The sequence below is a fragment of the Heteronotia binoei genome, chromosome 3, assembly GCF_032191835.1.
Source record: "Heteronotia binoei isolate CCM8104 ecotype False Entrance Well chromosome 3, APGP_CSIRO_Hbin_v1, whole genome shotgun sequence".
NCBI lineage: Eukaryota > Metazoa > Chordata > Lepidosauria > Squamata > Gekkonidae > Heteronotia > Heteronotia binoei.
This window is the reverse complement of record NC_083225.1, coordinates 91,700,327-91,844,505: the sequence shown is the minus strand read 5'-3', so window position 1 is coordinate 91,844,505 and position 144,179 is coordinate 91,700,327. Positions and strand designations below refer to the sequence as shown.

Sequence of the window (144,179 nt, the reverse complement as noted above, 5' to 3'; positions counted from 1 at the left end):
AAGTTGTTTTGATTTTATGATGCATAAAATTTTCAAGCATTACAGTGGTAGTACTGAAAAAGCACCATCCCTTAATTTTATTGCTGCTCTTCTGATTAGCAAACAGAAGATTAGCTTTGTCTGATTAGCTTCGTCTTCAGCGGCCCCCCGTATCGGGTGGTTGGAGGGGTGCCATAGCTGTGGTACCCCCAGGGGGGCCCGGGCAAGGGTTCCCTGACAGCAAGGAGCTTGACAGGAGCTGGGGAGAATGACGGCGGTTGGCCCCTGAGTCTCCTGTCGCTCCGATGTTCCACCACAACGATCACCATGATAGCAACAAGAGGTGAATGCCCGATTTTTCCTTTGTATCGGCAACTTTTCTAAGCATCTTCTTTTCTACTGCAATTGCTGAAACTCTACCATGCAAGTAAGTTTACTTTACAATCTAACCAACTAATGGAATTCCTATCGTAAAACCAAACAGGATTGTTCAAAAGGAGGGGGAAGGAGGACAATTTCCCCCTCCCCCACAAGAGAGGCTTCCAAAAGGAGAAGAACAAACAGTTGAAAATTGGCTGCCTATAGAGTACCGGATCTATTTTAAGATGTTAGTTTTGACTTTTAAAACCTTATGCGGCCTGGGACCAACATACCTATCGGACCGTCTCCTTCCATATACACCCCAGAGGTTGCTTTGTTCAGCCTCCCAAGATCTTCTGATAGTTCCCAGCCCAAGGAATGCCCATCTTGCCTCTATCACATGGCAGGAGGAGAGCACATGGCAGGAGTGCTGGAGGATAAACTAACCAGGACTCTGAGCTATTCATTGACTTTTGTTATTGGACTGGGTAATTCTGTGGAAAGATGACTTGGCAAAATGAAATGGATGATAAAAAAAGATTTTTTTGCTACCATATCTTCCATAAAGTACAGCAAAATTGAAAATCTACATGAGCAAGAATGTCGAGAGATCTCAGAGTTGTCGAATGAGCTGGGGAAAGTGAATAAACAACAGCCTGGAAATGCACTGGATGAAATCAAGATGGAGACGATATACACAGTTTTAAAAGAAGAGTGGAAATCGCGACTTATCAAAGCTGTTGGAAGAGGAAGTGACAGTGTGTGGGCCTTATCATTCCCAGCAGAACAGATGAGCGTGCCAAGGGGAGAAGCTATACATTGCTCCAAAAAAATCAGAACTTGGAAAGCCTTTAAAAAGAAGGGATTATAAACTGTGTTTTTGTTTTTGATCACCAACGGTGCAACGTAATGGAAATGATACGTTATTTTGAAGTGGAAGCTGGAACTTTATAAGGTTTTATGCGTTATAAGACAAGCAGAGTAACCCAGTAGAGACTGTGTTGTAGAGATTGCATTATTCTCTACTTAGACAAAAATAAATATGTATGGGGGATGGGGTCGTTATGGTTTATCAAGCCTCCCCTTCTTAAAGTAATATGATAGTTAGAGATAGTGTCTCCAAAAGCTTCTAAATAATTCCTAATTAATTAATTATTAATAATTAACTTACACAAACAGCTGGTTATGTTCAACTCATATTAATGAAGAGAACATAGATATTATATGATATCAAAGATCTGCTCCTGATCTCCAACTTTGGAACCGGTTTATATTGACATAGACAAAGTAATGTGCTCTTATTTTTAACTCCTATTGGAAGCAAATAAGTTAGTTTTATATATAAAGAGTGTATATTCATCTTACCTGTTTATGCTTACTTTTAATATTTTTAAAACTATTCAGTTAGTTTTACTCTCTTGTTTTTCTCTTTGCTTTTCTTTTTTTCTAATAAGTGATTTGATCCTTGGTGCATCAAAGATAAATAACTTATATTTATACCATAGTATTAGAATTATATAAAAGTTTTAAAAGACTGTAGAATTTGATGGTAATATTTAGTTAAAACTCAAAGACTTGCGGGTAGAAGAAATTTAGTATTTTTTTTTTGTTGTAGAAATGTAACTGAAATATTTTGTGTTTTTCTCCTACTTCTCTGTTGTACCTCCCCTTTTTTTCTTCTGTAGCTCCCTACTGTCTTTTCCTATACTTAAAACTAATAAAAATTTGTACTGATTAGTAAACATAGATCTAGAAATATATAGCCCACTTTTATCAAGATTTTTTTCAATATACAGGCAATCAAATACAGAAAAATTTGGGATTAAATACCACTCTTGTCTGTTTTTTGTCACAACCAGGGCTCTTTTTCTAGCAGGAGTTCCTCTGCATATTAGGCCACGCACCTCTGATGTAGTCAGTCCTTTTGGAGCTTACAGTAGGCCCTGTACTAAGAGCCCTCTAAGCCAGGGGTGGCCAATGGTAGCTCTCCAGATGTTTTTTGCCTACAACTCCCATCAGCCCCAGCCATTTGCCATGCTGGCTGGGGCTGATGGGAGTTGTAGGCAAAAAACATCTGGAGAGCCACCGTTGGCCACCCCTGCTCTAAGCTCTTGGAGGATTGGCTGCATTAGGGGTATGTGGCCTAATATGCAAAGGAGCTCCTGCTAGAAAAAGAGCACTGGTCACAACTGATCAATATTTAACAAAATATACCTATATAGTTCTGTCCTATGAAACCGAAATTTCAGCTAGCACAAAACATGTCATACTTCCCAATGGGTTTGTTTTGTTTTGCTTAGAAGCACATCACACTACTTTTATTACTGCAGCTCATGACTAGCTTCCTGTTATCCTCTAAGTTCAATTTAAGGTGCTGGTTAAAAACCTAAATGGTCTGCAATTATCTGCAAGAATTTCTGTACCCTTGCCTTCCATTAAAACAACCAGAAATGCACAAAGATATTCCAAGTAACTGCTTCTCAGCCGTGGATTATCTTACCCTGGAGTTTCCTCACTGATTTTGAGCATCTTCCAGAAGTTATGTAAGATATTTTTGTTCCCTTTGCCCTATGTCGATTAGACAGCATGGGGTGGTTTTAAATTTAATTAAATTAAAAATAATTTAAATTAAACTAAAAATTAATTTAGTTAATTTTGCAATTCTGACAATGTTATTAACTTGGCAGCAAGCAAATAAAATAAAGGAGTACCAATAAAATCCCAATATCTTCCTCTTAAATCTGTCATATTTTACTAAGTATTCGAGTTCTGCTTTTAAACTATGTTACTCCTCTTATACATGAAGGAACATAATTAGGAGTGTCATTTTAACTATTCATCCATTATTATTCGCACAAGAAATTTGACTTCAACAATGTTAGAGTCGTATGGCAACACACACCCTAAGACATAACTCCTGATCAAGGGTATGGTTATTTCACCAAACTAAAAAAGTGAGAAAATGTCTTTTACTTCTTACCTGGGACAAATTCACAGAGATTACAGGTGCATTGAGAGTAGACATGTCGTCACACAGAAAGTAAATTTATACTGCAACACTAGTTTGCATAATATTAAAACCAAACTGCAAAAATACAGTTTTAAATAAAATAACTGCATAATAAATATATTTGAAAGGCAGATATCTGGAAAAAGATACAGGTCAATTTATACATGATTAATTTTATCCCTCCTATCATACAAGTAAAGCATCAACATTCTAGAAATGACTTACTTGTAATAATCCCTGCTAAAGCTAACACAAACTGACTTTCATCTGAATCTGCATCTTGCTGTTTGGTATCTTCACCAAGTGATCTCACAAAACTCTCCATTGTTTGTCCAGCAAGGCTAAAAAACGTTTCAGCTTTACTCTGAAATTTATGAGGAACAGTTATTTTTACTATTACAAAATTGCATATTTTAAAACAATGAACAGATTAAAGGAAGTACTTCTTCACCCACAGGGTGATTAACATGTGGAATTCACTGCCACAGGAGGTGGTGGCGGCTACAAGAATAGACAGCTTCAAGAGGGGATTGGATAAAAATATGGAGCAGAGGCCCATCAGTGGCTATTAGCCACAGTGTGTGTGTGTGTGTATTTCGGCCACTGTGTGATACAGAGTGATGGACTGGATGGGCCATTGGCCTGATCCAACATGGCTTCTCTTATGTTCTTATGATTTTCCAAGAGATAATACAGGAAAATATGAGAGTGGATTGATGTCATAACACACTGTTCTCTGTACTTGTCCATAATCATCTATTAAGACAAATGTTTTCTAGTGATTAGAATTCTCTTAGGAACTTAGCAATGATATTATCTATTCTTTTATGAAAACTGAGTGTATAAATGTTCTGAAACTGTCCATCAGATTCTTAAGTCTAACCAATATTTACTTGAATAAATTTATGCATTGAATGTCATATGAAGAGGAACAACACTAAGATGTGACTTCCCAAATGCAATTTGTGTTTTAATCAACTGCATAGTGAACTGTACCTTAGAGAAAAAAAAATGTATCAGAGAAAGTATGTCAATAGGCCAACATATACCACAGTATTAACATTCTTCAAGCAAGAAAAGCAGTTAATAGATTTATACACTGACCCATATGTTGGAATACCTTTTCCCATCTATAAGCTCACTAATTTCAGTTCCTTTCATCAGCTCAGTAATTATTTTGAATGCAAATAATTTATTTTATAAAATTAAAAACAAGAAAAAATGACTCTTAAAAATCATGAGATACCACTACAGACTAACTCTGATGCTGTTTTTGCTAATACCTATCTTGAAACTGGTGAAGAACCTGATGCTGGGAAAGACAGAAGGCAAAAGAAGAAGGGGACAGCAAAAGATGAGATGGCTGGACAGCGTTACTGATGTAACTAGCACGAATTTGAGCAGACTTCAGAGGATGGTGGAAAACAGGAGGGCCTGGCGTGACTTTGTCCATGAGGTCGCAAAAAGTCAGACTCGACTGTGCAACTGAACAACAACATCTTGAAATACTCGGGAGACCTTTAAAAAGACAGTATAGGAAAACAGCATCCAGAGTAGCCCAGAGAAGAGAATAACTATCTTGCCAGAGGAAAAGGGGTATAGTAGGGAAACCTTAGTCTTAACAAAAGAGACAAAGCGGAATACACTCAAGACAGTATAATTATAATGTGTGAAGTGTAACAGGACATCTAGATTAAGTAACCTCTAAAACAAAACCTTTTAACATTTGTAGTACCTGTAGGGGAAGCCAAACAGCTTTATATCTAAAACCATCTCTGGTGAAGCCAGCAACCTCAAATGCAGTTCCATGTTCATATTTAAATTTCTGACCACATAATCCAAAACCCAAAAACCTGTGTACATACCAATTCCCTTCCCTGTCCGTGTGTTTAAATAAACCAAAATTTATTCAAATCTTCACCAGTGTCTACCATGCTATTAGAAAATTGGGGGGGGAGGGAATTTTGACAACTGAAGCAAACAGACAAGTTGATCATTTTAGAGCAGAGATTATTAAAGCGGTCACTTTGTTACACCCGCTTGCAGGGAAAGAGCAGTTCATAAATCCAAGTAAATCAATGAATGAATAAAACGTCAAGACACTTTTAAAAATAAATCCTGCAAATTAGTCCTAAATCAATGTCATCACATCTAGATTACATAATGAAAGAAAATTTATGCAGCTGCTATACTTACACTTACTAGTATACTTTTAACTGCTTCTTCATTACTTGAAACACTCCATAACAATGTGCATACTGAAGCTCCCATCTCTGTACAATATTCGGCTTGCTGCAATAATTGCTGCTTTGCTTCCTTCAACTGCTGTCGAACAGTTAATTTTTCCTGAAAGTAATCAACACAAAGTTCATCACTCCTAGAAAGTATTGTTTTATTTATATCCTGCTTTCTCTTACATCATGGAATTTCAACTGGTAGAGATATGGTTTCCTGGATGTCTCTGCCTACCTTTGTACCTCCACAGATGCAGCAAGGATATTGTGTCACATCCTTTCATACCATATCCTGTGCCTGTTGTTGGGAACATCCCACTTAGTTTCCGAACAAGCTTTAAAGAAAATTCTAAAATCACTTGGCTCCAATAAAGTGTTTCTGCTGAGAACTGCAATCTCTTGAGCTGCATGATATTCTCATAGGTGACAGCCACAAAACTATAAAGGCCAATCTAGATGTCACATTGCCAAGCACAGTTGGTCCCCTGTCTGACCCAGTTGCATATAAACTATGCATATTGGGTGTGAAGTACTGGAAGTGTATCATTTTAAAATCAAAATAAGCAAATGGCTAAAGTGAGTCAAACTCTCCTCATTCTCTGTCACTTGAAATCCTGTTTGTTTGTGTGTTTTTTCCTGTTTGGCTCCAACAGGATGCAAGGCAGGTGGTGAGAAAAGTGTCTGGGGCAGCAGACTTTGGGGACATAAAGCAGGTAAGAGTTCAGCCCCTTTCACATGCACAGTCTTTTTGGTAATTAGACACCTCTGTCTTGCTCTGTCTAATTTAACCCCAAATCAATAAAATAAATATGGCAATTTGTTTTCCCATTCAATGAAGTTTTAAAAGCTCAAAAACTATTTTAGTATAGATAATAAAGATTAATTATTGACCAAGAAAATTGACTAGTGATCTGTAAATTTCCACTAAAATGTTTCAGTCATATTTGTTATCATACATCTCTGTTGTATTTAAACAAGCAGAGAACCTGTGAGGAATTCACCCAGGGTAGATGGGGAGATAAAATACTGGGAAATCCACTCTCAATAAAATTATTCCTAATTACATAAAATCACTTATACCTTTTATGTCCACTAGTATGTAAGCCTGATAACAATCCAATACATTTTCTTACCAGCATGGTAATTCTGATGTTGGAGGCTGAAACTTTGAATATCTAAGTAACTCTCAAAAATAAGAGAGAATGGGTTAGATCTAAAGGCCATATTCCATTAATGTAAGCTCCTTCCACTGGCACAGCAGTCCCTCTTCCAGCTGGAGCCCAATGAGATCCCTAAAATGTTCTTCCTGAAAGTCAGGGACACTCAGGAACAACATAAGGAAGGGTGGTCTACAATAGGAGAGAAAAACTTGTGAAAATCACACACACAGCTTCCACTGGCAAAAATGACTTTTGGACCTACACCCAAAAAATTTACAGATTCTTACATAGAATGCAAAACCTATCTACCTTTCTTTCTTTCATACAATCTGCTTGGGCCGTTTCCAGGCGGGCTTTAAAGTGTTCACAATCCATTCTCAATTGTTCCAGTTCATGTTCTTTCTTTTCTACTACTGTAAAAAAGAGGGAGACAATAACTGAAATAACAGGAAGTGCAAGTGGATTGAAACACTACTATATGCCACTAACATTCAATCAGTTAGTAAACCAAAACACCATGAAATATGAATGGCATGTAATTAACTTTTCATTTTTCTCATGACAAATATGTCCTTTCTTGCCTTTATAACAGGGGTAACTTCTCTTTTAGCTTCACATATGTTAGTAAGTAGCATCTTCCAGCCCCTTCTATGGTAATGAAGGGTGTGTGGAATAGAACATACAGCAGATACAGTACTGAAATGCTCCATGTTTAGAGTATAAACTATAAAGGCCATGCATCATCACCAGGTTTCCAGATGTACAGTCCAACTCTAAACATGTTCATTCAGAATTATGCCCAGAGATTTCAGTGGGACTTAATTGATAGCAAGTATGCATTGGATTGCAGCATAAGGTGGAACCGCTTCCTTACGAGTGTTGTGGAGGAAACAGTCTCAAAAAATTTCAAAACCAATTTAGTTGCATGCATCAAGGATATGCTTTTATCCTAATGATTTAATGACAGGCACAGCACATAACTAGAGATGTCTATCTAGAGTGCCTGAAGAACGATGGACAGAGGTTCATGACACTGTACAAAAGACAGCAATCAGCACCATTCCAAAGAAAAAGAAATGCAAGAAAGCAAAATGGTTGTCTGATGAGGCTTTACAAATAACTGAGGAAAGAAGGAGAGCAAAAGGCAAAGGTGAAAAGGACGGATTCACCCAACTGAATGCAGATTTCCAGCAAGAAAGATAAGGAGGCCTTCCTGAAGGAACAATGCAATGCAATAGAGGAAAATAATAGAATGAGAAGGACAAGAGATTTTTTCAAGAAAATCGGGAGAAATCAAGGGAACGTTTCGTGCAAAGATGGCCATGATAAAGAACAAAAACAGTAGGGACCTAACAGAAGCAGAAGAGATTAGAAAGAGGTGGAAAGAATACACAGACAAATTATACAAGAAGGATCTCAATGTCCTTGACAACCATGACAGTGAAATCGCTGACCTTGAGCCAGACATCCTGGAATGTGAAGTCAAATGGGCCTTAGAAAGCATTACTAACCACAAAGCGAGCGGACATGATGGTATCCCAGTTGAGCTATTCAAAGTCCTAAAAGATGATGCTATTAAAGTGATGCACACACTATGTCAGCAAATTTGGAAAATGCAACAGTGGCCACAGGATTGGAAAAGGTCAGTTTATATTCCAATTCCAAAGAAGGGTAATGCCAAGGAATGTTCAAACTATCGCACCATTGCACTCATTTCACATGCCAGCAGGGTCATGTTAAAGATCCTACAAGCTAGGCTTCAGCAGTATGTAGATTAGGAACTACCAGAAGTTCAAGCTGGGTTTCAGAGAGGTAGAGGAACTAGAGATCAAATTGCCAACATTCGATGGATTATGGAGAAAGCATGGGAGTATCAGAAAACCTCTATTTATGCTTCATTGACTACGCTGAAGCCTTTGATTGTATGGATCACAACAATGTGGCAAATCCTTATAGAGATGGGAGTACCAGCCCACCTCACATGTCTCCTGAGAAACCTGTATGAGTCAAAAAGCAGCTGTCAGAACAGGATATGGAACAACTGATTGGTTTAGAATAGGAAAAGGAGTTTGACAAGGATGTATATGGTCACCCTGCTTATTTAACTTATATGCAGAGTAGAAGAATTGCAGATTTATACCCCACCCTTCTTTCTGAATCAAAGACTCAGAGTGGCTTACAATCTCCTTTATCTTCTCCCCCCACAACAGACACCCTGTAAGGTGGGTGGTGCTGAGAGGGCTCTCACAGCAGCTGCCCTTTCAAGGACTACCTCTGCGATAGCTATGGCTAACCCAAGGCCATTCCAGCAGGTGCAAGTGGAGGAGTTGGGAATCAAACCCGGTTCTCCCAGATAAGAGTCCACGCATTTCTCCACTACATCAAACTGGCTCTCATGTGGAATGCTAGACTGGATGAAGCACAAGCTGGAATTAAGATTGCCGAGAAAAACATCAACAACCTCAGATATGCAAATGACACCACTCTAATGGCAGAAAGTGAGAAGGACCTAAAGAACCTCTTTTTGAGGGTGAAAGAGGAGAGCACAAAAGTAGGTTTGAAACTCAACATCAAAAAAACTAAGATCATGGCATCCAGCCCCATCACATCTTGGCAACTAGAAGGGGAAGATGTGGAAGTAGCGACAGACTTCACATTTCTGAAATCCAAGATCACTGCAGATGGTGACTGTAGCCATGAAATTAAAAGACGTTTGCTCCTTGGGAAAACAGCTATGGCAAACCTAGGCAGTATAATAAAAAGTAGAGACATCACCCTGCCAACAAAAATCCATATAGTCAAAGCAATGGTATTCCCAGTAGTAAAGTATGGCTGTGAGAATTGGACCATAAAGAAGGCCGAGTGAAGAAGAATAGCTGCTTTTGAGCTGTGGTGCTCAAGAAGAATCTTGAGAGTCCCTTGGACTACAAGAAGATCCAATCAGTCAGTCCTAAGAGAAATCAACCCAGACTGTTCCCTGGAAGGTCAAATGCTGAAGCTAAAGCGCAAATAACCTGGCTACCAAATGAGAAGGGAGCACTCGCTGGAGAAGATCCTGATGCTGGGAAAGACAGAAGGCAAATGAAGAAGGGGATGGCAAAAGATGAGATGGCTGGACAGCATTACTGATGTAACAAACACGAATTTGAGCAGACTTTGGAGGACGGCGGAGGACAGGACGGCCTGGCGTGACTTTGTCCATGGGGTTGCAAAGAGTTGGACTCGACTGTGTGACTGAACAACAACAACAACAGCACATAACAAATAACACCCCTTAGACTTAATTATCCTCTAAATGGTCAGAACTAGAGGTTCACCCAATACCATAGTCCAATAACTACTTCAAGGCATGGGTGAACATGGCACTGTTGCTCTGCAGATGCAAGGTGTCAATTAAAATGTTTTGCCTTCAGAGACTAATAGGTCTGGCCAGTGCCCAAAATGCCTTAAGATCCCAGTTGACAGCTGTGTTGAAACCATCCAGGAAGCCTGTAATAAAAAGCTCCTAGAAGCTATCAACATGTCAGCCTGCCACCTTCTCCAACCTTGAGATGAAATCTGGAACTTGTTTTTTTGGGGGGAGGGGGCACTTGAAGACAGTGGAGAGACCCTTGTTTATATTGGCAGAAAAGGCATACTGAATCTGACAAGCTGTGTTACAGAGCTCACTGGAAGACCTAGGAGTTGGCAATGACAGCAGCAAAAAATTCCTACTTTGCTGCCACCATTGTTGCATCTAGTTTGTGTCCATCTCAGCTATTTAAAGTCCCTGGCCACTTGTAGACTCCAAAGTCTGAAATTTTGCATTGCTAAGAACCAATGATTTTGCAAAGTTTTGGGGGAAGAAAACCTACTGATCTGGATGCTGGCTATATCACAGCTAGGACATTAGAAATCCCCAATTCACATTTAGAGACATTTATAGGTACAAGGAGAGGTTATATATAGCCACATGGATCCATTCTATAGTTACCTTAAGGCTAGACTGTTATATCTTCTACAGAGGTCTGCCCTTAAAAGACAATTTGGAACCTCAAGTTAGTACAACATACTGTAGCCTGGCTATTCTCAGGTACAAAGTGGAATATGCATATCACTCCTATTCTAGTCACTCTATTGATTAAAAAATATCTCCAGATCTCTTGGTTTACAATCAGTTACCAAGTTCAATAAAGGTTCTAGCTATCTCTTACTAAGGGGAGGAGAAGGAGATTGGATTTATACCCCGCCCTTCGCTACCTAGTTTACAATCTCTTTCCCCTTCCCCTTCCCACAACAGATACCCTGTGTGGTAGGTGGAGCTGAGAGAGCTCTAACAGAAACTGCTCTTGAGAGGAACACCTCTGCAAGAACTTGTAGCTGACTCAAGGTCATATCAGCAAGTGCATGTGAAGGAGTGGGAAATCAAACCAGTTGTCCCAGATAAGAGCCCACACACTTAACCACTACAACAAACTTGGTCTCAGGTGCTATTAAACTGAGCACTGGCAAAACTACCTCTCCTGCTATATCCTGCCATGGAAGCTGCACTCATTTAAGCAACGTCTTCTGTAGATGCCACTCTACAACCAGATAAAATCAACAACGGCCTGTTCACACATTCTCTGTGGTGTTCCACATTAAGGAACAGGTTGCCTTAGGCTATCAGGAGGGCTTCCACTTTTTGATTATTTCATAAATGTTCAGAAGGGCATTCTTATAAAGGGATTAAAACTACAGTAAACTAGATCAGCTCAGGAAGTTGATTTTGTGGGGTCTTCCACATGAGCTATCCCCCCAGAGTTCAATGCTTCGGGGAAGCACATTTTTTTTTTCTGCTCCCCATAGCATTGTGGTGCATTTGTGCAACTCTGGGGGCTTCCCCAGTTTTTCTCTGATCTTTCTGAAAACTGCTTTGTTTCAAAGTTTTGGGGGAGATTACAGTAAAGTCTGGATGGCTGCTGTAGGTGTGGGTAAATTTGGATTTTCTCACCCATATGGCAGATATTTTTCCTGATCCTGTCCCTGTGACAGCCGTTTCATCCAGGGAGACTTTTTAAAAATTGGCACTACAATGTTGTTATATCAATATACCATTATAAAAATGTGTAGCTGGTTCTCTGCATTCTCAGGTTTTTTTTTTTTTAATTGACCTCTAGTTTCTTCACTTGCAGGAAAAGGAAAGGTCCCCTGTGCAAGCACCAGTCGTTTCGGACTCTGGGGTGACATTGCTTTCACAAAGTTTTTTACGGGGTGGTTTGCCATTGCCTTCCCCAGTCTTTTACACTTTCCCCCCAGCAAGCTGGGTACTCATTTTACCAACCTCGGAAGGATGGAAGGCTGAGTCAACCTTGAAGCGGCTGCCTGAATCCAGCTTCTGCCGGAATCGAACTCAGGTTGTGAGCAGAGTTCAGACTTCAGTACTGCAGTACTGCTGCTTTACCACTGCGCCACAGGGCCGCTGCTAACTTACTGAGATATAAGGAAAAGGGCATATCTTTCACAAGGAAAGGGGCTAGATACTTGTTTTTTTTTAAAGGTTTGGAATTTAGAGAACCTGCTGCACCGACGTTTACAACAAAAGATCAATATAACAATATCCTTATGCTGATTTTTTTTCCAATTTGCAAAAGACCTGGTGGCCTAGGGGAGGGGGAAGCCACTTCTGGGGGAATTGGGCAGGGGAGTCTGCCATGAAGAAGCCCTTTTGCTGCTGTGCTTTAGCTGCAGCATCACCAACAACAGAAAATCTACAAAATCCTGTCCCTGTGTGCAAGACAACTGTGATAGCATTACATTATAATGCTTATTACACATAATTACCCCTTTTTTACTGCAATTCAATGTCTTCTACCTTTGTAGAAAGTTTTGCTGCCTTACATAATTTTTTTCCCTACACTGACTGCTTTGTTTTTTACTATTTGCTTCCAAATTGTTTTGTTAGAGATCTGTGTTGCCTGACAGACATCATTATTAATATTTTGCAATCTGTCTGGATCCTCAGTGAGATAGATCAGCTATAAATGAAGTACAGAAATAAGTCCCCTTGTTCTGAAATATCAATGAGGACCACAACTGGCTATCAGGCCAGGATGGAAATAGGAAACCCAAATAACAGTTGATAATCTGTCTCAGCCTTAAATGATAAGGATGTACTTCTAAAAGGCATTTTCAGTATGAATGAGGGTCTGTTGCATGCAAAAATGTATAACTAAACCCCAACGCCTCTAGAAAAGCCAATCTGGGAAGTGGAAATGTAGAGCAGAGATGCTACAGATTAGTATACTAAATCCTTTTCCCTGTTGGCTGCTTGTGTGCTATAAGTCTCTATCCCAGGCATATGCTACCCACACACCACATTGTTTTGCTTAGCACTCTGAACCAAATCTCTGTCCATTTTTTTTGCTAAATTTGTTTACTGAAGTATTTCAATCCTGCTTCCATATAATTCAAACAATACATAGCATATATAACATACATCAAATGCTTATTTTTCCCCTTTTCCTTTTTATTTCCCTTCTCCCCCCTCAAAATGACCAGTAATAATACCTTATTTTATATCTGTATCCATAAGCACACATTTTGGAGTTTAACCAATATATCATTATTGGCCCCTCCTGCTTTTACCCATCTTATATACTTAAACCACCTCTTCTTAACTTCCACAATCTTATCCTCACCTAGCTTTTCCTGTTTTAATATCGATAATATGTCCAACTGGATCCATTCATATAAATATCCATTTCATCTATAGTCCATTTTGTAGCATCTTTCCAGCTAAACGCTATAACCGCATGGACAAATCTCGGTCCAAGTCACCAAGGCACATGCAGCAATGTTGAGGCTAGCAGTGTGGGAGAAGACAACCAGCGTGCCTTATGCCTATCATCATCTCTCTGACAACTAAAGCAACAGCCAAGTCCAAGGTGAATCACTGAGATGCCAGCTGTGCCACTTGGGCTTGGTTTGCTCCAGGTATGTCTGGCAAAGTACAACCCTAATCCCACCCCCTTTTGTTTGCTGACACACTGACTTCTTCACAAGGAGATGTTGTACTTGGGTTAAAAAGGTTGTCTACCCTTGTTTTCCAGTCTGTTTTCTTCCTTACAAGGAAATGGAATTATAGGTGGTTTACAATAAACACGAAAAAGGCAACAAAATGATGACGCTTACCAATTCTACTCTACCAATGAAAATGCCCCTGGAGGTAGGCAGGCTCTCCAGCTTGAGTTACATATGTGTATAGCATCTAGTTTGGTTTTCAGGTGCTCTGTTCTCAAAGTTACTTCAAAAAGAATAACTGTGACAACAACAGGGCAGACTGATTATTCTAAGCAGTATTAACAGTGTCAATTAAGGTATCAGCAGAACTCACATGCTTCAACCACATCCAACTTCTGCATGTTCTCCAAGATATCAGCAGTCAGAACTCGGGGCAAAATGTCATGTAACTGCATCACCTCAGTTGTCAGCCTTTCCAGAGCTTTCTTCCTGACTTTAACAAATTCCCCTTCAGTCTCAATTATCTGCAACAGACATCAAACTAAATACTCTTTTCCTTTTTAAAGTTTTCTTCATTCTACAAAGTACTCACAAAGCAGTTAATATCCTACTTCTGAATTTATTTAAGACTGGGAAAGCTGATTCAAATTCCTAATCAATCACCAAGGTCATTGAATGGGCTTGGATGAGGCTGCTAACTATTTTTAGTTAGAAGTTTTTACAAATATTAACCCAAACACAATAATACGGCAACTTAAAATTGCTGCATTTTCCCCGTTGAAACATGGAAATAACTTCCCTCTTTACTGTGACACCCTTTGCAATATCTGCAAAATTACTTGGGCTCTTTCACATGATGCTATAAAATGCCTACATAGAAGACTATCACATATGGCTATGAGCATACAGCTCATGCATGTAGGCATGCTGACGTGTGTTGACATTTCAGGAAGGCACTGCATAAAGGGAACAGGACTCTGGACTGTATCACTGTGTATGGTATGGTATTATCTGTTGTTATATATATTATCCTGCTCTTCATGCACTGGTTTATATATGGTATCTGTTGCATTATGGATTTTTCTGTTCTTGCTGCAGTTTTCTACTTCTGCAAGTCACTGGTTATTGTTATTTCGTCTTATTGTTTGAATTGATTTAAGCAGTGTAATCTGCCATGAATCTTAGTGAGAAAGGTAGACTACAGAGTAAATAAATATTTTGTGCTGGGAAGCAACAGTCAACCTACCAGCACTTGCAGACAGAGTGTAAAACCCACATGTGTAGTTGTTGCACACTGACCAACATGCTTGTTTTCTCTGTGAAAGTCTTGCAGTATGTGAGAGAGCTATACATCTTTTAATGGCTTGTTTAAATACTGTTAATTTTATAGTGATTGTTTTTATCACTTTATTGTACTTATTTTGTGGCCTTCTCAAGCAAGTTGTTCATTTTCTAAATACAAAAACAAAACACATGTCTTAAATAATATGTGGCCAATTCATTCAAATTCTCTTTATATTCATTCAGATTCTCTTTATACACTTTCATTCCATTCTCTTTACATACTTTCAGAGCTGTAAATTATTTGAAGTCAACACTGATAACATATCTTTGAATGGATAAACATGGTGTTCAGTCCTATATACTACATCTATATTCAGTGCATGACCATTCGTCATACATGCATTTTCAGAACATAATTACACTCAGACTACTTTCTTCTTTTCAGTTGTTGTGGACAACAATCTCATAATGACTTGTAAAGATTATTTCACCATTTCACTTTTCTCTGAAGGCCCACGCCTGAAAAGAAAAAGTGTGTTTTCTGAGGATGTTCAACTACCAAATAACTAGTGGCTTTAAAAATAGTTCTCAATTATAGATTGCTGATAAATTCTAATGGTGTTTTTGATTAATCAAGAGTATGAATGACTAAATATTGCATCCCTAAGGACCCTAAAATCTCACACTACAACTTGCCCAGTGGACATATGTTACAGGATCACAGAGCAGAGAATGAGCTGAAGCACTCCAAGTACACCTGGAACTCATGGCAGCTAGTCCTGCTTTTCAAATGAGAAAGCTCATTCAATTTTTCTTGTTTCATTTATCTTTTGTATTTCTCCATAAGACACAAGTCATATTATAGAGCCTGCACGGTTTTCTTCAGTTTATTATCTTCTCTCCTGTGTTTTCTATATAATTCTCGGAGTTATAAAGACCTTCTTTCAAATATATACCAGCTTCATGCTGCTTTCATTGTCATAGTTTCATTCAGCAAATCCTGGGGATCATACTATGGAGAGGCAGAAAAGTGTAAGAGTCCTTCAGCACCTTAAATACTAACAAAAAATGTGGCATGGTATGCAGCAGTCATTATGTAGAAAAATAGGTGATGGAGCTCATCCAGGGATTATTATGCAGTGCACATACTATTCAATGGACAAGGAAGCGGAACTCTCAGAAGGAAGAGGTGGAACTCTCAGAAAGGTGCAGGAGCTATGCTCCTGTGAACTCCCACTGAATCTGAAGCCTGATGGTATGAGATATCTGAAGAAATGAGCAGCGACTCAAGAAAGCTCATACCGTACCATAAATTTTGTTAGCAGTGCCAGATTAAACCCTGTGGAGACCCCAGGGCAGTCAAAATCTTGGGGGGCCCCTCGCAAATTATCTCAGAGTCAGATCACCCACCCCGCCACCTGGAGCTCCCTGCTGCAGCATGCAGGCACCTTCTCAAAAGCTCCTTTGACAAAGCTGCGAGGGACAGGCAAACTTGGCAACACCACCAACAGCAGCCGCACCAGGCAAGTTGGGCAAAGAGTGGCTCAGTTGCTGGCTGCGCATGCAGGCTGGGAGGGCTGCAAGCAGGAGGGAAACTGGGGGGGGGGGGGAGACTGGCCCGGGGCCCCTAAAGGTGTGGGAGCTCATAGGCCGGTGCCTAATTGGCCTCGGGGCAGCCCAACACTGCCTGGCGCCCCCTCAGCATCCCTGCAGCTCCTCCCCATGGCTCCGTGCCTCCCCCCCACCCCACTGCGGCTCCGTCCCCGCTCCCTGGTGCGCCTCCTCCTCCTCCCTCCCTTTGAACCCTTCCCCACCCCGGCCTGTCAATTTCAACGCCGGAACCAGCTCTAGCGCCGTGTTCTGGCTCTCTAAAGCCCCCCGTTCCCGGCTGAACACTCAAATCGTGGGTAAAACCACACCACGAGGCCGGGGTGTGCTCCCCGTCTCTCAGGAACAGCGTCCTGAAAGGGCAACTGCCACTGACACCTCTCCCATCCAGAAAGTGGGGAGGGGAGGAGTCAGTGGCAGCAGGGGTCGCCCTTTCAGGACGCTGTTCCTGAGAGACAGGAGCGCGCCCTGGCCCTGCAGTGCGGTTTTACCTGCGATTTGATTGTTTGGCTGGGGAGGGGAGTCTTAGAGAGCCGGAAAGCAGCACTAGAGCCGGTTCCAGCGTTGAAATTGACACGCCGGGGTGGGAAAGGATTGGGAGGGAGGAGGTGCAGTAGGGAGGTGTGGAGGTAAAGGGAAGGGAATGGAGGGGCGAGCGGTGGTGGTGGGGGAGGCAGGCAAACGAGATGCTTGCCGGGGGCACCGGGAGAGGAAGTGGGGAGCCCAATTTGGCGCCCCACCCTCTTGGCGCCCTAGGCAACCGCCTAGTGGGCGAGCCGGCCATGATTGGCCTAATTGTTAATCTAGCCTTGTCAGTCTTTAAGGACTTGTATTCTTTTCTGCTGCTAAAGGCAGACTAACATGGCTACCCATCTTGATCTATCTGGAGAGGTGGTGAACCATCCAGGCCACACCTGTTCACTGAATTACAATTCCCAGGAAAAATAAATGAACTGCTGTAAATCCAGTTTAGGTGCTAATGAATGTTACTCTAATGCAGTTTAGGTCAGCGCTGAATGGCTTGAGGTCACTGGGTGAAGTTCAACGCTGAGTGGTGAACCAGAACTAGAGTGGCGAACTCTCTCAGGTGGAAGTCCACTGCTCAACATACTGATCCGCAATAACTTCAGGACAGTATACAACAAGTTTCCGTTTTAGCCATTTGCTTTTTCAGTCTGTGGCCGCCCACCACATCAAGTATGGGAGGTTGTGGAGATTTTCAGTTACCCCCGCGTCTCCCTCAGTCAGTTCACAGGCAGGCTGAGAGCGGACATTAGACCCAAGGACCAAGCAATCGAGACTAGCATCACAGGCTGGGGCCAATCCTGAACCCCCCTCATACTTTTTTCAACGGCAACAACTCCCCCTCCCTGCCCGCAACCTTTGTCCTAACTTCGAACGCGGCCTCAAGAGCCGCCGAAGAGACGATGCCAGTCCCCGTTCGCGGTACCTCTTGCCGCTCCCCAGAGCTGCCAGCGCTCTCGCTGTTCCCGCACTTCATCCCGCCACTAAACCACGAAGGCGTCTGAAAGAGAAATCTTGTATAAGCCCGCCCCTTCTCCGGCAGCCACAGCACGTGACACACGCATAGCGGTACTGGGAAGGGCAAGGTCTCAGCTAGCTTAGGAAAGGAAAGGTCCCCTGTGCAAGCTCCAGTCGTTTCCGACTCTGGGGTGACGTTGCTTTCACAGCGTTTTCAGGGCAGACTTTTTACGGGGTGATTTGTCATTGCCTTCCCCATTCATCTACGCTTTCCACCCAGCAAGCTGGGTACTCATTTTACCGACCTCGGAAGGATGGAAGGCTGAGTCAACCTCGAGCCGGCTACCTGAAAACCCAGCTTCCATCGGGGATCGAACTCAGGTCGTGAGCAGAGTTTAGGACTGCAGTACTGCAGCTTTAACACTCTGAGCCACGGGGCATCTAACTTAAGCTACTGATAAATACAAACTGAACGGTGATGCGCGATGGGCGGAGGATGGCGTCACTTTATCCCTCGCCAGCTCGATAGGGGCGGAGGGAGACATGTAATTGTCATTGGCTGCGAAAAACCTTCTGGCAGATAGACGGAAGCTGCACATGTATTTTGTTTTCCGGCTTGAATTAAGTGATCTCATTTCGGACTGAGAGAATGCTAAAAGCACAGTATGTCTTCAGGGAAGTGAATAATCAGGCAGCCTGCTTTCGTTTTTTATACGTTCACATCCGTGTCTTGAGCACAGCACCACTGCACTGTATTGCAGGGGGCTTGAAGGGACCAAAAGGCCCCTTGGCGCAGAGTGGTAAAGCTGCAGTACTGCAGTCCTAAACTCTGCTCACCACCTGAGTTTGATCCCGGCGGAAGCTGGGTTCAGGTAGCTGGCTCAAGGTTCACCTCAACTCTTCCATCCTTCCTAGGTGGGTAAAATGAGTACCCAGCTTTGCTGAGGTGAAAGTGTAGATGACTGGGGAAGGCAATGGCAAAGCACCCCCTAAAAGGTCTGCAGTGAAATGTTGTAATGTGACATCACCCCAGAGTCGGAAACAACTGGTGCTTGCACAGGGGACTACCTTTTTTTTTAAGGGACAAGAGGGGGCGGTATCTGATATGTACTAGACTTTTGGATTGCTCAGGCTATCCCCATTTTGGAAGCTAAGGGGGGGGGCGGTGTCAGTCCTGGTTAATACTTGGCCAGGAGACCACCAAGTAATGGGTCTCTTCACAAAGGCAAACAGTGGCAAACCAATTCTGTTCCTCTCGTTTTTAAAACCCTATGAGGTTTCCATAACCAGCTGCGACTTGACAGCACCTGTCACCTACACCAAACTTTTGCTGTAACCTCAAAGGGGTGGGCAAGTCTTTTGCTGTATTACCTGTTTTAAACTTGTCTACATTATTAGGTAAATTAAACATTCCAATGCCTTCTGAAATTATTTTTAAATATCTGCATATCTTATTGTGTAATTTAAGGGAACTGCATTTATTATGTTATCTTTTTAGATAGATCCAAATAGGCAGCCGTGTTGATCTGAAGTAGTAGAACAAAATAGGAGTCAACTGCATTTTTAAAACCAACTTAGTTTTATTCAGAATTAAGCTTTCGTGTGCATGCACACTTCTTCAGTTGAGGAATGAAGGGTGCAATTGACTCCTATTATGTTATCTTTTGTCAATTCAGATTGAGGTGACCCTTACTGCATTTATTATAGCATAAGCCACTATTTGTCTCATTCCCCATCTGAAATGTCAAGTTCATAATAGTGTGGTTGTAGCCCCGACCCCAATTTTCAATAGGCTGATAAAAAGTAACTGACCCAAGATCATCAAGGAGAATGAGTGGCAATTTGACTCCTAGTTTACAGTGAGATAGATCCAGGTGGGTAGCCATGTTGGACTGAAGAAACAGAACAAAGTTTGAGTCCAGTGGCACCTTTAAGACCCACAAAGCTTTATTCAAGGTTTGAGCTTTCATGTGCATGTACACTTCTCCAGATATCTGATGACATGCACGGGCATACAAAGACTCATTAATAAGACTTTGTTGATTTTTAAAGCTGCCACTGGACTCTAACTTTGTCCTAGTTTGCAATGTAACCATTATGCAGTTTGGACTCTCTAGTTAAGTATACTAACTGAAATAGGATGGACAATCAGACAAATTTAGTTTCAAAAAAAATACAGCATAACTTGGATTTTCTGGCCCAAACTTGAAATTTTCTCACAACAATAAAATCTCATCAAATCATTATGAAAGTAGCTAAATTCTGTAGAAGATTGAGACGTTCTCTCACACATATACACCCTATAGCAAGAGAGAAGTGCAATAGATAAGTTTACTTTCAGTCCTAGTTGACAATCCGCAAACCAGTGTATCCCTTATTCATACATTTAGTGTGCTCATAGGTATGTCTACTCAGAATTTTGTTGAAATATACTCTATGGGGCTTACTTCCAGGAGAGAGTTTTTAGTTCTGCACTATCAGAATTGTTTAATATCATAGCCATCAATGGGGTTAAATCTTCAGTCCAATCTACAAAAGTAGAATCAACTAGAAATAAAGCTGTCTAAGCTCTGGGGACTCTGCTAGTGAATAAAAGCCCTGTTCTCAAAAACTAAGCAGCTTGCATGGGAGGCCATCAAGAAACACCAGATTCATGAAGGCTAGCAATTGTAAACTGCTTCTGAACGTCTCTTGCCTTGAAAACCTAAGTAGTTTCCATAAGTAAGCTGTGACTTGAGGGCACCTTCCACCACCACCAGTCCAGTGCAGGGGTGGCCAAACTGCGGCTCGGGAGCCACATGTGGCTCTTTCACACATATTGTGTGGCTCTTGAAGCTCCTGTCACCCTGTCAGTTGACTTGGAGAAGACATTTCTCTTTTTAAATCACACCTGCAAGCCAAGCCAGCTGGCGGATTGGAGAATGCATTTAAAGTTGCTTTCTTTCCACCTCTCCTTCCCTCCCCCGAATCTATTTGCTTTCTATCTTCTTCTCTTGCGGATCTCAAACATCTGACATTCATATCTTGAGGCTCTCAAGCATCTGACGTTTATTCTGTGTGGCTCTTACATTAAGCGAGTTTGGCCACCTCTGGCTCTAGTGCCTTTCTGCGCTCATGTATATAAAATAGGAAAACAACATGAAGGCAAGAGGTTTGACTAGGATTCATCTTCACAGTTTGCTGTTTGATAAATTATTTATTTTGAGGGTTGTTGTTTTAAATGTAGGGTAACATTCAAAAATTACGCCTCTCGTATTCAACTAGTGCAGTACAATCTAGTATTCTATTTCAGAATCTATCGGCTCATGCTCCTGGGAATGGCGACAGCCCTGCAATTTACTTCAGCGATCCTTCCTTCCACGCGAAAATGCCTAAAGTCGGGCATGCATCAAAGCCAACCCGCGGAGCACTCGATGGTTTTCTGAGTTAGTCTCTCGGCTTTTTTGACAAAGCTGATTGGCTGGCCCCAAACTGCAGGCTTCCATTTCCGTTCTTCTCCAATTCGCCGTCGCAACTGAATGAATCGTGGCCCGAAGGTGGCTGTAACGTCATCTGTGAGCGTTCGGCGTGGCTCATCATACACCGCCGCGTGACGCTTAGGGAAGGCGTTAGTTGGTGGTGGATGATGGCGCCCGCTGCTGTGGGTTCCGCCGTGGTACCGCCTGAGATCCAGTTCGCTCAGCTACTGGCCGCGAACGAGAAGCGAATTCGAGACCGGGCACTGAAAAAGCTACGAGGCTACATGATTCTGAGGACCCAGGGTCCGGCAGGTGAGATCTGGCGGAGCACATGGCGGTGTGGACGAACGAGCCAGGCGCCAGTGCCCAGTAGGAAACCATGAGATTTTTACTGTTTAGGCGCACGCCGACATTTGGGCATCAGGATGGGTTGTATAGGTGAGGGGACTGCTCCTTGCAGTTGCTATTGAATTTTGGCGATGAATGTGAAAGAGGAGTGCAGTTGCATCGTGTCTATAGTTGTTTGAGAGTCTGTTTTGGAAAAAAAATTTAAAAACGTGCTTTAATTTCTCAAATGTCTTCAGGTGGCTTCAACCAAGAAGAATTTCTGAAAATATGGAAAGGACTATTTTATTGTATGTGGATGCAGGATAAACCTCTGTTGCAGGTACGTCAGAACAACATGCTCTGAATGTTATGATTTAGTGTATCTCCATTTTTGTGTGTTTGTGCAGAAGTAAATCTCAACACCAGAGTAAGCATGTGCGGAATTGCATCTTCATGATCATGGATTTAATTACTTGAAAGTGTCCTGAGTGGTAGTTACGTATTTTTTCTTTACATAATCAAGAGAACCAAAAAATCTGTACAAATATAGCTAATATTCAGGTAGAGTGACAAAGTATACATTAAAGTGAGTAATAAATCAATATTTAACCCATAGTCTGGAGAGGAGACAGCTGAATGGTAATATGATCACCATCTTCAAGTACTTGAAGGGCTGTCATATAGAGGAATTGTTTTCTGTTGCCCCAGAAAGTCAGACCAGAACCAGTGGGTTGAAGTTAAATCAAAAACGTTTTCACTAAACATTAGGAAGAACTTCCAGACAGAGCATTATCTCCCTGGAACAGGCTTCCTTGGGAGGGGGTGCGCTCTTTTAATTTGGAAGTTTTTAAACAGGCTAAATGGCCATCTGACAGTGATGCTGATTCTGTAAACTTAGGCAGATCATGCGAAGGAGGGCAGAAAGGGTTGCCTTCCTGAAATGCTGATTTCTCCAGACCAGTTTGGCCAGGGATCCTGGAGGTTTTTTGCTGTCTTCTGGCGTTCCCTCATCTTTGTGAATTTCCTGCATTGTGCAAAGGCTTGGCCCAGATGACCCTGGAGGTCCCTTCCAGCTCTATGATTCTCTGAAATGCCTATTCTACTTGTAGACCGTGGCATGAAATGCATATTTTAAACCTCTTGGTTCATAAGTAAAAGAAATCAAAAACTATTGTTGTAGCACTTTTTAGAAAATGAATGAATTCATATTTAAGCTGGGGCTCAAAATAAACATGTTCCGGTAGCTCGTGGTCTTGCCAGCTGTAATTTAGCCTTTGTCAGAATGGATCCGGAATGAGTCTTTGAAAACAACTTTATCTGGTTGTTAGATGCAAACATATTCATTAAGAAGGAACATTATTGCACAATGAACATCTGTGAAACCTTGAAATACATGTAGTTTTTAATGTGGAATAATAGACTAATTCTGTGCTTTCCAGTTTGAATTTTTTAAGATTATGTAAAATGTGAATAGTTATAAACAAAGCAGTCTGGTGCTTTCCAACCATTAATTATAAATCAGTACTCTCAAAATTTAGTTCCTGTTTGCAGGGGTGGAATTCTAGCAGGAGCTCCTTTGCATATTAGGCCACGCACCCCTGATATAGCCAGCCCTCCAAGAGCTTACGAGGCTACATTGGGGTCTTTGGCCTAATATACAAAGAAGCTCCTGCTAGAATTCCACCCCTGCCTGTTTGTAACTTTATCCTCTCCAGGTCAGAGATGCTGCTGTTCCATTTTTAAAAGCTTGGATCACTGCAAATCTAGTGCTTAAACACCATGAATGCTGTATGTGTGCTGTGCTGTTTAATCGAAAAAGAAATGGATTGAGAATATTTTCCCTATATAGAGAGGTGGACTTATTTGCTGCTGTTCCAGGTCTCTAAATGGATGTAAAACATTTCATCCCCTGGAAAAGAAAATGGGTAAAGATTGGGGGCATGCATGTGGTATGCATGCTTGCTCTTTGAGGTGGCAGCCATGGGTTTATTCATACTTGAAAGGATGGATTTGATTCTGCTTTTGAGACACTATATTCTACATTTTTTTTCTCTTCCATTTTTAGGAAGAATTATCAAACAACATTTCACAGCTTATCCATGTAATAGAGAATATAGATGCTCGTAAGTCTTTCTGATTTTATTTGCATAGTGCATATATTGCAAATCCTAAGAAGCTTCATCGTGGAAACAGCTACTTCTGAAGACATGGGTAGTTGTAGCTTTTGGCAGTGACTGGACACATAGTTAATTCATTTAACTGACCTCAAAGAGAATAACCTCTACTTGAACTTTGTTTAAGTGATGGAAATTCTACAAACAAAAGATGTGACTGGGACCACTATGTCTGCAGTCTCTTGATAATTCCTTTGTATTTATTTTGCTTAGTTCCTGCACCAATAGCTCTTTTCCCCTTCATTCTTATGAGAAGCAGAGTTCAGAAACGGAAATATTTCCCGATGCTGCTAGATTCACCCAATAGAGATTTAGGGCGTTTTCGCACTCACCTTCAGCCGGCGCGACCCCCCTCTTCACTGCGCAGGATCTGCGCGGGATTTCACACTAAATGCCGCGGAAGAGCCGGAAAGTCCCGGCGCTTTTGCCGTGCAAACGGAAACTGCTTTTTGGCGGTTTCTGTTTGCGCCGCAAAAGCGCCGGGACTTTCCGGCTGCTCCGCGGCGTTTAGTGCGAAATCCGCGCAGATCCTGCGCGGTGAAGAGGGGGGTCGCGCTGGCTGAAGGTGAGTGCGAAAACGCCCTTAGTCAAAGAAACAGGTGTGGACAACACAGGGTCAGTGATGCATAATAATTTCTAATCAAACTCATTGGCCAGTGTATTCTTTGCACCTGCATGTTTCCTCACTGTCTGCTCTCTATAAGGTCTATGATACAGCGTTCAGAGTATTTACTGAGAGCAAGGAAGTATACTATTCTCGTTGAACATATGAAATTGCCTTATACTGAATCAGACCTCTGCTCCACTTTCCCTATAAGAAAAGTTAAAATGCTTGGGGATCCTTAACTTGGAGAAACATTGACTGAGGGGGTGACATAATAGAGGTTTATAAGATTATGCATGGGACAGAGAAGGTAGAGAAAAGTAATAATAATAATTTTTTATTTATATCCCGCCCTCCCCGCCAAGGGAGGCTCTCTTTTCTCTGTTTCTCACAATACAAGAACTTGTGGACACTCAATGACATTGCTGAGTGGTTGGGTTAGAATGGATAAAAGGAAGTTACTTCTTTACCCAAAGGGTGATTAACACACAGAATTCACTGCCACAGGAGTGAGCTCCAAGTGCTGGCATTGCAAACAATTTAAGGGTTGGTTTGCACATATGTGGTGGGAGTGTGAAGAGGTTAAACCCTTTTGGGGGGAAATGATTCAATTTATTAGAAAAGTCTGCAATGGTGGTGGCAGCTATATGCTTAGTGGCAGCTGCATCAAGTGGGGATTGGTAAACATACTTAGGAGAGGTCCATCAGTGGCTATTAGCTACAGGGTATAGATGGAACTCTGTCTTGGGCAGTGACACTGTATGCTTGGTGAGGCAGTAGTGGGAGACTTCTAGTGTCCTGGCCCCACTAGTGGACCTCCTGATGGCACCTGGTTTTTTGGCCACTGTGTGACAGAGTGTTGGACTGGATGGGCCATTGGCCTGATCCAACATGGCTTCTCTTATGTTCGCTTATGTTCTATCAAAGTCAGTATTATCTATTCAGACTAGCAGCAGCTTTCCAAGGCCTCAGGCAGTAGTCTTTCACATGACTTACAGCCAGATCTTTTAAACTGGAGATACTGGGGATTAAACCTGGCACCTTCTGTGTGCCAAGCAGATGCTCTACCACTGTTCAGTTAGAGTTCCTAGGTGTTCTGTGTGTGGTGATCTAAACATTATTATAGTTTCCCTTGACTTGACTCCTGTTGGTGTTTGTGCTGCATGGAAACTCAAAACAATTCTTGTGACAGTGAAAATGTTGGAGATGAACATAAAAATTGCTGTTTTGTCACTGCAGGGCATTTGTTCATTGAGACTTTTTGGCAAACTATGAACCGTGAGTGGAACGGAATAGACAGACTGCGCCTTGATAAATTTTACATGGTAAAAACTAACTGCTCCTTTGTCATTTAGGAACATAAAATAATCCCATTATTCAGTGTCACTTCCTGAGATGTTGCTAGAGGCTATTGAAAGTAGATATACTTTGTGGGTTGTATCCATTGTGTCCTTTTAAAATGTTGGCCATGCTCAAGTTGTTACTGAAAGGTATTTGTGGCAGTGGCTGAAATTCTGGTAATGTCCCAAACCATTATTTATATGAATCACAGGATATTGACCAACCATGACTTGTGCTTCTGAACTTAACAACATGCAAACCATGATTTAGCACTGCTTGTTTTCCCCTCTCTTCTTTGCTTCATAAAGTCATTTTTACTGAATAGTATAGCAGTATCTGGAGATAGTGAGAGGGCCATAACTATGACTCGTCAATTCTTAAATGTGGTTTTCAAACCCCTTCAAATCATAATTCTAATTCAACTATGTTTTTAAAACTAACTGCAAACATGCTTTGTCAGTACAAAGCTTCGTTAAGCTTCCTTAACCATGTTTTGTTGTGACACCTGTATTGAGGCAACAGTAGGGGACCTGATTCATGGTTTGCAAACACAGTTCGTGCAGTAGCATGGTTCAAGAACCACCCACAGACTGCAGTGATTTTTGCAAGGTTTGTTTGGTTAATGGAAGCAATTCATGGGGCAGACAAGCTGGTGCCCAAGGCAAGGTTCGGAACCCTTTAATGCTGTGCTGCCATCGTGGCAAGACTTGCCAGTGAGCTCAAAATGCTTTTAAATGCCTTCTGAGTTCACTTGCGAGAGTTGCTACATCTTCTACTGGGGGGGCCATTTCAGCTATGCCTTTCACTCCCCTCCCAAGCAGTTTTAAATGCCTCCCCTTCAATCCCCTTCCCTCCCTGAGTTACACTGCAGCAACAGCACATCTCAATTTGTGAAGGGAAGGCGATTTGCAAGCCATCCACCTTTTCACAGACTAGATTTTCGTGGTTTGGTAGATTCTGATACACTGAATGTGATTCCTGCATCCCAAAAGCATGAAGACAAATGTCGTATCATGATTTTACATTAGTTTGCAGATTGACATAAGACTGTGGCTAGCTCATTGGTCTTGGTGGAACATTTTTCTACTTTATGGTTTAGCTGTGAGACATTAATTTCTAAGTTAATATCATCATAATGTTGTGTAACTGATGCTGAGGAATTTAGATATTTTGGAGAAATGACTTCATTTTTGTTTGCATTGCTGAGTTGAAAATACAAGGAATCCCTGGAGTATTGCAATCATACCCTTGTTCGTACTAAGAAAGATGGAATTTAAGAAAGGAAATGTGTTTTTATACTTGTGAATGGGGAATTATTTTTCCACCAAAACTTGGTGATTATTTTGCAAACATTTCTATGACTAGAAAAGTTGTGATGAGACTTTTTTTTGTCACCTAGTTGATTCGCATGATGCTGAGGCAGTCCTTTGAAGTCCTGAAGAGAAATGGATGGAATGAAAGGTGAGTGACCCCTTTGGTGATGGGGGGAGTGAGAGAGGTTGCTCTGAACCCACTGGACAGGGTAGATTACCAATGAACTATCTTTAGCTATATCTGATAGACCTAACTGGAATTCTTGAGAAAAATTAATGTTTCTTTTCCACAACAGTTTTTCATACTCTTTACTTATAACCTGATGACACTTATTAAGAAGTAAATTACATTGAGTTCAGTAGGACTTAATGCCATGAAACTGCTCAGATTAAATGCTTTAGTTTTAAATCCTTGTGCCTTTTCTTAGATTTTTTTTTTCTCCAAGCATATATAGGAATTGCCTTTTGGTCATCATAGCAGCCCTATCAGCAGAGAGATCAAGGTGGATAAAAAATCAATAACATGCTTTTAAAAATGTAAATCAGACTTTAAAAGTTTCAGCTATGGTTTGCTTTTTAAAACAATCTGGTTTAAAATGAAGCCTGAACTTAAAACCATCTTATGAAAGATTGTTTTCCACCCAGTTTTCTCCCCCACATCCTTCTTTATTTTAGGGGGAAAGGGGAGGTTTACAGAAAAGGAATAAAGAAAGAAATTAGTTATATGACATAATTATATTTGTCAAAGACAGTCACTTATTTCATAATGTATAGGGCACAGAATAATTTCCCTTTAATCCCCTTCATTGTAATTTTTCAGGTATTTATAAAATGCAGTAATTTTACATTGTCATCAGTGGTAGATTCCTAGATCAATTTGGGTAACTCTTATTAAACACCAACTACCAACTGAACTTTGCTGGCAGATACTAATTTGCTGGCTGATACTAATCCTGAAACTACCTATTTTGTTACAAAATTTTTAACGATAATCTTATCTGCAAAACGACAGAAATCTGGATTGATCTGATGGTAATAGAATCCGGCATATATGTGGTTTACATGACAGTTTTAGGTTTACTTAACTGTACAATAGGTTTTATTAGAAATTCCTGTTTTAACGTTTTATTCACTTTTAGATTTGAATATTTTGACTGTAACATTTGAATTCTGTGAATATGGTTAGTTCTGTTGTATACCAATGCATGTTTTGACAATTGTTACATCCTGTTTGAGCTTAAGACCTTTGGTCATAGAAGCTAATAAATGAAATGGAAAATGGAATGATTTTTATTTCTGTATTCATCATTTAAGTTTTAAGTTTTAAACTTCATCAGTTTTTACAACATTGATTGCATCTTTACTCCTTATTCAACATAACATTTTTACCACTTCTGCATATTCATTTAGAATCTTTAATACTTAAGTAGTATGTCATGGTGTAAAAGAAAGTATTATAGATATCATATAAAGAACCCATTTATGTTCAGGATACTACATTTGGAACAGATTTTAATTCTATTATTTTTTTATTCTTCTAAATGTGGGCAGACGTCTAGTTTCCATTTTGCTGCATAAATAATTCTAGGTGATGTCACTGTATTTGAATAGCTCTTCTAAATTTTTTGGTAATTTGTTAGGCAGAACACCTAATAGCATGCTCTTGGCTTCCATGGAAAATTTTAATATGTTCTGCATTTTTGGTGCATTTCTTTCCAGTATCTTTTTGCTTTTTTACAAGACCTTCACATATGAAAGAAAGTTCCATCTATGTCTTGATGTTTCCAGCATTTGTAGTTTTTATGTGCTTTCGCAATGTCCTTTAGAAATATAGTATCATCTGAAAAACGCTTTGTATTAATTTTCTGTTAGTGTCTGGCTAACTGTAATTTTGATATCTTTCCCACAGTCATTTGATATCTTTTCCCATAGTCATTCCCATTGTTGCATAGATGTCTGTTCTTTAAGGTTCTGCATCCACTTAATCATAAATTTTCTCATTTGTTCATCTTCCATTTCTAGCTGAAGTAAAATCTGATCTATCCATCATAGTAAATGCTCTTTTTTGTTTTACAGCCAGCTAATCTCCTAAACCTCCTCCCTTTTTTTCATCTTGTAATATTTTTAAGCTGCTTGGGTTTTTTCCATTCCATATAAATTCATCTATTTGTCTTTGCCACTCTTTCAATATTCTTTATTCTATGCATATTGGCAAATTTAGAACAGAAGGTTTCATTTTGGCAGCACGTTCTTTTGAATTGTAGAGATTTTCCCAGCCTTGAGATTTTTAGTTGTTTCCATCTTAATAAATCTGCTTGAATCTATTTCCCAATTTTCTGACAGTTATTTTTTAAAAGATTACAGATTTGCCAAGTCATGTTTATTTCCCAAATACATGTTCTTTTTTCTTTTGAAATTCCTCCTGTTAGTTTCCCATTAATTAAAATCTTTGTTTGTTGGTCCCTGCATTCAGATCCAAAATTCAGGACCACAGTCCATTATTTTGTAAATCATTCAATGTAAATGGCCATATTAAATTGTCAAATGCTTTCTCTACATTTAGAAATAGAAACACTGCTTTCTTTCTCATTCACAAATTCCATTGCATCTATTATAAATATTATTATCTTTCATTTATCTCTTTGGTACAAAACCTGTTTGGATACTGGGATCAAATTATTTGGGTGACCTTTTATTCTTACATTATGCACTAACCATTCTCTGTAATTTACTCAGTATTGTAACAGTAAGCATTTCTAACTTATAGAGCCAGTTTGGTGTAGTGGTTAAGTGTGCGGACTCTTATCTGGGAGAACCAAGTTTGATTCCCCACTCCTCCACTTGCAGCTGCTGAAATGGCCTTGGGTTAGCCATAGCTCTGGCAGAGGTTGTCCTTGAAAGGGCAGCTGCTGTGAGAGTCCTCTCAGCCCCAACCACCTCACAGGGTGTCTGTTGTGGGGGAGGGAGATAAAGGAGATTGTGAGCCGCTCTGAGACTCTTGAGTGGAGGGCGGAATATATAAATCCAATGTCTTCTTCAATAACTTCACTTTCAAACAGAGACCATCTCACAGAGAATAACTAACAGCAGCCCTCATGTCTGGTTGAAAATTTTGTTTGGTAGTGCATTGTAGTTATGCCAAAGGGGCTGAAAGCAGAACCTTTTAAGTGTTGACGCCAACCCATTTCCATCTACAAAAACCTTGTACTGGCTGCAGGTGATCAAAGAGGCCCTATTTGAGATCATGTGTATTGTTAGCTAAAAATGAGCAGTGTGTTTTTTTTAAACAGTAGAAATCATACATTAAATATATTTAAGGAACTTGTCCTCTGAAGTTGAATAAAGACCCTACTTTCAGAGCAGTATGGTTTATTATTATAGAGCAGGGGTCCCCAGCCACCGTGCTGTGGACCGGTCCCAGTCTGTGGCCTGCTAGCAACCGGGCCACGGAAGGAGGCAGAGCGGCCCCAGGCTAAAGAGGTCCCTGCAGGGGAGATAGCCTTTCATCTGCCCAGGTCCTGGGCCGGCAGAAGGGGCAGTGCTGCTGTGACCTTAGCCTACCCCTCATTTATAGACCTCCACCGATCAGCTGATCAGCAGGGGTCTTTAAATGGGAGGATAATTCAGAAACAGCCCTGTCTTCCCCCTCTTTAATGACCCTGTAGGGGACAGGGATGTGGCATGGGCAGGGGGAGCAACCTGGGGTGGCAAAACCCCCAACACCGCCTCCTGCACCGGTCCATGGAAAAATTATCTTTCACGAAACCGGTCCCTGGTGCCAAAAAGGTTGGAGGTCACTGTTATAGAAAACCAATTAGTATGAACTTGATTTAGGAACTGTCCGAACTACGGAAGTTTAAAAAAAATTAGGCTTTTTGTCTTGATTTAAAGAATGGCTTGGATTGCCTTGATTGTAGTTAAGGGGTACAGGCCCAAGGTCACTCCGTAAGCTTTCAACAGAGTGGGAATTCAGACCTGGCTTTTCCCACTGCAAGTTTAACCATAATCACTGCACTATACTGGAAAAGCTAGTAATATATAAGGCAGACACCATGAGCAATGAAGATGGCAAGCTTCTTGATTTTGCATAGGCCTTCAGACTCCCCATCAGAAACCATACATAATTGCTAGCCCTGGGATCTAAGCAATGCCTGCTGTGCTCTGAGACTGGTGGGAGGTTCTGTAAGTTTTGTTGTTCTTCTGGAAAGTGGGTTTGTGTATTCTGCAGATCTCTGCTGTTACTCTTTCTGTATGCCTACATATATGTGGCTGATTACATATCTAGGTTGTCGAAGCCATGAAAATGAGGGCTTTTTAAACATCTGTTTAATGAAAACTCTGATGTTTCATTTGGTGATCTAAGCTTCATTTCCTACACCCTTATAAATACATTTCCTCAGAACAACCTGGCATCCCTTCATGAGCACTTCTGTTTCTTCCTGTTCTGTTGGAATCCTAAGCCTGCTTTTGTGAAAATTGTTCATCGCTACCATGTTACAGAGAAAAAGGAACATATTGGCATTAGAATCCTTTCTGATGGATTATGCCCATAGAAAGTGTAATAACATGGATTAGGGTTCCTTTAGTGGACTCTACAGCAAGAGAAAGTTGGGCTTCTTCAGTCAGCACATTCTTTTGTGCCAGTTTCATGTCTTCTGGTCCCTAAAAATCAGTATTTCATATACATCTCTTATCTTCCTTCAGTTTCACTGAACCCTTTCTGAACCTGCTAATGAGAGAGGCTATCCACCCAGAGAGCAGTGCTGCCATTGGGGTACAACTGCATGTTGTTGACATCTACTTGGAAGAACTGGCTAAAGTTGGGGCTAAAGAGGTAGGGTCAGAGATGATCATTCAAATCCTAATTTGCCTTGACAAATGCTGCTTTCATCCCCTTCATTCTTTCTCCACAGAGACTCAGCTGTTATCCCAGGATTAAGCCAGGATGTCTGCATTTGTAACTCATGCAATATACCTTAGTTTCAAATATTTGTGGTGATCAAACAAAAATGAAACCATAGTTTTAGGTTGTGGCTTGCATCCGGATGACCTTCTAACTGTAGTTAATTTAATTGAACTTTTTCCATGGCATCTGATCAAAGCCTGAGATTAGCCTGATGCATTTTTCCACACTTACATTTTTGTATAGCCTATGTGTTATATTTTGTTAGGCAAAGAGAGAAAAATGGGCCAAGGTCATCCAACTAGCTTCATGGCAGTGTTGTAGGGGTTTGAATCAATGTTTTCCAGGTCCTTGTTTGAAACTTTAACCACTGCTTCAGACCTCAGGAGTGGTAATCATTGTCAGTATCAACTCATTATTGCATATTACCTAAATTACAAAGAATTCTGGTAGCATTAAAATCAGTTATTTATATTATTTATAGTCTGCCTATTGCAGGGACACATAGGCAGATTACACAAAGTGAGTCAATACAATTGACAAAATGGGATGCTCGGTAACCATTGTGATAGGATTTTATAAGTCTGGAACTTCTGGAGAGAATAGAAGCTTAGCATAAGTATTAACAGGACACCTTAAGCTGTACAGAAGTTAGATAGTGAGCACCTACTTACAATAAGCTATACATGGCCGTATAGATCACAGTTTCTGATCATTTATCCAAGTAAGTTTGTGAACCATTTTGTACATTGTAACCTTATTACCTGTGCAGAAAAACCGTCTTGAATAATTCAGTTTTGCATAGTTTGCAGGAACCCAGGAGAATGAGAGCCTTCCTGACCTCCTTTGGCAGGCCATTTCATAAGGTGGAAGGCAAAACAGAAAGCCCACGTACCAGCAATTGTTGATTTTGTCCATCGACAGGTTGGCAGCTGCAGAAGCCCCTACTGACATGAGCAAAGTTGTTATGGCAGAACATAGTGGAAGACGCAGTCCCACAAATAAGTGGGGAAAAGGCCATGAAGGAGTTTGTATATTACAAACAGTACCTTAAACTGAACCTGGGCAATCAGTGGCTTGTCTGAAAAAAGGGAATAATATGCATGCTCCATCTAGCTCCTACTAATACCTGAGTTGCAGCATTATGAACCATTTGGAGTTTCCAATCTGATTTTGAGGGGAGGTCAATGCACAGTGCCTCACAATTGTCTAGTCTTGATATTATGGTGGCATGGATCCAGGTGGCCAGGTCAGCTGCATCAAGGTTATGGCCATTGTACAGGCTAGGGTGAACTGATAGAATTTTCAGCTGTATTAACTTGCTTCTCTAGTAATAAAGCTAGATCCAGTCTGAGCCCAAGGCTTTTAACTGAGTCAGTGAGTTGAATTCCATCAAACGTGGGGGGAACCATGTATTTCAAAACTTCCACCTTCCCAACCACCATTTCAGGGTTTAGTTTCAATTTGTTCACTTTTAGCCAGTTAAGCACTGCAGCCAGGAAGTGATTCAGGATCTCTGTCGCATCACCAGGAGATTTCGATAAGGATATCAGGTTGAGTGTCATCATCATATTAATAAGCAGATTTGAACATAAATTGGTCTGATAGCAGAGTGGGGAAACGTCTGGACATTACCTAGTTTTTCTTCTAAAATCTGTGAAACTGCAAACTATAAAACTCATGACCAGGTGGTACCTACCTCCAACAACGATGGCTCGAATTGATAAACAATTTTCCCCTGCTTGTGAAAAACAATGTGGGATGGATGCAGATTTCTTTCGCTGCTGCTGGCAATGTCCATTAACCCAGAATTACTGGAAACAAATCATAAGGAAAATAAAAGACATAACAAATCTAAGTATATCTTACTCACCTGAGTTAGTTCTCCTAGAAAACTGGACACAACTAAAAATAGATTATGTGAAATACAACTATATTAACTAAAGATTGTAATTTTGGTTAGAAATTGTTGTCAAGTTTGAAAATTGTAAATAAAAAAACCCGAAAAAATAAGAGCTTTACACAGATATTGAAAGCATGGAGGAAAGGAGTGCGCCCTGTTGAGTCTCACAAGATAGGTCCCACACCAATGACAACTGGTTCCAATAGCAACACTTTGAATCTGATCCATGAGGAATGATTTGAACCCGTTCAGTGCACATCCCCTGTTACCTGCTTTGGCCTTCAGGCACCTCAACAAAATGACATGATCTGCTGTATCGAAGGCTGCAGATAAGGGCCAAGCCACTCTGTTGCTCTTATAGGATTTATCTACACTCAGACAGTGATGATGAGTTAAAGCAGATCCATGTCTGTCTGCCTGAAGCCAGACTGAAAAGGGTCTAGAGTTGCTGAATTATCCGAGAAGACTTAGAGTTGGTCTGCTACTGATCTCTCAATCACTTTGCCCAGAAAAGGTATATTATAGACAGGGCAATTATCAGCCACATAATTTTTCAATAGGGATGGTTAACCACCTCTTAAGTAATGGATGAGGGGGGCGGGGTAGATCTTTCTCCTGTGTTTCCAGCTGGAAACACAGGAGGAAGATCTGCACAAACACACCCATGCCTCCTGGTGCACCCAGAGGTGCAGGGTGGCTGACTTTCCTCCTGTGTTTCCAGCCAGCCACCCCGCACCTCCAGGGCCATCCTCAGCTGGAAACACGAGGATTCCTCCCTTTGTAGAAGATTACAGCAGTTTAGGAAGAACCTGAACTGCCTAATCGTATATTGTTTTGTTTTATTTTTGTAGCTCACAGCAGACCAAAACCTCAAGTTTATCGAACCCTTCTGCAGAACTGCTGCCAAGACCAAGGAGTATGTTCAATAGCTGCATTTTACTACTTGTAGTGACTTTGAACGTTAGTGGTGTCTATATTGTTTTAAAAGCGGTACATATTGCTTTTTATCCTGCCCTTCTTCAGAGAACTTAGGGCAGCATAGCTTGTTCTCCATCTTCACCACAACTCTGTTAGCTAAGCTGTGAGCGAATGGACAGGCCCAAGGTCACCTAGTAGACTTCATGGCTGAATGGAGATTTGAACCCAGGTCTGTCCAGTCCTAATCAGTTTAGCTGCTGCAACATGGTGGTAATTGAGTGGATTCCCAGGGCAAAATGAAGCATAAAAGAGAGAGTAGAATGCTTATTGAGAGGCAAGACTAGCTTTCTTTTGTGTGCCTGAAATGAAAACACTGCGTAGCTATGGGAACTGTATCTTCTGATAATAAGAAAGCTATTCCTTGATTCTCTGGGTACTGCAGTGGTAACACTGGGATATTAGCAAAAGAATTATTGGGTGGATCAAACTCTGATAGCACTTTCTTTAGAATCCATGCAATGAATTGTTTTCTTTTCCAAATCATAGTGCAATTCTTATAATCTTTAGGAGGTAGACTTTCAAAGGATTTAAATGGAAGTCCCAAAAGTATATATTTATGATACTTTTTTTCCCTCTAACCACTCAGTCATCACTTGCTGCAAGCCATAATCCGTTGTATCTTTGAAACCATTGTGGATCAGTGCCCATTTGCTGTAGAAGATTTAATGAGGGAACTGAAAGCTGGTAGTGATGATGATCTGTCAGAAGATGATGACTGGAGCAACGAAGATAAGCTTGTGGCCAAAGGTGAGCATGTGGCTACCATGAGTCATACTCTGAGAGACAATTTGATGTAGTGGTTAAATTCATGGACTCTTACCACTCCTTACCACTCCTTCACATGCACCTGTTGATGTGACCTTGAGTCAGTCACAAGTTCTCGTAGAGCTGTTCCTCTCGAGCAGTTTCTGTCAGAGCTCTCTCAGCTCCACCTACCTCATAGGGTGTCTATTGTGGGGAGGGGAAAGAGATTGTAATCCACTCTAAGACTCTTTCGGGCAGTGAAGGGTGGGGTAAAATCCAATCTCCTCTTCTTCTTATAACCCCTAGCTTGGCTTGGTCTGAAGTTTCCTTTGAAGGCTATTCATCGGGGATGAACTGATGTACACATGGGCTCATATTTTGTTGCCAAGCACAATTTAAAGTATTCAGTTTAACTCCTAAATGTCTTTGCTCCAGGCTGCTTTCCACTGTTTTAGCTCCCGTTATATAGAGAGGAAATCTGCAGGTGCTCTTTACTTGCAAGGAGAAACCTTTCTAGCAATTCACATTTGTGGATAAGAACCAAGCCTTCTATCTCCCTAGGCTGTGTTCAAAAGTACCTGACAAAATTCTTAACAGCAGAGTCCCTCCAATACTAGGGACATATCCTTTCCTTCAGGAGAGAGGCAGGATAGGTTGCTCATCTGAGGTTGCCAGTCTGAGACAAAAGCAGTGAGGCAGGATGAGAAGCTGTTTGCCCCTCAGGCCTTTGGAAGGGGAAATTCATTCCCTCACCTTGCCCTTTAAGGATCATGCTGGTTACAAGGTAAACTTTTTGAAAGAATGGAGGGAGGAAAATATCAGCCTCTCATCTTGTGCTGGGCTGAGAGTGCAAAGGCTCTTTTGTTCCTTGCCCAGTTCTTTCCAAATGATTCTTAAGTGTGTTTATCCTGTACTGCGCAGACCGGAGCTTGCCAAACAAACTTTCACTAGATGGTGAAGCAGAAGAAAACCTGTTAGAAGCTGCAGATGATAACATTGGTCCTGTCCTTCAGGTAGGTGTCCTCTTTGTCAAGGTGCCTGCTTATGAAAGGCTCATACACCAGTGGTTTCTTCTGATCTACATGATCTACTCTCTTTTAATTTGAACTCTTACAGATAATACTGAAGTAGCCCAGTGACCTGCTTCTTTAGTGAAAAGGCCTGTTACTGTATTATTTGATACATTCAAATAATGTATCAAATAATACAGTGTCATTCAAACTGGAGGACATAGAAAACCTATATCTTTTGCACAGGTCTTGCATGTGTTCCTGATTTTTGGTCTGTAAACCATCAAGTCTCTAGATTTCCTAAAGCATGGCTCTTGACTCTGCTCTGGTTACTTGGAAGGCATGATCAGCAGAGTCACAAGTCCATGTGGGACTGTTACTTCAGACCTGGAGTGCAGGTGGGGACTTGAGCTGGTGGTGAAGTGGTACATATGTTATAGGAACTGGACAGATGCACTATTTCAGATGTGTGGAATAGGAAAAAATGTGGTAAATGTAAAACGATAACACACAATAAGAACATAAGAGAAGCCATGTTGGATCAGGCCAGTGGCCCATCCAGTCCAATACTCTGTGTCACACAGTGGCCAAAAACCCCAGGTGCCATCAGGAGGTCCAGGACACTAGAAGTCCTCACACTGTTGCCCCTCCCAAGCACCAAGAATACAGAGCATCACTTGCCTCAGACAGAGAGTTTCAACAGAAAGCTGTGACTAATAGCCACTGATGTCAAGGTACAACATCTTTCTGTTCAGGATAACTAGATGTGTTGTGTATCCACATCCTCCAGCGGCATCTGGATCGAGGCGGCGTGGCGGTGCTGATGTTGTTAGACCTGTCGGCTGCGTTCGACACGGTCGACCATCGGTTACTGGCCCGCCGGCTCGCCGACGCAGGGATTAGGGGGTCGGCCTTACAGTGGCTCTCCTCCTTCCTCGATGGTCAGGGACAAAGGGTGGCAATTGGGGGAGAGCTGTGTGTGTGGAGTGCCACAAGGGGCAGTTCTCTCTCCGATGTTGTTTAACATCTACATGCGCCCCCTTGCCCAGATTGCTCGGAGGTTTAGGCTCGGGTGCCATCAATATGCAGATGACACCCAGCTCTATCTATTAATGGACGGCCGACCTGACTGCCTCCCAGAAAACCTGGACCTAGCATTGCAGGCCGTGGCTGGTTGGCTCAGGCTGAGTGGGCTGAAGTTGAATCCAATGAAGACGGAGGTCCTTTGCTTGGGTCGCAGTGCCCCGGGAAGGGAAATCTCCTTGCCAGCTCTTGACGGTGTGCCGCTGAAAGCGGCCCACAGGGTCAAGAGCTTGGGGGTTCTTCTGGAGCCTTCATTATCAATGGAGGCACAGATAGCAGCCACTGCCAAGTCCGCGTTTTTTCATCTCCGGCGGGCAAAGTAGCTGGCCCCCTTCCTGGAGCGCCGGGACCTGGCAACGGTGATTCATGCTACGGTCACCTTGAGACTGGATTACTGCAACGCCCTCTACATGGGGCTGCCCTTGTGCCGAACTCGGCGGTTGCAGCTGGTGCAGAACGCGGCGGCTAGGTTGCTATTGGGGCTCCCAAGATGGGAGCACATGCAGCCAGGGCTGTGCGGACTGCACTGGCTGCCAGTGGTGTACCGAGTCCGTTACAAGGTGCTGGTCATGACCTTTAAAGCCCTATATGGCCGAGGGCCCGCCTACCTGAGGGACCGTCTCTCCCCATATGAGCCCCAGAGAGCGCTGAGGTCAGCTGGAAAGCACCAGCTGAATATCCCTGGGCCAAGGGGGGCCAGATTGAAGACCACCCGGGATCGGGCCTTCTCCATTGCGGCCCCACTGCTGTGGAATCAACTCCCGGAGGAGGTACGGGCCCTGCGATGTTTAGACCAATTCCGCAGGGCCTGTAAGACCTACCTCTTCAAAATAGCCTTCACCTATACCGAGCTAAGATAGTGTTGCTGTATATGTTTTTCCCACTGAACTTATGAAAGACCTATTATAGCACCTTAATGTTAATTTTAATGTAATTTGTAAATTGATTTATGATGATTTTATTGCTATGTATGATTTTATTGTATTGCATTTATACGTTGTGAGCCGCCCTGAGCCTGCTTGTGCGGGGAGGGCGGGATATAAATAAAAAGTATTATTATTATTAGAGACTTTTCAAGGATAAAAAAATGGTATAAAAAACTTATCTTCCTTGGTTTGCCAAAAAATTAGAAAGCGCTGAGAAAACACTACCCTGGTGCAAATCCAAGTGGGACGAGGCACAGTGGAGAAGTTAACTGTTCATTTTCAGGGTGTGAAAGTGAGATTTGTGGTCTGATAAATTTAATAGATTTTTTTTAAAAAAAAGATCAGGTAATGATTGTATTCTTAGTGTCTCATTTTATATGGCTTATTTAGCAGTATGATTTAATATTTTATTGTTTAAAATCTGCATAACTTCCTTCATCAGAAACTGCCTTATTCAGTTTTTGTGTTGTCTTATCTGGAATACTTCTATATTCAAGTTTGAGAAACTTTGGGCAAATGCTCAGGTTTACTTGATCTAGAGAGCCATAACATTTTTGTTTTGTTTTTTTTATTTGATAGTTTGATTATAAAAGCATTGCCGACATGCTGTTTGAATTAGGCAGTGGAAAACACACAGCACCTTTAAATAGAAAACGTCTCTACAAACTGGTTAAAAAGTAAGTGATATGAAAATACACTCTTGAGAATCTGTTTTGCCAGAATACCTTATCCTTTCCATCCATGATATTGACCATTAGCATTCCTACCCTTTCCCGATTTATCTTGGCAGTCTTTTAATAGAATGAATGCAAATGCAAGTGTTTGTGCTCCTTCCATTTGTGGGCAGATAATGGAAATAAAAACTTCTTTTTCACCTGTTTTCCCAGGTTCCAGGACCTTGCAGAAGGTGAGTGTCAAGGAGTCCAAAGTGGAACCCCGTGGGTCCCAAGGTCTGTTGCACACAAATAACCAGGCCTTTTACTTATTTTAAAAATGCATATTTTAATGAAGTTTATTAAATTTCTGTCAAATAAAGAATTATTCTACATGCAACACATTATTCTATGATCATACAGGAGGAAAACAAGAAAACTAGATTAATTGTTTAATGCTTTTCAGAACCTGTAGTAGACAGCACAAACCGTAAATTTCAGATCCAAAGGCCAAAGCTCAGGAGTTCTATGACATTATAGTGCACTATAATTACTATGCCACATTGGTTCCATGCTGCACTTTGGATTGATTTTCTTTGACCAAAATCAGAAAGGTACACATTTGAACTACCATTCAGGAAATGTGTACCTGACTTAGGCAGAAGGTGAATTAAGTTGCGGCTTCTCTAACATATCTCTGCCTTAAGTCACTTATATTAATACAGTTCCAACTTGATCCTACATTGATTTATTATTGTAATATTTTTGCATTGTCCGGAACCATTATGTAGTTGTTATGCTTGACCACTGGAGAAGGCCATATGGCCAAAACGCTTCTGGTTGGGGTCATTTAAGATCTTTTTGTGAGTGTACTGTATGTTTTAAATCTAAGTTGAGACTATATTAAGGTTAGATAGATAGATCCATCCATCCATTTTGGGGGGTTAAGTCCCCCCCTTTTTGTTCTTAAATGACTGGAAGCCATTAAACCAATTTTACTCCGTCCTGCTTCAGAGTAGGGGAAAGTGAAACAGGTGGGTTAAATGACTGCCAGTCATTTCACTGTTCCCAGGCATTTCCGCCTCCCCTTTTCTCCCAGCAACAGCTGGTTCAGTTCAGAAACCACCCAAACCAGAATTTTTGGTTTCATGCCCATCCCTACTTTGACCCTCTTGGAGGCCAATAAATCTTCCAAGCACTTCTCATCCTCCAATCTGCTGGAAGTGTTTACATTCTCTTTGCTTCACATTCTCTCGCTGTGGCTCCCCAACCCAGCTCTTCTTCCTCATCATGCCACTGATGCTTGTGAGCTAGAGTCGTTCTCTTCCAGACACTTCCTAGCGCTAGCCCTTATGTCTGATTCTTGATCCAAGATAACCTCCATCTCCGTAGCACTGCTCAAGGCATTTGGTAATTCTGCTGCTGCCATCTGGCATAACTCATCCATCCTGACTCACATAAATAATAAACACTCTGCTTATCCAGAGAATGCATTGCCATTCAGTTTACCTGTGTACAAATGCCCTGATCCTCTTAAGCTGCTCCCATGTCAAGGAGACCAAAGTGGAACCCCGTGGGTCCCCAGGTCTGTTGCACACAAGAAACCAGATTTTTTACTTATTAAAAAAAAAAATGAAATTTTAAGAAATTTCTGTAAAGTAAACATGCAACACGTTATGATCATTCAGCATGAAAACACTAGCTTAACTGTCTTAACATTTTTCAGAACCTACATTAGATGGCACAAACCTTAAATTTCAGAATCAAAGGCCACAGCTCAGGTGTCCTCTGTTACTAGCAATTGTGTGTCATAGCTCAGGCCCCTAGTTCATCAGAATCCAACCTAGTTAGTCTTCCTTAGAGCTTCACTTAATTATAGTTTTGGGGCCCTGCACATCAGGCAATGATAATATCCAGTCAGAACACATCTCCAAGAGAAACCTCTAGAAGATTACCTCATCACCCTTTGTTCCCTCCCCCCATCACACAACAGCAGATTCTCAGGAGAAACTAACCACTTTGGCCTTGAAGGTGATGGGTCCAAAGACGAATTAGAATAGACCAGGCCTGTTACCATTCAAGTTAACTGTTGAGAAGCCAGGAATGCTTTGTGTCAGTGTGAGGCTCCAGCATCACTTTGCTTTTTTTTTATTTTGCTGACAACTATATATTAATGTATGAGAAAAAAATGTGTGTCCTTGGAAGCACGTCTGAAGGACTTTTGCTTGAGTTTCTTACCTCAAAAGGAATAGAATCCTTACCTGATTGTTTCAGAATTTGGGCAAATTTGAAATGGTCCCCTTTTCTTAATATCTAAATGAAAAGGATGTTTCAAATGGAGAAAGCTACTAGACTATATGTTGTGAACGCTGAGTGGGTGGAAGGTCAAAATATCTGGCTGTGGTATGTCTCATTCCAATACTTTTGCACATCAGGGACTTTTCCCCAAGATGACTTTCCTGAAGATGTTTCTACGGATGAAGATGATGATACCTTCAGCAGGAGGAAGTGGAAGAGAAAATCTGGCAAACCTTTAGATAAAACCAAGCTGGAAAAAGAAGGTGGGGAAGAGAGCAGCTTGTAGCATCCTATCCAATCTGTTTACTTGAGTTTAGATCCTATACGTTCTTTCTGCTTACAGTCCTCTCTGCCCGTTGCAGAGGTGCTCCTCCATTGCAAAGTTCACATTCCACTGGCACTAGCCACTTCAGCGAGATCAGTATCTTTTAAGAAGACTAAAAATGTTTAGTGTGAGAGGAGTTCACTATAGATCAGGCAAAGAGGGATGTCAGCAGAAAGGAGTTTTAGGATCCTAACCTTTGAATTTCACTTTTTTAATGTGCTGGCCAGTTCTTGTTGCGTTTACTACCATTATAGAGGTTCTTCACTGGAAATATTTTGCTGTGTTGCTATGGAGTGGAACTTGTAGTTAGGGTTTTCTGTTGTGACCATCTGGTGGTTTAGCCTGTTAGAAGCCAAGCTTCTAACATACCTATACCAAGATCAGGAAGGCTTTGGGGGTATCTTGACAGTTAAAATACTATCTAATAGCAACATGCCCTGCTAGGGTCATTTAAATGGCTTCCTCAAGGGGGCAGTACCTCAGACAGATGCTCAAAAAGGATACTAGAACTCAATGGCATCCAGTATAAACTGATGGGCACTGGGTTCTGGACGGACAAAAGAAAAAACTGCTTTATGCAAAGAATAATTAAAATGTGGCATTCACTGCCAGAGGATGTAGTGTTGGGCACAGGAATAAACAGCTTTAAAGGGGGATTAAATTGATTCATGGAGGATGTCTGTTAATAGCTACTAGACATGGTGACTGAGGGAAACTCCACATTCTGAGGCACTAACTCTGAATCTCAGTGCCAGGAGGCAACATCAGGGGAAGGCCTCAACCTTTATGCCCTGTTGTTGGCCCTCCAGAGGAACTAGTTGGCCACTGTGTGAGACGGGATGCTGGACTTGATGGACCATTGCTCTTATCCAACAGGGCTCTTCTTACATTTTTATGACTTAACAGCAGCATCTATCTCTTGATACCAATCTCCCCCTTCCATTTAAAACACTTTCTGAACTGCCATTTCTGAACCACTTTCTGAACTGCCATTGATAGGTGTAAGACTGTGCTAGTTGCTCTTTCTTTCTATTTAAAGCCATGTACCTTGCCTTGATAGATAATGCTGGAAACAGAAAAATTGACATGGAACACAAGGTTGGCAATGGTGGCAACACAGGATTGCGAAAGAAGAGAAAGAAGAGAAAGAGGAAATTGAGTCAAAGTACTGACATGCTCACTGCTACTGGAAGTCAACAAAAAGAGCCAGTCATATTAGAAGGATCCAAAGAGCTAAAGCAGGACAATGAATCAGCAAATATGAACAAAAGGCAAAAGAAGTCTTTAGATACAAAGGCAAGTGAAGATGTCTCTGCAGCTCATCCTGTGGGAAGACTTAGTAGCAGCTCATCAAAGAAGACATTAACATGTTTGGTAAGCAGTAAAAAGAAAAAACCAAAGAAGAAAAGTGGCACCTTGCAGAAAGTTCCTGTAGAAGCTGTCCATCAAAATGGGCAAGTCCCTACTATTACAGAAGGGACTCTTGACCACTGTGTATCTGTAGATCTTATTAATAAAGTGACTAAGAAGAAACGGAAAAAGGATTTCAGGATCATTACTGGAAATGGTTTTTCTGAAGAGGCTGTTAAGCAACCAGAGAAGGAAAGTTGTACAGAATTGACATCCCCCATGTACCAAAAAGTTAAATTGAGGAAAAAACAAAAATTGGGGATTCTAGAAAAGACAAGAGGCTCAAAGACGAAAATAGTCAGATTGAAAAAGAAAAGGAAAATCAAGGAAATCCTGAGTGCTGTAGAAGAAAATGGACTTGAAGATAAAAACGAGAAGTGCAAAACCAGCGTAAGCAGAGTCTCTCATAATTTTTCTGTTGCCTTTAACATGCTCACACTTGTATTTATCCCCTCACCACTGTCTCCCCCCCCCCCGGCATTGTTAGTAACTCTTTTGCCTCAAGAGTTTTTTCATAGTTGGTAACACTTTTTTCTAAGTAGTCATCCAGTATATTATTTGTGACTGGTTCATATGCTGAAAGGTGGTGGTGATGGTGGTTAATAATAAAACACAGTGTCTTCAGGACAAAAATGACAGTATTTTTTCTCCTGAATGTAAAAGTAATATGAATTCTGAATTAGAAAGAGTAAATTTCCTTATGGTTAATGTTCTGGAAGAAAGTTATTGTAGACAGGTATGTGTAGTATGTGAGTAGTTTCATCTCTTATCCCTGACAGCCTGTGCCAGTGCTGGGGCTAAAAATGTCAATAGAGCTTTTGAACACTCACTGAATGAAAGGGCTTTGAAGCTGTGTCCCTCAACTTGTGTGAGCTAAGTCTCCTATTTTCAGTGTTAATATATTTGTTTTTAAAATGTGCAGAACTTGTCACTGTTTTGAAAAAATACTTCAAATCCACTAACTAGCATTTTAAATAAATTCTAGTATGTCTCTATTTTGGGCCTGGTACAATAGAGAGCTTGTAGTCAAGCTGTTAGAGGAGATCAGTGACTCAAGACTTTGCAGTATGTGGTCTTAGAAGCTATAATTATATGGATATTTACTTAGTATATATTTCATGGTTACTTTTCTTCTACTTTTGAATTAAAGAATATAGCCAATTAGTAAGGCCTTTTCCATGTTAATTGTTAATCTACATTTACAGCTGACAATACTTTTTATTTTGTACTTCTAATCTTACTTTGTATGGACTCTGTACTCTCCTGATTTGTAATCTGGTCAACCTTCTATAGTATGTATCTATACATGCCAATAAAGGCTATCTGATGATAAAATGTAATTCCCCCAGTTCCCTGGCTGGTCATTCAAATGGACCATAATAATTTCCGCCACAAGATTATCTTGATGACAATATCAGTTTTCAATAATTAACTTTCTGTTAGGAGTCAACGGCAATTTTTTCATTGACCATTTCTTGGCAACATTGCCTAATTTAATACTCTTTGAAGGGGAAATCATGTTTGACAATGAAGAATGGCAGCATGCACTTCTCAACTAATATGTTGAGTACGTTTACATAGTAATGTGATTTTGGGACCCTAAGGGCTGCCTAACTGTACCATTGATTTTTATGGATGTAGACGGGTGTAACGTTGCTAAAGACTGTACTGTAAATCCTTCAGTTAAATAATTAAGTCAAAACACTGTTCTTAGAAACATTAATAAGAACATCAACCTTGCATTTTGGTGTTAAAATCACTATTCTTATACCTTCACTGCACACTCATTTTGCCATATAATTCTAATGTAGTAGCTGGTTATGCTGTTTTCAGGCTTCCTTGTCCCATGATTACAATATTCCAGGAAGAACAGTGGATTGCAGCAGTACAAACAAGAAATCCAATATACTACTTCAGAAGACTAGTAGGATACTAGGGAACTTGTCCTTTGCACAAGCATTTTATGGAGTCTGCATAGAATACAATTTACTCATATCACTCTGAGTCTTGTCTGTTATGCTCCGTGTCTGTGTGTGTTCAGCTGCTCTTTTAACTCCCTACGCCTACAGGAACCCGTTGGCAGTCCCATCATGTTACAGAAAAAGAAGACCAAGGCTGGGAATGACTATGTGAAATTTGAGAAGACAACTCTGCCAAAACCAGTATTCTTTAGAAAAGCAAAAGGAAGCATTACTTCCATGCAGGTACAAAGTTGCTAATAACAGTTTGCCACAAAAGGCCAGAATGGAGAAATAGCCCTTTTAGTGCAATGCTCTTTTAGCTAGGAGAAGGATTTTATGTTACTGGCTGTGGCCATCCCTCTGTTACGGTCCTCTGTCATTTGGTAAATGCTGGTATATATAATCACTTGGCCTACATGAAATCATTCATTCATGCTGAAATTGCCAGGTTTTACAGGTGTTTAATGTGCTGTCGGAAGGGCAACATCCCCTCAGAGCTCATAGCAACACTTACAGATATAGTAACTGTTACCATAATGCAGTTATTTCAGAGCACTCCTGTGAGGTCAGGCCTCTCTTGCTCCCTACAAGGTCTGTAGCTGTGTTCCTAGTTGCAGGAAAATGCTAGTGGCCCATCCAGCACAAGAAGAATAATGGTTAATTTGTTTGTGTTAGAGTTCAAGAGCAGGATTAGCAGCACACAGAAGTTTGCTTTTCTACAAGTGAATTGCCAGTTTTGGAACCTTGTTTTAGACTTTTCAGTTTAATCTACCATCCTTTAAAAACAGTGGAATTGTTAGTTCATCAGTATCTTCTGGCTGGTCTAGACACAACACTGGCTCCTATAAGCCTAGTCAGAAACCAGTGGTGAGCCTTAGAAATGTGCTATCTTTTTCTTAGAACAAATACACCCCTCCATGAATTTCATTTAAGCATTTCATTTCGCAGATGTTGACCCAGTGTCAAGGCTAACCATATAAAATATTGTCTTCATCTCTTTTTTTGTAGTTAACCAAGCTGCAGTCTTCCAGTTCCAAAAAGGTAACGTTTGGACTGAATAAAAACATGACAGCTGGTGAGTGCCTTCACTTTGTTGCTTCTCTGAAATCAGGCCAATTAAATAGAATAAGGTTTAGTTATTCAGCAGCAGTTGTGTGAAAATGTAATAATTGCTTCAAGTTTTGTGTACTGGTGTAGAACACAGTTATAAGAGAGAAAGTAAGATGGCTGCCATCTGAGGCAATGTGGAGGTGAGGGCAAAACTTCAGTCCTGTTGGAATTGCCATCACCTCAATGGAAGAGCAGGCTTTATTTCTAGATTATACTCTGTTCTTGAGTGCTGAACTAATATTACATGTAGAAGTGAGGGCTCCACTTGACCCTAGCCTAAAATAAATATAGAGTGTCATGCTAGCAGTCCTGTTACCAGCAGATAAAGAATCTATTAAAAGCTGAAATATTCAGGATGATTCTCCATTTCACCCAAACAAGAAACTGAACCCACAGTTGTTGAAAATCTGTTTGGGTCCCCTTCAAGTGGATAGCTCTGGTGCCCTTAAAAATGTGCTAACACTTAGGGATGTGCAAGCCTTGGTTAAGCTTTTTGCTTTTTAATATTTGACAGAATTTAAGAAGACAGACAAAAGTATCTTAGTCAGCCCACAGGGAGCTTCACGTGTGGCTTTCAATCCCAAGCAAAAACCACCCCACGGAGTGCTGAAGTCAGTTTCTGGCTCTCCTGCTGAAACATCTCAAATAAAGAAATCCATTTTAGTGCCATCTAAGAAAAGACCAACTGCAATGGACTTCTTCTAAGCAAACAAGGAGAGGACTCATTTTATAGAGAATATTTCCATAACCAGTTGTTTCTAGACGGTTTTCTTTTGAAGTTAACAGGATGGCATACATATGGTCAACATGACTTATGATGCTCATACTTTACTAAGCACCTCTGTTTGAAACAGCTTCGTGTATGTTGTCAAAAACCGTAATTTGAGTTTCTGATTACAGAGCCTTATTGCGTATGTTTTAAAAAATTCAGTCATGTGGTAAATGATTTTGTAAAAATGTGTTCGAAACTATTGCTTCGGTGTTTTTGTAGAACACAATCAAATGAGGGGGACTTATCTTTATAGCTCACTCTAGGCAGCTAAGTAGACAACTCTTTTCATGCCTCCTTTTCCCTACAAGCTACCTGCCTTCCATCTTTTTACCAATAGTTTTGGATGAACGTCTGAATATCAGGTCAGATGGATGATGTCTGTAGAAAAGCCACTGGGATTTTGATTGGGTAACCATTTGGTTAATGAATTTTATTGACTGTGATTCAGCTATTGCACTCTGCATGCGTTTCCAGTAATTTGGATGGGCATTGTTGCCCCTTTCAGACTTTGATCCCCTGTGGAACAAAAGAATCCATGCTTTTCCTCCATTAATGAACCTTTGCTTTTTAAACACTTACTTCTTACCCATCAAATAACTTATTTCCCCCATTAAGATTCTGCTTTACTCACCTGTAAACTTTAATATCTATATCAACTCTGTAAACTTTATCTTTTGCTACAGGGTAAAGGTGGCTTTGAAAATGGCCATATCTTAAATCTACGGCACACAAAATCACTTACATTAGACATGGAATGTGTATGTGTGGCTATATAGAGAGTGTGTGTGTGTGCATGATTTTTTAAGTCAGATCATTAATTTTCTGAGGCTGTTGCTATCTTAAAAGTATACAGTTTCGGCTGAATTTTTAATGGAGTTTTATCTCTTACAGAGAGTGGAGATAGCTTGCCATTTAGTTTGCCTTCCCTTTCAGATTATTTCAGGAAACATGTGAATAATGACAGAAAATATATATTTAACTTCAGCTTGCTCAACTTGAGCTTCAGGATGGATAGCTCCTCTGGGCAATTGAGGAGTTTTCAGGAGCTTGCTAACTAATGGATGTCCTTGTGAACTGCACTATGTGAATGGTTTTGTCCATGTGCCATTTGTTTGCGAGTGTTTTTTTTAAAGCTTGCTTTTCCACCGCCCGAAAAAGTCTAAATAGTAAAAGCTAGTCAAAATTCAAAGACTTGAATTCTGTGGTCTTCTCTCTGAAATTTTATATCTTGCTATATTGGCTTAGGTCCAAGGTCGATTTCCATCATTTTTGCCACTTCCTCCTCTCAGGCTCCCAGGTAGTTGGTTGTGCTGTTTTCAGGCTTCCTTGTCCCATGATTACAGTATTCCAGAAAGAACAGTGGATTGCAGCAGTACAAACAAAAATCCAATATACTACTTCTGAAGGCTAGTAGGATACTAGGGAACTTGTCCTTTGCACAAGCCTTTTACGGAGTCTGCATAGAATACAATTTACTCTTCTTAAAGTAGTCTGATGTTATAGTAATCCACCAGTTTTTCTGTCTAGAACTTGAATACAGAGTATGTAAAGCTACTGGAGGATAAGAATTCTCTTAATCATTCTACCAGTCTACGTCTCAGGGCCTTATGCTCATCCTAGTGTCTTGCAGGACAAAAATGACAGTATTTTTTCTCCTGAATGTAAAAGTAATATGAGTTCTGAATTAGAAAGAGTAAATTTCCTTATGGTTAATGTTCTGGAAGAAAGTTATTGTAGACAGGTATGTGTAGTAATACATCTTCCTGTTTTTCCATCTTTTCCCACTATGTTGCTAAGAGTTTAATTCAAATCAGAATATTAATTTAACTTCTTATTTGCAATCCTTAGGAGAATGGAAATGAATGCAACATCCCAGGACATGTCTACTACACAATACACTGTCAAAATCAGGGATCTCTGCATTCAGATCAGTTTGCCAGTTTATTTGCATATTCTAACATTGTCTAGAATAAGAGTTAAAGTAGTTTATATTAAAAAGCAAAACTTTGTAAAGATATTTTTATTTTTTAAAAAATAGTTACTTGGTTTTGTAGTTAAGCTGAAGCTTCAGTGAAACAAAACCTGTTGAGTTTAAAGATTGTATTTAAAAATCTTTGAGTAAAATTTTTCTAAGTAGTGTAACTTAGAAGGCATCTCTTTTAATCTGCTGTTCCCTCTGCATCTTATTAGTGTAATGTGTGTTTGGGGGGGGGGGATTATGCAGCATTCACTTATGACCATGGAAATAGGCTGCTTAGACTTGGCTAATAAAGCTGTTTCTTCTTATGAAACTTGGCATTGCTTTATTTTTTTTCCTGAACCTCAAAGCTGCTCTTACTTCTAAGATTTAGGATTGCTCTTACTTCTAGGATCCAACATACATTTGAAAGGAGTTCTTGGTGAAAACTGAAAATGAGAATGGTCTTCTGACAGTCTAGCTGTAGCTAGGTATCAGAATATAGGAAAGCAAGTAAGATATGCTTCTAGGGATGAAGAGAATGAATGCTGCTCAGGAAGCAGTATTCAGCCATGATTTAGCAGTAGCCACCAAGAATTCTCTGCATCATTTGATCTCAGGAGATATAAGCTTTCATAAAGAGAGTGATCTTGATTTATGCTAACAAAGAATGACTTAAAGCTACTTGCAGTTCTAAGAAGCAAAATTATTTTGGCTTCTGTCAGTCTTTCTTCAAACTGCAAACAGATGCTTTTAAAGATAATAATCTACGGTATTAGCATGACACTCTGCCCTGACAGAAGGCTACTTCATGCTCTATTGTGACTTCCATGTAGGAAAAACAAGTATACACAATGGCATATCTACATTGATGCCAGCGGTTTCAACCTCCCATTGCATTTGCAGACTGCAGTATGATATTTTTAATGCTGATAAGCTAAATAAATACTGGAATTTAAGAGATGGGTATACATCTGTTTTTAATGATAACCATACTTGTAATCTGTTTATGTACACAGGAAAACCAAGTTAGAGGCAAATTCAATGCAGGCGTTAATGAGACTTTGTCCTAATTCTAAGAGGCTACATCTGCAACTCCTTAGAATGCTGTGAGGTAGATCAGCAAACCCCTTTGCTATAAAGGTGTGTCTCATAAAAAAGGAAGCTTCTCATGCTGGAAAAGTCTCTAGCAGAAGGAAACCCTTGGATCCAGTCCATACATTAATCACATCTCATTCCTAATCCTGTCCTATTTTTATTGTTACATTTGCTTACTGGCCTCTACCATAAGCCATAGGGAAGTCTTGAAGGCATATTGACCATTTCCAAATCACAGAAATGTCATATAAATCAAGGGTGTCAAACATATGGCCCGCAGGCCGGATCAGCCCCGCAGAGGGCTCCAATCAGGCCCTCTAGCAACTGGCTGTCGTCTACTTCATTTTCCCTTGCCTGCTGTTTTCGATCGCCATTTTGTGTTTCTTCCCAGATAAGCCAGAGCAGCAAAACAGCCTTTCCCTCTCCCCCCTCCCTTTTCTCAAAGGGAGGAGGAGGGAAGAGTAGCCTCAGCCGATGAGGGAACTTGGCTCTATAGCTCTGCTGGGTGATTAAGTTTACCAGGCTCAATTAATCACTCTGCAGAGCTACTGAGACAAGCCTCTCTTCCTTCTAATGAATGGCTGAAGCTCCTCCCCTTCCTCGTGCCCTGGGGGAAGGAAAGAAAGAGCCAGAGCTTCCTTTGCCCAGTTCCCACCATCAGGAGAGCTACAAAGAGTACTTTTAAGACTAGCAACATTTTAGTGAAGGTATGAACATTTTGCCTTGCTACAGAGAGAGAGAGAATTTTGTTAAGCTTGTTATGGTTGTAACTGGGTTCCCCTCCTCTTTTTCACTGTATTCATGCCCTCAGTCTTTCTCAATAGGAAAGCATGTGAAGAGAAATATCAGCATTAGGCTGAGAGTGTGTTTTACCCCAGGTTTACCCAGCAAATTTTCCTTAATTTTTCTTTCACATTTTCCTTTGATTGGGGGGTCTTGAATTTAGACTTCTCAGGCAGTAGCCTGACACTGACCACTGTACGTGGCTGTTTCTCTGTTCTTGTAGTTGTTTTTTGGGGGGAAGTTGTATTTTTTTTTAGTTGTAGTCATTTTTCTGCGGAAAATGATAGTTTTGTAGACAAGCACATAGCCCTCAGTCTGTGCCATGGTGCCTTCACATGTTCTTGACTAGTACGTGAAGCAACTTCTGTACAAAAGTTCACAATGCTCAACTACTTCATGTTCCTCTGGGTCTTAGGCTCAGAGCGTTGACCATGAGTGGTCTGTAATGAATGTCAATGAATCAAAAGTAGGTTTGCAACTTAACAGATGTGCACACCTGAACAGCAGATATTCAAGACTGGTACAGCACAGACATTGTCTGCAGTTTTTGATGCAGTAATTTATAGCAAAAGGTGACATTTATCAAAGACTATAAAACAAAATATTGCAAGCGTGCTAATATTTTAAGCATGTTTTATTTTAAGTAAAAAAAAATATTTCATTGTGGGTCTGTGCCCTTTATAAAGTTTATATATCCACTACCTGGCATTACATTTTATGATGCATATGGTCCAGCCCGACAAGGTCTCACTTATGTCAAATCCAGCCCTCATAACAATTGAGTTTGACACCACTGATATAAATGGTTACATGTTTTAAGGCTATATTTAGTCTGTTCACATTCTGACGGGGGGGGGACAAAACTTAGGTAATGGGACTGAAGATGAGTATAATCAATTTACTATGCAACCCCTGCGGCTCAGATACAAAATCTGTTTTGAACACAGCAGTGCTCTCGGTTTCCTACTGCCTTGTGTGCATATTTTGACAAGAATAAAGTATGCAGAAATGTAACTCAGCAAGCAGTTAAACCTCAGCAAGTGTGGACTGAGGCTCATGACTGCCAGATGTTAACATATGAGCTATGCACAGAAAGCATGCTGCTGACTGATGCAGTTTGGGATGGGAGTGCAGGTTCCTTCCATTTTGGAAACGACTTGTTCTTTCTTTTGGCTCAGAACACTAATAGCCCCAGTTTTATAGATTATAGTGTTCAGAAAGATTTACCTAAAAGAAACTATCCAAACAGTTGTTGGAACAATCTGCTGGAAAACCTAGTTCTTGGAATGAAGCATTTTTTTCTCCATGTGCAGTGGACTGCATCCCAGTTCCTGCACCTGTGATTACACTTTATATCAAGGGGATGAAGTTGTGGTTGTTATATATCGTTATCTGTCACCATCAGTTGGGTATTTGCAATGATCTTAGTACATGAATGCTACAGGTTAAGATTTTTGGTTGGATCCAACCAGCTTTTATGTGCATGAAAAAGGAAGGAGCGGGTGGTCTTTGATCATCAAAAAAGGTTAATCTGAATTATGGAATGTGCATGGATGTGGGACAGGGACTATAGTATGAAAAGCAAGTGGCAGAAGGTCAAACTAAGCAATATGTGACACATGTTGGGGCAAGGCTCCCATGACCTGACGCAGTCATACTTGCTGTTGAGGAACTAAAATTCCCAACCATGCCAGGGCCCAGTTCAGCTTGGGAGCATTTCATATCATCAGGAGGAGGCTTCAGCTTTCACCCTGTACCATTTTTCGCAGCTGAAACATCCACAAGGGAGTCCAGTTTGCTCCTTTCTAGGGCTGCACGTATACTCACTGCAACATGTGTGAAAGATATAATCTACTTTGACCCTGAGCTGTCTGGATCCAGCCTCTGATGCAGAAAGTTTAACAGGTGGAATGATTTTCTATTTACAACTTCAACAGCTAATATGGGAAAGTCTCTCACTGGATTGGCAGCTGTTATCATATCACCTTGAAGTGAAACAAGGTATTGGCCATCTATTTCTGTGGATCATTGTAGCCATAGTTAGGATTTCCTTCACTTGGCTTATTACATGCAGTAACTGTCCATCACCCCTTCCATGAAGATGGTGATGATATTGGATTTATATCCCACTCTCCATTCTGAATCTCAGTCTCAGAGCGGCTCACAATCTCCTTTATCTTCCCCACAACAAACACCCTGTGAGGTGGGTGGGGCTGAGAGGACTCTCACACCAGCTGCCCTTTCAAGGACAACCTCTGCCAGAGCTATGGCTAGCCTAAGGCCATTCCAGCAGGTGCAAGTGGAGGAGTGGGGGATCAAACTCAGTTTCCCCAGATAAGAGTCCGTAAACTTAACCACTACACCAAACTGGCTCTCTCTAAACAGGTTTCAACACCCCCACGATTACCTCCACACCTCCCCCATACCCCGTTGTGGCTTATCCTTTGGCTGATGCTATGCAACAGCCACCTGATAATCTTCATGGGAGACTAAAATATATAAATGGAGGTATCCTACAGTCAAACTAAACATAAGTACCCAGTGTGTCATTGTGAGTTTCATGTATCTGCTGTATCTTCTTTTTTGGACTTGAGTGCTCTTTATGTTGTGTTAAGAGCAATACTGAGCTTCATCTCTTATCCCTGACAGCCTGTTGCATATAGCCTGTGCCAGTGCTGGGGCTAAAATTGTTAATAGAGCTTTTGAACACTCACTGAATGAAAGGGCTTTGAAGCTGTGTCCCTCAACTTGTGTGAGCTAAGTCTCCTATTTTCAGTGTTAATATATTTGTTTTTAAAATGTGCAGAACTTGTCACCGTTTTGAAAAAATACTTCAAATCCACTAACTAGCATTTTAAATAAATTCTAGTATGTCTCTATTTTGGGCCTGGTACAATAGAGAGCTTGTAGTCAAGCTGTTAGAGGAGATCAGTGACTCAAGACTTTGCAGTATGTGGCCTTAGAAGCTATAATTATATGGATATTTACTTAGTATATATTTCATGGTTACTTCTACATTTGAATTAAAGAATATAGCCAATTAGTAAGCCCTTTTCCATGTTAATTGTTAATCTACATTTACAGCTGACAATACTTTTTATTTTGTACTTCTGATCTTACTTTGTATGGACTCTGTACTCTCCTGATTTGTAATCTGGTCAACCTTCTATAGTATGTATCTATACATGCCAATAAAGGCTATCTGATGATAAAATGTAATTCCCCCAGTTGGCATTCCTGCTTTTGTTCAAAACTTCTTTGAGAAAGCATTGACTACAGTCTTTGAAAGCAGATTAAAATTCCCTGGCTGGTCATTCAAATGGACCATAATAATTTCCACCACAAGATTATCTTGATGACAATATCAGTTTTCAATAATTAACTTTCTGTTAGGAGTCAACGGCAATTTTTTAATTGGCCATTTCTTGGCAACATTGCCTAATTTAATACTGTTTGAAGGGGAAATCATGTTTGACAATGAAGAATGGCAGCATGCACTTAACTAATATGTCGAGTATGTTTACATGGTAACGTGATTTTGGGACCCAAAGGGCTGCTTAACAGTACCATTGATTTTTATGGATGTAGATGGGTGTAACGTTGCTAAAGACTGTACTGTAAATCCTTCAGTTAAATAATTAAGTCAAAACACTGTTAGTTCTTAGAAACATTAATCAGAACATCAACCTTGCATTTTGGTGTTAAAAATCACTATTCTTATACCTTTACTGCACACTCATTTTGCCATATAATTCTAATGTAGTAGCTGGTTGTGCTGTTTTCAGGCTTCCTTGTCCCATGATTACAGTATTCCAGTAAGAACAGTGGATTGCAGCAGTACAAACAAGAAATTTGATATACTACTTCTGAAGACTAGTAGGATACTAGGGAACTTGTCCTTTGCACAAGCCTTTTATGGAGTCTGCATAGAATACAATTTACTCATATCACTCTGAGTCTTATCTGTTATGCTCCGTGTCTGTGTGTGTTCAGCTGCTCTTTTAACTCCCTACGCCTACAGGAACCCATTGATTTTTATGGATGTAGAAGGGTGTAACTTTGCTAGAGATTGTACTGTAAATCCTTCAGTTAAATAATTAAGTCAAAACACTGTTTAGTTCTTAGAAACATTAACTTAACAAGAACATCAACCTTGCATTTTGGTGTTTAAATCACTATTCTTATACAAACTCATTTTGCCATATAATTCTAATGTAGTTTTAAATTATCCACAGGTATAACAATTAGACTGCACTAGAACAAGCCTTCTCCGGCTGTTTATCCAGATGTATTTGAGGCTCCCATAACCAGTAGTATAAGCCTTGTCCCATGGTGTAAAGATTTTGCCTATCCAGAGAAGTACAAAACAATATAAACATATGTTATAATCAAGGCAACTATCTGAAATTCAGCTTGAAACGACAAGCTGTAATAGCAACATTCAAAATGTCTGTTCTATAACCATAAATCATGTAACATGCTACTCAAGGAACAGCTGCTGAGGAGAGAATAAACTACCATGTCAGGCAGAAACGGACATTAATCATCTTAAACACTGTGGACTGGATTAAGACCATGGAGGTGGATCCAAAGGTGCCCTGCTCATTCCATGAGCTCTCAGAAGTGTTCTTTCCATTCATTGAAAGGCATTTAAAGAGTATTTGGATCCAACCCAATAAACCTTGTCAACTGGGGCTTAGATTACTTTAATTATGCCATTACAGGGGTGTTTCATAATTTTGTATGTATTTTACTCACTAAAAGTTCTGATGTATAGTAAATGCAAATGTATCCTTCAAAATTATGTTTATTTGAGTAATTTACAACATGATGCAGAGAGCTCTCAATCTGGTCTGCGTTCCCGTCAGTGTGTAATCAGACTGCAAGTTTTCAGGTGCAATCCAGGTATAATCCAGTGCAGTCCACATTTAGTGGAGGTGGAGGCAGAGGAGCAGGAGGAAAGTTGTTTTTTATAACTGCTCTTCACTACCCGAAGGAGTTTCATAGCAGTTTACAATCTCTTTTTCCCTTCCTCTCCCCACAAATCTAACCTGATTCTCCAGATTACAGTCTGCACTACACACTGACATACTTAGCCAGTAACTTGTCTCATTTAACAGACATGTTACCTAGTAAAAATATTTAGGATTGTAGCCTGATCCTAAGAAGTAATTCCTTTTGATTTCAGTGTGACTTACTTGCCATTAAATGTGTCCAGGAATGTAGCTTTAATAGCATCAGCCAAATCATTTCCCTCAACTAAACCAAAGGTATAGAGATTAACTGTGAGATATGAGTCATGAGAAAGAAGAAACAAAATGTAAATTATTCAAAAATCCTTGCAGGAATTATCTTGTATAGTTAAAAGACTAAACAAAATGTTTGTTTCACAAGACACTATCTTTTTGTTTTCCCCTCTGCCTAAAAAGATTATGGATTCTTATCTAAAACTGTACAATCCTAGGGAAAGGAAGAAGTAGTACAGATTTAGTGAACTCTGCCTTTCACCAAACATATGGTCAGTGGACATCATGGAAGGGATTTTAAACAGACTGGAAATCCTGACAACAGCTCAATAACTAATCCCTGGCAATAGGTCAGTCTGTTATTTCTCATATCGACAGTTACAATATTTTTGCATTTATTATTTGGCCGCTGTATTATACCAATAAAATACTATTGAACTATTAGATGCTGTACTGTATACAGCAGATGAGAGAGTTATATGCACTGTGCAAAAGCCATCTCACTTTCTCTGTACGTTGAATCACAAATTTGTGAGTAGCCTCCAAATCTAGCTTTCTGCTCCAACCAGTTCTGTGCAAGAGCTGCAACCCTTCCTCCCTTAGCTTCCTTTCCCCCTCTTTCCCCCTCTCCACTTATCTGTCAGCCTATCCCATCTCTTTGCCCCCATTCCTTCTCTGTCAATTTACCCCTCTCTCCTGTTAACCTATTCCCCCTATTTCCCCACTTTCTCCCATACCTTTTATCTGTCAACCTGCCTCCATCTCTTGCCTCCCCATTTTTCTCCATCAATGTACTCCACCCTTGTTGCTCTCCTCACCTACCTACCACTGGAACTTCAGTCATCACCACTTTGCAGCTCTCCCTATCTACCCCCCGCCCCGTCACACCACTCATCATTCCACGCTTGCGGCTCTCCCCACCTACCCCCACCCTTGGCATTTCACTCACCCCCACCTTTGCTTCTCTCCCCACCTTCCTTCCAGCAGGCAGGCAGTGGGCTTGTTGGCTCAACGGAGGGGCGAGGACTTCCTTCCAGGTTTATTGGAGGGGGCTGAAAGACTCACAGAAGGGTGAATCCCATCTCCACCCCCACTTTCTTGCTGGGCCCATCGTGGTTCCCAAGCTGCACCACTGAACTTGCCACTGCTCCCAGGCTGCACTGATTCTGGGCCTGCTGCCACTCCCAGGCTGTACTGCCTGTAGGTGCATTCTCTGAGTTTGCACAGAGAACACTCCTTTATTTTGGAGGGAATTCAACCCCCCCACTATGTTATTTTCAAATGTCAGATTTTTCTGAAAACCTAGGGAGTCTCCTGATTTTCCAGAAACATCTGTTTAGTGCAAATGTGGGCCCCAATCTGCAGATTTAGATTCCCGAAGGCAGGGGCCAGAATGGGGAAATAGCATACAGACAATGGGAGCCTGCAATACTCATGGGGGAAATCCCATTTCTTCCCCACCCACACACACTTTCTCACTGGGCCCAGTATGGTCCCCAGGCTCCACTGCAGCTGCTGGGCCTGCTGCCTGCCTGCCTACTGTTTTCAGCAGACCTACTGGAACTGATCCAGGTGGGCTTGCCAAGGATTTTTTCCCCTGCTCCCCACTCTTGACAGCTGATATGGAACCACTTTGAGTAGGCTTGCTGAAGCTTCCTCCCCCCCGCCTCTTACTGGCTCATTCCATCTGGAGCTGCTCTTGGTGGGTCCACTGAGGCTTCCTCTCCCCTCCCTGCAATGATGGCTGGGAGCCACTCAAGTCTGGAACCATGATAAATCCAGGAGCGTTCCCTCTCCTCCACTTTCACATTGGGCCCATTGTGACTTGGGCTTTGCTGGGCTGTGCAGCTACTACTGCCAGTCCCAGTCAGACTCCCAGGCTACGTGGCTGCCACTGGGCCCAGGGCAATTCACAGATTGCGCTATTGTTGATGGCATGCCCTACAAAAATCCTGGACTGCATGACTGCTGCAGAAGTTCAGCAGGGCTCCTGGACTGCACAGCCGACATTGCCACCAGGCCTTGCAAGTCTTCCTGGCTGCATCACCACCACTGAAACCAGGGCGGCTCACTTGTACCACCAGCAAACATTGGAAATACACTTTACTTTTGGGGGAATTACTCTCTCCCGTATAGTTTTGTTTTTTAAACATTTCAGATTTTTTTCCTGCAAACCAGGGGAGTGCCCCAAGTTTTCTAAAAAAAAATCTACTTAACCTCCACATGGCCATGATTTGCCGATTAGCCCCAGATGGGAGCTATAGGTTGCTAATAGTATACAAATGATAAGGTAGGATCACACTGTCCAAACATTTGAATTCTCTCAGTTCTTTGATTGAAAAAAATATGTGAGGTCCCTCTTTAAGTTTGAATTAAGCAGAATTTACATAGGAATTTTTTTAAAGTAGTAAATGGATGATTACTTCTTTGAGTGGCTGATTTATGACAGACATCAGTGACTTATTTATGTGGTATGTCCTTCCTTAACATTTTCCTAACCTCATCCTTACATGATTTCAACAACTGGGATGGACAAAAATCCAGAGCATGAGGGGTAGCCTTCACAGATCCCAGGATCCTGTCAACATTCATAATGGTAACTGATTGGAAATATGTGTCAGAGCTTTTTAAAAATTTCCTTTAAAAAAGTTTATGAAGAAAAACTGTGTGAAAAATTTAGTACAAACTAAAAAATTTTTGTTAGCAGCTCATTCAAACAATCTTGTCTTTGGAGCTGTCCTTTTAAATGAATCCAACCAAATGCCAATTCAACCTATTCTTAAATACCTTCATCTAAAAATATATATATTTTATAACTATTTGTTTCAGTGCTCCTCCTATCTTAAAGTTGCAGGTTTCTTTCCAATGTCCAGCCTCAGTCTTTTTGATTATTTTATTACTTCTTGTTTCGTCAACAAAAGACAATCATTATCATTGTGTCTTTTTGATATGACACTTAATAAATTGCCTCAAACATATTTATGTGAATGGGAGAATTACATATTCTGTGCATGTATGTGAGGAAAAGCATCCAGATTGTGTTTTTAATAAAGGTAAAGGTAGTCCCCTGTGCAAGCACCAGTCGTTTCTGACTCTGGGGTGTCATTGCATCACGGCGTTTTCATGGCAGGCTTTTTCCAGGGTGGTTTGCCATTGCCTTCCCCAGTCATCTACACTTTACCCCCAGTTTTTGTAAAAAATAGGAATGTCATAAATACACTCAGTTATACTCAGGGCTTTTTTTGTAGCAGGAACTCCTTTGCATATTAAGCCACACACTCCTTATGTAGCCAATCCTCCAAGAGCTTACAGGGCTCTTCATACAGGGTCTACTGTAAGCTCCAGGAAGATTGGCTACATCAGGGGTGTGTGGCCTAATATGCAAAGGAGTTCCTGCTACAAAAAAAGCCCTGGTACTCTATAACAAAGTTGCCCGATTCTACTAACCTTAGGGATTTCTTTGGATGACAGGTGTTTGGATGCATTTGCCATGTGTATAAAAAGTTCTGTGTAGGATGTGACTGCTTAAGAAAGGTAAAATTGCAGTGATTGGTTGTTCAAAATAGTTTTGTGACTGCATACTTGGTTTTTCCTCAGCTGCTAGGGAATCATGTGTTGCTTTTGAGTGAGTGTGGAAATACTAGTGCTTGGAGGAGAGCTTATTTGCAAGAAATCTGGCATCCTACAGAATTTGGAAAGCCAAGAGAGCACCAGACACAGTTGCTGGGTAACAAGTATATTGCTTGGGGTCCACATGCATTTGTTTGTTGTGTGCTGCACACTGTTAAAAGGATATAACTATTTTGGACTGCTAAGTGGGAAGTGAATCATGATAGAACAGATCTTATGTAGAGGTACTACTGTCCAATGTAGTATATCTTGGTTTCAGTGAAGCCTACCACCTGTCCTCTGGACCCCTGCCCATTCAGGTGCCATTCAGGTGCCATCAGGAGGTCAACCAGCAGGGGCAGAACTCCAGAAGCCCCCACAATGTTGGTCCCCAAACACCAAGCATACAGAACATCAGTGCAAAGACATAGTGTTCCATCTATATCCTCTGGCTAATAGCCACTCATGGACCTCTGCTCCATCTATATCCTCTGGCTAATAGCCACTCATGGACCTCCAGTCCTCTCTTGAAGCTGTCTATGCTTGTAGCCACCACCACTTCCTGCAGCAGTGAATTCCATGCGATAATTACTCTTTGGGTGAAGTACTTCCTTTTATTGGTTCTAAGCCTACTGCTCATTAATTTCATTGAGTTCCCATGAGTTCCTGTATACAGGAATGTATCTGCCTTCTCTGTCATAAGCATAATTTTGTAAACCTTTATCATGTCACCCCTCAATTATAATTTCATCAAGCTAAAAACCCCTAACCTCTTTAACCTTTCTTCATAGGGAAGATGTTCCATCCCCTTATCATTTTAGTTGCCCTTTTCTTCACCATTTGCAATGCTATAATATCTTTTTTGAGGTACAATAACCTGAACTGTACACAGTATTATTTAAGTGTCCATCAGCAGCAGTCAAAAGTCTTATGGTTTTTACATGTGAGAATATTTCTGCATAAATGAATGCTGGTCACCAAAATCATCTTCTGAACCCAAGAACTGGAAAGTAGCAAATGCAGTGTGGTTGGCTGTGGGAAACAGGATGCCAGTCCATTATATATGTGATCGGAATTGTGTTCAATATATGGAATTCCGGCCTGGCTCATTGGAGCCTGGAAGACTGAGCTTGAGGACTCAGGAACAATGGGCAGCAGGATTCAAATCCCTGCTCTCCTGCTCCAATCACGGGCCCCCTGCTGGTTTGAATGGTCCAATAGCATGCTAACGTGGGAACCTGGTGTGTATATATAGTTGGCCCTGTTGGACCAGTTTTCAGTCTTTGAGGGCAGCCCTATATTATGCTGTACTAATAAAAGAGCTATGTTCGCTACCATCTCGCCTCTTCATTGTGTGGAACCTACTATATTATACAGTCAAAATCTGATCCAGCAAGGCTTTTCTTTTCCTGTATCCAGGGGTGACCAACGGTAGCTCTCCAGATGCTTTTTGCCTACAACTCCCATCAGCCCCAGCCAGCATAGCCAATGGCTGGGGCTGATGGGAGTTGTAGGCAAAAAACATCTGGAGAGCTACCGTTGGCCACCCCTGCATATCCCCATCTATACAATGTGAGACTTCCTACTGCCCTACAGTCAGTATGTATTGCTTGTGCAAGGCTTTTTCTGTATAAAAAGCCCAGCAGAACTCATTTGTGAATCAGGCCACATCAAGACAGCTGGAACTGTGTTCCTGTGCATTCCTGCTCAAAAAAAGCCCTGCCCCTGCTATGGGCCTGCTGCCCATGATAAAGGCTGAGGTGGCAGAATTCTGAAGTAGTGCAATGGACTGTACCACATCAGGTGTAGATGAAGAGAGCATTTTAACGCTCCCATATGCAAAAACTTTCTGCAGATTAAAAATTAACACATCAGGGTGGCAGATGGTGGCCTAGCACTTCATATGATGTAGAAGTGTGCTATTTACACGACAATACAATTGCGGGGGAACGGTTAAAACAGAAATCTCCCCCCACAACTGAAACCATCTAGTCAACTTATTACCACCTCATCCTGTGTCCTGAAAGCCTATGACATTTCATAGTGAAAACAGATTCCTCCCTACTTTCCAAATTATTACATATTGATTGGGAAGATAATATGTGTGTGTGGGGGGGGGGCGCATATTGCAAGATTGTGCCCGACCTACAGAAATGATGCTTGTTCTAGTGTGTTATTACTCATGGGTCGCCGGGCAGCGTGTGGCTCTGGTGCCGTCGTGACTAAGCACTCTTGTACGTGTAGGCTGGCAGCCCGCATTCTGGGTGTTCTAGCGTGAGACAATTTTATACAGCGAGCGGGTAATTGCGTGGGTGCCAATGCTGTGGGAGATTAGAGGAGGTGCCATGTGTGGGCGGCTAGTTGGGCACGCCAACAGGAAAGCACTAGAAGGGGGGGGGGCTGGCAACAGTTAGCCCTCCCTCCTCGCCTTCTTTCTCCGAGGGAATGAGGGGGCCGCTAGCCCCAAGCAGGGGCCTCTCCCTCCTCCTGCTGGGCACTGGGCGGCGTGTGCGGGTGCCTTTAAATGGCTTTCGCGGGAGCTGCTGCCTGCTCAGTCTCGTCTGTGATGTAAGAAGAGACTTTAGGTGTCTGCGCCGATCGCCTGACTTCCCCCACCACTTCTGCTGGGCTCATTCTTTCCCTTGCCGTCCTTGGCTGCCCCGCTGCTGGGTGGTTGTGCTGAGCAGCCTTCGCAGCTGGTCCGGCTTGTCTTTCCCTGCCGAGCATCAGCTGCTGCGGGCGCCCTTCGCTTGCTGGCCAGGGCAGAGCGCGCGGCTCCTATCTCGGCTCAGCCTCGGGGCGCGCAGGCATGGAGAAGGAGGAGGAGTGCAGGGTGCTCTCTATCCAGAGCCATGTCGTGCGCGGCTACGTGGGCAACAGGGCGGCTGCCTTCCCCTTGCAGGTAGGTTGAGAGCAAGACCGCTCAAGGGACACACGAAGGCGCAGGGCGGCATCCTTGTCAACCTTCATCCTCTCCCCTCTGCAGCGCTTTGCAACGCGCGGCGCGCGGCGAGGATCTAGTCCAGCTGTACACGGCGTGTGCCTCGCCGTGACACTTCTCAGGCGGCCTGGTGTCCCGCTTGAGGGGAAGGCTGCTCTGTCCCTGCCTAGAGGGAGCTGTCGGGTTTAGGCGTGCTGGGATTTTACCTTCTTCCCTCTGCTTTTAGGCGAAGCTTTGCCGAGGAGAGCTCGTATTTAGGGAGCACTTGCGTCGGGCTGAAAGAGTTCAAGGCGAGGAAAGCTCTCGCCTTTTTATTTCATAGCATTCTTTGTGCCTTCAGGCAGGTTCCGCTCCATAGCAGTGCCTGATGCGAAATGTACTCGGGGCCAAACACAACAGTCCTTCTCAGCTCTGGAGGACGTTGGAAGGTGTCAGTGTCATGCTCGCTGTCACGACGCTCTTTCTCAGCCGCCTTGAAAAAAATAAAAACTGGGTAGCTTTAGAGCTTTCCAAGGTTAACGGTACAGTCTTTTGGAACTCAGTGGGCAATCCTTCAAAGAGCTGCAGCGCTAAAAATAGAGAATAAAGTATGTTGAAATTGGAAATCTAGTTATCTTCCTTCAATTAGCAAAGCTGACAGGTGTGTTTACATATCCTCAGGAAGAATTAATGTATTTTAAAAATATATTATTAGAGAAATGTAATAAATCAGTTTTATGGTATGGGGGGCAGCAATAAGTGAATTTAAGGGGTAAATTCTCTGAGATGAGGAGGCATGTGAGGAGGAAACTGAAAGGAAAGGTAAATACCATCAAAACACTTGGGGAAGCTTGGACACTATTTAAAACTATAATCCAAGAAGCTCAGATAAAATACATACCACAAGTTAGGAAAGGCACAAACAGGTATAAGAAAAAGCCTGCATGGTTAACAAACAAAGTTACGGAAGCTGTAAAAGGTAAGAAAGACTCCTTTAAACGGTGGAAAACCAGTCCAAGTGAGATTAATGAAAGGGAACACAGGCTGTGGCAAATCAAATGCAAGACTGTGATCAGGCAGGCAAAAAGGGACTATGAGGAGCATATTGCAAAAAACATAAAGACCAACAATAAAAATTTCTTCAAATATATTAGAAGTAGGAAACCAGCCAGGGAGGCAGTGGGGCCCTTGGATGACCATGGGGTAAAAGGATTACTGAAGGAGGATAGGGAAATGGCTGAGAAGCTGAATGCATTTTTTGCCTCCGTCTTCACTGTGGAAGATGAGAACTTTTTGCCCACCCCTGAACCACTAATGTTGGAAGGGGTGTTGAAAGACCTGAGTCAGATTGAGGTGACAAAAGAGGAGGTCCTACAACTAATAGACAAATTAAAAACTAATAAGTCACCGGGTCCGGATGGCATACATCCGAGAGTTCTGAAAGAACTCAAAGTTGAACTTGTGGATCTTCTAACAAAAATCTGTAATCTTTCATTGAAATCTGCCTCCGTTCCTGAGGACTGGAAGGTAGCAAATGTCACCCCCATCTTTAAAAAGGGTTCCAGAGGAGATCCAGGAAATTACAGGCCAGTCAGTCTGACTTCAATACCGGGGAAGTTGGTAGAAACCATTATCAAGGACAGAATGAGTAGGCACATTGATGAACACGAATTATTGAGGAAGACTCAGCATGGGTTCTGTAGGGGAAGATCATGCCTCACTAACCTGCTACATTTCTTTGAGGGGGTGAACAAACATGTGGACAAAGGAAACCCGATAGATGTTGTTTACCTTGACTTCCAGAAAGCTTTTGATAAAGTTCCTCATCAAAGGCTCCTTAGAAAGCTTGAGAGTCATGGAGTAAAAGGACGGGTCCTCTTGTGGATCAAAAACTGGCTGAGTAATAGGAAGCAGAGAGTGAGTATAAATGGGCAGTCTTCGCAGTGGAGGACGGTAATCAGTGGGGTGCCGCAGGGCTCGATACTGGGTCCCATGCTCTTTAACTTGTTCATAAATGATTTAGAGTTGAGAGTGAGCAGTGAAGTGGCCAAGTTTGCGGATGACACTAAATTGTTCAGGGTGGTGAGAACCAGAGAGGATTGTGAGGAACTCCAAAGGGATCTGTTGAGGCTGGGTGAGTGGCCGTCAACGTGGCAGATGCGGTTCAATGTGGCCAAGTGCAAAGTAATGCACATTGGGGCCAAGAATCCCAGCTACAAATACAAGTTGATGGGGTGTGAACTGGCAGAGACTGACCATGAGAAAGATCTTGGGGTCGTGGTAGATAATTCACTGAAAATGTCAAGACAGTGTGCGTTTGCAATAAAAAAGGCCAACGCCATGCTGGGAATTATTAAGAAGGGAATTGAAAACAAATCAGCTGGTATCATAATGCCCCTGTATAAATCGATGGTGCGGTCTCATTTGGAGTACTGTGTGCAGTTCTGGTCGCCGCACTTCAAAAAGGATATTATAGCATTGGAGAAAGTCCAGAAAAGGGCAACTAGAATGATTAAAGGGCTGGAACACTTTCCCTATGAAGAAAGGTTGAAACGCTTAGGGCTCTTTAGCTTGGAGAAACGTCGACTGCGGGGTGACATGATAGAGGTTTACAAGATAATGCATGGGATTGAGAAAGTAGAGAAAGAAATACTTTTCTCCCTTTCTCACAATACAAGAACTCGTGGGCATTCGATGAAATTGCTGAGCAGAAAGGTTAAAACGGATAAAAGGAAGTACTTCTTCACCCAAAGGGTGATTAACATGTGGAATTCACTGCCACAGTTGGTGGTGGCGGCCACAAGCATAGCCACCTTCAAGAGGAGGTTAGATAAAAATATGGAGCAGAGGTCCATCAGTGGCTATTAGCCACAGTGTGTGTGTGTTTGTGTGTGTGTGTGTATATATATATATATTTGGCCGCTGTGTGACACAGAATGTTGGACTGGATGGGCCATTGGCCTGATCTAACATGGCTTCTCTTATGTTCTTAAGGGACTTCTTAGTCCCAGGTAAGGATCAGATTTTATTTTTGCCCAAGACACTGTTCAGCATATTTCAGCATGTGCCTCCACAGCAGTTTCATCTATTGTTTATCTCTAAAATAGGGATGCTCATATATGTTTCTTGATATAATTTTTGAAGGATAGAAAAGAATGCTGACTTACAAGTAATGTCATGTTGCATCTAGCATATTTTGTTCTTTATTTGCAAAATATGGAGATGATAATGTAGGCAGATCTAATAAACTGGTCCACAGCCTGTAATTCCAAAACTGCAACTACATTCATATTTGCCACGTGTTTTTCAGCACCTCTCTTGCTTTTGCATACACACATTTTTAAAAAGTTTTAAGGGCATGTGTATAAGGTTTCTATCATATGAGATGAAGAAGTTTTAAATATCCTTGTGGGGGTTTTTTTATTGATGGTCAAGCAGCAAGGTTGGTTTACATTCACATTCAAAACTTGGTTTGCTATTCAGTACATATGTAATTGTGGTCTAATAGTTCAGCGGTACACAAGTTGGTGGGGCCGTCAGACCAAGGTGGGATATTTGAGTATCTTTGAATGTGCACAGTCTTTTCTACCAAGACTGTTGCAAATAGGAGCAAAATATCCATAGCAGAATAGCCTTCTAAATCTATTGAAAGGTATAACTCTGTTTAGGATTGCACTGTTTGAGAGATGCCAAATCAGTATGCATTTTGTCATCAGTATGCATTTCTGCATTTTTCTTGCTTTAACCATTGAATATATCTCAGCCCTTTAGATGAGTTAGGCTTTTGACTATGATAGGTTGTGCTTTCAGTTGGTCTCCAAGGTATGATAGCACTTTTTCTTTTCCTGCTATTGCTCTGACTACTCTTTTGGAGTTTATTCTAAACTAGCATCCTGATGAAATGTCACCAGGAGAAAGTTGCCAGAGTGGAGATTAAGTATTTCACAGTCATTCTGGGAAGGGATTATTTTATATTTCTAGTTTGCTGATAAACATTTGTTTACCATCCAGTTTTTCAGCCTGGATTAGCCAAAGGGATATAAAAGGTCTGAAAGTGCATTTATATTAACATAGTTTTAAAATGGCTCAGACATTAATAGTGTTGTTCTCCTTATCCGTGGCAGCACTACCAAATAGTTGGCTGTGTCAGTCTTACACAGCACCCACATTGGTGACGGAACTGCGGTAGATTGGGAGTGGATTGGGAATCACATTTTCCTAGGAACAACAAATTATAGCTTGTGACAGTTATATATGGTTACCTTCTCCCTGATTTCACTTGGCAAGTTTGACTGCCACAAAGGCTATTGCTACTGGTCAAAATACACCCAAAGCTCTTTTGTTTGCTTTTTTCTGTGCAAGTCAGTAAAGTCCTTGAGTATAAGAAAGACCAACATGTCCTCCTGTAGCTTATAGTGTCTTTTGCTTTAAGCAAGGTAGTTTTAAAGATACAGAAATTCAGGCTAATAGGAAGCAAATTCACTTATATTGAAATCTTGAATACACAAAGCTGTAAATTCTCTGGAATCCAGTGGGAATCCACAAGTAAAACATGCACTGAATTAGGCTATTGGACTGCCAACTATATCTCAAAGTAATACAAGGGACTGACAGTGTTATGTTCTGTTGCCTGATCTTTGGGCCGATATTGACACTCAGAAGAATCATGAAGTTCAAAGATTATGCTGTACTCATAATACTGGTGGAAGATTTTATGACTGAATGACTCCTGTACATCAGATGCTGTTTGGCTGTGGAAAGGTTGTAGGGACAAGATAGCTTCTGATACGTTTTCTCTTTCTGAAAAGAGAAGTACTTCCACCAGTTTGGTGTAATGATTTAGAGAGCAAACTAATCTGGGAGAAACAGGTTTGATTCCCCAGTCTGCATGCAGCTGCTGGTGTGACCTTGGGTCAGTCACAGTTCTCTCAGAAGCAGTTCTTGAAGAGTTGTTTCAGCCCCACCTACCTCACAGGGTGTCTGTTGTGGGGACAGGAAGGAAAAGGAGATTGTAAGCCACTCTGAGAAGAGTCCAAGTGAAGAGTGGGGTATAAGTCCAATATCTTCCCCTTCCTCCTCTTCCCTGATGAACAGCTAAATGAATATCAGTTAATTTTGTTGTATTTATTGTGTTTCTGATTTACTTTTAAAACAGGAAACTGCTTAAGGATTGCCAGAGTTACTAGACTGTCAGGTGGTTAAAAATTGCACTTTAAAGCCATTTTGAAGATACCACAAATATTTTGCATTATTTTTCACTGCAGAGGATAAGCAAACAAGAGTAGTTCTTTAGAGAATAAATTTTAAAAATCACAAATTGTCCTATCAGTTAAAGAAGATATGAGACTTTTTTACTAGATTTAATTCACTCAGGTGTTCTAAAGAAAACCAGGGGTAAAATTCTGGAGCTTCTAATTATGATACATTTCCTATTGCTGAAATCTCACCTAGTTTCAGAAAACTAGAAAACTTCTATGAACATATGAAACTGCCTTATACTGAATCAGACCCTCGCTCCATCAAAGTCAGTATTGTCTACTCAGACTGGCAGCGGCCCTCCAGGGTCTCAAGCTGAGGTTTTTTCATGCCTACTTGCCTGGACCCTTTTGGAGATGCCGGGGATTGAACCTGGGACCTTCTGCTTACCCAGCAGATGCTCTGCCGCTGAGCCACCATCCCTTCCCATGATGAGAACTGGGGGAGGGTCAGGGTGTATGCAAGCATGTATGTGTGTTTGTTTTAAGACTCTGAAGGGAAGGCATATTTTCATATTTGATCCCAACACAAGTTCACAGCTGGGGTGGGGGGTGTTTTATTTTTGCATTCCACCCTGTAGTGTTTTAGTTTTAGACTGAGGTACTCAGCACTTTGATGTTCTTGAAAGTGTGATGGTATCCTGTGTACAAGCAGACCATTTCATTAGGAAAGGATACATTTTTTCCTGATTTTTTCCCCTAACTGATTTGTAAAACCCTTTCTAGTGTCAGATAATAGCCTAGAATAAAAATTTTCAGATGAAAAAATATTTATAAGCATTTATATAGCTAAATTACAAGTTTATAAAAATGACTTACAAGTTGTCTAGTTAATCCTTATGACAATATAATGATAAAGCAAGCCAATATTGTTATTCCCCCACTTCAAATACAAGGACATAATAGTTTTAGCTTGCCTAAGACCACTTACTGTGTTGTTGGCTGACAGGGAACTCCCAGCAAAGACTCCTTGCCATTGTAATTCAATTCCTTTTTCTAGAATCCTAATCTAAACTTTTCTACACTCTAGTAGTTTACCCTATTCACCAAAGTGTTATTGAAGCCCTGATTGTCAGTAATGCCCTCTCAGGCATCTTTCCAGATTTTTCCCTTTGTGAATGAATAGAGGCAAAACCAGTGATACCTAAATATTCTGCACACTTCATTAAGACTTTGCTTCATTTACTTTCTCTAAATGACTTACGTAGATTTTGAGGTTCATTTTTATTTCTAATAGAAAGACACATGGCTTGAAAATTCGCTTTAGATATTGCTGCTCCATAGTTGGAAGGAAGAGGAGGGGGTTTTTTTCCACCTGAGGATAATTATCATGCAAGTCAGTGTTGAAGCAGACGTCAGAGCATTCCAGTATATGCTGTGATGCAATGTAGAAGCTGTGAAGTTAATCTGTGCTTTATAGTGGCAGCTGTTTTTGATAGTTGAGGTAAGTGGTCTTTCTACACAGTGGAGGCTCTGCAAGCTAAATTGCCCTGAATCAGAAATGAGAGATGTTCCAGCATTCTGACTCATGCTGACGTTTCACCCCTATTTATAGAAGGACATGAAAGCTGATTTTTAAAATCGAAGTGAACTGTAGTAAAGAAGTTTTTCAAAAATGTATAAGAGCGGGCAACTGAGGGGAGGGGAGTATAAAATAAAACCAGTGCCTATGATTAGGCAGACATATTGCATAAATCAGAAATCAGAGCCCTTTATACCGAGCAGGAATGTTTTCTTCTCCTCTGTGTTGTATAGAATAAACTCAGTTTATTAAATGTTAAGGGGCTTGGTATCCTGATTAGACTATTTTTATGCATTGAGAGAGAGCAAAATATCTGTATATTGTAATTTTTATAATATTCCATGTTTGGGCAGTAGACCATCTAGAAAGAATAAGAGGTGACATGAGGAAATTGTGTATATTGGCTTAAAATTTAAAGTCTGACCTTGTTACATATGAATATATTTCTTTGCCACAGTGCAGCAAAAAAGCTAAATGTGCTGGTATTTGTTCCATAACTTTGTAGTTTGAAGACATAGAATCTTAACACACCGTTTACAAATTATGACAGCATCAGTTTATTGTAAAGCAGCATGCAGTTTGCCAGATAATGCCTTATCATGTTTTATGGGTACATATGAGCAGGACACATCATAAATCTGGCAGCACAGGGAAGATTAAATGCTTGCTTTTGATTAGAGCGCACTCAGTTGTGATTATTAAATGGAACCAAACTGAGTGATGTTAATCAGAGTTCACTTCTGCACCTTAGGTTAAAAGAGCAGCAACTGCCATCCCATATTGAAAGTCTTATGGGTAAAGATCTCTTGTTCCTCAAATCAAGCAGGAGTGATGCTGGGGTGGTGGGGCCGGCATCCCAACACCTACTGAGGCTCAGCCACTCTGAAAGCTCTGGTCATGGCTACACCTGCTTGGTGAAGTAAGTGGTAATGAGTAGCCACCTGCTTCTTCATCTGCCTTTTGCTTCTTATCAGTGGTAGATATTGAGGCTGCAAGGTATAATCCCTGCTGTTGCCCACGGAGACAGCACAGGAGAGTAACGCAAATGACAGGAATCTGCCTCTTTGTTTGCTTGCTGGGTGAGTTACAGCAATGGTGAGAAGGAGGAGCTGCCACTACCTCCAACTTGTGTAGTCTCCTGCCTCCTCTCTCGGAAAGTGAACAGACAGAAGGAAGGAGGAATTAGGGTTGCTAACAGGCCAGGAGAAAAGTGGCCTGTCTCCTTAATAGATACAATGTTATTTATAAAATTATGTTGTTTACTTTCATGGTATGAAAAGCTTCAGCTGCCCATTTCTATACATTAAGCCTTTATTAAAGAGACAGGACCTTCTTCTTTAGGCTTGTTGACAACCCAACAAGGAAGAGAAGAAGCCACAATCTGCAGCATCAAGGAAAAGAGTCACTCTTGAAAGAGTTGTGGCAAGGGCCCTCTAAAATTATTAGGAAGGGAATTGAAAACAAATCAGCCAGTATCATAATGCCCCTGTATAAATCGATGATGCGGTCTCATTTGGAGTACTGTGTGCAGTTCTGGTCGCCGCACCTCAAAAAGGATATTATAGCATTGGAGAAAGTCCAGAAAAGGGCAACTAGAATGATTGAAGGGCTGGAACACTTTCCCTATGAAGAAAGGTTGAAACGCTTAGGGCTCTTTAGCTTGGAGAAACGTCAACTGCGGGGTGACATGATAGAGGTTTACAAGATAATGCATGGTATGGAGAAAGTAGAGAAAGAAGTACTTTTCTCCCTTTCTCACAATACAAGAACTCGTGGGCATTCGATGAAATTGCTGAGCAGACAGGTTAAAACGGATAAAAGGAAGTACTTCTTCACCCAAAGGGTGATTAACATGTGGAATTCACTGCCACAGGAGGTGGTGGCGGCCACAAGCATAGCCACCTTCAAGAGGGGGTTAGATAAAAATATGGAGCACAGGTCCATCAGTGGCTATTAGCCACAGTGTGTGTGTGTGTGTATGTATGTGTGTGTGTGTGTGTATATATATATATATAGGCCGCTGTGTGACACAGAATGTTGGACTGGATGGGCCATTGGCTGATCTAACATGGCTTCTCTTATGTTCTTAAAACAGGGGTATCAAACATGCAGCCTGGGGACCAAATCAGGCCCCCAGAGGGCTCCTATCAGGCCACTGTTGTCTGCTGCCTTCTGCATCACAACTTGCTTTGCCAGGCTTGCTCAATTGCACAGAAGCTAGAGCAAAGCTCCTACTTTGAGGAGGAAGTGGAAGAAGGAGAGCTGGCTTTGCCAGGCTGTCTCAACTGCACAGCAGAGCTACCCAGTCAACTCTTTTCCTTCTGTTGAGTGCGGCTCAAGAAGCCAGTGAGGTGGATTAGGCTGAGTGCATGTGTTTGTGTCCTTTATAAAGTTTATCTCTCTCCTATTTAGCATTACATTTTATGACACACATGGCCTGGCCCAACAAGGTCAGGATCTGTCCCTCATAACAAATGAGTTTGACACCCCTGCTCTAAAACCTGCAGCTGGCCCTGCAGTAGGAGTTTGGAAGCTACCTAACTTGGAGGATAGGGGCTTTGCTGATCTCAGGAAAGGGCTTCTTCTTTAGAAGACTTTAATTTGAAAAACCTAGTTTTTCTACTAATGGCTTCATAGATGGGGTTGCTATCTTTCTGCAGCATCAAATGTTTATACTTAAAACAATAGTACCAGAGGTAAAAGGGCTCAGACATTAAGAGAAAGCTTGGTGACCTTGGACTACAGCCTCACCAACCTCATAGGGCTCTTAAAAAGACAAGGGTGGATAATCATGTTGTGTTTGTTTCAACAATTTTCTCAGCCTTCAACAGGGCTTCCCTTAAGTTAGGGAGTAACTATGAAAATGTGTAAGAAATTTGAAGGTCGAAGATAGGTGAGAGTGGAAAAGGCTGGTTTTGCTTAACACAGTAAATTGCTTTAGCTAAGATTTATTTGTTTAAATGGGGGTTCAGAGGTTTCCTGGCGACACTCTGTTGCTTTCACATTCTTTTTAATTCATGTGAAGTCCGTACTGTTAGTATCCTTCAGTCATTTAGCAGTCTCCTATGTACAGTATGTGTGCGCAATATACCACCTATAGAAACTAGTGAAGGTATGAGCAGACACAACAGACAAATGTAGCATAATGAAAGGAGCCAATTGCTTTGTGCATCATCATCCAGACACTATGAATTATTTGTTCAAGTAAAGTATGAGAGATAAGATGGTAGTTGTTATAGATCTTCCTGATAAAAATCCTTTCAAGACAGTACAGTCCTTTCTTATTGAATAAAAGGATGCTTTTTATTGACAAGAATGCTTTTGAAATTGGCCTAATGATTATAGTTTCCACTCACCATGTTGTTAGCTTAGAAACCTAAAAACATTTGCATATCTCCATTGCTTCAAGAGAAAATTTGCCTAGAATTTTTGGGCACAGGGCTTCAGAGGCTGAGAGGGACATGGGTCACTTCTTTCTTTCCTTCTCCCTTTCTCTCTCGCTTCCTCCCTCAGTATATTAATAAAATGAAGACATGCCAAAATGGAGTTACAAGAGTTTTGGAATATTGTAAACAGGGCTTTTTTGGTAGAAAAAGTCCAGCAGGAACTCATTTGCATATTAAGCCACACCCCCTGAAACCGAGCCAGCCAGAACTGTGTTCCTGTGTGTTCCTGCTCAAAAAAAGCCCTGATTGTAAATACTTACATTTCATAAATTAATACCTTTAACCCAAAAATACATTACCATAATTTACAATTAATGTGGCCCGGTAATGGGACACAAATTTAAAGTTATTATTAATGTCTTATTTCAATCCTGTCAATGTATCTTTGTGACTATGTATAATCTTATTCGGAGATAACATCAAAAGCCTAAATTTGAGATCCTCTTTGAATGTGAGGCCTGGGCCAAATGACTCTCCTGTGTCTCCTCCCTGGTGTGATTGGCCATTTGGGTATAATCCACAGTACTTTTATTTCACTTGGCCAATGTGTTTTTAGCAGTGTGTATATGAAATTGCCCTGGGCTGGATGGCCCAGGCTAGCTTGATCTCATCAGAAGCTAACTAGGGTCAGTGTTGGTGACTATTGTATGGGAGACCACCAAGGAAGTCCTGGGTTGCTACACAGAAGCAGGTAATGGCAAACCTCATCTTGCCTTGAAAATCCTATGGGGTTACCATAAATCAGCTGCAACTTGACAGTGCTTACCACTACAGTCATATGAATCACATGTGTGATTCGAAATCTTATTTTACGTCTCTTGTAACTCCATCTGAGCAGATGGACGGATGGGCAGAATGACGCACTTTGTTCTTGGTCTGTTTTTGACTGTCGTAAATTGTAGATTTCTATATTGGTAAGTGAATATAGTGCTGAGTGTGAGCTCAAATGTGGGAGATCCTGAATGAAATTCTTATTCAGTCGTGAAACACTAGCTGTGTTACTACTTTTCCATACAACCTGCTTCACAGAGTTCCTGGATGATACATAATATAAATAAAATTAACATATGTAAGAAGGTCTGTATTTCCTCAGTTTAGTGATTCACAGTCTGTCCTTTATTGTTGTCAGGATATTGAAGTCAATCCCTTGCTGAAATATCTGATGGTTTCTTAATCATATGTAGACAAAGATTGTCTCTATGTGTGGGAGCAGCCTAATGCTCAAAGTAATAATCCATGGCAGAATCTGTGACACATTTGGTTTTTTTCTCAGCTAAATGTCTCTAGTAACACATTGTAGTAGAAGGAACATCTGCTGTTTAGTATTCACAGCATTCTTGGTCCAAATGTGGGTTAGAAATGTCTAGTGTCTAGATATTCAACTGCACACTAGCATATCTCTTTAATTTGTTGTTCAGTCGCACAATCGAGTCTGACTCTTTGCGACCCCATGGATAAAGTCACGCCAGGCCCTCCAGTCTTCTACCATCCTCTGAAGTCTGCTCAAATTCATGTTTGTTACATCAGTAACGCTGTCCAACCATTTCATCTTTTGCCGTCCCCTTCTTCTTTTGCCTTCTGTCTTTCCCAGCATCAGGATCTTCTCCAGCGAGTGCTCCCTTCTCATTTGGTGGCCAAAGTATTTGAGCTTCAGCTTCTGACCTTCCATGGAACAGTCTGGGTTGATTTCCCTTAAGACTGACTGATTTGATCTTCTTGCAGTCCAAGGGACTCTCAAGACTCTTCTCCAGCACCATAGCTCAAAAGCATCTATTCTTCTGCGCTCAGCTTTCCAGCTCTCGCAGCCGTACATTACTACTGGGAATACCATCGCTTTGACTATATGGACTTTTGTTGGCATAGTGATGTCACTACTTTTTATTATACTGCCCAAGAGGTTCTTTAGGTCCTCACTTTCTGCCATTAGAGGTTTTTTCAAAAAAACAATTTTATTGGTAACATATGGTAATAAATCTATATCTTACATCTTTTTAAAAAAGCTTATTTTATCTACCCCATATATTACTTTCTACCCACCCCTCCCCTCATTACTTGACCCCCGCCGGTGTTATTTACTTAAAATGCTAATATTTAAAGGTTCCCTTAACTATTAAAACAAAAATTTATATTCTTCTTCTTTTAAAAACTTAATCATTATCAAAGATTGTCCAATGTCCTTTTATTTTCCACTCTTTTTCTACATATCTTCTAAACTTTTTCCATTTTGTCTTAAAAACTTCTAAATCATAGTCTCTTAATATTCTTGTTAATTTGTTCATTTCACTCCATGTCATAACTTTTACAATCCAATCCCATTTCTCTGGTATTTTTTCTTGCTTCCACAACTGCGCATACAATGTCCTAGCGGCTGAGAGCAAGTACCAGATTAAAGTTCTATCTTCTTTTGGAAATTTTTCCATTTGTAGTCCCAACAGAAAAGTCTCTGCAACTTTGTTAAACTCATATCCCAAGATCTTAGAAATCTCTTGCTGAATCATCTGCCAAAACATTTTAGCTCTTTCACAAGTCCACCACATATGGTAGAAAGAACCTTCATGCTTTTTGCATTTCTAATATCTGTTTGGCATCTTGTTATTCATATTTGCCATTTTTTTAGGAGTCATATACCATCTATACATCATTTTAAAACAGTTTTCTTTAATACTTTGACATGTTGAAAGTTTCATAGAGTTCTTCCACAAATATTCCCAAGTTTCCATCTGTATTTCTTTATTTACATTAATTGCCCATTTAATCATTTGTGATTTCACTACTTCATCTTCTGTAGACCATTGTAGAAGTAATTTATATACTTTTGAAATTAATTTATCATTGTCTCCAAGCAGAACTTTTTCCAATTCTGTTTGCTCTTTTCTTATTCCTTCAGTTTTAATATCATTCTCCACCAAGCTCTTTATTTGTTGCATTTGAAACCAATCATATTTATAATTCAACTCTTCAGCAGTTTTCAGTTCTATTTTGCCACTTTGTATTTTTAATAGTTGATTATATGACAACCACTTTTCTTCGCCTATCTCAGCCGTTACTTTTATTACTTCAGCTGGCACTACCCATAACGGTCTTCTCTCATCTCCATATTTCTTGTATTTAATCCATGTATTTAGCAAATTATTTCTTATATAATGGTGAGAGAAAAAACCATCCATCTTCTCTTTTCCATAATGCAAATACACGTGCCAGCCAAATTTATTTCCGTGACCTTCCAACACTAAAAGTTTTTTGTTTACCAACGTTATCCATTCTTTCATCCACACTAAACAAACTGCTTCCTGATATAATTTTAAATTCGGCAGTTGAAACCCACCTCTTTCTTTTGCATCCGTCAAAATTTTCATTTTAATCCTTGGTTTCTTCCCAGCCCACACAAATTCTGAGATTTTCCTTCGCCATTTATCAAATTGTTTGCCATCCTTCACAATCGGAATAGTTTGAAACAAATACATTATTCTTGGTAAGATATTCATTTTGATTGCAGCTATTCTACCCAACAATGACAAATTAAGCTTATTCCATTTTAACATGTCTTCATCCATTTTACGCCACAACTTCTCATAATTATTTTTAAACAGATCAATATTCTTCATTGTTATCTCCACCCCTAGGTATTTTACCTTAGAGGTGACTTCACAACCTGTTAGTCTCTGTAATTCTTGTTGCTTGTTCATCCGCATATTTTTACACAGAATTTTTGATTTTTCTCTATTAATACAAAGTCCCGCCAACTCCCCATACTCTTGTATTTTAGCTAGCAGCAAAGGTGTAACTTGTTTGGGGTTTTCATTTATAAACATTATATCATCAGCAAAAGCTCTATATTTGTAAGTAAATCCTTTTATTCTTAATCCTTCTATTTCTTTTTCTTCTTGGATCTGCATCAATAATATTTCAAGAATCATTAAAAACAACAATGGTGAGAGCGGACAGCCTTGTCTAGTACCTTTGCTAATTTTCATATCTTCTGTAAGATCTGTGTTTACACAACCTTGCACTTCGTTCAGAATATATTGATTTTATCATTCTTATAAAGTTTTCACCCAGCTCCATTTCTTCCATTACTGCAAACATAAAGTCCCAATTTAAATTATCAAATGCTTTCTCTGCATCTGCAAAGAACAATGCTACTTCTTTTTATGGATGTCTTTCATAATATTCTACAATATTTACAACAATTCTAATATTGTCTCTTATTTGTCTTTTGGGAAGAAACCCTGCTTGATCTTCCTTTATAAAGTTTATCAAATGTTGTTTAAGCTGTTCTGCCAAGATTCTTGTAAATATTTTATAGTCATTATTTAATAGCGAAATTGGTCTAAACTTAGCTTGAACTTCTGGTAGTTCCCGATCTACATACTGTTGAAGCCTAGCTTGTAGGATCTTCAACATGACCTTGCTGGCATGTGAAATGAGTGCAATGGTCCGATAGTTTGAACATTCTTTGGCATAACCATTCTTTGTGATTGGACCTTTTCCAATCCCGTGGCCACTGTTGCGTTTTCCAAATTTGTTGACATAATGTGTGCATCACTTTAACAGCATCATCTTTTAGGACTTTGAATAGCTCAACTGGGATACCATCATCTTTGCTCGCTTTGTTGTTAGTAATGCTTTCAAAGGCCCATTTGACTTCACACTCCAGGATGTCTGGCTCAAGGTCAGTGATTTCACTGTCATGGTTGTCAAGGACATTGAGATCCTTCTTGTATAATTCTTCTGTGTATTCTTGCCAACTCTTTCCAATATCTTCTGCTTCTCTTAGGTCCCTACTGTTTTTGTCCTTTATCATGGCCATCTTTGCACAAAACGTTCCCTTTTTTCCTCCAATTTTCTTGAAAGGATCTCTTGTCCTTCCCATTCTATTATTTTCCTCTGTTGCTTTGCATTGTTCCTTCAGGAAGACCTCCTTATCTCTCCTTGCTGTTCTCTGAAAATCTGCATTCAGTTGGGTTAATTTTTCCTTTTTACCTTTGCCTTTCGCTTTCCTTCTTTCCTCAGTTATTTGTAAAGCCGCATCTGACAGCCACTTTGCTTTCTTGCATTTCTTTTTCTTTGGGATGGTACTGATTGCTGCCTTCTGTACAGTGTCATGAACCTCCATCCATAGTTCTTCCGGCACTCTGTCTATCAACTCTCGTTCCTTAAACCTATTCTTCACCTCCACTGTATATTCTTAAGGGATGTGATCAAGGTCAAACCTGAATGGTCTAATGGCTTCCCCAGTTTTCTTCAGTTTAAGCCTGAATTTTGCAATGAGTAGCTCATGATCTGAGCCGCAGTCAGCTCCAGGTCTTGTTTTTGCTCACTGTAAGGAGCTTCTCCATCTTTGATTGCAGAGTATATAATCAATCTGATTTCTGTGTTGCTCATCAGGTGATGTCCATGTGTAGAGTCGCCTTTTAGGTTGTTGGAAGAGGGTGTTTGCTATGACCAGTTTGTTCTCTTGACAAAACTCTTATTAGCCTTTGCCCAGCTTCATTTTGTTCTCCAAGGCCAAACATGTCAGTTGTTCCGGTTACCTTTTGACTTCCTACTTTGGCATTCCAGTCCCCTATAATGAGCTGTTAATTCTGAAAAGGTGTTGTAGATCCTCATAGAACTGGTCCACTTCAGCCTCTTCTGCATCAGTGGTTGGGGCATAGACTTGTATTACTGTGATACTGAATTGTTTGCCTTGGATACGAACCAAGATCATTCTGTCATTTTTGAGATTGTATCCCATTACTGCCTTCCTCATTCTCTTGTTAACTATAAAGGCCACACCATTTCTTCTACAGGACTCTTGCCCACAATAACAGATGTAGTGATCCTCTGAGTTAAATTCACCCATTCCCGTCCATTTTAGTTCACTGATTCCCAAGATGTCGATGTTCAGTCTTGCCATCTCTTGTTTGACTACATCCAACTTACCTTGATTCATAGATCTTACATTCCACGTTCCAATGCAGTATTGTTCTTTGCAGCATCGGACTGTTTTTTCACCATCAGACACATCCACAGCTGAGCGTCCTTTTGGCTTTGGCCCAGCCACTTCACTCTCTCTGTGGTTACTTGGACTTGGGCTCCACTCTTCCCCAATAGCATATTGGGCACCTTCTGACCTGAGGGGCTCATCTTTCAGTGCCATATCTTTTAGCCTTTTGTTACTGTCCATGGGGTTTTCTTGGCAAGGATACTGGAGTGGTTTGTCATTTCGTTCTCCAGTGGATCATATTTAGTCTGGGTTCTCTGCTGTGGCCTGTCCATCTTGGGTGGCCGTGCATGGCATAGCCCACAGCCTCATTGAACCGCACAAGCCCTCTCGCCACGTCAAGGCAGCAATCCATGAGAGGGAAAGGTAAAGGTAATCCCCTGTGCAAGCAACTCTGGGGTGACGTTGCTTTCACAACGTTTTCACGGTAGACTTTTTTTTACAGGGTGGTTTGCCATTGCCTTCCCCAGTCATCTACACTTTCCCCTCAGCAAACTGTGTACTCATTTTACTGACCTCGGAAGGATGGAAGGCTGAGCCAGCTACCTGAACCAGCTTTCACTGGGATCAAACTCAGGTCGTGAGCAGAAGGCTCCGACTGCAGTATTGCAGCTTTACCACTCTGCGCCCTAGATGTAAGAACAGTACAATGGAACCTGTAATAACCCTGTAAGTGCTCTGACTTATATATTAAACATCACAAATAACACAACTTTGTGTTTTCTTTTCACTGTATGACCCATTAAATATCCTATAAAATATAAAAGAGGAAAGGTGGTTGTTTTAAAAACTCACATACTAAAGAACAGGAGGAAGAGTGGTTAGTCACCATCATCCAGCAGTCTGCCTGCAGGTCTCATTGGTACTCGCTAAACAATATCCATCTGGATTAGCTATCTAATTGATGCCATGGGTTGGTGATCCGTAATCTGTTGTTTCAGTCAAGCTTGAATTCTGAAGCATGATGACTGAGGCTGCTTCCAGAAGGGAAAACAAAAATGCACTCCTGGTGCTGAAGCAGCATCAGCAAGTGTGGAAGTGGGTGAAGATGGCAACCACACACCCTGTTGCTGTGTGTTCAATCCTGAGGCTATTCTGTGCTTCATCCTCCCCCTCCCTCGTTCTCTCTGTCCCCTTGGTGCAAAAGTGTGGAGCTTGAAGACAGAACTAAGATCCATCCCCCTCTATTGGCTGTGGGTAGGGCTTCCACACAGAAGCTCTGCCTGTGGCTATCCCTCATTTCTCAGTTTAAATCAGATCAAAAGAGGTTTTCCTTTGATCCATTTTAAACTGGGAAGACTGAGCCATACTTAGAATCAACATAATATCATGTGGATGCAAAAAAAAGGTGGGGGCATGCTGCTCTCCAATCCTGTGCAGAAGCAGTCTGAAGTTGAAACCTTTACTGTTAAGGAAAATGCCACTTTTCCTGTGGAGTTTCATTTGCATTTGCTAGACTCTTGAAGTGAGCAATGTCGCTGAGTAATCCTTGATTTGAAGTTGAGTTCCATTGCCAGGAAGTATAGAACTGGGCACAAAAAACAGACCCACATTCTATTCACACATTGTTTTTGAAGCTGCCCTGGATTTCAAGAGCAGTTTGCTGGGCAGTAGGGTTGCCAGCCCCCAGGTGTGGCCTGGAGATCTCCCACTTTTACAGCTGATCTCCAGGTGGCAGAGATCAGCTCCCTTGGAGAAAATGGCTGCTTTGAAGGGTGGACTTTATGACTTTGTACCATGCATAGGCCCCTCCCTTCCCCAAACCCCACCCTCTCTCAGCTCTACCCCCAAAGTCTCCAGGTATTTTCCAACACAGACCTGTGACGGTCCTACTGAGCAGCCTGATGTGGTAGAGTAGTGGGCTGCTGCTGCTCCAGAAAAAGAAGTGTAACTTGGGTGCACACTGTTTGTCTGTCTTTTACCAGTCCTTAAGTCAGTCACTGGACTTCATCCTCTGCTTTCATGGTGTCCACACTTTAGGAGGTGATGTTTTCATTTGGGTCACATCTTGATTCCTGTTAACATAACATTGAGCAAACCCCTATTGAGAGGTGCATTTCGACTGTTGCAATCCCTTCAAGGTCATGAATATATGAATCTGTACTGTTTCCAGTACTAAACTCTGAAATGGCTAACATTTCTTTTCCCACTGTGATGCATTATTGTTGCCTTGCTTCTTATCTGTAAGACAATTGCCCATTCACTTTAATGCATTATTACCCAGCAATATATCTCCAAAATCTTAATGAGTTTTCTGTGCTTCACTGTATTCAGTTCTCTAGCCTCAACCATGTAGTTCCACTATATCAGCCTGATGCACTGTGTTAAATAATGAAGAACAAAAGATACCAAATTGGGTAAGGCCAACTTGTGATTGGTTGACCTACGATGCCCATTATGTTCTGCAGTTCAAATTACTCTGACTTTTAAAACCGTTTATCTGAGATGAAATCAGCATAACAAGGGTGTAGGCTCATTTCTCACTCCTCTAGGGCCTGGTGCCCAAAAATGAATTGTGACCTTTAGACTAAACTACAGACTGTCTGCTTCCCAAATCCTAAATCTTCACAACCATACTCTGCTGTGTGGCAAAGTGATGAACAAAGGTTTGGTTTCTGCTTTTCATGCTGCCATCATAATATCTCAGCGGAGTTTGTGTTGGAACAATGTGGAAATTGAAGATATGAAAAAAGCTTGCTGTTTTGTCTGTGCAAGTTCCTCTTCAGATAATATAGCAGAAATCCTTGCAAGCTAATTTCTTCACTCAGTTTTCATGGCTGCTTTGAATGTGTTCTGAGTGCAAGAGAAGGAAGGATTTTGTCTCACTGCTTATAGCAAGGAGTTAAAACTCCCCCCTGCAGTGCTCCTCTGGCTAAATCAGAAGGGTCTTATACTACCTTAAAGGCTAATCATTTTATTATGACATACACTCTTATAGAATAGAGCCCACCTCATCAGATGCAGATAAGTACATGTACACATTGTACAGAGGGGGAACAAACCTCTCAGCATTTGGGCTGAACAGCAGTGAAATGCAAGAGCTGCAGTCTGTGATTACAACGCTCATTGGTGCACATAGGGCTGCCAGCTCCAAGCTGAGAAATACCTGGATGTTCTGGGGGTGGAGCCTATGTTCAATTCAGTGTGTAGAGGTATAGTTTGAAGTTATGCCACGCCTCTGATGAAGCAGGCTTTGATTGTGTCAAAGTGCCTGAAGATGTAGTGTTGGTGCTATTTTAAATTTGAATCTGAAGTTACAACTGGAGTATGATTAGTCCCAAGCAAAACTTTATAGATGGGTTCTCCTATCTGCTTTTCCAACTGCTAATTTAAAATTTTCTCCTCCCATCCGTGTTGGACATACAAAGAAACAAAGCATTAATGAACAGAAAGACTCTCTTGTCGCCTTTTATATCCAACAGTTTCTATTTTTGGCCTTCTTCAGAGTGATACCTGGCAATTTTTTAAAAGTGTCCTGATTGGGATTTGTGCCTTTCTGTATTTCAAAGTTTCTAGCCTAGCCTCTGTGCTTAGAAATAAAAAGTTTTAAATGTTGATATATTTAAATGAAGTAATATGCAGGTGAGTAGTGACATTTCCCCCACTCTAAGTGGCTTGGGGTGGGGGGGAATAAAGAATTTGCAGCAGATGTGACATTTGATAAAATATTTTACATTGCACAATTAAACTTGTTTGGCAATCTGACGCTGGAAAAATACTTTGTCACAAATACTGAGTTATTATTTATTATTTATTTTATTAGGCTTATAGCAGGTCAGGGTAGGTTACACTATTATACAAACAGCACGCCAAAAACAGTTAAGACATAATAAACGATTTCATTATTTTAATTTATACTAGTAGTTGTTGCTGTTTAATAAGAAAAAAAATGCCACTGAGTCTCAGTAACTAGTGTTGCTTTAAATCACAATAACTTTCAAAAGGGTCTATATATGCTTTACCCTAAAATTACTATTCCAGTAAGACAGATATACGTTTTTTTAGATGCAGCCTCTTAAGTAAATGGAATAAAGTGTTGGGGTGTTTTTTAGAATTTTGGAATGTTCTAGCCAGAGCCCCATAATGATCATGTAGTACAGTCATCAAGCAATGAAAAACCATGATTCATTAGACTTTGCCATGCTATGGCATCCAAGATGTAGATATGTAATGGATTTTAAAACTACCTAGGTATTATGGGCTTAATTTGATGACCAAGGACAAGCAGATGAACACTTTTTTGTTCTGAGGTGACCTGCTGTAGAGCTGTAAGGAGGAGGTGCAGTCTAAGTAATGAAGACTTGCAGCAGCAATGCCTCTTAAAGAACACAACCACACAAGACTCACCCCAGTCTTTGCTAATGGCTCCCCAAGTGTGATCCAGGAATAACTCTTATTCACTGCTTCATTATGCATCAGGAAGATGTGATAATCCTGAAGTACCTGGAAGCTTATTTTGGGTATAGAGATGGCTACCTACAGTCCTGCTGATGTCAGCGCTGAGTAATGTCACTGAGCCTGTCTGAATCAAAAGCAAAGGCTTGAAAGACAGAAGTTGAAATAGACAAGTTTTATCTGATTTCATTGGGATGTTTGCTGGATTGTCATAGTTATGTTTATACAGATGCTTGTGTGCAAAAATGAAAAAGCTAAACCTAAAGGTTGGGGGATACTCACAGCCTGTTGGGTGAAACTAGTTTATGAGGGAGGAATAGGGTTGCTAAGTCCAATTCAAGAAACATCTGGGGACTTTGGGGGTGGAGCCAGGAGACACTGGGGGCAGAGCCAGGAACAAGGGTGTGACAAGCATAATTGAACTCCAAGGGAGTTCTGGCCATCATATTTAAAGGGACAGGACACCTTTTAAAATGTCTTCCCTCCATAGGAAATAATGAAGGATAGGGGCACCTTCTTTTGGGGCTCATAGAATTGGACCCCCTGGTCCAATCGTTTTGAAACTTGGGGGGTACTTTGGGGAGAGGCACTAGATACTATATTGAAAATTTGGTGCCTCTACCTCAAAAAACAGCTCCCCCAGAGCCCCCAAAACCTCCAGAACAATTCCCTATTACACCCTATGAGAATCGATCACATGGGGAATAATGAAGACGTTTCCCTCTCCCCCCCCTTTCTGGCGAGTCTGAAGCAGCGGATTGGCCTCTCTACTCACCAGTTGCTGCCAGCTTCTTCACAGAAACACAGACACACCATCCTAAATTGAAGCCTTTCAAGTCAAGCCTCCAGAGGTCCTTTGCAGGCGGGGCTCTCCCCCCCCCCGCCAGCCAGCTGATTGGGGGCAGGAAGCAGCCTGGGAAAACTGAAGAAAGGCTGCTGCGATCGGGGCTGGGTGGGAAGGGAAGGGCAAGGAGAAACTGCTGGGATCGGGGCTGGGTGGGAAGGGCCGCCATTCCCCCCCCCTTTCCAGATTTTTGGCGAGGGGGGGGAGAAGGCTCCAAATCAGGGGTCCCCCGGCTAGGCAGGGGATTTGGGAAGCCTAGGGAGGAAGAAATGAAGCTGATCCCTGGTCCTCACTTTTTTTGTGGGGGTCCATGTCTTGTGTGTGTGTTTTATGGAAAGGCAATGATGAGTAAAATCTTCCTCCATGAGCTTTATGGGATACACTTCATCACCATTAGAAATCCTATAGTTTGGTGATCGTGCTATAGAGAAAATTTCTATAATTTAGGTTCCATTGAAATTAAAAAGTAAAGTCACTGGAGCTTGTGTAGCTTTTCATTAGATGAGGTATTTAATAGGTACAATGACCAGATCCAAAGGTTCATACACCAAGGCTTTTCTGGTTCCCCCTTCCCACTGCAGCTCTTCATTCTTCCCCAAAAGCTACTCCTGAAGTCTGGAGGACCCCTAGAGCAGGATTCTGCGTGATATGTGGGCTGCATCTGGAAGTGAATATCACCAACCTTATCATGCTACCCGGATGGACTTTCTGCTTGCAGGTGTGAATGGAATGGTGACTGGATCCTGAACTGACTGTATTTGAACTCACATTTAAGTCTTGCACTCAGACACTGATATATGAAGCTATTTAAACCAGCTGTTATATAGCCAGTAAATGCAGGGGTTTGTTTGTTTGCCTATCTGTATCTATTAGAAATTGCACTAATGAGTGCTTCTTGTTTCTTATGACTATTTAATCAAAGCAACAATTCAGTGCAATGTACAGCCCCCCCTTCCCTTCTCCCCCCCCCCCCCCCCGGCCTTCAGTGGTACCATCTTGTCTTTAAGACAGAAGTAGGGTTTAACTTTGTAGCACATGCTTCTATTAGGGTTTGCTAATTTTAGGCTGTAATATCCTCTGCCTGTTCTATATCATCACTGCTGTTGCATTGAAGATCTTGATACACATTCTTTCTGAATTTCAAATGACTATTGAGGAAATACAGCTTGCATGAAATTATATAAAATGTATACCTCTTGCTGTACTGCTCAGAGCACATTGCCTTTGAACATGCATAAAGTTGTGTGTGTGGCAGGTGACATGTTCAGCACCTGGTTAAAGGGCATTCATCGCATTGCAGAAGCCTATGAAGCCCTCACCGGTGGTATTCATGTGGCCTTTGCTGCATTCATCAGGCAATGACTATAGGAACTGTTTGCTTCAGTGAACCGTGACAAACAATTACCAGCTTGAATTCTTTCTTCTTCAGTTAAACTGTGTGAAATGACCATATGGATCCAGTTTTGTAATTATTTGGTAATTCAGCTCAGGCTTTTAGCTGACATACAGTATTTTAATTGCTCACAATTAGAGGTCACAACCAAAGAAGTTATACTCAAAGTCAGTAACACATGGAGCTTTTAGGAATTATTATCAACAATTTTAAATATTTCAAGGTTTATTAAAAACACTTGGAAAAGCTTTAACCCTTTGGCCATAACCTTGTTGAAACCCTGTTGAAATGATGCTGACATGATTTTAGCTTGACTTGTCCCATTGATTTCAATGGCACTTAAATGAAACCAACTTTCTCTGGACTGGAGTCATTCTGTTTAATCCATTTCTTTTTGTTTCTTGTACTCATGATGGTACTTGGCACTATTATACATATAAATATTCTCCATGGAGAGTAAGTGTCATGATAAAGCACTTCGTGATGATTTCCATACAGCTGACATAAACCAGACCTCTGAGGAGGTTGGAGTTGGAGAATCACTTAGTTGGCAAGTTATACTTGGGCTAGGAGGAAGGCCTGCTGTGACCAATAATACAATGGGCACTAGAAAGGATTGGCATGAATGCTGTGGTGTGGTGCTGGGGAGGGAAGGGAAAGATACAGGGCTATTTTCCCATGCATCCCTCAAGCCTTGGTATCAACACACCAACTGTAGCTGTTAACCACCACCCCCACCTTAGCTATCAGTAACCCCCTCAAAGTCTTGTTTTCCCACTCCCTGTGCCATTGACATTCAACTCGCCCCACCTTGCCATCAGTGCTGGATTAAACCCTGTGGAGGCCCATAGGCAGTAAAAATTTGGGGGAGCCCCTTGCAAATTATCTCAGAGTCAGAGCACCCAACCCACCGCCCAGCCCTGGCACTAGGGTTTCCGCTGCCCAAGGCAGAATCCTGCACCACCGCCCCCCCCATGAAGTCTAATTGCACATGGGGCGTGATGACATTACCCAGAAGTGATGTCATCGTGACAGTGTGCTTCGCGTCCCTTGTCCAGCAGGCCTCTCTTGCTTTGGAGAGAGCTGAGCAGAGGCCATGGGGGGGGGCAATGTTTCTTCACTCCAAGCAATTGCCCCGCATGCCCTTCTCAGAGCCCTCTTCTGCTTTGAAGGGAGAGGGCTGCTGGGCAGGCGGCATGACATCTCATTGCTCAAAGCAATCAAAGAAACAATGCCCCCGCAGTTCCTGCTCAGCTCCCTTCGAAGCGAGAGAGGGATGCTGGGCAGGGGGCACAGCGTTTTTTCTTCGCACCAATCGCTCAAAGCGAAGAAAGAATGCCACACAGTATCAGTCAGTGCAAGTGGGAGGGGGTGTCTGCCCCTGTAGCGAGGTGGCATCCTAGGCAGTTGCCTACCTCACCTACTCCCATGTGCCAGCCCTTCCACCACCTGTGGCCCCTGCTGCAGCCTGAAGGCACCTTTTCAAAAGCCCCTTTGACAAAGCTGCGGGGGAGAGGCAGAGAGAGGCGAGTTTGGCAACAACAACAGAAGCAGCCACACCAGGCAAGTTGGGCAAAGAGCGGCTCAGTTGCTGGCTGCGTGTGTAGGCTGGGAGGGCTGCAAGCTGGGGGGAAACCAGGGGGGGACTGGCCCAGGGCCCCTAAAGGTGTGGGGGCCCATCACTTGGCCTAATTGTTAATCCGGCTCTGCATGCTGTGTTCCCACCCATCCATTGGCATGAATTCCTCCCCAACCTGCCTTTCCTCCCACTCCATCCTTGATATCTTCCCACCCTTTTCTCAGGCATGGCATTTGTTCCCTTCCCCACAACCTTACTGTTTCCCTACACCCTGTAGAAGAAGAAGAAGAATTGCAGATTTAAACCCGCCCTTCTCTCTGAATCAGAGACTCAGAGCGGTTTACAATCTCCTATATCTTCTCCCTCCGCAGCAGAGACCCTGTGAGGTGGGTGGGGCTGAGAGGACTCTCACAGCAGCTGCCTTTTCAAGGACAACCTCTGCAAGAGCCATGACTAACCCAAGGCCATTCCAGCAGGTGCAAGTGGAGGAGTGGGGCAGCAAACCCGGTTCTCCCAGATTTTTTTTTTACTTTATAAATTAATATTTTATTAAGTGTACATATATCAACAACAAAAATTTATACATCTCATATAAATACGTTTCGTTTTTTGCTTGTCTTCTACAAATTAAACTGAATATTAAAATAAATAAACGTTTGCCTCTTTATCTTATTTCCTTTCTTTACCCGATTTCACCTGATCCCCATATCACTTTTCCTAATTCTTATTCTAATCATAATTACCGTACTTTTCGGACTATAAGATGCACTTCCCCCCCCCCCAAAAAAAAAGTGGGGGGGAAAGTGTGTGCGTCTTATAGTCCGAAGGTACGTACCTTCGGGGGGGGGGGCGATCTGCTGCCTCTTCCTCCGATCCGGCGCTTCCCCGCGCCTGCCTGCCTGGCTCCATCTTCTTCAGGCAAGCGCTGAGATCGCTCCACGTGGCCCCAGCGCCTTGCAAGCGCCGGCTGCGGAGGAGGCAGCGTGCTTCCTACTTGCCTGTGTCCCTGCCTTCAGCTGTGATGTTTAAAGCAAGCGCTGGGATTGCTCCCTCCCCCCTCCAATCCCAGTGCTTGCTTTAAACATCACAGCTGAAGGCAGGAGCACAGGCAAGTAGGAAGTACCCGGCCCCTCCGCAAACGCAGCGCTTTGCAAGCGCCGGCTGTGGCGAGGGCAGCGTGCTTCCTACTTCCCTGTGTGCCTGCCTTCAGCTGTGATGTTTAAAGCAAGCGCTGGGATTGGAGGGGGGAGGGAGCGATCCCAGCACTTGCTTTAAACATCACAGCTGAAGGCAGGCACACAGGGAAGTAGGAAACACCCTCCGCAAACGCAGCGCTTTGCGAGCGTCGGCTGTGGAGAGGGCCACGTGGAGCGATCCCAGTGCTTGCCTGAAGAAGATGGAGCCAGGCAAGCAGGCGCGGGGAAAGCGCCGGATCGGAGGAAGAAGCAGCGGATCGCCCCCCAGGAGGAAGGTGCGTCCTATCCTCCGGAGCGCCTTATGGTGCAAAAAATATGGTATATCCTTTCTTTTGTTTCCAACACTTTTTTACTTCTTCGCGAACTTCCATCTTATCACACTTAAATCTTCGCTCATACCTGCAAAAGAAAGCTGGACAGGGTTACCTCCAGAACTGGGTGCTGCAAAAAATCTCTACAGTTGGGAGTCTGGGGGGGGGGGCACACCCACCACCTCCTTGCTAATCCATTGGCTTTAACAATTCAATTCTATTTTCCATTCCCATTTATCATATCTACTAACTATATACATTTACTCCTATTAATTACTCTCCTCCTCAAGGAAACATAATTTCTTGGTTCAAGACTTTTGTTTCATTACACTGTCAATTAGTTCCTTGCCAGATGCCTCATAATATGCAGTAAAAAATGATTTTCCATATTGACCACTAGGTGGCCTAATGGTATCCATCTATTCTGAATTCCTTTATCACGTAGAATCTTTATTGTGTCTCTCAGTCTCTTCCTTGCGTTAATGATTTCACCTGGGATATCCGGAAATAAAAAAAACTATTGTGTCTTCAAGGCACAGGCCCTGTTTTTCCCTGGCAATTTTTAAAAAGTTTATTCTTCATCTGCAGTTGTTTAAATTCAACAACAATATCCAGGGAAACATTGTCAGGAGCCTTTTTGGAAATGTTTAATCGGAAGGGGTAATCGGAAGAGGTAACAATCTCTTGGGGAGACTCTGCTTCTCCTTCTGTGAGAAGAATCTGACTCAGCCATCTATTTAAAGCTGTTGTAAGGTTTTCCGTCTTCCCAAAATTTACAGATATTCCATGACGCTTGACCTTTCTTTCTCTCAGTTTTAACTCCTGAAGTATGATCTTGTTTTTGGCCCAAGACTCAAAATCTTAAAAGTCTTTCAAATCCTCTGCTGTCTTTTTTGCTGTCTGATATGCAGCTTCAGCTTTCTTATCAGTTGTTTTCAACGCTGCAGTGAGTTCATCTAATTTCTTATTAATTGGTTCAACTGACTGTTTGAAAATATAAACTTTTATCTCAGATTAAAAAAACTTAACAAGAGATCTGTTAGGTTTACCATTTCTTTAAAACAAAGGAGATCACAAGCTAAAAGTATTCCCCTTTAAATTAAAGCTACAAAATCTAAGTATAAGGGAAACTGATAACAGCCACTAGAAGAATATTCTACTATTCCTAGATAACACAGCCAAGTATGGAAAGAACATCAAGTTAAGTATGGAAAGGGTCAGAGCAAAAAAAGGCACTAAAACTCCTCCCTATAGACCTCCTAGAAAGAGTAAAACTGACTTAGAAGAATCTGATCATTCTGACATGGAGACTTCTCTGTTAGAGGAAATGGCGACAAGAGGGTGTAACCCTCCCCAAAGTGAACAGACTGAGATACTGCACGCCCTAACGGAGATAAAGAATGAAATTAAGAATGATATAAGGTCTCTTAGAGGAGAGGTTGAAGAATTAACAAGGGAACTTGGACTTCTCAAACTAGTTTAATCTCTCTTTCTCAGAGATATTTGGTTCTGGCATTTTAAAGGTGAAAATAAAGGTACAACTCTCTGAGTCTCTCTCTCAATCATGGCAATAAATTGTATTTATTTAATTTGCATCCTTGCTGCATTTTAAAAGAGCTGAACCTAAGTTCTTTTGGGCTAACTGTAATGCAGTAGCCATGCACTCACTGAATTTTAGTGCTAAGATAGCTGAATAGCCTTAACTGGATACACCACGAGGGTCTGGGAGGCATAAACATAACATAATGAGTAAATTTCTTTGCCTAGCCTAACCTAGATTAGAGCCTATTATGCTGAACAGCCTCCTGACGTAAATCCATTCAGGGAAACCCTTGGATTCCATCTGGACATTTGAACTCTGTATGATAATATCTAGCTCTCTGAATTTATACCCAGTTAGCTAGTTATATTGAACAACTCACTAAAACCAATGCTTTCATGCCTATTTTGTAAAATAAACTTTAAGTTTATTTGTGTGGTTATTTGCTTCTAGGGCCACCACAATCTGAGCCAAATTTATCCACTAGCCTTTGGAAGTACCTACTATCAAGTTGTGAAAACTGACTTGGGGAACCCCTTGCTGCAGTGGTGTGGCTTGGTTTTCTCTAAAGTTTTCCTAATAGGCAGAGGCTTGACTATGGCCTCTGTGCTAAAGGATTTATCCAGTCTGGTGGCAACCTACCTTCCTGGTGTGTCTGGGGGAAATACCAGACTTTGGACCTGTGTTGAACTATCAGTTGGCAAGTCTGCTGACCCACCTCGGCCAGACAGGTGGCAGACTTCGTCACACTAACAGAGACCTGATCTTTTGGGCAAGGCCACATTCTTTACTGTTAGTTTTATTTCCTGAATGGGGTTGCCATACCCAGACAGGACAGATTGCTAGAGATTTAAAATGGAAGTTTAAAGAAAGATGAGATTCCAAGGGAACCAGGCTCTGAGCTCTCACTCACACCAAACTTCCATTGCCCTGCAGAGAAAACTAAGTCTACAGCTTGGAACTTTTTGCTGTGATTCCAGGAGATCTCCAGGCCTCCCCCTGAGAACTGGCATCATCTAATTTTAGTCCAAATCATTGCTCTTCTGTTCTTTATTTTATTAAGGGGAGAGAGGTCCTTGCTATCTTACAAAGCCAGGTCTCTCCATTCTAAAAGACATTCAAATCCAAAAGTTAGATTTTTCTTGTAGGGGAGGTTTAGGGACAAAGGAGCCTTGCCTGCCCACATGGAACTACCATTCTCTGAAATTTCCCAGAATTCTGGCTTCTAAGTTCCCCATGACATCAAACATTTAGACAAGACACTTCTAGGAAAAACATAAGACAATGACATTGCATTTATATTCCGCCCTCCACTCAAGAGTCTCAGAGCGGCTCAAAATCTCCTTTATCTCCCTCCCCCACAATAAACACCCTGTGAGGTGGGTGGGGCTGAGAGGGCTCTCCCAAAAGCTGCCCTTTCAAGGACAAGCTCTGTGATAACTTTGACTGACCCATGGCCATTCCAGCAGGTGCAAGTGGAGGAGTGGGGAATCAAACCCGGTTCTTCCGGATAAGAGTCTGCACACTTAACCACTACACCAAACTGGCTCTCAAACAGAAAACAAGAGCTGCCAGTAAGGGGTCTGACTTTGAGGAGGGCATAGGAGTTAGGGCTTCAGAGTGGGGTCCCGGTTGTGGAGAAAGACAACCACTGTAGAAGCAGCAGGGAGGGGAAAGGAGATAGAAAGCTGAAGTCAGAGGGGCAGGTAAAGGGAAGGTTGCCAACTCCAGGTTAGGGAATTCCTGGATATTTAAGGGGTGGGGTTTGAGGAGGGGTGGAACTTCAGACAGGTACAATGCCATTTCCTCCTAGGGAACCACTGGAGATCACTCAGATTTACAACTGCTCTCTAGGTAGCAGAGATAAGCTCCCCTTGAGGTGGGGGGGAAGTTAATGTCTTCACTTGGATGGGTGGGAAGACAGTAATTGTGGCAGGCACTTGCCCAGAGCCTTCTTCTAGAGCTCGTTTTTTTTTTCCACAACGGGCCTTACTCCTAGTTATTATATAAAAGGATTCCATTCATGAAACAGGGTATTCCTTTGAATTGGGGATGTACAGATATATTTTTCTGTTAATTTTTTTTATTTGTAGTAAAGATTGTGTGTTAATCTATACATTAGTAGCCTCATTCAATCACAATAGAGCTAGTAGCATATTTGAAAATTGAGTTAAACTTCATAACATCAAAAATAGTTTCCCACAATACATTATCGCAATTCAAATTATAGCATCTTAATTGCTGACAAAATAAGCAATATTTAAAGTAGGAACATATCTTTCAAAAGATGTCTCTAAAACATACAAGGGAATTATATAATGCTGTAGACTACATTGCATAAAAATCTTCAGTGACTAAACCCCTTTCTTAGAAGTTATTTCACTGATTCCAATAGAGAAAATATTCCATGGGAAACTTTTTCAGCAGTCTTCAAATTTCCATTTTGTCTTCGGGAGACAAGCTGTTTACTTGAAGATGATCCTGAGCATAAGATGCCACCCTAAAAACGTTATACATGAGGGAGGAGGGAATTCTGGTTTTAAACAATTTTATTGATAGCATATGGTAACAATATCCATTTATATCCTCTCTATCCCTAACCCATATGATATTTTCTAATCCCCCCTCCCTCCGTTACTAGACTCCCGCCGAAGTTATATACTTAAAGTTCACTTATAAAGGTACCTTTAACTATAACAATCTAAATTCATATTCTACCTTTTTCTAATACTCATTATTAAAAAATTGTCCAATGTCTTTTTACGTTCCATTCTTTCTCTACATAGCCTCTAAATTTCTTCCACTCCCTTTTAAACACTTCCAAATCATAGTCTCTTAGAATTCTTGTTAGTTTATCCATCTCACTCCACGATAAAACTTTCACAATCCAATCCCATTTATCTGGTATTTTTTTCTTGCTTCCACAACTGCACATACAATGTTCTAGCAGCTGAGAGCAAGTACCAAATTAAAGTTCTATCTTCTTTTGGAAATTTTTCCATTTGTAATCCCAACAGAAAAGTCTCTGCTACTTTCTTGAAGTCATATCCCAGAATCTTAGATATTTCTTGTTGTATCATCTGCCAGAACTTTTTCGCTCTTCCACATGTCCACCACATATGATAAAAAGAACCTTCATGTTTCTTACATTTCCAACATCTATCCGGCATCTTTTTACTCATCTTTGCCAATTTTTTAGGAGTCATATACCACCTATACATCATCTTGAAACAGTTCTCTTTAATACTCTGACATGTTGATATTCTCATAGAGTTCTTCCAAAGATATTCTCATGTCTGTATTTCCTTATTTGCATTAATTGCCCATTTAATCATTTGAGATTTTACTACTTCTTCATCTGTAGACCATTTCAACAATAATTTATATATTTTCGATATTAATTTTTCATTATCTCCAAGCAGAACCTTTTCCATTTCTGTTTGTTCGCGTCTAATTCCTTCAGATTTAATATCATTTTCCATCAAACTTTTTATTTGTTGCATTTGAAACCAGTCATACTTGTTGTTCAGCTCTTCAGCAGATTTTAATTCAACTTTATCACTTGGATCTTTAGTAACTGATTATATGACAACCCTCTCTCTTCATCAGATTCAACTGTTATTTTTATTACTTCTGCTGGTACTATCCATAACGGCTTTCTTTCATCACCATATTTCTTGTACTCTATCCATGTATTTAAAAAATTATTTCTGATATAATGATGAGAAAAAAAACCATCCATCTTTTTCCCCCCATAGTACATATAAGCATGCCAGCCGAATTTATTTCCATGAGCTTCTAGCGATAAAAGTTTTTTATTTAACAACATCACCCAATCCTTTATCCATGCCAAACAAACTGCATCTTGATATAATCTTAAACCTGGAAGCTGAAATTCTCCCATCTCTTTAGCATCTGTTAAAATTTTCATCTTGATCCCTGTTTTTTTCCCAGCCCATACAAATTCTGAGATCTTCCTTTGCCATTTATTAAATTGTTTACTATCTTTCACAATTGGAATAGTTTAAAACAAATACATTATTCTTGGCAAAATGTTCATCTTAATTGCAGCAATCCTACCCAACAGAGACAGATTAAGTCTATTCCGTTTCACCATGTCTTCATCCATCTTACGCCATAACTTTTCATAATTATTTTTGTACAAATCAATATTCTTCATTGTTATTTCTAAACCTAAATATTTAACTTTAGAGGTAACTTCACATCCCGTCAAACTCTGCAATTCTTCCTGTTTATTTAGTTGCATATTTTAACATAGAAATTTCGATTTTTCTTTATATAAAGTCCTGCCATTTCTCCATATTCTTTTATCTTAGCTAGCAACAAAGGTATCACTTGTATCGGATTTTCAGTTATAAACACAATTTCATCCGCAAATGCTCTATATTTATAAGAGAATCCTCTGATTTTCAGTCCTTCTATTTCTTTATCATCTTGTATTTGCCTTAGCAAAATTTCAAGAGTCATTATAAACAACAATGGTGAAAGCGGACATCCTTGTCTTGTACCTCTGCTCACCTTCATTTCATTTGTAAGATCTGCATTTATACACAATTTTGCATGTTGTTCCATATATATTGCTTTTGTCATTCTTATAAAATGCTCTCCAAGATTTATCTTTTCCATTACTGCAAACATAAAGTCCCAGTTCAGATTATCAAAGGCTTTCTCTGCATCTACAAAAAATAGTGCCACCTCTTTTTCTTTACATTTGTGACATCTCTCTTCCTTAGGAATCAACGAGATTACAGCTTCTTTCCAAGTATTTGGAATTTTCCCTTTTGTTCTTATCGTGTTCATCAATTTTTGCAATTTTGGTACTATCTCTTCTTTAAAATTTTTATAAAATTTAGTTGTATATCCATCCGGCCCAGGAGCCTTACCTACTTTCATTACATTGATTGCTGCTTCGATTTCAATTTTTTCTATTGGATCATTCAAAATCTTTTTCATATATTCAGTCAAGGGTGCTATTTTAATATTTCGTAAATACTCTTCCATTTTTTCTTTTTTTATTTTCACACCTTTGAATAAATTTGCATAATATTTAAAAAATTCCCTTTTAATTCCTTCTTGGTCTACTATCTCTTTTCCATTAGCCACAATTTTGTTAATAATTTTATTTTCTTTCTTTTTCTTCAGTTGCCAAGCTAAGTACTTCCCAGGTTTATTCGCACTTTCAAACTATTTCTGTTGCAAACTTTTCAAATTCCATTCCAGTTCTTTATTCAACAAATGTCTCACTTGAGTTTGTAATATAGTAATTTCCCTTATTATTTCTTTTTTCCTGGTCTTTTTCTCAGTTCCCCTTCTTTTTTCTTTATTTCATATTGAATGTCCAACATCTGTTTTTCTTTTGCCTTATTATTTTTATTATTCAATGTAATCAATATTCCTCTCATTACTGCTTTGTAAGTATCCCAAACCGTCTAGAATTCTATATCATCAGTATAATTTATTTGGAAAAAAGCTATGGTTTCCTTTTCTAGAAATGTCACAGTTTCTTTATCTTGTAACAAATCCTCATTTATTCTCCATCTTCTTGTTTTCTTTTGCAGTTTTTTAGCCCAAAATATTGGATTATGATCTGCACATATCTTTGGTAGAATCTCTACTTTTCTAGTTATGAGGCCCAAATTTTTAGAGCCCCATAACATATCAATTCTAGAAAAAAGTATTATGTCTTGCTGAAAAAAAAGTATAGTCTCTTACTTCAGGGTTAAATTTTCTCCAAATATCCTCCAAGCTTTCTTGTTTAACCAACTCAAAAAAAGATTTTGGTAGTTTCCCTTCTTTGTTATTGCTCTTTTGGCCAGACCTATATATATTGTTTTGTATTGTTCCATTAAAATCACCCATCATCAAGATCTGGTCATAGGACACTTCATCCAACTGTCGATTGATGTCTTTTAAAAAAACATCTTTTGCACCATTTGGTGCATATACTCCTAATAACAACGTTTTCTTTGCGTCAATCATTACTTCCACTGCTACATATCTTCCATCTTTATCTTTAAATATCAATTTTGGCTCTAATTGTTCCTTAATATAAAAAACCACACCCCTTTTCTTTTGTTCCGCCAATGAAAAAAATTCCAACCCCAATTGTTTATTCCATAAAAATTTGTAATCCTTTTGTTGTATATGAACTTCCTGTAGACAAATTATATTACATCTTTGTTTTTTAATCCAATAAAATGTTGCTTTTTTTGTGGTGAATTTAGTCCATTTATATTCCAGGATAGTAATTTGTAATCCATTATGGTGCAAAGTCTTTATTTTCTTCAAAAAAGCTACACAGCTCCTGCTCATTCCTTATTGTAATCCTTCTTCCACGTAGCTCAAAGCCCAAACCTTCAGGTATTATCCATCTGTATCTCATTCCCTCAGCACGTAGCTTCTCTGTCAGTCTCTTGTATTTCTTCCTATCATTTATCACTTGTCTTGGCAGCTCTTTCATTATTTTGACTCTGCTCCCTTCCACTGTCAGAGCCTTTTGAAAGTTTTTATTCAGGATTTTCCCTGCCATGTCTTTTGTCCTTAATTTTATAACTATGTCTCTTGGTAGGCCTTTATCTTTTGCATATGATGAATTAACTCTGTACATACTGTCAAACATGTTTCTGGACCTTTCAGGATCTTCCTCTAAAAAGTCAGCAATTATTTTTACCATATATTCCATTAAATCAGTTTCCTCCCCTTCAGGTACTCCTCTCAGATGCACTTGAGTTTCCATTAATCTGCAGTCATGTACTGTTACCTTCTCTTGTAGCTTTAATAAGGTGGAAGCATGTACATTAACTTTCTCTTCAACATCCTTGACTGTTTGTCACTACAACCACCTCATTTTTGAAATCTTCAGTTTCTTTTTTAAGATCTCCAATGTCCTTCTTAAGTTCTTTTTTACAAGCTGTTAACATCTTTTCCACACCCTTCATAATCCTGGCCTCCATAGCAAAAACTGACTTTGCATTTTATCCAAAGAGTGGGCTCTTGCACGAGTTTGTCTTTCTTCTGACATAAAAAAAACCTTCAAAAATTCTAAAGTCTCCAATTCTAAAATCCAACACCAAATCTAATAGCTTAGAACTTGCCCTTTAAAATGAGACTAATTTCACCATTCTCCGACCTTCCTGAGCTTAAATATTGATTTTTAACAGTTTTTAACAATTTTCTTTTCTTCAAAATGGCAATCGTAATTTCTCTATGGTTAAAATTCCTAGCGTAGGCCTTCTTCTTGCTCCTCTCACCTTCTTTATCTTGTTTCAGTCTTTACTTCCTGGTTCACTAGGCCCCAGTTCACGTTCTCCAATTATCACGATCTTTGGAGTGCTTGTTATGTTGTTTGCAAGTGCAGAGCTATGACACCGATGCATATGTCAGCCACCACAGGTATTCAAAATAATTATTTTCTTTCACAGTTTCTATCAAAGTCCTTAATTTAACAGAGTCCAAGTTTTAGGCTTTCTCTTCCTCACCTCCCCGTCTTTGTAATTCGATCTTTCCCACCTTCCAATGTTATTTAGATTAGCTTTAAAAAGTCTCGGAACGAGAGATTGTAATCAAGTACCTCTTAACAGCTATGCAGTTTAAACTTCGGTCTTCTCAGTTTTCAGATGTTTATCAGTTCCAAAAGAGAATGAGATCCCGACAGGCTTATGCCAATTAAATGGCTCTATGATCCTCTGTAGATGCTGAAAACGCCATTCTTCTTCGGCGGTCCTCAAAGCCTCAAAAAGATCTCCTCCAAGATCTTTTATTAGCTAAGGTTAACCGTCTCAAAGTTGCTGTACGTATCCTGGACAAATCTCTATCTGAGAAATGTAGGCAGAAAGCCAAAAGAAAGGCTTTTTACTACCCTGAACAGAGAATTAAGTTTCCCCTTATTCAGGGGACGGCAGCCCAGCTGGATTCTCAGACCGGAAGGAGAGAATTCTGGACATAATTGTCGCTTGGATGTAAATGTAAGATTATGCACTGTTTTAATGGCATACTTGGGCCAGGGGACCTTGTCTTGAATTTGATTAAAGAGTGTAAGTGGCCCAAAGTTATCCAGTGAGCATTTTGACTGAGTGGGGATTTAAATCCAGATCTCTCTGGTCTTGGTTTGATATTCTAACTACCATACCATACTGGTTCTCCAGTGTCTTCCAGCTTTATGACCATATTGCCTGCAGTGTTAACTCCTTTGGGGTTTTTTTTTCCTTTCTAAAAACAAAAAATAGCTCTGCAGCGGGGAGGATGACACTGATTTACCATAGTTATTTAATTACTTATTTGGGTCTTTGCACTGACCACATTCACATGTCAGAGGAGTAGACTTTGCAAAAAGCTTCCTTAACTTAAAGCTTGTAGAACCAAAGTTGGAAAGATAAGGCACTGAAGATGAAACTAGGCATTGCAGCGTCCACAGGCCATGCCAACACTGTTTTAGAGAAGAACTTGGCCATTTAAAAATGCCACAAGGATCCAGTCCTGTTTCAGCCAGCAAAGTGGCAGGTAATCTTATTCATCCCTCTCCCTGCTTTTTCAAGAGCCAATATAGCTGGAGGTGGGGGACAAGGTTGAACCCATGAACGGTGAAACATTTAGTTCAGTCCTGAGAAGATGCCAGTTGTAGTAGGTTCAGAGCTTTTTTTTTTAGCAGGAACACACATGAATGCAGTTCCGGCTGGCTTGGTGTCAGGGGTGTGGCCTAATATGCAAATATGTTCCTGCTAGGCTTTTCTTACAAAAAAGCCCTGTGTGAAACAATGGTGACAACAGGGGGTATGGCCTAATATGCGAATGAGTTCCTGCTTGGTTTTTTTTTTCTACAAAAAAAAGCCCTGAGTTGGTTCCTCCATTATATATTCTCCCCAGGCCATGGAGCAAACTGGCATCCTTCAGTCTGCTATTGTTTTATGAGAGAGCCTATATACAGGAGTCTTACTTGTAGCATTTCCTGGTCACATGTCTTTGTTTTATGTGAAGGGGTTACCCTTTCGTGCCAAAGGAAGAGACAGTCCCCCACCCACCCCCTAAGTACAGCATGACTAGCAAAAAGCTTCAATTAACCTGCCAGCGAATTGCCTGAAAATGGATCATACACAATTATTTCTGCATCATTACAGTTGTCTCCCTATGACTCACTGTGCTGTATATAGTAACTTTTCTTTTGAGATTATTTTATTTCTACCAAGGGGGATTTGAGAGCAAATATATTAAATGTCAGATTTTTGTCATATTTGCACAGACTTTCTTTAGCAGTGGATGAAAATGTGGTATTTCTCAAACATCATATATAATCCATTTACTTTTATCTTTGTTAAAAGTCATGTTAAAATGCAAATCTGATATCTCCTTTGCTACACTCTCCTATACTCCCTCCCCTCAACTGTTTTCAGGGACAGATTTTTTTTGTGCTATCATCCTGTAGGACTTGAGAGTTTGATCATGCAAAGGAATTTTGTTTATTGCATTCCTCGTTTTTCTATTCTTGCAAAATCTTAGTGTTGGAAACCAGCCTTGGCTCTGAACAGCATTCCTTTGTGATACTCCAGAAAGTGGATCCAAATAAATGTGCACTCACATTCTTAGCCTTAGCTACAGGGTCATCATCTTCTTTAGGAGAACAAGACATTACTTTTGCTGTAGTTCATGCTATGTTCTTGCATATGTAAAAACCAGTTTTCCATTTACTATTTTATTATTTTGTCTGTCATCTTTCCCCGCCCTTCAGTAGAACTATGTTTTTTAAGTTGTAATTTTACTAAGTATACACTAAGATACTAGATGGACATCAAACCATGTACTTTTCTTAAGTATCAAGAGAAATTTCTATTGATAGTCGTTTTTCTTTTTATGTTTCAGGTTTTGGGGTTTGAAATTGATACCGTGAACTCTGTCCAATTTTCAAATCACACAGGTATGGATATATGTATTTGTATTATATTGAAATAAGTGAATTGATTACCAGACATGGCTAACCTCTATGGAATGCTGGGGTTGTACAATCAGATACTCAGACATGTAGTTTAACTGCAGAAACCGGCAGCATGAGTGATATTGATCAAAGCTGCAGTGCAGGGAAAGGAGTTATAACCCCACACACTTTAAGTACTGGGAAGGAAAAGAGATGGATGCAATATAGCCCAGGGGAACACTTAAAAAAATCAAGATAATGGTACCCAGACTAGAGTTAACCCCCTCTTCCTCAGAGGCCCAGGCATGTAATTTAGTCTCAGAAAGCAACCACATCTACTCCCAATCTGTAATAGCTATATCCATATTGTGCCCAGTTACATGTCTAGAGGATCACAGTCCTAGCATCACATGGCATTTGGCACTTTTTCTTTTATGGGTGTTAAATGGAATGAGCTTGGAGTGCAAAATATTGAAATAAGTTCTCAGTGTTGTGAGTTCCTAGATGAAGAACCATTTCTTCATCTGGAATAAGTCCTAGGCAATGAGACATTTCCATGCCTCGACACCCACAAGTGAAACCTGTGTTTTGAAGGGTTAAACAGTACACCAGACTGTTGACTTTAAAGACTACCTGAGTTTGCTTAGAGACATGGTATACAAGGTCAGGATTGCAGTGATACTTAAAAAGTGCTGCATGTGGTCATACAAGCAAAGCCTGAACAAAGTAGTAATTGAACAGGGGCCACAGTTCATTTGCATTCTTGTGATTTCTTGCAGAAGCTGCTTATTCTGCAGGTTACCCTGAAGATACCAGTTCAAGGGGATCTGTCTTTGGAAGCTGAAAACCATAGACTGATTATAATTACTCTTAAGACTGTTGATTTACTTATAACATCTGAGCTGAGTTTATAATTTTTGTTTATAAATTCTAGAAATGTGTCAAGAGAATAGAGTGTTTCTGGTTAATATGATTAAGGTACAGATTAATAAATGTAAATAAGTTTCCTAGGGCATTGAAAAGGATTCATAGCAATTGTAGCTCAGCTATATACACGAAACCCTTTTATCTAAATACAGCCCTGATTCAGCAAACCACCACTCTCAAAGATCAGGGTGGCTAAAGAACATTGCGATATGCACTGTTGCACATGCTCATTGGCAGCATTACTCCAGGAACTGTCCTTTGTGTACAAAATACTGCATCAGGAGTAGTTCTTTATTTTTAGGATCTCTACTATGGGTCTTGAACCTGTTCCCTAGGAATCTGCAGATGTCAAGCAGAAATTCAGTCAGACTGCCATAGCCATCCCTAAATCCTGACCACAAGACGAATGCAAAGGATACAGCCTAATAGGTGAGGCCCAGCCTACTTTGAGAGATGAAGTGGTTACTGCCCAGCACAAATGTGAGTCAAACAGCCTTACCATCTTACCTGTGCCTTCTTTTTTCAAACCCAGCATATGACAAAGCTGTGCCTTATCTGACTCATCCTGGGCTCTCCAGAGTCCCTGGATCTTTTCATACAACGAGTGCTGAATCAGCAAAAACAGGTCTGGTGGGTATTAAGGATTTGGAATGGGACAGATATAAATTTAGCCTCTTTGAACAGATGTTTTAATTGGAAAAGGAGCATTAAATACATTTAATAAATAAATTTACATAATCAAAGGTTCATTTAGAGATTACTTTTTAAGACATAAATCAACCACAGATCAACCACACATAAATATGAAAGTAGACTGGTTTTAATCTGCCATTTTTCATAGCCAAATAATACATGGGATGCTATATTGGAGTCCATAGGCATCTCAGCCAATCAGGGATCATATGATGTAATGATGTAATGATTCTAAGAAGCCAGTCAGATTTGGCTATGAATTGATGTCACGGTAGACAAACAAGGCTGTGATTGCACTTTTTAAGAGGCTTAAAAGTGCTGTACATAAAACTACAGGGCTGCGAAGGGTTAATTAATTACAGAGCCCAGAGAGCCTTGAGCAGCAGGCTGCTCCAGGCAATCTAATTGGTTGGCATCAGCTGAGCAAAGAAAGTCTTGAAAGAGAGCTGGATGCTGAGAGAAGTTATTCTGATTCCTGCCTTAACCGTGACAGAGACATATATTTGTGATTGAGACTGTCTTGGCCTAGTCATGACAGAAAAAGGTTTAATGCTAACAAAGTCAGAATTCATCCATGACTGAATATAGTTTTTATTCAGCATTAGCTGAGAATAGTTTGAATGAAGACAGGAGAATTAGGGAAAGTTTGGCAAGGACGTTTGAGTAGCATTAGAAGTTTCTCATTCGGGCCAAAAGGAAAGGGGATAAATCTTCTAGAGAGAGAAGAAGATTCCCTACCCAGTTGAACAGGGAAAGTAATCTCTGAGGATTCCCTGGTCTAGTGCGATTGAAAACTGCTTGTGGAGACTTTAAAAATCAGTTAACAACTCAAGAAGATTTCTGGTGTTCCAAGAAAGGGGTTGGGTACTGAGAAGAAGGTGCCAACCTTCTGGGCACCAAAGGAATCTACTATTATACAAATAAAGTGTGCTGGACTGATTTGGGAAAAGCCAGGAACAAAAGCCTCTCAAAATAAAGAATTATAGTAATTATGAATAATTCAAGGAACTCTCACTAGCCTCATATATAAGAATTTGTGCTTATAATATTTTTCCTAAGTATTTTCAATCCCTGACTTCACCTGACCTTTCCCCTTGATGTTAAATAAAACCTGTTATTTTTGCATTTTAAAAGCGTCTCGTGCCATTTTCTGTCATTTAAGTAAAAGAGAGATCTTAACCCTTCCCTCATGTCCTGAGCTAAGAAAATACATATTACTGATACAGGGTGGGACTGCTGAAATTACTTTAAAGAGAAGATACACATTACCAAGGCTGCTCAGTCAGTGAATGGATACAAAAGAAAACCAGAAGGAAAATCTTGCCTAAAAGGGAAGTGGATGGGATCTATCATAAACACCTTGCCCTTGTTGTGAGTGTTGGTGAGGAAGGGACGTTCTTATATTGCCAATAAAATGAGGCCTTGCTCATCAAGTTGCTGCATAGTGAAAGATTCCTTGGCTTCTATTTCCTCACAAAATGACTGAACATCTTTGCCACAACTTTGTGAAATGGAAGGCTTTTTGGCAGTTACAAGTTTGCACAAAAGGCAGCCCTTTCCTCTACCCCTTTCTGCTCTACTTATGATGGACTTGGTATCCAGGTATAGGCTTCCCAATCCCCAGGTTCCAGCGGGGGATTCCCCAGTTTTACAGGATTCCCCCCACGCCCAGCCAGTTGGCTGGTGGGGGAAGCCCTGCCCCCACAGCCACCATGCACTTCCATGAACGATTCCCATAGGGTTAATGGAGAATTGATCTGCAGGTATCGTGGGCTCTAGGGGGGCTGTTATTTGAGGTAGAGGCACCAAATTTTCAGTATAGCATCTAGTTCCTCTTCCCAAAACACCTCCAAGTTTCAAAAAGATTGGACCAGGGGGTCCAATTCTATGAGCCCCAAAATAAGGTGCTCCTATCCTTCATTATTTCCTATGGAAGGAAGGCATTTAAAAAGGTGTGCTGTCCCTTTCAACATGATGGCCAGAACTCCCTTGAAGTTCAATTATGCTTGTCACATCCTTGGTCCTGGCTCCACCCCCAAAGTCCCCAGATATTTTTTGAATTGGACTTGGCAACCCTATCCAGGTACCTATTTGTTTCTTTATCACGTTTGCATCCTGCTCCTTCAGTGAAGCAGAATTTATGAAATAATCCTGTTTTACCCTTACAAGAATGCTGTAAAATAGGTTAGGCTCACAGTAGCTTGCCCAGGATCAGTGAGTCTCATGCCACTGATGGCATTTTTCCTCTTTTCGCTATAATCAGCTATCAGTGGAAAGAAGTTCACACAATTTTTGAAGAAATTGGTTCATTCTTACTCTTTTACTTTTAATTGTGGCATTGACCACTTCCCTCCCTGACCACCTATTAAACCACCTTCTGACTAACAACTGGGGGTTTTTTTCTGAATCACGTTAGCAAGTATTTCTGTTCTTAAACTCATGAAAAGGAAGATGTTGCTATAACATTTATGAAGCAGAGAAAAACATTCCTTTTAATCATCCTGAAATACAGGGAGCTTTCTAAGCTGAAGTCCCCAAGGAGCTCCGTTGTTCCCTGGTAAAGAGTATTTACTTTGTGATTAGAGTGAGTGACTCACCTCCACACGACATTATGCTTCACGCACAGGATAAAAGGAGCTGTCATACAGCCTACGTAGATGCTCTTTTCTTGAAAGAGAGGAAAGGGGGGAAACAGTTGCAGTTTGTCATGCTCTCTAAAGTACAAGAATATATATGTTATTGTTAGAGCTTCATCTGAGAAGAATGGGGAACAGCCTTATATTCCTATTGCCCAATCTGAAGAATTTTGTGCATTTAGCATGTATATTTTTTCAGTTTGCTTCCTACACTTGAGGGCAAAGCCAATTTGTGTGTTTAAAAGCAAGTCATTTTTCAGTTTCACATTAGGAGATAAGATCTGAAGAGCCTCTTGAACTTCCCACTGATGTTTTTTTTTTTTTTTTTGCATTTGTGGCAGAACAGACCTGCTGCATCCAGTCCTTCAAGGCACCTAGCCACCAGCAGCCATCTGAGTCTCTGCCTGGCAGTTTCCTGCTCTTTGGGCTGCCTGACCCATAGAGGGTTTTCTCTCCCTCTTTTAGTATCATTGCTGCCAATTGGCTGTTTTAGGAATTACTTGCTGAGAGGGCAAGAGCTCCTAGCTTTCCATTCTGTGTGACCATTTTAAGGCATCACATACTTCCTGATGTCTCCTATTGCCCTGTGAATGGTTAACATGGGGATAGCTTACTGTACTTGTACACTCATGGGAAATCAGTGATTTACCAACTGGCCGCCTCCATTCCCTTGATGCCCTTTGCAAATAGCATGCTTGAACAGTGGAGGTCTGTGTAGTATGGAGAGCAACTCCCAGAACTGAAAACAATAATCTATTTAAAGTAAAATACAAACAAGTCCTCTGCCCCTCATTCTGTAGATGTCCTAGTTGGTGTTGCCCCAAAACAAGCTCTTTAAGCTTAGAAGTTAGTGTTCTAAACGTTTCTCATTACCTTGATGTCATTGTTCAGGTTGACAATCTTTTGTCTTTTCCAAGTGGCAGTGGCAGGCTTCAGCTGGAGCTCAGGTGTGAAAACTCCTTCCCAGGATGGAATCAGCCCCCCCCCCCCCCCAAAAGGGCTCTCCCTCCATGTCAAGGAAACGTATTATCTGTGTTTGCCCACTCCCTGTGGGCCAAAGAATCCTTTTCTGAAGATGCAGTCTAGCCTCTCTTCACCCCTCAAGTCTCTGTGTCCTTTCTGAGTGTCAACTTCCAGCTAGTGGTGTGTGATCTTGGCTCTGACCAGAAAGTCCATGAGCAATTTCTAAAGTGTTGATGGGTGCGGCTTCAGGGCAGTGACTTTCCCCCATATTGCCTGTCCTCTGTTAGTTTTAACAGGGTTTTATTTCTCCTAATTGATGGTTTTGTACAGCCCAAACCTCCAAATTAAAACATGTTTCTCCACAACATTGTGTGACGCATTCAAAATGTGTGTTATAGTCAAAGATTGAGGCAAGTTAATAAATTAAGAGTAGATTGCTGCTTGCCAGTCCACTCTATTCTGTGGACCCCTTCCTATCCATCTTCTCCTTCTCCCTGAACAAATTTTGAGTCCAGTTCTTCAGACCAGCACAGCTGCCCACCTGGATCTGTCCTCCTTCTCCATGTTTCTCATTTGCCATTTATGTTCTCTTCCCATAACTTCTTACAAAACTTTTCTCAGGATACTTTCTCTAGACCTGTATTCATGCCTGGAGCTGAGATGTATTGAAAATCATATATTTGAAATTCATATTGCAAGCTGACTTGAATAAAAGCCTAGGGGTTACATTGGATACAACACTACTTCTGGAGAAGCATGTTAAATGCAGCTGCAAAAATGTTTTCTTCCAGCTTTGTCACATCTGGAAGCTGGATGGAAATGACTGCTTACATTGACTTTGTAGATCTATTCACCTGGATCTGTGCCACCATAACACTGAGTCTAGATTGTGATAATACACTGTATATGGGTCTGCCCTTGGAGACTCCAGTTGGTACAAAATGCTGCAGCTCTTTTATTAGGAGCTTAAATAGAGCATGCATGTTGCACCCATTCTACAGTTATTCCACAGGCTGCCCATCACTATTGGGTTCAGTTCAAGGTACTGGTTATCACATACAAAGTCCTAGATAGCCTTGGACTCTTGGATCTGCAGGATCACTTTTCTTCCTATATTCTACAAGGGAAGTTTCACTCATCTGTGAAGGCCTTTTGCAGGTACCACACCACAAATGGGCAAGATCAATGACTGCCTGTGCATGCACTTTCTGTTGTGGCCCTGACCCCTCAAGTAGGGTTGCAGGCCCCCTTACCTTTCCGGTGGGGGCCCTTCGGGGGTGTTTTATGGAGTGGGCAGGGAACCAAATGACATTTTGGACCATTTCCAGTATTGAGAGCCAGTTTGGTGTAGTGGTTAAGTGTGTGAACTCTTATCTGGGAGAACTGGGTTTGATTCCCCACTCCTCCACTTGCAGCTGCTGGATGGAATGGCCTTGGGTCAGCCATAGCTCTGGCAGAGGTTGTCCTTGAAAGGGCAGCTGCTGTGAGAGCCCTCTCAGTCCCACCCACCTCACAGGGTGTCTGTTGTGGGGGGAGAAAATATGGGAGATTGTAAGCCGCTCTGAGTCTCTGATTCAGGGAGAAGGGTGGGGTATAAATCTGCAATTCTTCTTCTTCAAATAGGAAATGGCTGGCAGCCATTTGAGTAGTCTCTAGGGGGAAGTGGAAGGGACCACCATTTAATGGCCAGTTTTACTCCCCACCCCCACTTCTAACTGGGGAGGATAGGAGCAAAACTGATTGCTGAATCAGGGTCCCTGAAGACTTGCAGCCATTTGAGTGATTCTTTTTGCTTCCCTATTCAAATGGCTTTTCCCAGGTGGCACTTCCAGGTTTTCAGGCCAAGTGTTGTCTACCTCACAACCAATACAACTTCTTAAAGTGGGGCAACCAGAACAGGACATGGAACTGCAGAGAATGTCTGATTAGTGCTGAGAAGGGATGGGCATGAAACCAAACCAATTGCAATTCGTGCATGAATTGAGCCAATTCATGGTTTGTTTCGAACAGGTCCAGACCTTGGAACTTCATTTGGTTCATTTTTGTGGTTCATTTTCCCAGACAGCCTGGTGCTGATCTAATCAATTCCTAGGACTTTTGGGAGACCTAGAAACATCCATAGCAGTTGTTCATAGATTGATTGGCAGCTCCAGGAGCCAACCACAGTGTTTCCATTCTGCAGCATGAAGAGTTGATGTGAGAGCTGAAGTTGAGCTTTCCTGGGGGCACCTGCTTGGCGGGGGCTATCATTCAGACATTCCAAATCTAATCTTCACCAAACTTGGAGGGTGGGTGGAGGAGAGCCTGCTGAAGACTCCTAGTGAGTTTTACATCTTCTAAACCAAATTAACCAACAAAACATGAACCAGGTCAGAAATCAAATAAATCAAGAAATGAAATGAACCACCATTTCCCCCATTTCATGCCCATCTCTAGTGCTGAGTATAGTGGGTTTCCTACTTCTGACTTGGACACTATGTTCCTATTAATACCATCTGAAACACGGATGTTGAACTCATTTTCTATGAGGGCCAGATCTGACATAAATGAGACCTTGTTGGGCTGGGCCATGTGCGTACCTATTGAAGATTAGGTAGCAGAGATATCAACTTTATAAAGGGCAGAGACAAACACACACACACACATATATAAACTTAAAACTTGCTTAAAATGTTAGCACTCGTTGGTCTTAAAGGTGCTTTCTTTGTATTTCTCCCATGAAATCCAGGGAACTGTGGGGGGGGGGGGAGCCTCAGCCCTGCAATTGAGAAAGCCTGGAAAGCTGCTCTTCCTCCCCAAGGGAGAAGCCTCAGCCAATTGCTCTGTAGCTCCTGTGCGATTAAGCAAGCCTTGCAAAGCAAGCTGTTATGCAGAAGGAAGCAAGATATAGGGAGAAGGAAACAGATGACAGCCAGTTGATCAGGGGTCTGATAGGAGCCCGCTGGGGCCTTGTTCAGCCCCCAGACCGCATGTTTGACACCCCTGATCTAAAACCACATTCAGAGGCCATGTAGTTTTTTAATATTTTATTTTGCTTCATTTCTTAATCTGTAGCAAGAAAAGTTATTACAAATTCTTATTTTTAAGTACATAATATATGGGTTCTAAGATTTTTTATTCAGAAATAAATAACATCTGAATGTATTTGCAGCCTCTTTTCTGTTCAAGGGAATGTTGTTTTTTTAAAAATTGTATTCTTGGTGAAAAATAGTGAGGAAAGGGAGCATTGATATCTTGATACTGCATAACTGCATTTCAATCACAGAAAGGCAGCTATGCACCTGTTTAGCCTGGAGGTTTCTATCAAAAGCATTATGAACGCATAATTTCAAGAGATACTCTTCCCAGCTTTCAGCTGTTGAATAATATATAATAAATGGACGATTTAAGTAAGACATGAAACCTCATATGAGAAAGACATAAACATATTTTCTATTTTAAAATGTTAACAGCATGAGAAAAAATTCTATTCTGAAACCAATTTCACACTCACCCTTACGCCGCCTTCACGTCAGTCTTCTCCGCGGGGCATCCTCTCTATTTCCCACTATTTGCCCCGAGGCTGCACTAAACATTGCGTTTTTCGCGCAGCAAACAGAAACCGCTAAAAACCAGTTTCTGTTTGCTGTGCAAAAACCGCAATGTTTGTTGCAGCCCCAATGCAAACAGTGGGAATTTGGGAGGACGCTGTGCAGAGAAGACGGACATGAGGGTGGAGTAAGGTGAGTGTGAAATCGGCCTGACTTTGAGTGAACAGGGTTAACCTAGAGTTACAGCAAATTTTGAATTCCTTTAAAGGAAAATGAATTAGGTCAATTTGTACTATTCAGAGTATGTGGTTTTCTCTCTGGTAACTGACCTCACAAATACACATCCATGGTCACACAGCACAAGACTCCACTGTTTCTAGAAATGGGAATTTTGAGCAAGTATATGTTTTGCTCTCAGAATCATGTGTTCACAAAGCAATGGAAATGAGTCCAGAGAGCTGGCTTTGAAAACCTTTCAAAGCCAGCTAATTAAGCCAATGAATTGAGGATAACTTAAAATTCAAAGGCTAAACTTCTCTGAAATAAGTGCTAGAATATTTGAATCTCTATTTCCCATGATAAAAGGTTAATGTGTTGACCCACTTACAGCTTGCCCAGGACCTCCTGCCTTTCTTTCTGGAATATTGTGTCCTTGAATGCTCCATGGCTATTTTTCCCCCTTCCAAAGTACTCTGTGTTTCAGTGTTTATTCACTAAGCATTCTTGGCACCAATTTGCATGGATGTTTGAACTGTTATACTAGCAGATGTTAAATGCAAAAATATTTATGGAATATGTTGCCAAGGTAACTGGGGGGGGGGACTACTCTTTTGTGGCCTTTACTAATGCACCTCTTGACCCTGAGAGGGGACCATGTTTATATACAGATGTAGTCATGGGGCCATATTTCCAGAAGCATGGAGGCAGGGGACAAAAAGTCAGCTATGAATGAACTTGATTGGGTCTTTACTGAAAACAGAAAACTGAAAGGAAAGCAAGGAAAGAAGGCAGATTAAAGAGAAAGGAGGACCACACTTAACATTACCAAATAAATAATAAGGCTTTTTGTTCTCTGGAAAATAAACTATTTGGTCTGAAAGTATTAGATTAATTTGACCTTGCTCAACTACAGGACTAGCCTCATCCAGCGGAAGTGATACTAATGGTGGTTTGTGAGTTTATGACAATTTGTACATTTTTGATACATCATCTGTTGACACAATTTAGAGTTTGTAAATTTTCATTTCATGAACACATTACAAGATTTAAATGAAATTCATTTAATCTTTGAGTTACTTCAGTTACATCAATGTGGTATAATTAGAGTGTTGGGCAGAGTGAGTGGGGGCCTGAGTTTAGACCTTGGACCAGACTTTCTCTCAGGCTAACCTATTTTACAGGGCCGATATGATTATAAAATATAGGAGAGAGCCATGTATGTCATCCTAAACTCTTTGAACGAAGCACAAGATAAAATTCAGTAAATATTGGGAAAGTGTTCATAGTTTGAACTTCCTGGAACAAAATGTTTGTGTGACTACTGCGGTTCATATCTGTGAGCCGCCAATCTGAGACAGTCACATAAGCTGTAACTGAAATTTCCATAACAAGGGAAAATCTCTACTACTTTAAGCCCCTTGTTTCAGAGTCAGTTACAGCTGAGCATTTACCAAATGGCAATTTATCATAGACAGGAACATGTAATCTCTTGGTCAGTCAGTTTGCTTGTATTGTCTAGCCAAATGCTGAGGAACATATTACCACTTCTGCATCTGATCAAGAATCTGGAGAGGCAAGACTTTAAGGTTGCCAACTTTAGGTTGGGAAATTCCTGGAGATTTGGGGGTAGGCTAGAGCCAGGGGAGGGCGGGGACCTTAGTAGTGTGAAATGCTATATAGGCCATTCTCCAAAATGTCCATTTTCTCCAGGAGTCTGGAGATCAGTTATAATTTGGGGAGACCTCCAAGCCCCATCTAGTGGTTGATTCTCTGAGAGAATTGGTAAAATTCTCCAGAATACTGATAGGGCAATAAAGATGGCCAGGGCCTTTTTTGAGCAGGAACGCACAGGAATGCAGTTCTGGCTGGCTTGGTGTCAGGGTGTGTGGCATATTATGCAAATTAGTTCCTGCTGAGCCTTTTCTACAAAAAAGCCTTTTATGAAACAATTGTGAGGTCAGGGGTGTGGCCTAATATGCAAATGAGTTCCTGCTGGGCTTTTTCTACCAAAAAGGCCCTGAAGATGTCCACTTTACCAAGTGCACAGTGGCAAATTACTGCTTGGTAAATGGTCCTTTATGTTAATTCCTATATTTGGGCTTGTAGAATTGTACAATTCTAGAATGCTATAGGGTTGTAGAATTGAAAGAAGCAGTGCAAAGGCAGTTTTCAACTCCTGGCAAATGTAGTTTCTGCTAAGAGCCAATAGATATTTTTCCCCTCAAATGTTCCGTTTAGATCACTGCTTGCTTCAGACTAGGGTTGCCAATCCCCAGGTGGGGGCAGGGGATCCCCCAGTTTGGAGGCCCTCCCCCTGCTTCAGGGTCATCAGAAAGTGGGGGAGGAAAATGTTTGCTGGGCACTCCATTATTCTCTAGGAGACCAATTCCCATAGGGTATAATGGAGAACTGATTGGTGGTTATCTGGGGCTTTAGGCAGGATCAGATCTACATGTTTTTTTGAGGGGAGGCAAAATTAAAAATGGCGCCCCCTTATCGGCCCATTCTACCTTATGGGCCCATAGAATAGAATGGACTCCATAGCCAATTTGGCACCCCCTCCTCCAGTGGCACCTGGGACAAGCACCCCCTTCCGCCCCCCCTAGATCCGGCCCTGCTTTAGGGGGGACTGTTTTCTGAGGTAGAGGCACCAGATTTGCCGCATAGCGTCTGGTGCCCCTCCTCAAAACACCCTCCAAATTTCAAAAAGATTGGACAAGGGGATCTAATTCCGTGAACACCAAAAGAAGGTGCCCCTATCCTTCATTATTTCTTGAATTGGACTTGGCAACCCTACTTCAGACTCAGATATAAGCATTATATCAGACTTCTCTTTGAGCATTATAGCAGGGATTGGCTCAGTGTGAATAAACATATGAACATACCAGTTGCAGAAAGTCACACCACCAAGTTCAGATTTACTTAAACTCAGATCAAAGGTTTGCTCAATTTGTTAATTTTACTATTCTGTCATTGTACCATTTTACATTCTAAACCACTGCCTACCAGATAATTTTACTTCACTGTCATTGGTTCTTAAATCTGTACCATGTTACATTCTGGGCCACTGCCTATCAGCTATGTATGGCTCGGCTCAGCTATGTATGGCTTTGCTCACTGTGAAGATTCCTCATCTGATGAAGTGTGCTTAAGAGCACACGAAAACTTATGTTCTAAATAAAAATTGGTTGGTCTTAAAGGTGCACTTGACTCCTGCTTTGTTCATTCTTCCTCTGTGCACATACCGTAAAAAGAAATGTGTGCACATGTGTGAATGCAAGTGAGCTTGTGTGTTACTTATTTAAATTAATGTTTTTATTTAAAACATTTTTATGCTGCCTTTCCACCCGTTCAAGATCCTTGAGGCTTGCTAGCATGTACATAGCACTTTTAGCTTGTTCAAAGACTTCAAACGTCAGTAATCCTTATACTGTGTTTATTTTCCCTGTTATGCAGATCTGAGACACTAAGAGATTGCAGTTTGCCAAAGACCACCTAGTTAGCTTGTGGCCCAGTCTGAATATGGAATTTCTTAGATTTGTCACCATATTCTTACATCACTGTAGGAAATTAGGCTTTCAGCAAAATGCACTATCCCTGATTCTCTGCTAATCTAGTGAATCTGCTGGCACTGCATGCAGAATCCCCTGATTCTTTTCTTTTAAAAAGTAGGGTCTCAAAACTTGTGTGTGCTTTTGAGCCATGTCATCATGCCCTCTGCACATACAAATAATTTCTAGCTGCTGATTATGCTTCCTAATGTCTGTGTGTTTTGCTCACTCATGATCCCTTCCTGATATTGTAATGTTTTCCTTGAAGTGAAACCACATTAAACATGAGATACACATCTGGATCTTCTGGCATTTTTTTAAAGGCTTCAGAGCAGCCACAACTGAAATTGAGTCCTGAAGCAGTGGGGTACCTTTTTTTCTCTAGTGCTGCTAGCACCTGCTTCAAGGAGTGTCTGGCATGGAGGGAAAGGGCTAACTTCCTCCTCTCCCAACATCATGATCTCAGTCCAATTTGGGACTTGCCCTCCCTGGGAAGCTGTTTTGAAGCCATTAAAACTGCTGGAAGATCCAATCATGGATATCTCACATAATGTTGACTCTAAATGATAAGGCTGTTCATAGTTTTGTTGTTGTTGTTTCCACCTTTCTTCAGGTTATGACCACTGGAAGGGACAGGTACTAAATTCAGATGAGCTTCATGAATTGTATGAAGGATTGAAGCTGAACAATGTCAATAAGTATGACTATGTACTTACAGGTAAGTGTAAGTCTTTGCATCTTTGAGAATTAGCCTGAAATATCTCTGTTGAAGTAGAGTTAATTTCAGGTCAACACTTAATTCTAGAAGGGCTGGGAGAATTAGTCTTGGAGTTGGTGAGGGGGGATTATATGCTCATGCAACCATCTTTTGATTTCTTAACCATAGTTAAACGATTGTCTAGTATCATGCCAACTCTTGCTGTGGAGGCAGCATTTTTAAAAAGAAACTCCAGTAGAAATTTCATGATGCGCAGGTTTGCACCCAACCAATATACCTTGTCTGACTTTTTAATAGATGATTAACAGTTACACTTCATTGCATGCAGTACATTTGGTTTTAATTTCATTTTCTGTGTTCCATAATGCAGTGAATAAGCTGCTTCTAAAGCTTGCTGGATAAAATTGATTGCCATATTGATTTATGTGACTTCCACAAGAAAGGAGGTGTTTTTAAAGCCAGAGATAACAGGGAAGTGTAATGATACAGGTCCAGAATTATAACCCATAACGGCAACTCTGGCATGAAGGGTATTGCACAGCTGACAAATAACTTTTTCTTTTTGGTTTCCTTGGAGTTCTTGGAAGTAAAGGTATTTAATAACAAAGTGAATGAGATTGCAACATAAATTGATTCCAATTCTTCCAAAAATATTTCTAATTTTCTTTTCCCTCAGGCAAAGGTTCGTTTGCAAAAGGACAGAATAGATTCACTAAAACTTGATTGGTGACAGCTTTCTTTTCATCTAATGTAGTTAGCCAGCTAAGAGATGGTATTTCTACATGGTATTATTTTATCAATTCCTATTTTTTCCAGTCCCTTCATACACTTGAGACTGCTGTTTTTAAAGTGTATTTTTTGAAAATAATTGGAAAGTCTCTGTCAACTGATGCAAATTTTTGAAGTATCACTCTGTGATTGTATTCTTAGAGCACTTTATATTGGGGAGAGCTGGACTGTAATAAGGAATATCTTGCATGGTGAAAAATATGTCTCTGATGGAAATAGGTGTGACCCTGCTGAAGCAAAGAGCAATTCAGATATTCATCATCTATCACGTTCTGTGTAATAAGTACTTGGGTAAGATCTGCCTTGCCTGCCAGCCCTGTCTCCAGTTCTTTGCAGGGGCAAGAAGAAATGTTCTGAGGATACTGCTCTAGGGGATTGCAAATTGTATAGCCATTTTCAAAAGAACCAGGGCTTTTGTGTAGCAGGAACTCCTTTGCGTATTAGGCCACACACCCCTGATGTAGCCAATCCTCCCAAGAGTTTACAGACTCTTAGTACAGGACCTACTGTAAACTCCAGGAGGATTGGCTACATCAGGGGTGTGTGGCTTAATATGAAAAACAGTTCTTGCTGCAAAAAAAGCCCTGAGAAGAACCAATTTTAGATTGCCAAGTAGACATCTGAAAACTTGCCAGTTAGAACCCCCCCTACTTTTGGCACCAAAATAGCTGAATTTGCTGGTGCTAACTAGATATCAGTAGTCAGCTAGAACTTGGGAAGGCCTGATTTTCTACATTTCTAGTTCAGTAATTCCCTTTCCTCGGAAGGTATATAATTTCAATATAAATGAACTTTTAAGACTGTATTTGCTGATTTTGCTCATCTTACTGAAACTTTCAGCCCCAGACAGCTGCATGCCTAGGGTAGCCAGCCTCCAGGTGGGGCCTGGAGATCTTCTGCTTTTACAACTGATCTCCAGCTGACAGAGATTAGCTCTCCTGGAGAAAATGGCTGCTTTGAAGGGTGGACTCTTTGACATTGTACCATGCATAGGCTTCTCCCCTTCCCAAACCCCACCTTTTCCTGGATCCACCCTCAGTCCCCAGGTATTTTCCAACCCAGACCTGGCAACCCTAGTATTTTATCAGGTTGGCCATATCTGACAGCATAATCCCTGCAGCTCTAATCCCTACACCACAGTGGCTTAAAAAATCTTAAACTGTGTCAACTTCTCTGTGTTATATTCACTGTACTTGTGAGAAGAAACATGACAATACTGATTTCAATTGTAAAATGTGTTGCCTGGTGCTTCTTTTTTTTTTGGCATTAAGAAGAAACCATTGCACATTAGCTCCAGGTAATACAGCGAATACCAAAAATAATTCAGTGTTATTGTATTATCTGGAGCTAATATGCAATACATATGTTTGACCACTGAGGAAGGTCGAAATGGCCAAAACACATATGGTCTGTTTGATATATATGATTGTATCCTGTTTTGAGGCTACTATTGGGCCTATATCTGTTTTTATCTAATTTGTAATAAATATATTGTATATAGCAGGGGTGGCCAACAGTAGCTCTTTTTTGCCTACAACTCCCATCAGCCCCAGCTATTGGCCATGCTGGCTGGGGCTGATGGGAGTTGTAGGCAAAAAACATCTGGAGAGCTACAATTGGCCACCCGTGGTATATAGGGTTGCCAGATCTGTGTTGGAAAATACCTGGAGACTTTGGGGTGGATCCAGGACAGGGCAGGGTTTGGGGAGGGGAGGGGCCTCAGCATGGTACAATGCCATAGAGTCCACCCTTTGAAGCAGTCATTTTCTCCATGGGAGCTGATCTCTGCTATCTGGAAACAGTTGTAAAAGCAGGAGATCTCCAGGCCCCACCTGGAGTATTTGATAATATTTATGTTGTACTTTTTAAAATTGATATTATTTGACTCTCACATTTGTGGTAATTAACTTTTTGGTTTCTTAATTTGATGGCTTGTTTTTGTTTTGTTTTTTGCAAAAGGTTTTTAGACATCTGTTAAAGTATAAAAAATATGCTTGCATATGAAATATTTTGTCCTCCCCTTTCCAAACATTTTTCTTTGTAATTTCTATATTGACTTCCCAATAATAAATCATCCAAGCCAATTTATTCAGTGTAAAAATAATGACACACGTACATGCACATACACACATATAAGCTGTAGTGGCAATTTTTAATTGGAAACCAGAGGAATCAGAAAAGTCCTAAAAAACTCTAGAATGCTTGTACAGGTACACAAACATGATCTAGAAAATATCAGTCTAGATATTATAAGACACATGAAGCTGCCACTGCTCTATATCTCTGTGTTCTCCACCCTCACCCCAAGCGTCAGCATGAGGTAAAAGCAGAGAGACACAGTGGGCACTACCATGATGTTACAGGTTGTTGCTTGTTAGACTTTGCTAGGAAAAGTAAACAAAGAGAAACCAACTGGCAGCAATTATGTATCTGTAATAGTATTTAGTTTGGGCCTAAGAGTAGTTTGGGAAATAATTTACAATTCTAGATTTAGAAGAATTGTGACAGAGGAATTCTCAACACATTTTATTTGTTTAGTGTATTTCTTATTCCTCCCTTAGTAGAGACCCAAAGCAACTTACAGAAAATTCAGCTACAATTTAAATAAGCAAAAACTCAGTGTAAAGAATTAGCAAAACAAACAAAAATGAAAGGTACATAAAAAACCCTGGGCTGGGGAACATTAGGTTAGTCCATCAAGGGCCTTTTGGCTTGCTCCCTCATACCCCCTTCAGCCTTGCCCAGGCTTTAAACACCTGCACCAAGAGAGAGAGAAAAATCCAGGGTGGACATTGCAAGCTAGCAACCAACCATCTTCCCACAGTTCTCCCTCCTGCTGCATATAAATTACTCATTAAAATAATCTCCTAAAGTAATGAATAACTTTGGAAATAGTGTATAAGGTTCACTCCTCTATAATTAGTTTGTTACAGGGCAAAGTTTTGTTTCACCCAGTTTGACCTATTAAAAGACTACTATTACTATGCTTACCCCCCCTCCCCCTTTTTTTGTTTAGCTGAGGCAAACCACCTGTTTTCCCATGTGGAACTTTAAAGGGGCATTCAGTGTATTTCATCAGTCTTTCTGATTTATTGCTCAGTTGCCTGACAAGAAGCATCTTAAACGGAGTATTGCTGCTCCTTCCAGCCTGGACTTATCCTGTACTCTTGCCAGTCTTCACCTATCCTAATCCTGTACCACCATACTCTCTTCAGGCAGCACCCCACATAAGACTATGGCTCAGACCAAGTGTCTTACAGAACTATGGATTAATTAAACAAGCTATAGTTAGATTAATAATCCACTCCACTAACTATGGTTACCTAAGGAATGGCAAGCCAGGATCTGAAACCATACTTTGCTTATCAATCACAACTGTGTTTGTCTGTTTTTAAGTATGATTAGTTTGTGAAACTAGAATTCAGCTCACAATCATTCATTCAAGTCATGGTTTGCCTTGACAAACATTGGGTTCACCAGCTTTGCTCTTCCCCCCCGGAGAGACTAGGCTGGGCTCCTGGCTTGCATCGCAATAAGGGCAGTGCTGAGGAATAAGCCAGGATTAACCACGATGTTTGAAGTTCGCATATTACTTAAACCATAGGCAGGGCTTCTTTTGAGCAGGAACACACAGGAACGCAGTTCTGGCTGGCTTGATGTAAAGGGGTGTGACCTAAAATATTCAAATAAGTTCCTGCTGGACTTTTTCTACAAAAATCCCTGCATGAAACAATAATGATGCCATGGTGTGTGGCCTAATATGCAAATGAGTTCCTGCTGGGCCTTTTCTTTAAAAAAGGCCCTGACCATGGGTAGGGTTGCCAATCTGCAGGTGGGGGCAGGGGATCCCCTGGTTTTGAGGCCCTCCCCCTGCTTCAGGGTCATCAGAAAGCAAGGGGGGAAATGTCTACTGGGCACTCCATTATTCCCTATGGAGACCAATTCCACTAGGGTATAATGGAGAACTGATCCGCGGGAATCTGGGGCTCTGGGGGGGCTGCATTTTAAGTTAGAGGCACCAAATTTGCAGCATAGCATCTCATGCCTCTCCTCAAAACACCCTCCAAGTTTCAAAAGAGAGTCCCAAAAAATGGCGCCCCTATCCTTCATTATTTCCATTGGAGGGAAGGCATTTAAAAGGTGTGAAGTCCCTTTAAATGTGACGTCCAGAACTCCCTTTGGAGTTCAATTATGCTTGTCATGCCCTTGCTCCTGGCTCCACCCTAAGTGTCTCCTGGCTCCACCCCCAAAGTCCCCAGCTATTTCTTGAATTGGACCTGCCAACCCTAACCATAGGCAAGACTAATTTAATAAACCCTCTTCAAACCATATGTCATGGTCTGACATGCCAGGACTGAGCATACTTAGTGAAGAGGCCTGCATACAGATGCTTCATTATGTATTAGTTAAAACATGGCTTTGTCTGACCTCTGAACTGGCTCTTGGTCTGAATGTTGAACTGCTGCTGCTCTGTTGGAGTCAGCTTCCCACCCCCCACCTCGCGATGTAGGACATTTCTCAGTACTGGCAGGAAATATATATGTACTCACTTAAGTCTAATATAGTTTGGAAATTTGTAGGTAATGAGATGGTTAGATTTTTCAGTTTGACTCTACATTATTTTTCTGCAAAAATGGGATATTTGCTGCACCCTTCCCATTATCTGTCATCCACACATGAACCAATCAAGCTCAAAAATAAGAGAAAGATGAACTTGCCAACTGTTGTGCTTAATTGGTGATAGCTAATTGACACATGGAAATAAACAAGTCAGCAAGGCTTTTTAAAAAGCAGGAACGCACAGGAACGCAGTTCCAGCTGGCTTGGCATAAGGGGGTGTGACCTAATATGCAAATGAGTGCCTGCTGGGCTTTTTCTTTTAAAAAGCCCTGTGTGAAACTATGGTGATGTCAGCGGTGTGGCCTAATATGCAAATGAGTTCTTGCTGATTTTTTCTACAAAAAAAGCCCTGCAATTCAGTATTTAGCATGTGAACTGGTTCTAAGCTAGTCATGAAACTTGGAGGGGAAGAATTAATTGGCTTTCCACCAGTAGGGGATTTAGTTAACAGGAAGTCAACTTGGAGGCTTGCTATGAGGTTTGGAGTAGACTTTTGATTTAGTTTTCAAAAAATGTGAAAGACCCTTTCACATGTCTGTGCTGGTAAGGTATAATAATAGTAAGTTCCTCAAAGCTTCCATAAAGGATGGCAAAGAACCAGTGTAAAGACGCTGTGTCACTAACCAGCAGGGCTTTTTTTGAGCAGGAACGCAGTTCCGGCTGGCTGGCATCAGGGGGTGTCACCTAATATGCAAATGAGTTCCTGCTGGGCTTTTTAAATACAAAAGCTCTGTGTGAAACAATGATGACACTAGGGGTGTGTGGCCTAATCTGCAAATAAGTCATTGCTGGGCTTTTTCTACCAAAAAAGCCCTGCTAACCAGTCGCTTGTTTTCCAAGTTTAGAAAGAACCTGGGTGATCAGAAATATTTGTTGCAGCATGGAAAAAGTTTTGACATGCCATGGCAAGTCTTTTTGATTAGGGCTGAGTGGCTGCTTGTTGAAGAATGATTTGTGATCATGGACAATGTTCAAGAGGGCTGGTTACGTATGTGCAGAATTCTATTTTGGCTTCATAAATTGTGAGGAAAAGCACCTTGATCATACAGAGGTTTACTTGAGGGGAAAAATATTTTTCCCAAATGTAATTTTCTTCCTTATGTTTTCAAAGGCTACACAAGAGACAAATCATTCCTTGAAATGGTGGTTGATATTGTCAAAGAACTAAAGCAACAGAACTCCAATCTTGTATATGGTAAGTTTCTGAGGAACAATTTATTCAATTTACTTTATTTATTATGTTAGACTTGTATCCCGCCCATTCTACAACAAGACAGCTAACAACAAAAGATCACAATATTAAAACAGTAAAATAATAGAACAGTCAGATAAAAGCACAATGATTCCCTCCCAATAATTATCTAGTGGCTCAGGGAGGGCAAAAGTTTTATGATAAAGATAGGAGTTGCCCCCCACAGTCAGAATAAAGAGGCTGACACAGAATATATTGGGAAACGGGCCACTTTATTTAATTAACACAACTAACACAGCAAGGGCTACCTGCAATTGGTCAAGCCCTGGGGTCTTCCTACGACCCCACCAAGTCCAATAATGGGCGAGCCACCCAACCCCCGGCACGAGCTATAAGATTATGGCTAATGCCGGGCCAGCCAGGCCAAAAACTATCCTCCCCTTCAACTTCAGCCCTGATCACCAGAAGGAGGCGAATTTAGTGGGAGGCATGAATATGATCCGCATTCTACAGCACTGAGCCGTAAAGCCCATCTGCCGTTCCTGCGTATTGACTGCACTAACATGTGCAGTGGCCTGGGTGCTCACCTGCAATGTATAAACCCCTTGCTCCTTCTGCCATCGCCAATGCCAAGCCTCTGCTTAGGCATTAGCGCCCCACCGGGTGACCTAACGCCACCCGAAGCCCTTGCCGAATATCACTTAAAAAGGCCGGGTTCCCCGCGTCCGACAGACAGAGTAAAGCTCTCCCAAATCCACCCTAATTCCAGGGTGGGGCAGGAAGGTACCCAGACCTCCCTCCAAGGCCTTACACAAGGCCCGGTTTGCCTTCCGTCTGACCCGCTCAATCCCCGCAGGGTCCCAAGCAACCCGCCAGACTCTTCTTGGAAGGATGGCAGACCACATTATACGGACTCCAGACCACCTCCGCACGATGGCCTGAAGATCCGACACCGTCTGCAATGAGAGGGCCTTCCCCTTCAACAGCCCCAAGTCATTCCCACCCAAGTGGATGACCAGTATATGAGGCGGGGAACCGGCCCTTCCAGAAAACAACAATGGCAAGAGCCCTAGCCATCTTAGCCCACGGCGCCCCTGCCATTCAACCACGGCCCACTCGCTTAACCCCAACTGGGTTCCAAACGACGATCTCTTTGCATAGTGGGCTGCCCAGAAAATCATGCTGTGCCCGCATATGAGGATCCGCAGCCTCCCCTGCTGAGACACAGCACCTGAAATGAGAAAACAGTCAAACACAACTGAACTTTAACTATTTAAGCATAACCACCGAACCCAAACCCCCTAGGGGGACACCAGTGGGCGCACATAAGCCCGGAAGGCTGCCGAATGCCAACGGCCCACCCTCTATATGGCCGGACCCGGATAGCCCATAGCAGCAGCAGTTGAAGCAGCCGCAATTCTAAAAGAATGGGTCCCAAACTTAAACCTCGCCAAGCCTAACTTGTCTAAGGCCCTAGAAGTAACAGCCCAAAACTGGTACTTGGTAAGGGGGGAACCACCCTCATGGCAAAAAAGCGGCCCTTTGGCGTACCCCCTAACTGTCAAATAATGCTGCAACATTTGGACCGGGCAAAGACCGGCTTCCTCACAGGGACCAATCGTGATCTTGGTACCCTTATATCTTTGGTCCATTTTGGACCGCCGGACTTGCAACACCGCATGTCCACCCTCAAATTTGACGTCCCCTCTCTGCAACGCCCAGTCACATTGATCATTCCATGACAACTGCACTAGCTCACAGACCCTTAAGGCCCCGAAGAATGCCGTTAGCGCTGCTGCATGGAACAGTGCTACTTCGTAGTCAGAACTACACACCTCGGGCCAAACCTGTGACAACCCCCTCAATATGGACGGAGAAATGGGTTGCCGGGCATCCACCCGTGACCCCCCGTTCCCTGGACCATCCCTCAAGCATCTTCTTCAACCTGAAGTCCCCGACTTCCACCGGGTACCCCTGGGCCTTACTGATAAAAGCCAATGCGGCCAACTGGCCCCAAATGGACTTAATCGCTAGTCCCTTACCTTTAAGATGCACGCAAAACTGCATCAGGTGCTGAACTGGAATGGGCCAGCTATCCTCTAACTCTGACATAAGTCTGAAGGCCCTGAACTGAAGCGCAGCCCGCTCATAAGCTTTCCGTGTACTCGGAGCCAAAGCTAGCAAAATTGCCCTACCAGCTTCAGCTTGCCAAGCTGCCGCAGGTCCTGGGGCATCCGAACTGGCTGTGGATCGGCCTCCGGGACTAGCTGGAAAAAGCGCTCCATCTGTTGGCAAGACAGAGTGTCCGCCACCCCATTACAAACACCAGGAACATGTTTTGCTAAAAACAACACATTCAGCTGAAGGCAACGCAATGTAAAAGCCCTCACCAGGTTCATAACTGGTATTGATTTGGAGGATAGTGAATTAATAACATGTACCACCGACAAATTGTCACACCAAAAGTGCACAACCTGGTTTGCCAGCAGTTCACCCCAAATCCAAACTACCACAACAATAGGAAAAAACTCCAAAAAGGTTAAGTTCCTGCAGAGGCCATTTATTTGCCACTCCTTGGGCCACTGCTCAGCGTATCAATGCCCTTGAAACACGACCCCAAAACCAGTAGAACCAGCCGCGTCCGAGGAAATCTGAAGGTCTGCTTCGACCTTCCTGTCCTCCCGCCAAAAAGACACCCCGTTAAAAGAATCCAAGAAGGTCTCCCACACCTCCAAATCACTGCGCATACTCGCTGTTATACGCACCTTGTTATACGCACCCTATACGCAGGGACCCCATGGCATCGCACAGGCGCCGAAGGAAAGCCCTGCCCGGTGCTACTACTCTGCAGGCAAAATTGAGATGCCCGACTAGTTGCTGTAACTCCAACAGCGACTCCTTGTGTTTCCTCCTAAGTGCAGACAGCCGTTCTCTAAGCTGCCGGACCTTTTCTTCCGGAAGTCTAGAGGCTTGCTGTAACGTGTCCAGCTCAATGCCCAAAAACGTCAGCCTTGTCGTTGGGCCCTCAGTTTTCTCATGAGCCAATGGCACCTCAAGCTCCGCTGTCACCTCCATAAACACTTCGAGCAGTCAGGCGCACTGCCCGGTCCCTGCCGCGCCCACAAACAAAAAATTGTCCAGGTAATGAACCATTTCATTACAACCAGATCTATCCTTCAGCAGCCATTCCAAAAAGGAACTAAACCTCTCAAAGGCAGCACATGATATAGAACAGCCCATGGGCAGAGCTCTATCCATGTAATACTTCCCATCAAACTTAAACCCCAACAACTCAAAATCATCTGGGTGTACTGGTAAAAGGCAAAACGCCGACTTAATGTCGCATTTGGCCATTTCCGCACCCAGCTCACACCCCCTCACTACTTTGACCGCTTGGTCAAAAGAAGTGTACCGAACTGAACAAAGATGATCTGGAATTCCATCATTCACCGATCCACCGCTGGGATATGACAGATGGTGAATCAACCTGTATTCACCCGCCGCCTTCTTGGGCACCACTCCCAAGGGGGAAACCCATAAACATGGAACTGGGGGGTCATCGAACGGACTGATGACTCGCCCCTCCGAACATTCCCTCGCAATCTTCTCTCTGACCACATGTTTGAGCCCTACAACAGAACGAAGGTTAGAAGCCCTACAAGGCGCCCGAGGCCCTTGAAGCGGGATCCTAAAACCCATAGTGAATCCTTCCCATAAGTAGACTCTGTCCTCTACCCTGTTATAACCTTCCAAAAAACGCCTAAGAACCCTCAGCCGAATAGGGCTGGGCCCCTTTTCCAGGCGTCTGCGAATTGCCTCCGCCCCCAGGGTGTTTACCTCCCCCTTTCTGCTTAGTCTTGCTACATGCCAAGAATGCGTGGGGCCCGCCACATACCGGGCATTCATGCTTGAACTTACATGCTTTACAGGAGCACGTTCCCTGCATAGTAAACTCCCAGCACAACAGCCAGGGTTGAACCGGCTGGCCCGCCGAAGAGCGGGCTGTGGGAACGCCAGGTTGTTTATGCACCAAATTCCCACTGTCAGCCCTGTCCCCCGCATTAGGTTTCGCTGGAGCCATGAGCTGCAACCACAGCTGCTGATTGATTTGGTCCCATGGTAAGGCCGGATTAAGTGCTGCCCTCATCCTGAACGTTTCATCGTACTACAACCATGCAGCTCCGACAAAATCCGTGTAAGCCCTATATATGATATCACAATATTGGAACAATGGCGCAGCCCTACAGGGCTGAGCCCTAGTGATGACCCCTGCATATATAAAAAAACCAGGAAGCCAATTGGCCCATGTGCGGTCAACCTTCCTGCGTCTAAGCTTTTCTTTCTCCTTTTCATCCATTTCTTCCTTGCTTTTCTTTTCTAATTCCCTGTAAAGGAGACAAAACATATCGACATTCCCCCCTCAATATTTTCTCCCGCGTCGCGAGGGTCAAATGGTCCCCTAATGGCATAGCGGTATCCCCGAAGGGGAGGGCCAGAAAAGGCACCGACCCATAAGGATTTGGGGAAAAACCCCAGGCATTCCCTTGTGCACCCAGCCACCCCATAGACTGGGCCATTGCTATGTACCGACCCCAAGGGAGGACCCCCATGACTGCTGGTGATGCTGATGATGTCTGGGCAGCCTCTGCTCCTGTTGATAACGCCGGTGGTGAACTCCACCCCACTGTGCTACCCAGTGCCTGTCCTGTAGTGGAACTCCCGCAGCCCACACCGGGCCAGGTTGGGCAGGAAAAACCCACTGCCCACGTTGATCCGCCACTGTAGCGGCTTGACCTAAACTAGAAGGTCCTGGCAGCACATTGCAACCCCATGGCCCCACCTGTGAGTGTTGTGTAGGTGCAAGCTTACCTTCGACTCCTGCTGGCGTAACCGCCACTGCCACTGGTGGAACCGTCTGTTGCCCTTCTTCTATAACCTCCGCGTCCCCACTTTGATCACCCTGGAATGTGTCCTTACTCGTCCCAGCCTCCTGGTTATGGTCAGGGGCCGTCCTTGTGCCCATGCCCTCCTGCAAGGCAGACAGTCATGCCAATACCTCTTTTTCAAAAGTAAGAGACCCCGACTGCCCCGAAGCCCTATGGCAACCCGACCAAGTTGAAGATGCCCCGGCCGCGTCCCTCTCTCTCCAAGGTGCACAGCCGCTCCATGATGGCCTGCCTCGTATCACTCTCATCCTGCTGTTCTTCCACTGGGCGAGCCCTCTTATTACCGCCCTTGGCTGGTTGCTTGCCCTTTGACGGGCCTTGCCCCTTCTTTGGACCCATAGCAACCAGTAACCTGCCTTACCCAAAAATGTAATAGGGAAAGAGGGGGGGGGTTGAGGTCCCTCACCATAATATAGCCGAGCCACTGCTTAGCCAGAAAAACACCCAGTTTACAGAGGAAGGAGGAAGAAAGCAGGGGGGTTGTAACTACTGGCCCCTCTTTCCTCCTAGACTGCTTCACCACTCAGCAGAGCACCCACACCTCGCCAAAACTAAGCCCGTCCTGTCTCAGCCACCACAGCCTGAAGCGGGTAAGGGGGCTCCGGCGCGTCTTATCCCCCCCCCCACTGAGGCCTGCCGCCCTCAGGTAGCTGTCTCCCTCCAATAAGAACTCCCAGAGGGGCCCGAGTACCACGGGTGGCACGCCGCTGTGCTGCCCCCCAATAACTCCGCTCCTTCAAGCCATTCCCAGGCGGGGGCTTGCCCAGCCCAGCATCCTCGCCGGTAAGCCTGCTCCTCGCTGCACAAACCACCTCCACTCTCCGGCCCGCAAAGAGGGCTGCCGGTTAATCCGCGCCTCGCTCTCGGCTCCGGACACCCAGCGTGAGAGAGCACAATTCAACTGCGTAGATCAGGGCAGGGGCGGGGCTATATATAGCCCCGAAGCACCGCCCCCACACAGCCCCAGATGCCTGGGAAAGTCTCGAGCCTCCCTCCTTTCGTGGAGGCAAAATGCGGCCCCGCGGCGCATAGCCGCTTTACGGCCCGGCCAGGGCAGGGCCGAATTGAAAGAGAGATTACAAAATGGTTTGGATAAGGTGTGTATTAATGTCGCTGTCATAATTGCAACTTACCTTGAGTTCTTTTGGGAGAAAGGCAAGCTCAAAAGGTATTAATAAATGTCATACATGAACACACACAGGTACTTCAGATAAATTTGCCAACAGTGCTATAACAATAATAAAATAGTACCAATAAGTTTGTAGTTCATGGATTGTGCTATGTTGCCTGGCCACAAGAAATGACTAATCTCTCCGATATCTTAGTGGGACTTGGCAGGTATCCACTCACTGCTTAGCTGCTCTGATGTCAACAAGGCAGGGGGGTGCTGGGGAAAATTTGAATTCCAAGGTAATTAGGGATGTTTTGTTTTAGTTACATCCAAAGCATTGCCTAGTTACCCAGACTTTTCTAAGTGAGATCTTGGTACAATTGATAAACATTCATTTTTCAGAAAGTGTATACCTTAAGCAATTTTTAAAAAGAAAATCCCTTTGCGGGTGACTGCAGATCATTTGACCACTCAATTTGAGAAGCATTCACCTGACAACTAGGTATGCCAGCCTCCAGGTGGGATCTGGGGATCTCCCAGAATTACAGATCATCTCCAGACTACAGAGATCTGTTTCCTTGGAGAAAATGGAAGCTTTGGAGAGTGGACTTTATGGCATTGTACCGCACTGAGGTCCCTGTTCTCCCCAGGCTCCACCCCCAAATCTCCAGGAGCTTCCTAGCCTGGATCTGGCAACCCTACTCCTCATCCCCCTTGAGGAACCTGGCTACCCTACAAGTGACACCATAAAACAGCTTCATTTCATTGCCTGTTCCTACTATAAGAATGTAAGAAAAGCCATGTTGGATCAGGCCAGTGGCCCATCCAGTCCAACACTCTGTCACACAGTGGCCAAAGAAACCAGGTGCCATCAGGAGGTCCACCAGTGGGACTAGGAAACTAGAAGCTTTCCCACCGTGCCCCCGCCCCCAGCACCAAGAATACAGAGCATCACTGCCCCCGACAAAGAGTTCCATGTATACCCTGTGGCTTATAGCCACTGATAAACTATCTCTTTATAGAACTACTGTCTTGCATAGATCAACAACTTAGGGAAATAATGACTTGCTGTAACTGTAATAGAAGTTTGAAGCAAGGTTTGCCATGTTAGACTTTGTTGACTGTTCATTATTTTAAAATGCTTCTTATGGCCATATTACTTTTATATATCTTTTAAAAATTTATTTTCTCTTGCAGTGTGTGATCCTGTGATGGGTGACACGAGGGATGGAGAAGGCTATATGGTTAGTAATTCCATCTTTATAACTATGTTGTTATGCCAAAGAAACCATACCAAATCATATTTGGCCCTGTATTTGGGGTCTTTCTTAGGAAGAAGTAGTATCTTTTCAGTTGTCCTTTCATGTTCAGCTCTCAACAAATTATCAGTTTTCAGTAGAAACTACATTGGCTTTCCCCAACTCTATGGAATTAAACTCAACTAGAATTGTGGACTAAATTATTCTGCATGCTAAGAGATTTAGGCAGTTTTCTCAATGCCACTGTCATGTCTTTGTTCTCCTCCTTCTGCATTCTGCAGTACATATTTGGAGAAATTATTGGGGAGACCCAAACCACCTGCTCTTCCGTGAGTGAGCAGTAAGTGTTTCAATTTCTATTTAGGTGGAGGGTTAGTATTGCCTTCTGATGGCACTCCCTTATGCTTTATGGAAGATCCTTCCAGAATGACCCCTCCCTAGACCCTGGGAGAGGCTGCTATTTAAAAGTCATGTGCAAACGGAGCAGTTACTTTTGTTTGTTTGGACTCTAGATTGTGTGTGTGTCTTTATATGTTAGTCAAAGCTCAACATTTTGTTATTAGACTCTTGCATATGATATCTAACAATCCCAGATAAATGTTGTGAATGTTCATAAAATCACTGATAAATGGATGCTTAAAGTGTGGAGACAGAGATCTGTTCATAGGCAGCCATCTAAAGATTATCAGCATTCAAGATTGGCATGCACTAAAGACATTCCCTGATCCAGAGATCTCCATGTACAGTCGTCCTTATGAATCTCTCCCTGCCTTGTAAGCTTATGCATTTCTAGGCTGAGCTGAGAGGAAGAACTGCTTATGCAACACAGAATAAACATCCTGAACTTTTTAAAATGATCCCGTTAACCACCTTAACTTTCTAAAGAAATATCCATTTTCCTTATTTTTATAGTATGTTCCAAAAGATCTCCTTCCAGTTTACAGAGACAAGGTTGTGCCTGTAGCAGATATAATAACACCTAATCAGGTTGAAGCTGAGTAAGTACTATTTTCTCATATACTTTTGAAGTTTTAAAGAATAAAGTCAAATGGTGTTTCATTTCTGCTCAGTGAGATAAATTGCCTTTTGCTAATTAAAAAAATAGTAATGCATATATGTTGGAGATATCTTGCATTCTAGAAAATATATTAGGGTTTCATTTTCTTTTTTACTTATAAAAATATGTTTAAAGTAATATTGAGTGTGAACTTAAAGATGCATAGCCTATCTGTGGTTTCACTTCCTGTTCTCTTAAAAAGTTCATATTTATTCCCCATCCCCATGTATTCATAAAAATTTACAGGTCATCTACACAATCAGAGATTGCTTGGGTCATGTCCTTGATTTTAGTTCCATGTCTCAGAACACATCCTGTCATCAGAACAAGCAGCTGAATAATCAAATTACTTCAGACTTTCATTTCTTGGAAATTAGATTGTGATGTCACATGTGCAGCCTAGTGCTTTGTGTCAGATTACCTTGTTCACAGCCTCTGGATCAAGGGTTGTTGAATTATCCCTTTGGACCTGCACTCGTCCATACCCATATTCTTTACTCTTACAGTCTTCTCTTCTGTCTTCTACTTCTCTGCTTGCTCGCCTGCCTACCCTCTCTTGATGTCATTAACTAATCTACTTAGTTGCTACCATTACATTCTCTGTCACTGTTTTTAGCTGCTTTGCTCTGGCCTCCTATAAAAGCTAGGTGGTCTTCTGCTGAGAGACCTAGGGCAGGGGTGGCCAACGGTAGCTCTCCAGATGTTTTTTGCCTATAACTCCCATCAGCCCCAGCCATTGGCCATGCTGGCTGGGGCTGATGGGAGTTGTAGGCAAAAAAACATCTGGAGAGCTACTGTTGGCCACCCCTGACCTAGGGAATGCTTTAATACTTAGAGTTTGAATTGTATGAGCAACTCTTATTCAACTATATGTATGCCAACTAAGAACTCTGAGTTTAAATAACATCTTAGTAGAAATCATCTGTGTAATTTTAGAACCTTTTAATGGAAAGCTACTGTCCACTGACAGTAGGGAATGCTGTTTATGATATAGCTTTGGCTTTTTGAAATTTTTATAATATAGGCATTTTTATTATTATTTTAGGAATTTTATTATTTAGGAATTTTTATTGTTATTTTGTGCTGTTTTGAGTGGTAAGCTGCAGTACTGCAGTCCAAGCTCTGCTCACGACCTGAGTTTGATCCCAGTGGAAGCTGGGTTCAGGTAGCTGGCTCAAGGTTAACTCAGCCTTCCACCCTTCCAAGGTCGGTAAAATGAATATCCAGCTTGCTGGGGGTAAAGTGTAGATGACTGGGGAAGGCAATGGCAAACCATCCTATAAAGGATGCCAAAAAAATGTCCTGATGTGACGTTACCTCATGGATTGGTAACAATCCGGTGCTTGCACAGGGGACTAGCTTTACCTTTTTAGGAGAAATGCTCAAAAAGGGCACAGTTTCAGGAGAAATGCTCAAAATGTTGCAATACCAACTACAAATAGAGGTCTATACAAGCAGTTGTCCTCCCTCCATTGATCTAGCATAGTTATCAAACTCTGAACCATCAAACTAGTACAGAAGATGATTTACAAACAAATCCAATACTGGACTTGGAACACTAATGTAAGGGATGATTAAGAAAGGCCTAACAAACTATTCAGTTGGGGCTTTACAGTTACTCAGGGGTCTGGGAAAGTGGAAGAAGCTGAAACAGTTCTCCAGACCCTTGATATTTATGTTCAAGTTAAAGAGAACTACATAGGGGCTTTACCTTGTGCCTATTACTTTGGAGGACCAGATTGCCAGGGGAATGATTAGATTCAGTCCAGTATAGTATCTACAAGCTTTACCTTTATCCATAGAAGTGAATGATTCAAAGTAAAGTCCCTTAGGCAATGAAAAGCAGAACAGAAATTTATATTAGGAATGGATGCTTCTAAAATATCCTCTCTTTCTTTGTAGATTACTCACTGGCAGAAAGATACGCACTGAAAAAGATGCTATAGAGGTAGGTGACCTGGAGACCAGATCTTTCTGTATCAGTAAATAATGATGTGTTCCTAAACTCCATTTAAATGCTCCTGTGGTCACCTCTGTGGGCAAATGGGAAATTTTGAAGGTCTTGTGGTGTGCCAGGAACTTCACAGAGGCAGAATTTGCTATTAATTTATTGTATTTGGTTTATATCCCGCCCTACCCCACCGAAGCGGGCTCAGGGTGGCTCCTACCATTTGCATCATTGTGCAGCCCCTACTATTTGCATCATTGTGCCTAATACCCCCCCTCCGTTTTTAATTTTATGAATGTCATGGGGCATGTAAGCCAAAACCCTACATAGAGGGGATGAATCACACAATTTGCTGCCTCCGCACAGTTATTGCAGGTCATGAGCCTGCTTACATCCTTGAATCAGAGGGACGGTGGCATCTGCTTGGTAAGCAGAAGGTCCCAGGTTCAATCCCCGGCATCTCCAACTAAAAAGGATCCAGGCAAATAGGTGTGAAAAACCTCAGCTTGAGACCCTGGAGAGCCGCTGCCAGTCTGATTAGACAATACTGACTTTGATGGACCCAGGGTCTGATTCCGTAGAAGGCAGCTTCATATCTTCATATGTTCAATCCTCTGATGCAATTGCATTAGAACTTCTAAGAGTGTGAACTGGGGCTGAAGCTTATGTAAATATTTACATTGTCAATAGGGAGGGGTGTGTGAAAACATCCTACATTAGAAATGTTTACACTGTCTATCATGGAGTCACATGTTCTGAAGGAAAGGAAGGAAAATAACTCACAAGTGACTTTTGGGGTATATTACTACACAGTACTGCCCCTTCATGTCTGCATAGGAGTATAGTGATATTTCTCCTTTAGCAGCTACCATACAGATAGATTTAGATGGGTAGAAGTGTGCATGCACATGAAAGCTTATATACAGAATTAAACTTTGTTGGGCTTAAAGGTGCCACTGAACTCTTCAGCTACCATAAAGCACTTCTGCTTTGCTGTAGTGCTGACTATTGATCAGCCTTCTAAAGCATTTCAGTAAGGAAATCTTGTACTGCATTTAGTGCATTAATGCTTGAGGTCCCTGTTGGTTCTCACAGTGAAACTTTAGCTTCTGTTACTACCTAATCAGAAAACTTAATTTCAGGGAACTGAAATATCTGACTCTCCCCACTCAGGACATTTATGCAGCATCCATAAGAACAACTAATTATTTGTGCCTTTGGCAGCTGCTGCTGTTTTATACTGCACTGAAGAAATGTCATTCACTGAGTCCACAGTTTTCAATTCTTACTTTATTATCCCTCCTCTTCAGAGAAGATGATTTTGTCAGTGTATGATAGTGAAGATGGTGAATTATGTCTTGAGGCTCTTGATCCATGACCAAGCTATAGTCTAAGACAGGGCAGATTGAGCTATTGGGCAAAGAGGCTGATGCTGCTAAAATAATGTAGCAGTTGAAAAGTACTTCTATACATTTATATGTGCTGCAGTTATCCCAGTTGCATAATAGCACACTATTATTATTTGAATAGCGTGACAGAGAACTGTATTCATGGTTGTGTGATACTAACATGACCCAATGCTGTGTTCACTTGTATGTCCCACAGTGGGAAGTCCCATTATCATCAGTGTTCTGCTTGTGAGTTTTTAATGTACACAAAGTCTGTACACAGTCACTGGATGTAGGTATGTAAGCTACTCCAGCAATTCATTTAATTTAATTAATACTGTTAGTTTCTGGAGTACCTTTGTTGATGCATGGCCATTGCTCTCTCCTGATGAACATCCTCATGCCAAGAATAACAGTTGTCCTGACCTCTGCTGGAAAGCTAAGGACTACATTTCTCTCCAGCAGCAGGAAAAACTGCCAACTTGTTACAGCCATCTTTCATTTTTATTGCTCCAAGAATCACTAGGGAATTTCCCTGTTGTGTTACACTAATAATTTTAGAGCCATTTTTAGTCATTAATGGAAAAAAGCCCAGGTTAACTAGTCTTTTTGCCACCTGATAGGTTAATAAGTTGCTAACCTGCAGCAATTGTCTCAGATACATACACATGCATAATAACTAGTTCTGTTTATTTCTTTTCATCTATGGGAAGGTAATGGATATACTCCATAATATGGGACCAGAGACTGTTGTAATCACCAGCTCAGACCTTCAGTCGCCTTCAGGAAATGATTACCTGATAGCATTAGGAAGCCAAAGGAGAAGTAAGTCATGGTTGTTTGTTTTAAAGGGAAAGCCTTAACTTTAAACTTTTAAGTCCAATAAGAATAACTGCATTCTTTCCAATTCATCCTTTCTTTGTTCACATGTGAATTCCTCTCAAATGAATGGGACTCATGAAGCAGCCATGTTTGATGGATTATGAGTAGATAATCTTCCTTTCTAACTGTAGCACACTCCCTTCTTCCTGTTGTTTCTTTTAAAATATAGTTAATACTCCTCCATTCTGCTATGTTATCACAGTTTAAAGAGTATTGTTAAAGCGAAAGGAAAACAAACTGTAATGTCTTTTCTTGCCACGCATAAATCTAGAGGTGTCATGGGTGTTTAATACAGGGCAAGATATGGCAGCTCATGCTGACTTTTGTAGAACCAACTTGCCAGCATCCCACCCCTTGTGCATTGAATTCAGTTCTCATAATCACAGCTATATGTGTTTTCACTAATAAAAATGTAGGATTATTTTCTCAGGAAAGTCAAATTTTGCACTAAGAATAGTTGAATTCTAAAATGTATTCTGCAATGTCAGTTACTTTGCATAATTCATTCCAATGTTGCTAGTCACAGGGAGGGACAAGATACCACACGGGGAACTGGACTGGAAATCTTATTCTGGCTTTTGCTATCTCATTAGATATGGCAGAGAAATGTGCTTTTCTAAAAAGAAAGAAACTAAGACTTCCTTATGAGGAAAGGTTGAGGAGTCTGGGTCTTTTTTATGAAGAAAGGCTGAAGAGTCTGGGCCTTTTCAATTTAGACTAAGTCTGAGTCTTTTCAGTTGTAGACTAAGGGGGGGATATTATAGAGGTTTATAAAATAATGCATAGGGTGGAGAGAGTTGGCAAAGAGAACTTTTTCTCCCTCTTCCAAAATAGTAGAACTTGAGGGCATCCAATGAAGATGATGGGCAGTAGGCTCAGAACAGACAAAAGAAAATACTATTTTATACAGTGATTAAAATGTGGAATTTGCTGCCAGAGGATGTAGTAATGACCATAGGAATAAACAGCTTAGAAAGGAAATTAAATAGATGCATGGAGGATGGGGAACCCTCACATGGGAAACCCCCACATTAAGCCTCTGAATCTCAGAGCCAGGAGGCAACATGAGGAGAAGGCCTCGGCCTCTATGCCCTGTTGTTGACAGTCCAGAGGTACTGGTTGGCTGCTATGTGAGGGAGGATGCTGAACTAGATGGACCATTAGTCTGATCCAGCAGGGCTCATCTGATGTTCTTAAGATTCTAAGTAAGCTAAAATTCCAAGCCCTATACAGTGTTTTCACAGAACTGCAGCATTCATGCAGCACAGCTCATAATCCTTCCAAGATTGCTTAACATTTTGGCCTGAAATAAATTTGGAGTGATGTTTAAAAGCATGGCACTGGGATGAGCTGGCAGCGTCTGTCATGTGAGTGCTATCTTACCTACCTGAGTGGACTGGGAAGGTAAAATGGCTCACTCAGAAGCAAGCCCAACTGAGTGGCCTACAGCAGGGCTATAAACTAGCGTTTCAGTAGCTGCTTGGCTCAGAATGGCCAGTGGTGTCAATGATGAGTGTTGGCTTGTTGTTGTTTTCTCCTGCTCAGTGCCAAAGTAAGAGAGGCAATGGATGAGCCAGTAAGACATCATTAGCACCACTGGCCAGATCTGAACTAAGTGGCCCCTGCTGTGCTAGCAGAACTACTGGGTTTGACTGCTGTTGGCTGCCAACCTTCCATGGCAGCGGCTCTCTGAAAATTTGCCCAGTAAGCTAAATGCCCAATCCATCTCCAAGAACCAAAAGTTCCTGTTTCATTACACTACTTGAGAAGAATAAATATGTGTCTCCCTGAACAGTTACAGCAAGTGGCACCACAGTGACGCAGAGAATCCGAATGGAGTCTCCTAAAGTAGATGCTGTCTTTGTTGGAACAGGGGACCTGTTTGCTGCCATGCTCCTGGCCTGGACCCACAAACATCCAGACAATCTTAAGGTACAGGTACAGTTCTCCTGATGTTTCAGTGGTGGCAGAAAAATATTCTTCTCTCTTTACTGTTAATTCTTACAACCCAGATAGCTGTGAAATTCAAAGGAAAGTGACCCAGTGAAGCAGAGTGAATATGTCAGCAGCCAGTACAAAAGCAGAACACTGTTCTATGGTTTTACATAGCCTAAGATGTTATTTTTTTCATTCTCTGATAATGGTTTCTATATATAGAAAGTAGAACCACTTTTGTTACTGAAGAAGCAGTCACAAGAAAATTATTACTTTCTTAATCACAGAATCACTGCCATTCACAGCTATATGACAATTTCAGCTCTGCTATACTGCCTGTAACATTTTGAAACCCTGTATACAACTTTAAAACACACACACAAAAGACTATAAAAACAATTCAGTGTAGTTCTGTTTGTTTTTTACTTTGTTTATACCCTACCATTCTCCCCAATGGAGACCCAAAGTGGTTTACATCCTCTTTCTCTCCTTCGTTTTATCCTTTCAATGACCCAGTGAAGCAGGTTAGGCTGAGAGTGTGTGCTAGGTCCAGTGAGTTTCTATGGCAGTGAGTAATTTGAACCTGGATCTCCTATATCCTAGTCCAGCACTCTGACCACCACATCATGTTGGTCAAGATCTGATGCTATAATCCAGAATGATAATTGCTCCCTTTACTATTCTGCTGCCCTCATTTTTAAGTATAATCAAAAAATATGTGCTAAATCAAAGGAACTTTACTTATAATGCATGTTATTCAGTGTTTCCAGAAATTCCATTTAAATTTGTGTGTCTGTCATAGGTAAGTGATTTGTAAATAACAGCTCTTTAATTTGTATTTCTCATCCGTGTTTTAAATGTAAATAAAGTGATATTGTTAGTGTCCAAAGCCTAGGGTTGCCAAGTTCCCAGCTTTCCAGAGCGTGATACAGTACCATAGAGTTTCCCCTCCCAAATGGCTAGAGCGTCTGGGAAAACCATAGAGTTTTTCTGGAAATGTCTAGAGCGGCCCTGTGCGGGCGCTGCCATTTTGATGACTTCACTTCCGGGTGACGTCATCGCGCCAGCGATGTAGAGGGAGGTTCCCCCACCGGCCCAAAGTGAGCTGGCGGGTTGGGAACCTCCCGGGCAGGGGGGACTCAGCACCCGGACCGGGGGCTTGGCAGCCCTACCAAAGGCAATGAAATGCCAGTAGAACTGACGTATTTTTCTGCCAATTGCAGGTGGCATGTGAAAAGACAGTATCAGCCATGCAGCATGTTTTGCAGAGGACCATCAGAAGTGCAAAGGGTAAGCCATTTACATTATATTTTGAAATTACTGATACCCTGTTACTGAGGTGGACAATCTTTCATTGTTTTATACTCATCATTAATAAACCCAACTAAGCTGCCCCATTTTTGATGTGGTGGGGAATTCCCACCCCCCCCCCCCCCCAGTATTATTATAGCCATGGGAGAAGCACTATGGCTAATTCAACTGTTTTTATTCGACTACTAAGTCTTCTAAATTGTAGCCACTTCAGCATTTTCTTTGTCTGCTTTGAGGACAAACTGCATATTATGTTTTCTTCTCTTTTAATTGTTAAAGTATTTCCCAGGTTTTTTTCTTTCAAATTCCTGTCCTGGCCACCAGATGTGAAGCAAGTTCCAGCAACTGCAAGGTCTCATAGCCAGAGTTCTTAGGTCACAGTCCGATGTCAGAGTTCAGAACCTGATACACAGTCCAAATGCAAGGCCAGAAGAAAGTGTAAGGTCTCAGTCCAGGGTCATAGCATCTGGTCCAAAGGCAGGGTCCAAAAGCTTTCCAAAGGTCAGGTAACAAGGATCCACAAACTGCTCTCAAGCAGGTCAGGCAGCTGGGGAGCACCAACAAGACTGCAGGCACATGAATCTAACACTGGCTCTAGCCTCACTGCGACCTTGTATAGGGCATTTTCCTGCAGGTGACTCTGGTCCCATCAAGCTCCTCTTCACAAGCTGAGTTAGTTCTTTTACTCAAGAGGAGTTATGGGAGCCAGATCCTGTGATGACTTATTGATTTTCCCTTGCATTCCCTCAGCAGAGGGGAGGACTTGAGCTGCTAAGCATGCGCCTTGCACCTGGTCCAAGAAACCCTTGCTAGGGTTTCCAGATCCTCTCTGCTTCAGGAGACTGAGGTGCGTCTGGCAGTGGGTGGGTCTATGCTGGAACCTCCTAGCTTGAGGGCCCTGCTGGCTCAGAGTTAGCCTATGCTAACTCAGGGTCCTTTGCGGAAGCGCTGAGACACTGGACTCATAGAGAGGATCTACCAAGGGCTTGGGGACAGGTTGTCTTCCTCCTCCTCTGATGAAAATTCCTCTTCCCATATTAAACCAGGGAAGTCCATGACAATCCTTTCTTATTCCAGCCATAATAGATAGGAAACATTTTCAGTACATTGATACTCTCTGAATTAGCAGTTTGAAATACTAGAAAGTTTGCCAAACAGGCTTTTGTGGTAGTCATCCAAACATTTCTTCCTACTTCTGTTTGATATTTCCAACTGAATGATCAGTATCTGATGATACATTTGATAGCACATATCAGTTTTTACTGGTAATTACTGTTTTCTTAAAATTAATTGTTCTAGTCCTTAGCATACCCCTATCTATGGATTCTTAAATCTGCAGATTGGGGACATGAAGAGAGAAAGGAGACATTTGTGTAAATTTGCAGAAGAATTCAAAAACTTTTAAAAGATAGCAGGGGAACAATTTCCCCCCAAATAGAGGAAGTATGCACATTTCTCCAGTGGCACAGCCGCATTCACCTTCCTTGCCACATGTGGGAGATATCAGAGATGGGAAACTGGCTACTTGACCCACATAGGAGGGGAGAGGTTAGGAACTGCCACTCTTCCCCACTCCCTACAGAGCAGTGGGACAGAGAACAGGTAGGTGGGAAGAATGGCAAGGTAAGGAAAGGTGGGCAGAGTGACATGAAGGTGGACAAACAGAAGGAAACATCAAGTGGCCAGGCAGAGTGGAGGACAATGTGACCCATGATTTTGCTTGGAGAGCATGAGCTGGAGCCAAGGTGCTGGTGCAGCAACAACCAGGCCCATCTAGGCAGCAGAACTGAGAGCACATAAGTGGCAGGCAGGCAGGTGGGCAGAATGGTAGGGAGGGGGACAGGATACAGAACAGATGTAGCAGCCTATTCCACCTCCCCATCAGTCTTGCAGGTCCCCACTTGTATACATATAATCTCTGAAGTATTGGAAGCACTGAGGGTTTTCTCCTCTCATATGTTGCTTGATTCTCTGAAAATGCACCCAATCCCTCTTTTACCATATAATTATTCTAACTATTCCATGTCAACCCCTAAAAAACTAAATTGTTAAAAGGGTGAATAAAGATATGAGAAGTGTTTAAAATTACAGAGGATACAAAGGAATTTGATGAGACATTAGCTGCAATCACACCTGTTAAATAATGCAGTTTCAATCTACTTTCAGTGTACTTTCAAACTGGATTTTGCCAGTTCACACGTAAAAATCCAGTTGGAAAGTGCATTGAAAGTGGATGGAAACTGCATTTTTTAGTATACGTGATCATGCATTATATGACATGGTAGAATGACGCACACAATTTAATTCTCCCCTCAAATATAATAAGAACTCTTTGTCTGAGAAAGACTTTGTGAGACATAATAATAAAAGTGAGCATGCTGTTTCACTTCTTTTCCTTTGGACTTTTGCATGGCTGGCCTGTCTTTGCCTTGTGGATTTTGCTAAAGGTTTAAAGTTACTGAGGTAGATCCTACCCCCCATCTTCCCACTTGGCTGAGCAAAGTGGCTCTTCCTCCGGCCTAAGGAGTCTTCTGTTGGAGGATCACCCGGTTAAGTTGGAGGAAGGCCTCTTAAACTGGGGGAAGGCTCCTTGGAAGATGGTTGGATCCACCCTCTTTGCAACTGGAATGTTCTGAAGGGTAAAAAGACAGCTCATTAATTTTAATTGTGTCTATAGTAGAACAGCTAAATTTGAGTCCAGTGGCACCTTAAAGACCAATAAGATTTTTAGGATATAAGCTTTCGAGACCCAAATCTTCTGCATCTGATGAAGGGAGCTGTAAGTCTCAAAAGCATATATCTTAAAAGTCTTCTGGCAACTCTATCAAACCATGAGATCTTTAAATTAATTATCTTAATTTTGTTCTTGAGTCTAAAACAATTGTTTTACAGTATAGGAATGTTCAATTGCCTCAATGTATTATTTTTTGTTACAGAATTTAGAGTTGAACTGAACTCATTGTAGGGGTTTTTAAATTGCATGTATTTAGATCAAAAATAGCAGTACAAGATAAGACTTTGGATCCAGCCATCGTTCAAATCAAGGAGTTCATGGAAGCAGATGTTCTTGCATCTCTGTGCCCCCTGAAAGCCATCCATAACCCCATAAGCTGCTGCTGGGGATCATGTGGCTCTTCTGAACAATATGTCACGCAGCATGAAGGGCTGCCACAAAGAGGAAGAATTGGGCTACATTGTGTCTTCTCATCATTTCAAGAAGTCATATCCCAAGAGACAAACTATGCATCTGTGGTGAAAAAGGCCAGCTCTATGCTTAGAGGTTATTAGGAAAAGGACTGAAAATAAAACAACCAATATTATAATGCCCCTGTAAAGGTCAATGGTGCGGTTTGTAATACTGTGTGTAGTTCTGGTCACTACATCTCAAAAAGGACATTACAGAGGTGGAAAAAGTATAGAAGAGGGCAACCAAAATGATTAAGGTGTTGGAGCACCTTCCCATTGATGAAATGGAGAAGAATCTGGGACTTCTCTGTTTAGAAAAGAGATTACTAAGAGGGGACATAATAGAGGCTTACAAAATTATCCATGGGGCAGAGAAATACTAGAACTTGAGGGCATTCTACGAAGTTGTTGGGCAGTTGATTCAGGATGAACAAAAGTAATATTGCTGTATTCAACAAATGATTAAAATGTGGATTTACTAGAGGATATAGTGATGGCCATGAGCAAAAGAAGACTTTAAAAGTGGATTAAGTAAATTTGTGGAGGATAGGTCAATATGTGACTTCTAAAAAAGGTAAAGGTAGTCCCCTGTGCAAGCACCAGTCATTTTTAACTCTGGAGTGACATCGCATCACGACGTTTTCATGGCAGACTTTTTACGGGGTGGTTTGCCATTGCCTTCTCCAGTCATCTACCCCCAGCAAGCTGGATAATCATTTTACTGACCTTGGAAGGATGCCAGGCTTAGTCAGCCTTGAGCCAGCTACCTGACCTCAGCTTCTGCCGGGATCAAACTCAGGTTATGAGCAGAGTTTGGACTGCAGTACTGCAGTTTACCACTCTGCGCCACGGGGCTTTATGTGGCTACTAGCCACAGTGAATAGAGGCAACCTTCATGTTCAGAGACAGTAAAACTCAAAATACCAGTGTTAGTAGGCAGTCTTGGGGGAAGGCCTTAGCCTATATATCTGTTGTTGGCCCTCCAGAATAACTGGTGGCCACCATGTGAGACTGGATGCTGAATGAGATGGAACACTTGTCTGGAAAATATAAAAGACAGGTGTAAATCAAATCTCCATCTGAGACCTAGCTTGACAAAAACCTTCACAGAATCACTACATGTTTGAAATCGGGATTTTAAAGTATTTTAGTTATGAACTCTCTCACTATTACTTTTTCTTCAAACCTTCTAATATTGTCCTGTTACAGCCTTTTTCTCAGCTGTACATTTTTTAAGATGTTCTTCAGTTCTCTCCCTGTAATAGAAAATGCACTTCAGAATTGCAAGGAGAAAGCTGCACCAATTCATAAACTGTTAGCTTAAGGTTTTCTGTTAGCTCACTGTATTACTGTTTCCAAATTGTTATGCCATTGTCTGTAAGCCAGGATCCAGACTTACCCGGGCCCGTGTTTGCAGCACTGTGGGGAGGGCAGAGAGGGAGGGCAGCCATTGCTGCTTCGTTACAGGGGGAGTGGAGGGGATGGACCAGGGGCCCAGCACAGGAAGCTGGATACCTACCCAGCGCCTCTCAGACCTATGGGGTCTCTTTGAGGGAGGGCAGAGGGCTGGGATGCAATTACATACGCCTGGTCACTTGTTTGCAATAGTCCTATTCTAGCACAAGGGATCACCCTACCCTGCCACACATTTTTTCTACATATCGTTGTTTCTGCTTTTTCTTTTGATTCATGGACAATATTTTAGTTGATGTTGACAGTTAGTTATTTACAATTAGGGACAGGCATGAAGTGGCTGACAAAAGTTTGTCATGACTTTTGACCGGTTTGCAAAGTGAAGTTCATGAACTTAAGAACAGCCATAAACTTCCATGGATTTTGTTGCAATTCATGCCAGTTCATGAAGAGCAAAAAGCTTGAAAAAGAGCTTGGAGCCATTTAAACCACTGCTTTCTGCTCCCTGTGAAAATATACAGGGAGCTTGCTGTGCGGCAAGGAGAGTTTCAGAAAGCAGAGGTTTAAACTCTAAATGGCTCACAAACTGATACAAAGTGGTTTGGTTTGTGAACTGGCATATCAGCTTGTGGCTGAACCACGAACCTAACTGAACCACAGAAATGCAGTTTGTGCCCATCTACTGTTGCTCATATCTGAAATAACCTGTTGTGTGCCCATACACATGTCTGTATAAAGTGATTGTTTCTGCTTTCAGCAGAAATTATCCTATTTAGAACAAACAGAATGTGTCATAATGACTAGTATTATATTGGATTCCTGTCTGTTCCTGCCAAAACTGTGCAATTGTTACCAAGCTGGTGCAGGACAGAAGAGAATCTCTATAAATTTTTCAGAATTTGCATATTCAAGAAGAGTTCATTCTGTGCAGACTTTTCATGAACATGACTGAGATCTTGTAGGGACTGAAGGTCTATTGATAGTATTTCAAAGATCTTTCATATTGTTTACCTTTTAAACTAGTGTGGAATTATAGAGCTACCATTCTGGAGTTGAAATGTAGTTTGGTTTCCTTGTTGCAGTCCATAAATAAAAGCAGATAGTACAAAATATGACAAATGGCATGAAGAGTGAGGACAAGTTTTCTTCAATACTATTCATGTTAAAAGTAAAAATATGTAGCATTTCAGTGTCTTTTCTCTTCCCCCTCCCTTTTTTATTTTAAAGAACAAGCCGGAGAAGGAAACAGGCCTAATTCAGCCCAGCTGGAACTGAGGATGGTCCAAAGCAAAAAGGACATAGAAAACCCAGAGATAATAATAACCGCTACTGTGTTATAAAGGTTGTTTATCACCTAACAACGCACAATGTTATTGATGTCCTCATTTTCTTTCCTGTAAATTGTAATGTTTGCCTTAGATCTGTGACAGAAACCTGACTTCCATGAAATAGTGTCCAGCATAGATGAGATCCACTACCAAGCACATGTGCTGGCCTTTCTTGGATTAAGAAGAAAAAAAAGTTAGGTGTATTATAACTCCCTCCCAGGTATCAAAATGGCTGTCAGATTACTTCAGTCATGTTAAGAATCCTGGGCATGGGAGAACAAGGTTTCCTGCCTTGCCAAAGACTTTCAGAATGCATTTGTCAGTGAAATGATTGGCTGGAGTGTATATTCTGTGGTAAAGCATCTAGTGCCAATTCACTTGGTTACCTTTTCCCTTACATGAAGTGATTTGGTAGCTTACTGCAATGTTCAGTACCTCAACCACTCTAGAATACAATATAGAGGGAATTCAGGAGGACAGGGTGGGGTCTGAATATGATTTGCTTTTAGCTGCTGTGCACAGGCCTTATTATTACAGCACCATGTTTCTGAGAACTGCTCCCATTTCGAGTCTATGAATAAATGCAAGACTCCACTGCCCAGAGGTGCTAATCCTTTAATCTCAAGAAACCAAAAGTATCCCATTTCACTTTTTGTTTACCCCCTTTGATTTCTCAAAAAAGGAATGCAGCTGAATAAAGGAAATGATTCTACCTCTGATAAAATGTTGCTTGTCTCAGTTTTAAACTGTAAATTTCCTTGACCAGTATATGAATATCCCAGTATATCTATTAAGGCTACGAGGAGACTGAAAGTCTGTTGTAAATTGAGACCAATTCACTGTTTATGATCATGGATGAAGACAAACCTCTAGAGTATTCTTTTGCTTCATGCAAATAATATAATTAATAAAGAACCATATATTCAGTAGGTCCTGATGCATACTACCAACAAAAGCACAACACATCAGACATTACTATTACACAACCTCCAGGCCTTTCCAAGAAGCTTTGCACAGGAATCTCATGAAAATCTAGTAGAAATTAGGGTTTGTTACACCACTGTAGTTTTGAGGGATTACACCCAAATTTATATGCCATACCTGAGTAGATCTACCATCAAAATAAAACATATCTCTTTTTCTGGATTTTAAACACTTATTTTTTAAATGTCACTCTTAAAAGAACTTAATCTATGCACTTCTGTGAAGATTAAACATGTTCAAAAACAAGCGCTTAGATTTTATAACATGCAATAATCCCTTTAAAGTTATCATAATAGTATCAATGTGTTTTAATTGCCAATAGTGTGTCTCAGGTCTCTGCATAGTCCATTTATTTAGAAATTTAATCCTCCCTTTCCACTCTTTCCCATTCTGGCTATATTTTTCATAAACTGTTATGGATAAATTGATTTTTGTGTTATTCCTCTTCACTTCTTCCTTGGGGCGTAACAGGGTATCTATGAAAGCAAACCATCCTTAGAGCCTACAGCACTCTGTAAAACATTTGTGAACAATGTTCTTCCTTGATGGAAAAAGTCAGACTGTTTTCTTTATTCTTTTTCTTTTATTAGAATGTTTTAAGCTAGGACTCCTGCCAACATGTATTATGGCATTAATGGGTTTATTATTTATTTAGAAAATTTATGTGCCATCTCTCTGGAGACCTCCTCAAGTATGGTGGGACCATTGTGGGTCTTTAAGCACCTTTATACGTCCTGTAGGTTCTTCTTAGAATGTTGACACTTCCAATTTTCACTTATTAAAAATCCTCAAGTTTCTAACCCTCATGACTGAAGAACTCGGTTCGATAGTAAACTCTCTTGGTGTAGTCCTTGCCAAACAAACAATTTTCCCAGCTGCATCAGAGACAGAGCAATCTAATGTCTGCTAAAGTTTTTTTTAAATACAGAAAAACAATTATCAGCCATAGATGAGCATGGAGGCAGTGTGGGGTTATATGTGCAGAAGGTGGAAACTGCAAGCCATGCAGTGTCTACTAGTCCATTACCAATTCCATCTGCAGCTTTGGAACACAGACTGTTAGTACTGTGGCTGTCTGAAACTGCCTGAGAGATATTTTGAATGACTGCATCCTTTTTGTGCCTTCTTACTATCTGGCCACATTTACTCAGTTTTGAAACTGATTTAACTTCTCCAAATATTTTATAGCATAAGTGA

At 41.5% G+C, this 144,179-nt stretch overlaps 3 protein-coding genes across 6 annotated transcripts in view; 2 read left to right on the top strand and 1 right to left on the bottom strand.

Moving 5' to 3' along the window:
* HSF2BP (heat shock transcription factor 2 binding protein) overlaps positions 1-18,150 on the bottom strand; it is a 49,813-nt gene extending 31,663 nt beyond the window's left edge. Inside the window, exons 1-5 of one of the 3 annotated variants that reach the window (XM_060234187.1) lie at positions 18,067-18,150; positions 14,098-14,248; positions 7,053-7,156; positions 5,546-5,695; positions 3,575-3,713 (exon numbers count right to left, since the gene is read on the bottom strand). In XM_060234187.1, coding sequence (XP_060090170.1) covers positions 3,575-3,713; positions 5,546-5,695; positions 7,053-7,156; positions 14,098-14,248; positions 18,067-18,117 — 595 coding nt within the window. In that variant the 5' untranslated portion in view covers positions 18,118-18,150. Of the gene's footprint in view, positions 1-3,574; positions 3,714-5,545; positions 5,696-7,052; positions 7,157-14,097; positions 14,249-17,756; positions 17,798-18,066 lie in introns of those variants that run through there. The other 2 variants (XM_060234188.1, XM_060234189.1) reach the window with 2 other exon arrangements.
* Positions 18,151-21,617: 3,467 nt separating this feature from the next.
* On the top strand, positions 21,618-49,682 carry RRP1B (ribosomal RNA processing 1B). Its single transcript, XM_060234192.1, has 16 exons — positions 21,618-21,868; positions 22,141-22,223; positions 23,949-24,006; positions 25,901-25,986; positions 27,402-27,463; positions 32,020-32,149; positions 34,973-35,037; positions 35,686-35,846; positions 36,765-36,856; positions 39,442-39,539; positions 39,750-39,769; positions 41,951-42,076; positions 43,199-43,938; positions 45,618-45,752; positions 46,518-46,584; positions 47,134-49,682. Exons 1-16 carry the CDS (start codon positions 21,721-21,723, stop codon positions 47,322-47,324), a joined length of 2,262 nt encoding a protein of 753 aa, XP_060090175.1. The 5' UTR covers positions 21,618-21,720; the 3' UTR covers positions 47,325-49,682.
* A 12,832-nt stretch (positions 49,683-62,514) lies between these two features.
* On the top strand, positions 62,515-143,915 carry PDXK (pyridoxal kinase). Of its 2 annotated transcripts, none has more exons than XM_060234190.1 (11): positions 62,515-62,652; positions 100,345-100,399; positions 113,529-113,633; positions 120,154-120,237; positions 127,489-127,535; positions 128,463-128,548; positions 130,510-130,555; positions 132,657-132,768; positions 134,621-134,757; positions 135,984-136,050; positions 141,898-143,915. In XM_060234190.1, exons 1-11 carry the CDS (start codon positions 62,530-62,532, stop codon positions 142,008-142,010), a joined length of 975 nt encoding a protein of 324 aa, XP_060090173.1. In that variant the 5' UTR covers positions 62,515-62,529; the 3' UTR covers positions 142,011-143,915. The 2 variants fall into 2 exon arrangements, with proteins under 2 accessions (XP_060090173.1, XP_060090174.1); XM_060234191.1 differs by having other exon boundaries at positions 62,550-62,986.
* The last annotated feature ends 264 nt before the right edge of the window (positions 143,916-144,179 follow it).

Bases quoted from the DNA above. Each gene is read 5' to 3' on its own strand.
- RRP1B (XM_060234192.1), top strand. From the start codon at position 21,721: ATGATGGCGCCCGCTGCTGTGGGTTCCGCCGTGGTACCGCCTGAGATC. The intron at 32,150-34,972 runs GTAGGGTCAGAG...TTATTTTTGTAG, and splicing joins CTAAAGTTGGGGCTAAAGAG to CTCACAGCAGACCAAAACCT. The intron at 39,540-39,749 runs GTAAGTGATATG...CTGTTTTCCCAG, and splicing joins CTCTACAAACTGGTTAAAAA to GTTCCAGGACCTTGCAGAAG.
- PDXK (XM_060234190.1), top strand. From the start codon at position 62,530: ATGAGGGGGCCGCTAGCCCCAAGCAGGGGCCTCTCCCTCCTCCTGCTG. The intron at 113,634-120,153 runs GTAAGTGTAAGT...ATGTTTTCAAAG, and splicing joins GTATGACTATGTACTTACAG to GCTACACAAGAGACAAATCA. The intron at 134,758-135,983 runs GTACAGGTACAG...TGCCAATTGCAG, and splicing joins AACATCCAGACAATCTTAAG to GTGGCATGTGAAAAGACAGT.